The 144,179-nt window shown below is 39.7% G+C and overlaps 1 protein-coding gene and 1 long non-coding RNA gene across 2 annotated transcripts; one reads left to right on the plus strand and one right to left on the minus strand.

Annotated features, from left to right (window-relative positions):
- The first annotated feature begins 4,391 nt into the window (after positions 1-4,391).
- On the plus strand, positions 4,392-6,888 carry LOC309351031. Its single transcript, XR_014160668.1, has 2 exons — positions 4,392-6,529; positions 6,560-6,888. It is a non-coding gene; the product is annotated as an uncharacterized lncRNA (long non-coding RNA).
- A 3,826-nt stretch (positions 6,889-10,714) lies between these two features.
- On the minus strand, positions 10,715-114,249 carry LOC309350999 (uncharacterized protein). Its single transcript, XM_081878341.1, has 10 exons — positions 111,417-114,249; positions 110,563-110,618; positions 76,385-76,520; positions 72,666-72,790; positions 43,433-43,641; positions 42,124-42,234; positions 41,315-41,445; positions 19,991-20,089; positions 11,318-11,472; positions 10,715-10,934 (listed from the first exon to the last, which is right to left on the minus strand). Exons 1-3 carry the CDS (start codon positions 111,636-111,638, stop codon positions 76,391-76,393), a joined length of 408 nt encoding a protein of 135 aa, XP_081734467.1. The 5' UTR covers positions 111,639-114,249; the 3' UTR covers positions 10,715-10,934; positions 11,318-11,472; positions 19,991-20,089; positions 41,315-41,445; positions 42,124-42,234; positions 43,433-43,641; positions 72,666-72,790; positions 76,385-76,390.
- Positions 114,250-144,179: the final 29,930 nt, after the last annotated feature.

The following is a 144,179-nucleotide window of genomic DNA, read 5'->3' on the forward strand; positions in this document are numbered from 1 at the left end:
TTAGACAAACCATCCTTCTATTATCTTCCAAGGGTGGCCACTTAGGCATCACCAGGTGTGCCAACTTTAGGGAGCTGAGATGTCTTTAGCACCTTTGATATTTGTGGAAAGGGGGTCTGGGCCCCTTAATATTGAAGGGGCCTGGCACATGGTGCATGTGACGTGCATGGCATGTCGCAGCTCCAGCACCTGGCTCCTCCAAGGGACATGGTCTCCTCCAGACAACACAACATCACACACTTGACATCTGTGTGATGTCACACACATGCAATGCATGCTGGGCCCCCTCAATCTTCGGGACAACCTGACACCTCTGGGTGCAAACTTAGTAATAATTAAGACCCTAAACCCAATACATCTCACCATGGTGGAAAAGACTTAGACTGGGTTACTGTGTGCCTGTCCAGTCTTCTATCCAGGTGAAATAACTCTTGATGTGAAGTAGCTTGACCACTGTTGTCCAGGTATTCATGACCTGACAGCTGGATTTCTGCAATGCACACTATTTGTGGGGCTGCCATTGTGGGTTTGTTTGGAGGTTGAAGCTAGTGTAGAATGCAGAAGATTCCTTGCCAGGGCAAACTACCACCAGCACATAACCGCCCTGCTTGCAGGATGTGCACTGACTGTGAATCTGCTACCAGTTCAAGTTCAAAGTGTTGGTACTAGCATATAAAGCCCTACACAGCTCAGGGGCAGGTTATTTGAGAGACCATCCTATCCTGTATACAGTCAGTAGATTGCTTTGGTCTGTGTGGGGTGGGGTGGGGGGGTGTCTCCTGCAAGTTCCAAATATCTCAGAAGCCTAAGATCTGCTCTGCAGAATCTCAGAGCAGGGCTTCAGGGTGCCTGCTCTTGTTTTGTGGAACATCATCCCTGTCAAGGTATGACAGGTGCCCACTAAACTGCACTTTCTGGAAACAATTGAAATTTTTTTTGTTCTGACAGGCTTTCCCAGCTGAATAAATGGGTCTATTTGTTGAGGTTTTAGCCTTGTTTTAAATATATTTGTTGTTTTTGTGCTTTTAACTACCTCATATGTAAATTGCCTTGAGATGATTGTTTAGAAAGTGATTAATAAAACAACAATAATCATTTGTGTTGTTTATTGTACAAGCTGAGTATTCATTAAGAGAACTTTTCTTAATATCCGAACCTTTCCCAGGAAAAAGGATGCAGTTGCACATACTCAGAATTTACATAATTAGGCCACTTCCTGGCTTTGATAGCAGTTGGATGTAGCCCATTTCCTCAACCAATTTTCTTCTGTTGTGCAGAATCTCCAGGAAAAGGAGTACCAGTAATGAGAGGCAATACGTTACCTGTGGAGACAATCTCTGTGTAGTTTCTACTGACTTTATCTCTTTACCATCTGCTGAGCTCTGATCCCTTTACACCACTCCTTCAAGCCTTCCTACAGTTACAGAAGCAACCCTGAAACTGAAGTATTCATGGTGGAATAGAGGAAGCAAAGCGTGAGGTTATAAACATCCATCCAGGTCACTTCCCAAACCGAATGGGTGTGATTTATTTATACACTGGAAAGGTTTATGTCCACCACCTTTCAATCAAAAGATCTCCAAAGCGGCTTTTGATTATAGGCACTGTGGTTATGTCAATGCTTTATTGGATGCCAGAGAAAAGTTCTTAAATCCAAGCATAAACTGTGGGCATAGTGTAATTTCTCAGCACATTCCTTTTCCTCCTGGGGCTGTGAGCAGCTCAGACATATTTCCCTTTGCCTCAGTATTAAGCCTGAGATGAAATTACTCACAGGTTTTCACACACTTTCAACAGTGTCTTAAAAAATACCTTCCCTTTTCTGGATCTTTCACACGCAGATTTGTTTATTTTTTTGGTACACAAACTGGATGAAATTTTGATGAGAAATGCCCTCTCAGGGATATTCAGCCCCATGTCCCTGAATGCTCAGCTTTCATTTTGAAAAGTAAGCCTCTAGAAGGGACATTGTAAGCTATTCTGACAGGGGTGCTTACAAAAGTGAGAACTCGCAAGCAGGATCAAGATGAATAGAGCCCTTGATCCCATAGACTAAGGACCATGTACCATTTGCAGACCTCGATTTCCACTGAAACTACTGCCCCCCATCCTGGTGGGCTTTTTAAAGTATTCGCTAGCAACATATTGATGAGTAAAAGCCGGTGTGGATTTGTCAAGAATAAATGCTCCCAGAGAAATTTTCTCTCTCTCTTTTTCTCCCTCTTTCTCTCTCTCTTACTGGATTAAATATTTTAGTGGGAATGCTGTGGACTTGATGGCATGCAAGCCCCCTTCCACTCTACTTCTGTCACTTGGTTATTATAATTGTGTTGCTGCAGAAAGAAAAAAGTGGAACAAGACCTACAATTTAAGGGAAGTCTGAGCAAAGAACACTACAGAGAATAAAGTTGTGGTGGCCATCAGCTTGGATGGCTTCCAAAGAAGGTAAGACAAATGGAAAGAGGAGAAGGTTATGACTGAATCCTAGCCATGATGAAGGTGTTCTACCTCCACTAATTGCTGGGAATTACTGGGAATCTTAAGTGGGGAGAGTGATGTTGCACAGCACTCAGGTCCTGCTCGGCCACAGGATGCTGGACTAGATGGGCATTTAGTGCATCTGAATATTGCATACAGATCTCCATCCGGGGGGGGGGGGTGGCGGGGAATGGGCACTCCGAAGCTCATTTTAAATCAGTGGGATATAGTTAATCATCATTAACTTCAGTCTGAATGATTTCCGTGAGATTTAAGGGCAATTAATTTTCTCTGGATTAAGGCCAGTGTGTTGAAAGGGCAAGGGAAGTGTTTCGGTTTGTGCTTCCTGCGAAATATTTGAATGGAGAATGATGCAAGCTCCTCTTTCATTTGAAACTTCTGTACCTCCCTGCGGGGAAAATGAGTTGCCCTCACTTCAGATAGAGCATAGGATAGAGTAGAAAAGTGCATGCTGCTGTAATGTTACACCAGGAATTCAGACCAGGTGGAGGAATGTGTTATCCCTCAAATGACACAGGTAGGTAGCATCCATACCCTCCAACACTGAACTTTATGAGACTTGCAAGTGTTTTGTTCTAAGTTATGCATTTCATTTGCATGCATTTTTTGCTCTAATTTTCAGCGAAGAGCCATGCAACAGGGGAAAAGCAGGAAAGGCATGGCAAATGTGGACCATAGTCACTGAACAAAAGATTCAAGATTGTGTAGCATTCAAAGTCAGTCACCATTTATATGTGCTGTTAAAAAAGCATAGCTGTACGTGCTAGTGAAATCGGACCACATGTAGAGAAGCATGCAGTATTCCTCACACCACCTGTAGACCATTCCTAATGTAATTGTAGTGTGCAGCATCACTTCTTAGGGTGTTGCCAGACCAAGGTTTCTCCAAGTGTCAAGAGCACTCGTTCATATAGCAGTCTCGGCTAGAGTATGATCAGTGTAATGAGCATAGTTCAAAAGAGTGATCTTTCTAGCAAAGTCCTAGGCTATTGCTCTTCTATTTGTTATAGTACTACCACTGTAGTACTATACATGGAAGAAGCTGTGCTCTACATGCAACCTCATAGAACTTGATAGTAAAATTACAATGGAATGGATCTGTTATTTGCCAAGTTTATGCTTTGGCCATCTGAAATCACAAGTTCTGTCCCTGTCTCATACTAGAATGATAAAAGAGTCATTTGCATACAAAAAGTGTACCTTGTGGGTTTGTTTGTTTTTAAAAAAGTGCATATTTTATATAACAAGGGTGCACAAAATACAATTAAATGTGGACTTTTGTGCACACTAAAAAAAAAATCCATTAAAATAGGATGGAATGAAGCTATGATTGAACAGTACTGAAGCTGAAATGCATGTAATTAGGCTAAGACCATCCATACATAGTCTTCAAGCACAAAAGCCTTGCAGAAGATCCTTAGAGTCAATTTAACAGCTATGTATTTCAGTACCTGGTGCAAAAGTCACAAATCTAAGGGTATGACTTTATAGTCCTGTGACTCCCCTCAACCTCAACCACCACCACCACAGATAAAGAGTTCTGTTTAAGGGGTCATGCCAGATGTTTTTCAAAATCTATTATATGGCTTCAACATACAAAGAATACATTCACCTTGAGGATGTTTTTTACAAATTAATAGGTAGACCTATTTAAGATACAAAAGCTCAACAGTGGATTTCTGTATAATTACTCATTCACTTAAATAATTAAGAACCATCTGATTTTTAGAAGGGTAAGAAATGTTTTGCTAGAAAATTAAGCAATCCTATTTAAAATAGAATCCGACCTTGCTAGGATTCCTGAACTTCACTTTCTGACTGGTGATGAGCAGATCTTTTATGGATGTGACCAGTTTAAACAACAAAAACAAAAACACACAACTCTATTATGTAGTGAACAGGCAAAATTTATTAGACGCGATAAGCAAGGTAATTTTCAGAAGCTTCTGTCATACTGAGAATTTTTTTGTGCTTTGGGGGTATATGTAAAATTGTTTTTTTAGAAATTTACAGCACTTCACAAAGTTTTGTTACATCATCCTGCTTGTCAATAAAAACCCAATGATTTATTATTATACAGGATTCATTTTCCAAAACTTTTATTTTTTTTATGCAGCTATTCCATAACATTTGCAAAAAAGTTACTTTCAGGTATGAGTGAGACCAAGTCCAGTGGCATAAATGTTTGTCATTCTCCAAGATGTCGAGTTGATATTATGTGAAACAAACATTTTTTACATCATGACATGGGAAACAGTGCTACTGATTCAACTAGTATGCATTGCCATGCTATTTCTGGTTTTGGTGTTTTTATACATATGCATATGTTGCGATTGTAGCAGAGTGTTGAAAGTGGAGCGTCTTTCAATAATATTTCATCCAAAAATGTGCTGAGTCCTAAGAACATAATATCAGACCAAAGACCTATCTAGTCCAGCATCTACTTTCCCACAGTGAACTAGATTACGGGAGACCCACAAGAAAGACATGAATACAGCAGCATTTGTGCTCCCCAGGACCTGGTATTCAGCAGCATACTGCCATATACAGGACATAGTCTATAGCCATCATGACTACTAGCCATAGATAGATAAGCTTATTGTCCATGAATTTACCCCCTTTAAGTTTGTGCCCATCACTCCCATGATGTGGAAATGAATTCCACTGTAACATTGTACTACTGTGAAGTTGTGCACTGCATCTCCCACCATTCAGCTTAATCTCCCCAATAAAGTATCAAAGCAGAAAACACTGTTCCACAGCAAATACAGTCAGAATTCAACCTCACCAGCTTGATAGATCCTTTTTAGTGATGAGATGGGATGTGAGGAGGTGTGTGGCGTATTGTGTTGTTATGGTATGTATTTTTGTGGTTTTATGTTGTAAACCATGCTGTGAGCTTTGAATGAAAGGTGGCATAGAATTTTTTAATAATAATAATCAGAAGAATACATTAGTGTATGTGATTTCTCACATTTCCCCATCCTTCCCTGCCCTTCCCCACCTGCATACTGGTCAGTCCACCTAGTGTATTCATGCCCATTATTTAACACACACAAAAATGCCATGTACTAGTTAAGGGACAGGTGTTGTTACATGTAGATTTTCTGCCACAAAGTCCAAGTGCAAATTAGTTGGTGTACTAGTTGCAAAGGAACATTATGTTTTAGTTGTTATGGACATAGGCTACTTCACAGATGAGCAGCAAAGTGTTTGAGTAGATGAGACTCTTGACTGCATCCTTAGGTACTGAGTTTGTGGTAGATCATCCATTCATCTGCAAATAAAACCCAATCCACTGAACAGGAGCAATTCTTCTCAGCTTTTGATTGAGACGGAGTAGCCCTAAATTAAGAAAGAAACAGCTTGAGAATCTCCACATTTGACTTTCACAAAGATAAGTAGAAAGGGATGAAATCTTCTAATCCACTCTTATGGAAATATCTTCATTCCTCCAAAACTTTCCACAGCTCTGGGCCCCTCTGCAGTTGCAGACATGGAAAAGATAGTCATTGTTTAACATTCACCATTGTGGGATGGGAGTGGAAAAACTGATTGCAGGAGCAGCTTCTGTCTCTAAGGAGAAACAGCCAGTGCTTCCTCAGGCATGGGGAATATGACACATGAAGAATCTCAACCATGCCACTGCATTTCATAGGACTCAAATCAACCCTGCAACTCTAAAGGACTCATGATCATACTCCTAAGACAATTTTATGGCTTTTGCAACCATGGCTCCCCCAGAGTACTTTGCTATCATCAAATCTCATCCAATAAATGTGTAAAACAAGGTGTCGTTCATACAGTGATCAACCTCAAACTGTGGTTCAGTTTACTTTTAAACTTGTGAATTGTTTTATTCAAACAAGTGATACTTTAAAATTAATCTAGGGACAAACCTTAGGCAACACATGTGACTGAAGTCATAGGAAGCCCTTGTCTGAGTTGGGACTGTGGTGTTATTTCCTCCCATGTCATTGTCCTGATTCGTAGCTTCCCCACCCCCCAAAAGAAGGGAGCTGTTATTTATGTCCTCGGCAGTTTCTCTCCCATGCCCCAGTTCTGATGCAGATTAGGACCTCTCCATGACATGCAATTGTAATCATGCATTCAGCATGTCATTTAACTTTGTCCTAAATTGTGTGTGCCATGCAGTGGAAAACCCTTATTTCTCTTGTTGGGGCTGCATCATCAGAACAGTCAACTAGGGAAAGAGATGTGGAGATAAAAGAGAAAGTCAGATTTGTTGCTTTTAAGAGGAATAGAAAATGATAAAAGTGAGTTTTATTAAATTTAACTTTGTGGGGAGGAAAGACAGAGAAATAATAGATGCTAAAATAAAATAAATGATAGCACTGTAACACCGTTGCTTAATAGTCCCCCAAATACATTGTGATCAGAATAACCAACAAAAAAAGAAAATGATATACACAAGGCTGATGATGCTGAGTAAATAGAGTGTATCCAGGCAGACTCTTGGCAGTGTAGAAGCCCTGGTGGCATGGCTGAGGTACCATATCACTGCAATCATGTTTGTAAAGGAGTACCATGTATACCAGCACAGGAATGTGGTTGTCATCTGCTTCCCATGGCACTGCTCCCCTGTCCCACAACTACACTAGTCCACAGTGGTGACTCATGCACACTGCTTCTAACAGAGCAGAAGGCAGGGAGGTCAACAGTAGGTGGAATCAGAGCCTATTATGGACAGAGTTCTACAAAGGGAACACAGATTAAGGGGGAGGAAGCTGACAGCCAGTGGCAACCCCTGCAGGCAGGTGAGGGATGGTTATGGGCAGACTGAGGTTGATTGGGCAGTTCCCCATCTGCCTTAATGGATCAGCCTGCAAGTTTCCCAGAATTCATGTCAGGAAAGGAAAAGGAACAGCACACGCTTTGAGAAAAAAACATGCCAGCGCACAATATTGAGACTAAAGCTTGTCTTCTGGTTTAGAGGATCATTTCCTGAGTATGGGAGTAAAGAAACCTGGACCTCCTCATAAAACAATAGAATTTAATTTGTTTTGTTTATTTTATAGCTCACATAATTCAGTGTTTCATGCACAGTGTTGTATTTAATAACAAAAAAAATAAAAAATGTATTAAAAGATAAGACTTGGATGCTGGCTCAAAAGATGAATTATCTTGTGAGAAACTAGCTCCCTTATCCTTCAAACTCTAAGGGTGAGGCAATGAAGAAACAGTGCAAGCGTGGAAGTCAACAACACAACATACTACATCATTTTCCAATAATCGTTAGCAGCTCTGCTACTACAATTCTATTCTGATGGCTCATCTTAGTTGATGATTTTTCACAATGTATTTCATGGCTTCCATCCCTACATGAGACTTTATTACTATCACATAGGAATAAAAAGCCATAAAACACTAAAGTGAATTTATCTTGATCAGAAGCAATACTGATTTTCTTCACATGATTTCACAACCATTTCCAAACTAACTGAGAATTTCATGCTACATTGCTCAACATTTTAAAACTGCATTTCAATGATTAAAAAACACACACTCCACAATGGTTACATCACAAATTAACAGCAATTTAGACTTCAGAGAGGTTGCTAGCTAAACAGATTGGGGGGACAGTCACAACACACAGCCATTGAATCCACTGAATAGACAGGACACCACAGAAAATAGCACTGGAACAGACATCTTTGAACACGTACAAAAGACAAGGGAACTATGAACATTGCCTTGGAAACTTTTAAGAATCCTTTCAGCCTTCCCCACTGTATTTTCCTGATGTTGCCATTTGCTTTCAGGGTTGGGGTGAGAACAGACAACATCACTATAGGGACAGTAAAGCATCTCAGATTAACAGGGAGCTGGTAATATGGTGATGTCAGTACCAGTGCTGCAAAACTCAAGGCCACAAACTGAAAGGCAAACCTTTCTCTGGACCTAAATATATCCCAAACCAGACTTAATCTACCACCTACCCACAGTCACATTTCTATCAGCCAGTGAAGAAATGTTCATGTACTGTTATTTCCAAATCAAGCTAGGAATCCATAGGACCTGGGACTAATGCAGTACAGTATTACATAGATGAAATTACTAGTCTTCATATTCCCACTAATTGGCCAAATTGAAACACAAGCCTCTAGGGTCATTGAATTGTCAATAAGAGAACCTATCACAAATTCAAAGCCTTTTGAAAATAAATTTGCTTCCACATTTGTTCATAAACTAAATAATATCTGATATGCCACACAAGGCTAAAATCAATATGATAAAAGAAAATAGCTAATGTGAACCTTAGCAAAAAAAAACCAAAAAACCTGATGTTAGGATTAATTTTAATTTGCAGCTAATGATTACCACTGAAAGCCTCCTCTATTTTATTTACCTATTACTATTCTCTGGCTGCCTATCAAACCTATTCTTGTCTAGCACCCTATGCTTAGCATAAGTAAAACCCATAAATGAAAGGAGGTGCATAAATAAATTAAATTATCATGCATAAAACATGCAAATGATTTAAAAACTGTATATGAAACTCTAGTTTATATTCATTAATCTCAGGTTGCACTTTTGAGGGACAAAAAGACGCTAATTGGGTCCAGATTAATGCACTCCCAAACCTTCCAGTGTGTTTTAGGTGAGTTTTAAATGACATATATTAAAATGTAAATAGCTACTCATTTCCCTTTTTATCTCTCAGGTTCTGGGGCAATGGCAACAAATACAGTATCATATTGGGATAAAAATATACTACTGTATAATACTAATATCAATACAAAACAAGCATGTTCAATTATGTTATATGCCGCTTCATGTATGTTGACATACACAACTCAAGCAGCCTTAATCATCTCTCCCTTTTGTAGCTGACTCAATCCAACAGGAAATAAGCCTCCTTGTGCTCACTCTATGAGGATTGCAGTGCCCACCTAGCTATACATCTGCACCTTTATTGTGATGTTCATCTGTAACCCAGTCAATTGGATGGATGTGTCTTTTTTATGATGGGGATATGCAACTGCCTTATGCCCAGTGGTTGTTGCACATGGCTAGTTATGTCAGACTACAGATGATAGGAGTCCCTGTGCTTTAAAACAATTTCTTGCTTATCTTCTTTTGACAACCAGTCTTTTGAAAATAAGAGGAAAAATGGGCCAAATCCAGTCCAAGTTAAGTACTTCTAAACCCTTTGATATAAACAGGAGAAACAGAAGCACATAATTAACTTTTTCATCGAAATCAGCAGGACATGGTTAAAGTTTGGCCTAATTATGCCCACTGTTCCTAATTCAGGTTTGAATTTCAGGGCGTTGCAAGTTAAGCTGCGGCCTTGTTTCTTTTGAAACAGCCATTTTGGGGAAGATTAATGCTAGGTTGGCATGGTGATATCACATGGCTCCGATATGTGGGAAACAGAGTCATGAAACTTTTTCTTTTTTCTTTTTTGGCAAGGTAGGAAGGAGAGGAGTAGAGAGGGTTTTTCCTCCCCCCACTATTGTGCTGTTGCTTAGCCAAACAAAATTCACGTAAGAAAATTGGCTTGGGGCCAGATCAATCCTTTCATTCTTGGGAGTCTTCTTAAGAAACACAGCCTTGGGTTGAAAGTTTTCTTTCAGTGCTTTTTGCATTGCATGGCAGCCTTTATTTGTGGAAGAAGGAAATTGTTTGTCTCAGCTGCACTCCCTTGTTGGCTGACAGCCTGAAATGAAAAGGAGGAAGCAAAGAGCTACAGGACGTTCAGCAGGGAGGAAGCCCAGACTCCAATTTTTCCATTTTTTAAAAGGGAAGGCTGCATGTCTGATAAAAGAAAAAAAGAAAATGAATAGCACTGACAAAAAGGTTTGGGGTTAGATATTTCAGAAAACTTCTTTTGATTATGTGTTTGTTTATGGGGCAAAATAAAGCAAAAGTGTCTACGACCCAATGATAGATTGATTCTCAAGCTTAGTTTGCACTGAAAACTGATTATTCATTTGTTGGAGGGGCCCAGAGAGTAATGCTTAACATATCACCATGTATGCCAGTTGTGTCCTCTTAAGCATACATGTATTGGAAATTAAAGTTTAGTTACAGAACCCAAGTTAAATATGTTCATATATTTAACTTGTTTTGGGAAGAATTGAAACCACAATGTGCATCTCTAAGCACCTCCCTTCGACAAATGTAAGCTACGAAGGATGACAAAATTGCCACAAGGAAGCAAGGAGACAAACAAAGACACGGACACACATTCACATAGATGCTTCAGACACACACATTTATTACGTCTCCCACTCTGGGAGCCTTTTGACGGCTATTTGTGCCTATTTACATATATTAAACTAGTTGTCATAAATAACAGCAATAAGGATAGCTGGTCTGTCAACGGACTCAACACAAATGACAAATGTTCAGAGGGCCATTTAACGTGGAGATGCGCTTGTGCTGAAATACGCTTTCGTTCATGGCTCCTAAAAGAGAAAATGATTGCATGGTTACAAAACCGTAAGTAAGAACTAAGGATATTCACCTCATGAAGTCATTTTTCAACTAGTCTCTTGGCCCTTGCTGGAATTATTTGCAGCAGGCCTGCCACTGCTTCATTTTCTGCTGACTCCATTTGGGCAATTTTTTATCTCATTATTAAAAGTGAACCTGGCAATTCTTTCAAAGCTTCCCTTTAGGTGTGGCTGAGTCCGTAGTGCATCTTTTGTCTCAGAAATACATTGCTGAAAGCTCACTGTCACACGGAAAGAAAAAAACCCTGAAAGTGATAAAAGTAAATTGTACAGATGTCTATATAAACATATTTTAGACCAATATATACAGCCGACAGATGAAATGGACTGTTTACCTTGGGAAGAATAGCCTTTTCTTCTCTAAATCATCATTCAGACCTGAATGTCATCCAAAAGCGATTCTGCCTTCTTCAACTTAGCCATCATCTGGGACTGTGAGATAACCCCCATGGCACTGGCCTCCTTTACTGACTCCTTCATTATTAGCCTCCTGGTGGGTGAGATAGAATACAATGAATGTAATAACCATACTTCACACAACAGGCCCTCTCTCGCTTTTAAATTGAAAATCCCCTTATTACAAAACAAGGGGTGTTCTTTTTCTTCTACCTTTAAGTAGGACTGCCACATTCATTGGTTTTTACAAAAACGCAGCTGCTTTTTAAGCTACAGATAAATAGAATCTGCTAGGCGGTAATTCTCCTCAGCCTGAATTGCATTATTTTCTAAGAAGCTGGTGAGGGACACACACACACACACACACACTCACGCTCCCCCCCCAACACACAAAGTATATGAAAAAGAAAAGTTATTTTCCTTTCTAATTATAATTCTTCTGTTTTTCCACCATTAATTTGCAATGCCAAGCAAATCTCCTAAGGTTTTGTTGTTGTCTGTTTGCCAATGCAAACATAATTTTCTTTTTGTTCGATAAAACAGTATTTTCAATAAAAAAATAAAGAAATATTTTCTTTTTTGCTGTAGGAAAATAGATGACTGATTAAGATGATTGGATGGACTAATCTTCGGAAATAGCACCAGACAATACAGATGCAGCTATAAAAACAAATAAATATCCTGAATAGGTGTATGGATGGCTAGATTTGGATTTTCATTAACAGCTCAGACTAGTTGGTTATGATATCATCATAACCTTTTCATCCAAAAATATAGTTCTATTGTTATTATTAATTTTCTAGGATAATATAGATAGATGATAGATAGATAGATAGATGATAGATAGATAGATAGATAGATAGATAGATAGAATTTCTTAGTAGTAAGTTTTTTAGCATTATCTGTTGGTAATAATTGTCTCTGATTTCTCTCTAGATCCATGTATGCAAGTAAATTAGAACAAATGGAATACTATAATACAGCAAAGAAGGAGAAAAAAATACTAGTTATTGGATTTATTATCATAATTATTTATTGAATTTATATACCGCCCTATGCCCACAAGTCTCACTTACTATTTCCTATAATACATTATTAAAGACTGAGGCTAAGTTAATTGGTTAAACAATGAAATTAAAATACTAATTCCTTAAACTGCTGAGCACTTCAATGTAGTTTTAATCCAGGATGCCTTGGTGAAAGGATGTAAACTTTCTATGCTCATGTTCATTTAATGATTCTGCTGCGCAGAATTTTCAGACAAAGCCAACTTGCATCATTTAGTCAAAACAGCTCTTCCATTAAGGGTCTCCAAAACTCTGAGGACTGAGATGCTGTGTTACAGAGGTGCCAACGTGAATAAAATATGGAAGGTAAGCCCTGCTCCACATAACTGATAACAAAATGCAGCTCTCACACACCATTTGAATGGCAATGCACATCAACTTTTGGGGGACAGCCCCCTCAAGTAATTTATTGATTACTGATTTATTGATTTTAACAATTGATTAAAATACAGCTTAGAAATTAGAATCAGGATAAAATTAAATGCCTGTCCATGAAATTACAACCATAGGGGTTGGGAACCTCAAGTATATATCAGGGCCAGCTATCCACGTTGGTCCCACATGAGCCGATAAAAGGCGCAAAGAAGTAACGTACAGAGTCCCATGGGGGGGGGGGTCAAACTGGGTCCGGACTGAAGGCCAGGCAGAACAGCTCCATCTTGCAGGCCCTGCAGAAGGATTTCAAGTCCCGCAGGGCCCTGGTCTCCTGCAATAGAGTGTTCCACCAGGCTGGGGCCAAAGCTGAAAAGGCCTTGGCCCTAGGTGAGGCCAGTTTAACCTCCTTGGGGCCTGGGACCTCCAAAAATTTATTATTTGCGGACCGTAAGGTCCTCCGCAGGGCATACCAGGAGAGGCGGTCCCGTAAGTACATTTTAAAATGTAAAAATCCACCTGGGGGGCACATTGGCCCCCCCAAAAGAGGACATGCCCACGTTTTCCCAGACATATGGCAGTCCTACTTAATGACACATATGTTGTTGTTGTTGTTGTTTAGTCGTTTAGTCGTGTCCGACCCTTCGTGACCCCATGGACCAGAGCACGCCAGGCACTGACTGCAAAACTAAATTCTAGTAATGCAAAAGTGGTTTTGGATACTTCACTTTACTATGCACAAAGGATATCACTGTAACAACAGTGGAATTATACATTTTGTTATAAAATACTAAGACTTTAATGCATCAATGTAGTATCAATGGATCATATATTTAGACTCCCCCACATGCATTGTAGTATGAAAGGCAATGTTCAAACTGAGATGTCAGAAATTGCAGGAATGAATAAAGGTGCTATCCCTTCTATAATTTCAAGTTCAGTTTCAATGCCTTCGGTGCTTTAAAAAAAGTAAGAGTGGAGGGAGAGTTCAAATTATTAAGGCAGTTCTTACCTGAAGCATTATTATTTAAATGTAATTCTGAATATTAAAAATGTGTAGTTAAAAAGCCACACAGCTCTAGTAGTGTGGCACAGTCCAGAAATCTTGTCTGAATTCAAAATTATAACATTACTTTGGATTTATTGCTTGCAGAATTACAAATGAGCCATCTATTATAAGTGATGCTGTCTGCATTTTCTCCCAAAGCACATCCTTGTAAAAAGATACATAAATGCAGCTAACAGTGGTGACATTACAATGACATTCAAACGTGCTGCTGCAAAGAGGCCTCTTTATTCTTAGGTTATGGGTAGAAACAGTGGGTGTCTGTAAGTTGTTTTTATTAGATGGGCAAGCCAATTGCATGGGCCAGAGTCCTAAGATGACTAAATTGTTCCACATAAAGAGCAGTAGAAGATGTATATCTGGCAGCCCAAATATCTGCGCAATGTGTATTTGCTGGCACCACAAGGGTGCTGTTGTGAGGTTTGTAGGGGTAATAGTAGTTTTTGGAAATTCCAAGTAAGTCATTATCTACTGGTGCAGGAAGACTATAGCAGACAGGGGCTGCGGCTGGGGAAACCCAGCCAGATGGGTGGGGTATAAATATTATTATTATTATTATTATTATTATTATTATTATTACGTATGTGACACAGAAATATGATGCCCTTGCAGCAATCTCCCCAGTAGTTCACAAGGCAGATGGTGGTAGATTTCACTTGGTTGAAAACTGTTCATGAAACAAGGCAAGCACTGATTTCCTGAACATATAAGGCTACCTAAGGCTAAGTAAGACCATTGGTTCAAGGGTCCTCAAACCTCCCAAAAAGAGTCTTGCAGCCCCTTAACACAGGAGTGGGGAACCTAAGACCCGGGGGTCAAATACAGCCCCCCACTTTTGCCTCGAGCCCCACCCACCAGTGACATGTGCCCCACGTCAAAGGTTGACCATAGGAAAATGCAATCTTTGGGCTGAAGGCAGTTCTCCATACCTGCCTTATTATGGCACCTGCTCTTTATTCACCACAGCATCTGAAGTAGTTTTAAAATCTGATTTCACTGTGGATTATACTTTTAGCAATTTAAATGTTGTAAGCCACCTTAGAATCAAATTTAATGAAGGGTTGTATAAAACTATTATACAGTAAGCCGGCATCGTACTCACATTTAACTTGTTCCCATTCAGCTTTACACGTGTGTAAATAAATATTTAAAAAATTAAAAGGGGACAGAAAGTGGGTAGAGTTCTGGGGGAAATTACTTTGGCAATCCCGGCTATCAATGAACCCAATGGGTGCTGACTATACACAATTTTGGCTTTAGGTGTGATTCCTGGAACATAACCCCCATGTAAGTTGCGGGCTTACAATAAATAAACTCATGCAGATGTGTTTCCTGAGATTCTTTAAGTGAGCTCTGAATCTGGGAGCATATACATGCAAAGTATACTAAGTATACTAATACTAAGCCCAACTATTGGTGCTGGGTCCTGGGCCAGTTGTCCCAGTACTGCTTCCTATAATCATTTTAAACGGAGGTGATGGGGACTGAACTTGCGGCCACTTGAATGCACCTCTGGGGAAGGGCTATAGCTGAGTGACAGAGCATCTGCTTTGCATGCAGAAGGGCCTGGGTTTCTGAAATATACTTGGAGTCCTGTAGTGATTTCATGCTCTTTATTGCAGCTTGTAAAACAGTGATTGAATTACCCCCCAAGCCTCAGGCCAATCAGTTGTTGCATTCTAGGATCCTACTTGCCTATTGTTCTAGGATCCAAGGTTAGTACATAACAGTTTTCCATCCCCAAATCCCCAGCATCTCCAGGTAGGGATGAGAGAGATCCCTGTCTGAAATCCTGGAGACTTGCTTCCATTTAGTTTACATAACCCTGAGTTGGACTGACCAGTGGTCTGACTCAATATAAGGTAGCTTCCTATATAGACCCTTACATTCCACTACACTTATGGGACACCACATTTCTGGTAGCATGAAAGCATTGGGCAAGGAGTGAAGGAACTTCCCGTGCAGACATCATTTTAGAAATGGGATTTCATTATAGCTAAAGAAGTTTCAAATGTGTTGAATTAAAGCCAGCACACTTTAGCAGAGCAGTGACAGCTGTTAAACAAGGAAGGAGACTGCTTTAGCTGCTGTACTGGCAGGATGTGCCATGCTTATACCATTTAGCTTTCCGTTAGTGCTGCTTTATTTCTAAACAGAGAGTTGCTGGGGCTGAATCTGCCTGGAAGTCACAGCTTCTGCCTTAGAAGCTCAAGTTATGTAGGGAGCTGGTTGTGGCTGGTAAGTGGTGAGCAAAGTTGCTCCCCACACATCCATTTCTTTTATTACTTTTATTAATGCTCTGTTTCTTCTAGGGTTCAACCTAGCATTGGAAATGGGTACTGCATGGCAAGTGGAAGAAACACCTGTTTCTGTAGCTGGAGTGGTCCAAATATGATGTGGGATCATATTGAATATTATAACCTAGGAGTGCTCAATGCTGTCTATGCTGACTGGCATCAGCTCTGTAGGATTTCATACAAAGGTCTCTTCCAACTAAATCAGGACATACAAAGAATTGAACCATGGACCTTCTGTCTGCAAAGCTCTGCCACTGAGCTAAGACCCCTCCTTGCTAAGATACCAGGTATCTTATTTCATTCCACCCAAATACGTGATTACAGCAATCTCAGTGGAGGAAAGACTTATTATTCAGACAAAAGGGGACAAAGACACAGAAATCTGCAGTCACGGTTCGCTAAGGAAGATAATTGGACACTTCATTTCCTCTGTGGCAATGCTCATTTTTTAAAAACAGGGTAACACACTTTGGACTATAAAGAAATTATAATGAAAGAAGACAGCATGAGCAAACATGGACCATTTACCTTTTGAACGCGGTTACTTGATGATATTCTTTGTGTTTTATGAAAGATCAGGCTCATTAAGAAAGACAATGATTTTGGAAATGAGCTTACATCGAAATGAAAGTCTTAAAGCGTGGTCGCTAACAACTGCGCCAGGTAATGTTGTGTTTTGAAATGCTGACAGTGTACCTGGTCTTTAGTGCCAGTGAAACATCATAGACACCCCCAGTCTCAGCACCTGTGTGCTGGTGCAAGAGGTCAAAGGAATAAGTAATAGCATGTGGGTGGTCTAATTTAAAAACGAGCTAAGAAGTACACTGTGGACATGCCTAACTGAACAAGGCAATCAATACCAATTGACATAAAAGGTGATGAATTAAACCATTGAAGACACCTTTAAAAATTATAGTACAAAATAATTTAAAAATGACTTCACTCCAGATTTGGCAAAGTGCAACCTGTTTTGTGCAATGACTGTGGTTCTTTTTGAATAAGGATGCATATCAAAGGTTTAATGGGGTATGCATGCATTTTAAATTGCAGTGTAGGCATGATGAAGATCAGAGAGCTAGGATTTCTGATAATATACCTCAAAAGGGTTATTTTTTGTTTCAGAAGATTGGAGAGCTGCTGCCTGCAACAGTGCACAATACCAAGTTTCAGGGGTGTTAGTAGGTGCTTAAAAGACTTGGGACACAGACCCATAACACACGTTTGCATAAATATATACTATGCTTCTGGGAAAATTAAGAGAGAAGGTGTATGGAATCTCACTGGAACTGGAATCCGCCAAAGTCCCCAACTACTCTGTAAGCAAAGTTATTAAAATGTGTGGATTTTTTTTTAAAGTATGGGTGAAAGGGGCAGAAGATCCAGGGCTTGGCACCAAAGACCCAGAGCTAACAACACTTATTTTAAGCTACCAGGACCAATGGACTGCCTGCCTGTGGTAGCTTCGTTTGCTCACAAATCTGATTTGACACACCGATGTCCCTGGCAGGGTTGGAGTAGCAGACCCAGTCCAACCACAAAGTGGCATCTCCTCTTGCCCCGCCACCTCTTTAGCCGACAGAGAACTGGTGGTAGAGGCAGCGTAGCAGGTGAGGTGGTAGTGGCGGCAGGGAGGGACGGCACTTCCTATTTCACCTCAAGCAGTAAAATGGGATGCGCCAGCCCTGTGGAATAGAATACATCTTCCAGAAATCATGATTTTCCTGCAATTAATTAAGAACACAAAACAGAAGAGCCTTCTAGATCAGGCCAATTGCCCATCGATTCCAACATCCTACTCTCACAGCGGCTAACCAGATGCCTACAGGAATCCTAAAAGCAGGTCCTGAGCACAACAACACTTGTATAATATCACATTGGCTGAAGGCAATGTAGAGTTGCACCAACTAGATTTTGCCTGTCATCATCACCGTCATCATTTGCACTGTAATTGTTACACATAGGAAAGGCAATGCCTCACAAGCACGGAAGTCTCTTTATTACAATAAGCTATAGCTAGTCACATAGGATTCTCCAAGTACTACAGAAGCCACTGGGTCAGGCTTCCTTTTTGATCAGAGCAAGGAAATCCTGCTCTTGCTGGCCACCAATTGATTTTACCTTGTTCTCTCTCCACTTTTGCCTTGCAACCTGCCTCAGTCAGCCACAACCCGAGCTCAACACAATCCAGATCTAACAAACAGCCCTTTTTTCTTAAGCCATTAATAAGTGACAAAGCAGTAGGAGTCACATATCTGGTTCAACAAGTGCTCAACAAGTGAGGTTGTTCACATTTTCAGTGACAGGAATGTATTATGGGGCTTCTAGATATTTTCTGAATCAACATCATTTCTCCACATTCAGAAGAGAGGATGTGAAGGAAACATAACATACACATGTGTACCATTTCCTCTCAAGAACCACAAGTGGATAGCAAGGGCTAACTGTGCAATGGCCTAATCCATGGAAACTTTGTCATGCAGATGCTGCTGTGATGAATGAAAGGGATGTCTGGCTGTGCTAATAGAAACAAACGGAACAAACGGAACACTTCTAAGCCTATTGATTTCAGTTTCACTGACTGAGATCAATCAGATTTTAAAAGGCTTATGTTTGGCTGGATTGTATACATATTTGGGTCCAATATGGTGTTAGCAGTTTGCCTGGTATTAAGTGCAAGTGCTGTTGAACCTTTTAGAAACAGTGACCACAGAACTGTCAAATTCAATATTTGTGGGATGTGAGTGTCCAATCCTGTCACATTTGATTTTCAAATGCTCTGCCAGCTTCTGCCAACCTAGCAGTTTGAAAGCACGTGAATGCAAGTAGGTAAATAGGTACTGTTGCGACGGGAAGGTAAGTGTCATTTCTGTGCACTTTGGCACTTGTCACGGTGTCCCATCGTGCCAGAAGCATTTTAGTCATGCTGACCACGTGACCCAGAAAGCTGTCTGTGGACAAACACTGGCTCCCTTGTCCTGAAGCGAGATGAGCGCCGCACCCCATAGTCGCCTTTGACTGGACTTAACCGTCCAGGGGTCCTTTAGCTTTTTTACCTTTATTCTCTAGTATCAGAGGTGGTGTGTCTCTGAATACCAGTTGCTGGGGAACACAAGTGGGAAGAGTCCCATTGAGCTCATAACCTACTTGCAGGTTTCCTACTGTGCGAACAGGATGCTGCACTGGATGGAGAACGCAGCCATCATGGCCAGTGAGCCTCAAAGTGGGAATGGGTGTCTAATTTAGCATCAGCAATGTAAATACTGTAGACAGATGATTACATGCACAGATCTCTGAACTGAAATGCATGAATATTGGCTAGATAAAACACAAAGTAAGCTTTTATTATCTTAAGAACTTCCAGGGACTTCTGTACCTTTTTTGGTAAATGTGTTCTTAACTTCCAGTTTCTATTCTATTCTATTCTATTCTATTCTATTCTATTCTATTCTGTTCTATTCTAGTCTAGTCTATTCACTGAAGCTTAAAAAAAAGAAAAGGCTAGAGCAGCTGTCTGTTTGTGTGTTTCACTTGGGTGACTCACTTATTTACCGGACCATTGTGTGTATCACGTTTGATAACTAAAGGGAAATCAATTTAACACAAATAACTTTTAAACTCATTCACCAGCACCTCGCCCCAACTTCTTAATAATCCACAGAGTGCAGCAGCACAGCTAAGTTTAGAAAGTTTTATAGAATGAAAGCAACTGAAGCATAAATCACCCAGGATGGCAAAGAACTGAGATGCAGGTTGGAGATGAAATCTAAAAACTAATTAAATTCAACAAGCGCCTCTCAAAAGGCAACATACCAGCTTAGCCTCCCATGCTAATATCACATTTTTGGAGAATGTAATAAATGGAGGGTCTTTCATGGCTGTAGTTTTCACAGTTTGATTGTACAGCAAAACCTGAGTGGGGAAGAAGGGGGTGTGGGAAGAGAAACACAACCAAGATTAGATGCATGGATTACAGTATTGAAAAGATGCCAAGGTCGAGATAAAAAGAATAGATAAATTAAGGCTTGCGAGGAGCTGAATTTGAAGCCAACTAGCAAAAAAGGATTGAACCTTATTACCTCTAGTCACTGAGAAATTCCCCAGATGGTTGGACGTAATTTGAAAAGGTCAGGGGGGGAAATCCTTCACAGTGTTATAGCTTCATGGTTTAAGGGCGTACATTTTGTGAGGTGCCAACTCTAATCATTTTTATTGACTTGCTATCGAAAGACAGACAAAGGAGAGGCACGGCAGACAGTCAACATACCGTATATCCTGTCTTCTCAAGAAAAAATCTGAGAATTTTCTGAATCTTAAAAGTCTGCTTTATGATAAAACAGATCACAGATAAATCCGATTTGCACGTCTCATGTTCATTTGGCATATGATGTGAGAATAAACTCAGTGCTCCTAAGAATTTAAAAATCAGATTAAATTTAGCAAGTAAATTGTATTTATCGAAACTCCAGACCATTTACAAGGATTACGGGAGCAACCCTAACACCCCTGATGTGGATGACTGGGGGAGGTTGGACTGAAGCACAGACACCTCTCTGTTGACTTTCATCAACAGAGGTAAGAATCACTGAGGGGAGGAGCTTCAATGCCGCCAGGCTGATCTCTACCCAAGCAAACAGGAGGCTACAGAGGGTTTCACAGGTGGGCCAGAGCTAAGTAAGACAAGGATCTTCTGTATCTTATGCCATTCTGTTTTCAGGTGAGGGGCCTGTTTCAAGCTTCTCTATTGCACCAGCTTGGAAGAGAACAGAGCCTTCCCACCTTCTGCCATGACTGGCTGGAGTCCCCAGGGCTTTGGATGTGGTGGTTGCTCTGCTTTTCCAATTGTCCCCTGCGTAGGGTTAGGTTCTGACTGAAATCCTAGGCATGCTTTACTTGGGAATAAGCCCCAATGTAGTCATGAATGGATAATAGTATTAAACTTGTTTTGGAAGGAATTGGAATTTACCATACAGGAAGGGGTTCAACAATTTGGATCTGAAAGTGGTAGTTATTTAAAGTGGTAGTTCTTAAAACTATGCCCCCTGATTTAATGTACTCTTTGCTGTTAGAAGGGCTGGATTTTTTTAAAAAAAAATCTATTAAATTTGTTTAATGTTAACCTATCCAAATGACTTGCAATCAACATGGCAGCATCAGAATTATAGCCAGGCTTTCTTCTCCTCATGCAATTTCAATCCAGTAAGATGTACAACACATAAATTCTATCATCCACTAAACCTTGATGAAGATTAATTAACATTAGATTTTCTTTCACTACAGAGTCATTTGTCTTGCAGCCGTACCACGCAAAATCAGTATTCACTGTTCAATTGCTGCAAGACATTTGTAATGGACTTTTCAAAGTATGGTTCTGTGACTTCATCTGCCACATTATGTTTATGGAACCTGCCTCAAATCTCACTAAACAGTTTCCACTTGAATAGGAAAGAGATTTCCATATCTTTCCATATTTCCTCTGCCTATGACCAATACATTCAGAGCAACAGACAACCAAACTGTACTTTTTCAACCCTCCAGCATGATGCCATTTTAGAAGACAGAAAGGGTTAACAGACCACACTTATTAAAAGGAATGTGAAGACTGAGCATTGTTTCAGTAACTGAAGTTGAGGCTTTCAAATAAACTGGGACTGTCTGGTGCTGCGTGTGTGTGTATAGATACGTGTGTGTGTGTGTGTGTGTGTGTGTGTGTGTGTGTACAATTTTTTAAAACAACAACAGTTCCTTCAATTATTTAAAGGGTTGAAACAAGAAAACTATTTGCATATGTTAACCAGGGAAAATTAAACATGCATTTAAACAGTTGAACTGCAATGCTTTGAAACTGAAATTAGTCAGTGTTTAAAGTTGTCCCCCACTGTTGCTGTCGCGGAGCGTAAAGAGACAATAAAGCCATGCCTGAATACTCTGGAAGTAGCAAGTAAAGCCTGGAGCTTAGTTAAACAGCAGACACTTTGATAAGATGCCTGAGAAGGTATCTACTACTATGGCAACCTGCCTTCACTTTAACTTCATCTGCTGATGCCCTTCTCTGAGTGAGCCCTCCTTCAAAGGGTGAGGCAGATGTCAACTAAGTAAGGAACTTTTCCAGCTGCGGTAACCCAGTTCTGGAATTCTTTAGAAATCCTCATTTGCAACCGAGGTGATTGTCTCTTAGGTGCCAGCTAGAAACATCTTAAGCAGGATACATCTGTAAGCTTTTATTTCTTGCTTTTGAGGACTGACAAATCACTCTTATTTCCACTCCATGTCACGGTCAAGTGTTCACCTATCAGTCTGCTCTATCCCATTCCCACATAAATGTGCTATTTAATAAAACAAATCTACACAAAATGTCACATTTAAAGAGGTTTTTAACATGTGTTTTCTTTCAAATAACTATAATTATCACTATTAAAACAATAAATTATAAAAGACAGCTCTCTCACAACAGAGACAGCACAAAACAATCTTCTGGATTTAACACAAAAGCCTTGGTGAACAAAAAGGTCTTCACCTGGCATCAGAAAGAAGCCACCAGATGAACTTCTTCTTGGTGAGGTGATTCCAAAGACAGAGCGCCATATGGAAAAGGCCCTTTGCTTAATAGTCACTTCACGTTATATGTTGGAAGCAGGATCTCCAAAGGGACTGTTAAGGTTCAGGAAGGCATCTGCAAGAGGAGGCAATCTTTCAGGTAACCTGGTCGTAAGCCATTCAAAGCTACATTGATTTAGACCAGCTCTGGGTTTGTAAATGGATATGGAACTAGTGCAGTTGTTAAGTCACTGGCATACTACAATCAAAATATCCAGTCCCATTTAATAATCTTGTGGTTCTGTTTTGTGGTTCTGTGCATGGTGACCTCATGTACAATTGTCTAAGAAGAGTTTCCCGAATGTGAATAACTATGGCAAAACTCATATCTTTATTCCTTCAGCAACTGGAATTTCCCATGACATCACAGCAGCTCAGCCAATTACTGCCAGCAGCTCCCCGCCACCCAGATAAACACAGCTCTTTATAGTACAGATAAAGATGTTTTAAGAACGCAGCTCAGTTTTGAGTGACTCCTCCTGATTTACAGGCCTAACTGTGTTGGCCACTGGATATCTCATTTGGTTCTGTGACTTATGCATTGGGTTGTTAATAGCCTATAGATAGGATAATAAATAGCTGGAACTTTCATTAAAATTACAACCAGACATTATTTGGGAAGAGCTGACATGCATTATATTACTGAGAATATATCCAGGCTTGATCATCTCTAAAAGTGCTCATTAAAATATTCACAAAACTGCTTAGAAGCATAGCTTTTTGTATTTCAACCCTTTAAAAAGAAACTAGACAGTTAAGGGGGCTCTGGAAAATGTATGGTTCACTTGCTAACTGCAATGTTTATGCATTAGAGTCAGCTTACCCACTAAGAAAAAATGAGAGATATTTGGAGGCAGATAATAAAAATAGAAAAGCCTTGTGAATCTATTGTATATACAAGTTTCATTTTACCAAATCTCTCATGTGAACATTGATTTAGCTCCAGGCAATAATATCATGAGAATAAGCTTTCAAAAATGAGGTTTGGGAACAATGCGATTAAATTTTGTATGTGCTGCAGCAGAATCTGATTAATATTTCATCACCTTTAAAAGAGAAAAAAGGTGTAAAGAATTCTTTGTCCTTTACAAATCATAGTAGCTTATTTTAGCATTTCGTTTGAGTGATTAGTGCTTGCAAATCAGAACCAGAATATAAACCTTAGATAAAACAATCAACGTTGTTTTAAAGGGGAGTGCTAATATTTTATCCCATCAAATACTTTTCAAGATTAGACTTCTAAGCACCTCCACAATCCTGGTAGACAAATTTCAAGAATACAACCAAAAGAGCAAATACAGTACTAGAAGACTTACAGCACAATCTTATGCATGTCTACTCAGAAGTCCCATTGGCTTCAATGAAACATATTTCCAGCACAGGAGCATAGGCATGAAGCCTACATTTGCCAGTAAAAAGGAAATGCAAGAAAGATCAGCAAAGCTACACAACCTACACCATACTGAGTATTTTATAGAAAGGCAGGGTATAAATGTCAAAAATAAATAACAATAGAGGGGGATTCTAGCATTCCAATATGAGTCAACCTCTACCTAGTCAGAAGGTATCAGATTTTCAAAGACATTTCAGCTCTGAGGATACAATCTTTGAATTTATGTGCCCCACATCAATATTTCATTTTGAAAATGACAAAATGCAGGTGCTCATTTCCCCAGGGCTCCTATCGCACACAGATACATGCCAAATCAGTGTGCTCAACATGCCATTTTGTCAATTCCCAAGAATATCACTTCTGATCTAAATCTGCTTGCAAGATCAACTGTCATGCGAAACAAGCGCCAGTAAATCCTAATCCCTATGACAATATGGACCTTCTTTTTCTTATTGCTTTTCCAAATTGGCAGTAGCTACTACACTTCTACAGGCATTACTAATGTGTGTTGATTTAACATACCAGGATAGCACACAATGCAGATGAATGCACTGGCTCTGCTGCTCTGTCATTTATCAACTCTGCTCTACCCAAGTGTTTTAGAACCCTGATTTTTTGGGTGGCTTCCATGACTGCAGAGGTTCCTGGCTTTAGAAGGTTCCTCTTTAACTCATAGCTGATAAAAATGTTGAGCAGGCAGAGCTCTCATGCTCATGCTACACCTTCCCTTATGTATTTCTTTAACACATATTACAAATACCCGAGGGGGAGCAATTGTTCTTAAGGACTTCTGGGAGACCGGATGGCTGTTTACACAATTTAGCAATGCAAATCCAAATTGTGTATCTATACAGCATGAAAATATCACAACAGGCGACTATGATAACAATGGTTGATAGAAAAGGTTTAATAATGGTTGGCAGTAATTGTTTAATAATTTACTGGAGAGGGATAGACACATACCATTTCCCATCTTTTGACTAATGTCAGGAGTTTATAGCATCTACCTTGCACACTACATAAATGAATTTCAATAGAGACAAATATAAAGTTCTACATTTAGGCAGGAAGAACCAGCTGCACAAATATAAGATGTGGGCACCTGGCTTGTTAGTAGTACATATGAAAAGAATCTCAGAGTCTTAGTAGACCACAAGCTTAACACAAGTCAACAATGTGATGAAGAAGCAGAAAAGAAAAGAAAAGAAAAAAGAAAAAAGAAAAAAGAAAAGAAAAGAAAAGAAAAGAAGCTAATGCTATTCTAGGCTGCATCAACAGAAGGAACAGTCCCACTTTATTCTGACCACACTTGGAATATTGTGTCCAGTTCTGGACACCACAAGTTAAGAAGGATATTAACAAGTTAGAATGTGTACAGAGGAGGGTGTCTAAGATGACCAAGGATGTGAAAACCAAGCCTTATTAAGAATGGTTGAGGGAGTTGGGTATATTTAGCTTGGTAAATAGGAGACTAAGAGGAGCTATGATAGCCATCTTCAGATATCTAAAGGGAAGACAGAGCAAGCTTGTTTCCTCCTGGTCCAGAGGCTACGATCCTCAGGGTCTCGTCCAGCCCCACAATTCTATGATTCTATTATTTAGTTTTTCTTTTAATTAGGGGCTTAAATCTAAATTCATTTAAGAAGCAGCTTTCAACAAATGTCCTTAGGCATAATTAGTTTAAATACTATTAAATATTGTTATGAGTTTGGAGACAAGGGTAGGCTGTATGCTTGAGGCCCCTTCTAATTCCTGGATACAGGACAGATTCAATTCCTGGAAGAGCCAAGCTAGCTTCCTGGTGGGGTAATGGCTTTCTAAGGATGGGCTATTAAGGAAACAAAGGAAGTTGCTCTGTGCCAAAGAGAAAATGGATGGGCCCCCTGCCCTGAACTCACTGGTAGTTAGGAAGACAAAGGATAGAGTTGGGAGTTGTGTGTGAGAGCGAGAGGCAAGAAGCAGCAAGTTGCAGGATGGGCAGCTGGGAGAGACAGAGCCGTGCCCAATTCCTGTTTGAATCGATCCTGCAACTGTGGGAAAAGCAAAAACTTTTTGGGGTGTCAATGCTGCAAGCCCCTCTATTGTAGGCTCAGGTTGTGTATTTGTGTAAACAGACCATGTATCATAAAGATACCACAATCTCAACTGCCCCTCATTCCAAGGAAACCAAACCCTTCAAAGGAGCCCTGGAACCCCTGGAATCTTGCATCGTCCAGAGATTGGGTGTCATGCAACAATATACTTCTGCTTGAGGTTCTGTGAAGAAGGAAATATTACAATCTGCACCTCCTCCAAATGTGATGATTACCAGCTTCTTTCAACACAAATGACATGTATATGATATGAAACTGATATATTAACATAATTTTCTAGTGAGTTTAACTGATCAAGACATAATGAGGAAATCAGCCTTGTGTCTGCAGAGGAGAAATAAGAATGGTTGTTGATCTTGCTGTGACACTGCGACCCTTGTAGGATCTAGAACTGACATAAGCGATATCTTGAGGATCAGACCTCTAAAATCCCTTATGCGTTGGAAACTTTGCTGACAATACTTTTGCTGAATGGTTTTCACAGAAACACACAGCATTACGGCTTCTTCTGCTGATATCACTAAAACAAGGTCCAATATTTTATCAACCTCTGTTCAGCTTTAGCTGCAGAGTTGCTTCCCTCTAGCTCTGCAGTTTCCTATCTTTATTAGTCTTGAATTATTTAATACTTATATTTCAGTAGCACCAAGAGACTGTGAGGGGGCTCACTGGAGCTGTTGTGCTTTGCATTGCACAAAGACAGGCATCATTCTTGCCCTAAAGGTCTTATAAGCAAGTTAAAAAAATATGCTGCAAGATTGTTACTATTTGACCTTGATATTTTCATGTTATCCCATCATTTTCTCACCTATAAGACATTGATGCTGCATTTTGTTGTTAGACTGATATGTAATCCTTAGGCTCAAATCCTAACAACATTTATGAAGTAATCCTATTAAACTGCATGGGATTTCCTTCTGAGTAAACGTGATTAGGATTCAACTCTTTCTTCAAGTGTCTTAAGAGTGCTGCAACCATGTATTGCACAAATAGGCAATTCCTGGTAATGTTTGTATAATTCTCAATCTGTACAAACACCTTATCATGTACAAACATTCCTAGTAGTTACACTTTAGGCTGTACAGGTGAGGGAATTACAGAACTGTATTTTTTTAAAAGAAAAATTCTCTGCACAAAGAAAACCATAAAGAGTTATGGCTAGACTTATCTCTGCCATACAAGTTTTCTACGTATGAGAGGGCTTTCTTTGAGGAGGATGAGCATTCAAAAGCACAATGCCTCACCAACAGTCTAAAATGGTGCAGCCCACGAATGATTCCACCACATAATAAAGTGGTTTGTGTAGCTTAAGTCTGACAAAGCAGGGTCAGCAAACAAAAAAATGACATAATATCTCTGTCACCACAATGCAGTGGGTTTTTATTGATTACAATTTTAACTTATCCTTTCCAGTGCTGGATTAAACCCTGTGGAGACCCCTAGGTAGTCGAAATCTTGGCCCCTCTCATGTGTGTGCTCTAGTGGGATAACACTGAACTAAGAAAGCTTGATTATAATTTTATTTCAAGATCAAGTCAATATTATTTTGATCTGTTGTTGCAGGACCCCTAAAAGGCATGGGGGCCATAGGCCAGTGCCTACTCTGCCTATTTGGTTATCTCAGAGCAATGTACAGAGTTCACCCATTGTGGCCTTACAACGACCCTGTAGGTTGGACTGAGAGAAGGTTGTGGCAGAGCAAGAATTTCAGCCAGAATCCATCTGGTTAAATCTGTTCTCGCCGCTGCAACTCACTCTTAAGGAACACAAGAACAGCCCTGCTGGACCAAAGGGCTTTTTAGTAAAGCATCCTGTGTACTTCAGTGGCTAGCCAGGTGCCTAAAGGAAGCTCACAAGCAAAAATGAGCACAAATGCCTTCTCCCACTGATGCTCTCCAGTCATATTCAGAGGCACACTACAGCTCATCCTGGAGATAGTCTACAGCCCATCATAGCAGCTTCCATGAATTTGTTTAACCCCATTTAAAGCATTCTATGTTGGGGCTATCACCATATCTTATAGGAGCAAATTCCATAATTTAACAATGTGCAGAAGCACTTCCTCCTTTTTCATCCTGAATCTTCTACTAGTCAGCTTCATTGGAGAACCTCAAATTCCAATATTATGAGGGAGGCGGGGACATCTCTCTAGCCACTTTCTCAGCAACAGAACACATTAATCTTCACACCCTTACAGCCAACTCAGATTTTCAAAAATATATGCAACACGGTCATTCAAAGATGTAAGCTTTTCATATAAAAGGTTGGAGCAGTTGTCCTACGCAGCTGATTTTGCAGGAAGAGCAGCAATTTCATATTTTTTTTAATGAAAGAGGCAAAGCATTTTCTTCCACAGGTGTCAAGCCCTGAGGATAAACTGAGATTTGTTTTAAAAGGAAGAAAATGCTTCCAATCTGCTTCTTGAAGTCACAGCAGAGAGGAGAGAGAACAGGGAAAGTATGAGAGTGACGTTCATGGGACGCGGGTGGTGCTGCGGGTTAAACCACAAAGCCTAGGACTTGCCGATCAGAAGGTCGGCGGTTCGAATCCCCATGACGGGGTGAGCTCCCGTTGCTCGGTCCCTGCTCCTGCCAACCTAGCAGTTCGAAAGCATGTTGAAGTGCAAGTAGATAAATAGATACCGCTCTGGCAGGAAGGTAAACGGCGTTTCCGTGCGCTGCTCTGGTTCACCAGAAGCGGCTTAGTCATGCTGGCCACATGATCCAGAAGCTGTACGCCTGCTCCCTCAGCCAATAAAGTGAGATGAGCGCAGCAACCCCAGAGTCGGCCACGACTGGACCTAGTGTAAAGTACCTTTACTTTACACTAGACTATGGTTTAATATTACAACGACACCAGCAGGTCTTTTATCCTTGGGGAACTGCCAAGGTCTCAGAAGCCTAGTAAGGCCCACTGCTACCTGTCCTGGATCCTCCTAGTCAGTGGCGTAGCGTGGGTTGTCAGCACCCGGGGCAAGGCAAGTGATTTGCGCCCCCTAACCCGTGGATTTGCGCCCCCTAACCCGTGGATTTGCCCTAACCCCAGAAGTTGCGCCCGGTGCGGCCGGCCCCCCCTGCACCCCCCACGCTACGCCACTGCTCCTAGTGCACTAAGAGTAAAGGACAGATGCTCAGAGTGCTGACAATTTAGCCAGGTAAGGCCACAAGGACTAACCAAGAAAGTACACTTTTCCCAAAGCCACTTTAGTCCTGGAGTCAACCTTCTGTCCATCAGCAACCTCTGGTCATGGCTGGGAAACCTAAATAAAATGAGCTCAGAATGAACTCAAGACAGCACTTAAACTATTGTGTCTAAGGCCAGGAAGATATGTAACCAGAGGGCAATGAGATTACTAGTCAGTCTCTGTTTTTCAGATTCATATTCATGGTGCTAAGGATGGGGAATAAATTATGTTTGGTCACATTTTAATTTGAACCTACCTACCTTGCATTTCCCCAAACAGTACATGAAATGAGTGATCCTGTAAAATTCACATCATGAATTTTGTGATCTTCTAAAAAAGAAAAAAAAGTGTGTACAGAATGAGTGTATAAAATGCATATATTTTTGGATTCAAACATACAAAAATGATTATATTAGGAAAAATTGCTTGCAAACATGTGGATACTAGGAAACTGCATAAAAGTCTGTATAACAGTAGAAATGTGTCCTAAAAGGATAGCCTTTTCAGAGGAAAAAAATCACAAACTTGATTCAGAAATGTGGCAAAGTAAACTTAAGACTGGGAGAAAGAGGAGAGAGAAACTGAAATTAACAGTTTTGTCTATCCCTTTCTTACGCTATTCCTTAATCAGATCTTCATGCCCCTGAAAGATATAGGAGCACTTTTCTTGGTCCCATGAACATCTTCCAGGTGACACACTAATGTACTTAGTGCAAAGTACTCCTAGTAATCAGAACTCTTGGAAGATCTGAGCACTGCCATGCTAGCTTCAAAATATAAATTCTGGTTTTGTTGTCATAGTATTCACTATGATTTTTTAAGCAAGGAGTTCCAAAACAATGTCTATGTTGTCAATAAAGCACAATATTGATATTTAACACTAGAAGTAAATCACAAGAAACCCAAACGACTTCCCATCTGCTCTCATGAATTAACTTTAGGAAATCGTATGTAATATAGAGATTTCTGTCTGCATATCATAAAGCCCTGACATATCCAGGCTTTCATTAAAAAGGCCCTGAGATGTGACTTGAATAACAATCTGTCTCAGCTAATTAGTATTTTCAGTTCAGCATATTCACTTTCAGACGTATTGCTGTTTGCACATGGTAATTTAGGTAAACAGATCCCATCCACAGCTGCATCAATTAACACTGCTAATCAAAACTGAATTCAGGTAATTAGGCACATTTATGCAAAAAGTGTGTAATTTAGGGGGGAAGCTGGATCCTGTAGTAATAGTTCAATAAGCAGAAGTCTTTTCTTTCCTTTTTTTGCAAATAAGATGAAGAAACAAGGGTAATTTAGCCAAAATGAACATGAATTGCAGATTCAGTGAAAAATATCTAAATTAAATCTCAGCAATTAATTGACCTGTATTTTCCAAAACTGTATGCATATAAATATAATTAGACCCCTCAATATTTTTTGATGGATTCCCACTAAAGAACATTCAAGGTTAATGTATCTACAAACAGATATCAATGTGATCTTTGCTGATAAAATTTACTATGGCAATTTTGGAGGGGGGGGGAAATACTATTCACAAAGCACTGATTATTTGCATGAATATAAACATGTTTCATTATTTTAAAAGTTTCTCTTTAAGTTTTCCATCCTTAGTCCACTTAAAAGTACATGGGACGAAATGAAGGAAACCATTTGGGAAAAGGTAAAGAAGAACACTGAGTTATATATTGAGTATAACTCTGCAGTGCAGGGTACAGCTGCAGCTCCATAATAAGCATGAAGAACAATTCATATCATTAAGGATTAAAGACTATTAAAGAAAAAAAGGGACATGTCTTAGAGGAGTGTGGAGTTGTCATGACCATGGAATCCAACAGTGGTCACAACATTTATTTGGATTGTCACTAGCTAAGGAGCCAAATGGGTTTCCCATCAGTAATCAAGGAACCATTGTGTGGCTTGCAAGAGCCCACTGAATCTGATGCCATAGCACAAGGTCATGTAGATTGGGGACAGGACTTTATGGTGACTCCCTTGAGCTTGAGAAACCAAGTCCCCCCTCCCCACTCTTTCCCCAGTCCAAACTCACAAGGAGCAGAACAGGAAGGGAGCAATGGAACACAGGAGAAATGCTTTGACAGTTGGTCCTTTACTAGACTATAGTTACCCAAAAGGTGACAGCGTTTAGGAGAGGTGGACTGGAGGCAGCCACTATGATGTAGGAATACATTCTAAAACACAATTCACAGCTCCTAAATATATACGTGGATCAGGACAGAACATCTCCCAATGTTTTGATGTAGTATTGGTTCAAAAACAAATAGAAAAATACTCATTTTGGGGGGAAACGCACACAACATGCATATTTTAGGGAATAATGCATAGAAAAGCAGAAAAATTTAGGAGAAAGAGCTTACTAAACTGGTATATCAGGGAGAGAACTGCATACAATTTAAATGCTATTTTTCATGAGTTGTTTCTTTTAATCTACATAAAACAGGAGAGAATGGAATAATGCTTAACCTCACAGAAAACTGACATGAAACTGAAACAGATCCATCTATCCCTATATTTCACTATACAAATAGCAGATCTGCCTGTGACCCTGCCTCTTCTGAATCTCTTACCCATCACCACAAACAATATGCAATAGCCATGCATGCTGTCATCATTAGGCCACTGTCCAGCCATCAATGCTACATTATTTTTTACGTTTTCCCCCACCCCCTTCGTCCAGGGAGCTCAGAGTGGTGTATGCGGCTACCCACTTCTCAGACAACTCTACAATAAGTTAGGTTTAAAAACTGAAACAAGGTCACTCAGGAAGATTCATGCTGGAGCAGAGATTTGAACCTGGCTTTCTGCAGTCCTAATTTGACATTCCTACACTATACTACACTCTGCAGTTTCTGTCAGAGATAAAAGCAGCGCCTTTATCTTATGAGTGCATCGCATGGTTGATTAAGAGGCGACAAGATCAGGTCATTCATTTGTAAGCCCATCAAATAAATTTATTATTGCTGCAATCTGCCCTATTCCATTTCAGCCAGGGAGACTATAGACCTATTTTATTTTTGAAGAAGCAAACAGTAAAGCAAGATCTATTAAAGAGCCACTTTTTATTAATAGGGTAGTACAGTGGCGCTGTGAGTTAAACCACAGAGCCTAGGACTTGCTGATCAGAAGGTCGGCGGTTTGAAGCCCCGCGACGGGGTGAGCTCCCGTTGCTCAGTCCCTGCTCCTGCCAACCTAGCCGTTTGAAAACACATCAAAGTGCAAGTAGATAAATAGGTGCCGCTCCGGCGTTTCTGTGTGCTGCTCTGATTTGCCAGAAGCGGCTTAGTCATGCTGGCCACATGACCCGGAAGCTGTCGGCCAATAAAGCTAGATGAGCGCCGCAACCCCAGAGTCGGCCATGACTGGACCTAATGGTCAGGGGTCCCTTTACCTTTTTACAGTAGAACAACTTCAAGAGTACAGTGGTACCTGAGGTTAAGTACTTAATTTGTTCCGGAGGTCCGTTCTTAACCTGAAACTGTTCTTAACCTGAAGCACCACTTTAGCTAATGGGGTCTCCTGCTGCTGCCAGAGCACGATTTCTGTTCTCATCCTGAAGCAAAGTTCTTAACCCGAGGTAATATTTTTGGGTTAGTGGAGTCTGTAACCTGAAGCGTATGTAACCTGAAGCATATGTAACCCAAAGTACCACTGTAATGTGTTGAAAACAGGCAGGGGCAGCTACATAACCTGTGACCACCAGGTGTCAGATTCCAACTCCCATTAGTCCTAGCCTGCATGCTCCATGGTCATGGATGATGGGAATTCAAGTCCAATGGCATTCTGAGCATCACCTATTAACCACTCTGGTTTGAGAACTTAGGCAGAGTAGACCCACTGAAATAGATGGGACTTAAGTTAGTCATGACTATCTTAAATTCCACTGATTTCAGTCTGGATTCAATTCTATATTTCTATTGCATATTTTACATTACAAAGTGCTTTACAAATCAATTTTGTTTACCCCCACAACAATCCTGTGCGCTATCTGTCATCCTCCCCACAGTCATACATCGTTATAAAGTCAATAAAACAAAGTTAATATGCAACTCATTATCATGACAGCAAATCATATATCTAATGTGGCTAAGCAGCAAACACTTTGATATCAGTGCATCTCATTAAAATTCTCCTATTTTATTTGTTAATGAAAGTACATAGGCAACCACATGATGCCAAATATAATTTTCCATTAAACCATAGATGCTTATCCACAGACAAAGCTGCAGCATGGTGGGAGGGAGGGAGGAGGGAAGCAAACAAGAAAACAGCTTGGCAGATGCAAAACGCACAATCTGGATCGTGGCCTTTAACCATTCACTTAACTTCTAGCAATGACGTTTTTAATATTACATGTAGATTTTTTAACAAATTGCACTGTGACTAAATTTGTGTCCTCCTTTCCCAAAAAAGGGCCACAGTGGGTGGGGGTGGAATGAAAAAAGCGATGCAATTCTCGTTGACAAATGCCTTTGTCATGTTGCAGCAGGAATTCCATTGGAAAACTTTACAAAGGGTATTATTGATGTGTTTTTTACAGATGTCTAAAATAAATCTATCAGTCTACCTACCCATGGCAAATTCATGTTCTCAAAACAAACCAATATAACCCAACATTGATTTTTTTCTAAAATAATGTGTTATCTTTTCACAAGCAAACAACAAATCATTCATATATATATATATATATATATATATATATATATATATATATATGCATGCATGCTACTATTATTCATTTTCTGGAACAGGCAGTGTGAAACTAAGTGAAACCAGTGAAACAGAATATTTATGGAATACAGTATCCTCCTTTACACATTTGTGTTATTGTGTGTACTCTAAAAGGTTTGACAGATGGTTGATTCAGGGTTGTTATCTGAACAGACAACCTTTCTCTACACACCAAAGAATTCCAAGGTATTGCAGCCTCCTCCACTGTCTCAGGTCCTTTCTGCTATTTTCTTGTCCCTGCATTGAATTTTGAACTTCTTTTATCTCCATATATCCATGCAAATGAAGACACCTCAGCTGTGGAGACAGGTGCTTCCTTGGGGTGAATGTGAATACACTTGTGGATAGAGGAAGTTGTGGCCGTGAATAATCACATGGGCCTTTCCAATCCAATTACGAGGCTTCAGTACTGCACAATAGGGAAAGCAGCTACTACACACGTGTATATAGCTAGCCCATTGAAGTAGCAGGGTGAAGTGAGCTGCTTCAGGCTGTACCATTCATGGGCAGGGAGTGGTAACCAAAAGCAGAAATTGGCATCCAAGTGATGCAGCAAGAATTTTGAAACCTTTGTTCCTAGTGGGTGGACTTCAGCTGGCACTGCATGCATACTTGTGAAGGCGCCTCATCTCTTGCACAAAAAGAGATGAGGAAAAAGTTCTTAAATTGCCAGGATTCACTTTGAACTCACTTGAGTCTCTAATAAACCATTTAAATGTCAGAATATCTGTTTAACTGCAGCAGTAACAACAACAACAGGATAACTGTTGCCCTGTCTACTGATCATTCATATCACAGCACCGTATGAAATGGTCAGCAAACCATTAATTTACTACTATATCATGTTTTCAGGAAAGATTAAGTACTGTATCTAAAGAAATCAAATTAAAGCTAGCTGGGTTTTAAAAAAGGTCTTCTGACTGAGATGCTTAAATATTCCAGCCACAATCATATCTGAAAGTTTATTTTATAAGGAGAGAGAAAGAGAAACCTCTATCTAAACTCTGCATGTTCAAAGTCTTATGTGTTGAACACAGATGTGCTGGGGTTTTTGTGCATAACTGTGATGGGAAGCCTGCCACCTGCTGGGCTCCTCCACATGAACATTATGTGACAATGTACATGTGAGGTTCACACAATTTCTTATCTAAAAGTAGCAGTGCTGTGGAACATGTATTACCCTTATAAAATCAAATCCTACATATGAGCGTTTATTAGCATTTGCCATATTACTAGCATTTGCCATATAAAACCCATAAATTATAAAGTTACGGCACTTGCAATAAAAACCATTTCTAGCCAAGCAGTTTAATTCATAATCTCTTGGCTGACAGATTATAACTTGTGAATTCATTTCTGAAAATTGAGAGGTTTCCTCATGTTCAGTCCTGCAGCACTACCACACAATGTATGGTATTCAACAAAGTTTTACTTAGAGGGGACCCACTGAAATTAATGAACATGATGTTGTTTAGATATTGCTTGGAAACCATTGTAGCAATATATCAGTTGTGTAAACAAATAAAAGTAAGAGTAGGTAGTTTAATTCTGATGGGTCTATCTGAGTAAAACTTAGTTGCATACCAACTCAGATGATTATCCTGCTTATATTTCTTTTCCTGCATAACTATTTAAGGTCACCCTAGAATGCCAGTCAGAACTCCTTAATATGCACATGCACCATCTTTGCTGGTAGTTTGCTGGTAAATTCCCATAAGCAAGGGGCTTCAAACAAAAGACCCTGCTAATTTATTTGGTTCTCTGGGGTCTCTGACAATACATTTTGCACCCCATGATGTGCCATAAAGATCCCTAAGGATCCAGTGATTTTTAGGGCTAAGAGGCCATACAAGGTTTGTGTACAAGCAGATAGGCTACTGAATTCTTCCACAGTCTTGCTGAAGTAGTTAGTGAACTGTGTTTTTAGTTCTGATGTTCTTTTTATTGCCTATATAATTGTTGTAAATTGCTCTGATATCTTTTCAGTTCCTTTATACTTGTCCCTTAAATCAGGACTTGAGGCAATTGCACATCAAACCAGTATTCCTCACATTGAAGAAGAAAGAAGGCAAACTTCAGGATATAGACTTGGGCAATTGATCCTCTTCCAAAACTTTATTTTTCCTATGCCTTTTCCAGGTTTGGTCTACCTCAGGCCACTTTCAGGCCACTATTTAGGTAGCATTTAAAGGGAGTGTAGGCAAGTACATTCATGGAAGATATCAATGGTTACCAGTCATGATAGCTACCTGCTACATCTATGATCAGAGATGGCGTGTCTATGAATAGGGGCCAATTACAGGAGCAAGAGAAGGCTGTTGTCAACATATCATCCTTGTGGACGTCTCACAAAAAACCTGGCTGGCCACTGTGAGAAACAGGAGATTGGATTCGCTAAGCTTTAGGACTGACCCAGCAAGGCTCTTTTTATATTTTTTGTTCAGAAGTACTGAAATAGACCCAGCTTGCCCTTTAAACCAGTTCATGGGCCTGAGGTTCCAAAGCAAGCCAATATTCTTCATATTGATGAGGAAAGAAGCCAGCTATCAGGATGTGGACTTTGACATCTTGCAAAGCCTTTTTATTGCCATGCCCTTCCAGTATTTCCTTGCCTGGAACTCTAGAAGTGAAACACTTGTAGCAGCTTGTGGACCTCACAATTTATAATTACTTAAGAACTGCAGTATAGTTTTTGAAATGAGGTGATAAACTGCTAGGCAGAAAGTTTCATACACATGTGGAAAGCATGAGATATATCTATACAGTGGTACCTCGGGTTACATACGCTTCAGGTTACATATACTTCAGGTTACAGACTCCGCTAACCCAGAAATAGTACCTTGGGTTAAGAACTTTGCTTCAGGATGAGAACAGAAATCGTGCTTTGGCGGCGCGGCAGCAGCAGGAGGCCCCATTAGCTAAAGTGGTGCTTCAGGTTAAGAACAGTTCCAGGTTAAGAACAGATCTCCAGAATGAATTAAGTACTTAACCCGAGGTACCACTGTATATATCTATTCAGTATTTACTGTTTCATCTCTTTCTTCAGTTTGAAATGTGGAAATAATGGCAACGTTCGAGAGAAGATGCATTAATGCTAGATATATACACCATTAGCAAAGCCAAATGGCTCCTTCATAGTAAAACAAATTATAGTTGAATAAACAGCTTGGAATGCTATGTTATACGTGGTTAAATTCTGTGCATGCATTGTCAAGTTTTAAATGCATGTTTTTGCAAGCCTCTAATCTAGATGTGATTGTCTGAGGCATTTGACAGAACAGGTGTATTATTTTAGTTTGTGCAAACATTTCAACATATATTAAGGGAGTTTACACGGTAAATTGAAAAGCAGAGAGGCAAAGCTGGCAGGTAGCAATTAGTAATATATATAAAAATCCAAAAGGAAAATAGAATGGTTATAAATGTTGAGGAGAATATAGTTAAGAGACCATTAAGCATGTGCATTGCTTAGTTCAAACACTGAGGTTAATCTAGGTCTCAAAGTGTGTGTGTTTTGTGTCCTGAAAGGGTTTACTTTTCCTTTCCTTTTTTTCCTTTTCAAGGTCATCCAACTGAACGAACTCCACACCAAGTTTAGTTTTCATCATTTTCACTTTCTTTCATGGGGTCCCATAAAAAGGTCCCCCCCCCCCGAGGGTGTTTTAAGTGTAAATGAAAGGGCTAGGTAGGAAGTTGCTGCTGCCTCAGGCTCCTTAATTTCTCCACTACAATGCCTAGGACTTCACTATCTTCACAGAGTCAGTGGGAACTCATCTTTGATGAAAGAGAGAAATAAATTGAATAGGACAGGAGATTGCATATTTATTACAATTTTAATAACATACATAAAAATTTTAAAAGATAGGAACTCTTAACTATGCAGTGAATGTAACGCCAGAATTTAACTTGGCTCACCAGTGCTGTTTCTAACCTTTGTGAGCCAGCAAGATAGAAAAGGAAGCAGGTTCTTAACTTTGCACTCTCATATATAAAGGACATAAGCTTCTTTCCATCTGCTATTCAACAAAAGGCTCATTAATTGTACAGGTATACTGGAGGATATAGGCCAGTGTTTCTCAACGCTGGTTGAGGCCCCCATCCCATATATGAGATTGCATTCCACCAGTCCCAACTGTATCCTTCCCAAATTCCACCCACACACCCTGGTCATAGCTACAAATCCACTCTGACCTAACCCAAGGGTGTGAGAAGGCCCCTTACAAATAAAAAACAAATTCTGCATCTTCTGCTCTATGGTCACAGGGCCTTTTTATTGCAAAAGCAGCATTTAATTCCCCGCCTTCATTTGGAAGTTGTGGAAACCTCTCACAAACTCGTGCGCTAGCATTGCTACACGTTTTCTCCTGTTAAAAATAATAATAATCTGTAAATAGAGAAAATTAGATTTCAGGTACTGTAGGAGGTTTCTCACCTAGACCTATTCCATACTGAAGCCCTTAACGCTGCTGACACTTTGCTTTTCTGCAATCATTTGTAGAAGTAGAACTAAAATTGTGGCTCCACCTAACTCCTAAAGGTAAAGAGACCCCCTAACTGTTAGGTCCAGTCATAGCCGACTCTGGGGTTGCGGCGCTCATCTCGCTTTATTGGCCGAGGGAGCTGGCATACAGCTTCCAGGTCATGTGGCCAGCATCACTAAGCTGCTTCTGGCAAACCAGAGCAGTGCACGGAAACGCCGTTTACCTTCCCGCTGGAGCGGTACCTATCTACTTGCACTTTGAGGTGCTTTTGAAGTGCTAGGTTGGCAGGAGCTGGGACCAGTGGCGTAGCATGGGTTGTCAGCACCCGGGGCAAGGCAGGTAATTTGCACCCCCTAACCCATGGATTTGCGCACCCTAACCCTAACCCCCAGATGTTGCGCCCGGTGCGGCCGGGCCCCCCCCTGCACCCCCCACGCTACGCCACTGGCTGGGACTGAGCAACGGGAGCTCACCCCATGACGGGGATTCGAACCGCCAACCTTCTGATCGGCAAGTCCTAGGCTCTGTGGTTTAACCCACAGCGCCACCCACGCCCCTTACCTAACTCCTACATTAGTGCTATAGTTTCTGGAAATGGGCATCGCCATGGTCTGTATCCTTTTAATGGTCTGTATCTATTTAATGTTTACTATTTTATTATGTTTTATATACCAGCCAGACGGGTGGAGTATTATTATTATTATTATTATTATTATTATTATTATTATTAGAGTAAGCTCCACTCAACAAACATCACCTGGAATTTTAATTAGAAGCTGCCTTTTGTGACTTTAGTGATGAATTACCTCTTAATTTCCCCATAATTGTACAATTCCCCAAGCTTCCACTTTAAAAAAAAAAAGTAAAATGACACTATTCACAGTCAAAAAGAAATGAAAGAAAATTAAAGAAATGAAAAGAAACCTGCAATTTAAAACTCCCATTGTTGGAGAAGAAGAACTAGTTAACCAGCTATGCCATGCCACAATGAACAGGAAGCAGTTTGTGTCAGACACTCCAATGAGGAAGTTTCTAGTTAAAGGTGCAGTAGTGACCCTGAAAAGCCTCAAAAAATTTTTTGCTAGTCCACACTGGAGAGACTGGCAGTGGGTTTTTGTCTGCTTGTTTTGCATGCAAATTAGTTGGGGAGCTTTGCATCCTGTCTTATGTATACACACTAACACCTGCAGACTAGATTCACCACACTAGCTGCAGGATGCAAAAAGAGTTAATTTGAGAGGAATCTACACACATATAAAAACCGTTCTGAAAATGTTTTGGAAAAGTGTTTTTAAAAAATACAGTAAATTTTCCATAAGACTCACCATCGCCATCTAGTGTCATATTGTATATTGCACTTAAAGCACACTTAAAACTTTTTATTTGCAGCTGTATAGCCAAGTCCCAAGGAGAACTATGAAAAGGTGCCTCCTCTATACTATCCTGCTGGTCAGGTGCAATATGGCAGATCCATATGCAAAATGATGCTAACAAGATTCTTGAGGTGTCAGTATAGAATATAGGAGGATGTGGAGAAACATGCTTCAAGGAAGTGCACACAAAAACCAGTTTGAGAATTACTAGCATACAGCACAATTGTATGCATGTCTAGACAGAAGTAGAGTCACTGTGTGGTAAGTAAATATAGGATTGCAGCCTCAACTCATCTTGTTTTTTCCTATGTCATAGCAGGTGAACTGAGATTATTATTATTATTATTATTATTATTATTATTACCAGAAGGGATTCAGCAGTCAAATTCTGCATTATAATGCTTAAAACATATGTACCCCAAATCTGTGTTTTATTACCATACCATGAGCCTATTTTTCACTCTGCTTTTAGTTTATTTTTTCAAAAAAAATAAAGATTTTATAATGAATTTGAAATTAAGACATTTCATCAACATTTTGGACATTAGTGAAATGAATATTCCATATTTCCTTTCCATGCCATTTTATGATTTTTTTCTTTAATCCGTGGGAAATGCTAAATCAAATCCCAAAATGACTCATGAAAGTTTATAAGAAGAAGCGAAAGCTGATGCCTGCAAATATAATAAACAAGCTAACAAATAAATACATGGAATATAAATATTGCAAAGAAACTTCAATTTCATATGGAATGAAGCTAGGAATTCCAAAATATTGCGCCAGTTCAATTAGAATGAAGTAATGCCATATTGTCAATGCCATTGTATAACCTATGCAGAATCACAGAAAGATAACACAAGTGATTACAAACATTAGTTCAAAGATGCATAAACCTATTGAAACCAATGGATCTATTCTGTTTAATCCAACTGAATATCATCAGTGGTATATGACTGCTAGCAAGGACTATTCCAAAAGTTTATTATAAAACTATCCTAAAATCCTTTCCCTTAAACTGGAAAAGTGTGTAGATGTTATTTTTAGGCCTCTGTGAATTAATGGACTCAACATGTTCCATAATAGTTTGTCAGCTTTAAAAGCAGACTTTTATACTTCGTACAAGTTAAGCTCTTGAAACATTTTCTATGCTAGGCTGCAACATTAACAAATTAATTACCAGTGTTAGCAACTTGCAAGAACACAGTCTAATTAAACTTGATATTAAGAGATATTAAACAGATAATGTTTACTGTCCTACCTGTCTCATCTCAGGCTCACGTTTACTTCTGAAATTCCTTTGAAGAATATTCTTCTCTGGATTCTGGAAAGCGATTTTGCCATTTGAACAGCTTTGTCCAAACTAAATCATGTTCCTTTTTACTAGCCTATCTTCTCAATGACATAGGGGAGGAGGAAAAAAGAAAATTAAAAGGTTTTTAAAAACTTGAATGATAACCTTTTTTTCTCTCTGTTTGCATTTAAATTCGACTGAATACTTTAGCACTAGGTTTTAATTTCTGAAGGGTTAATCACCCGAGCAAAGGTCCATCAAGCTTTAATCTCCAATAAAAATTGCTGTAGCCTGAGTCACCTGGGAGACATTTATTATATTCTTATTTCAGTGCAAAAGAATGCATCTCTAATCTTCTAGCCCTTTATATTAGCACATTTGCTATTAACATATTTCTCAAAATTATTAGTTCCTCTGAAACTATTACAAGCAGTTCATTGCTACATATCCCAGGAATTAATCCTGTTAAAAGCCAGACACATCTGCTGTGACATTGCTTTAGCATTTCCTCCTGTAATCCATATAGACATTTGGTTCTCCAGCTGAGTTCTAACAATGCCCTAAGTCTCAATTACATGAATTATTATGGGAGTGCTGATTAAAACAACAATATACTTGTTCTAATAGCATAATCTTTCCTTCTGTATGAAATTTGCATCACTAATCTGGTTTTTTCACTTCTATATTTACACCATTCTTTGTTTCCAAGAAAACTATTGAGTTTTTAAAAACCAATGGTGAACAATAAAAATGCCAGGCAAGGTTAACATTTTTACCTATAACTGATGATGTGGAAAGCACATTTCAGATCAAGAAATAGTATTTCAGTTCAGAACAATATCCTGAGTAAAGGAAGAATATCAGCCACCACTGCTGTTTTTCTTTTTCTAGGAATTAAAAAAATAAATCATCACTAAATTTGACCAGACAGTATAAATTACCAATATGAAATACTTACTGAATCATCCTTAAAAGTCTTAGTGAATATACAATGGGATCAATAATGTTTTAATATATTTTACAATCTGCAAATGACAGACATACTGTAACGGGGCGGGGGGGGGGAGCCCAGTGTGAAATAGAATATTTTCAGAGATATTTCTGTGATCAGAATGACAACCCACCACAATAGCTACTGCATAATCACTTAAGCTGCAGTAGAAACTATTTTCAAATTTTATTAAAATGTACAATTTCTTCTATAATTCTCAACAAGCCAAGAAATTATCCCCTTTTATGCCATGGGCTTTATTAAATGAAAATAGTGGTAAAGTATGCAGGCTTTATATACAATGTTTTCTTATTTCAAGTTTTCATGTCCTGTTTCATAAATCCAGTAGTGTTTCCTTTGTCTTTATTTTTCAATAATTTCCCATTATTTCTCTTTCTTTCTCTGTTTTTTTGTTGTTTTGTTTTGCAGGGCGCATACACAGAACCATCAATGTCAATATTCAGAGTCATATGTTAGCTTGGCAATAGCAACATGTACTCTGGGGACAACTATGTGAGCAAATACCGCTCACAAAGAGGGAAGAAAATACAACTGCAAAGAAGAAAGAGATCTGCAAAGCAATTTTTTACCCATAAAACACATAAATATTTCAAATAAAGAACTGTGATATGTGATTATTTCTTAAACGGTTTGAGGTATTTGGAGTCAAGATTGTTAACCATGTATTGTTACCTCTATATGCATAAGGAGATACATAAACGTGTATATTTTAACAACATTCCTTAGCATAATACCAGGAGGTCTAGGCTATGCATCATACATTTAAAGATATATGCAGGCAAAAAGAGGAAAAACCTTAGAGAACCTATTAGCAGCTAGAAAAAGAGAGGGGGGGAGACACTAAACCATAGCAGCAATTACCACATTCACAGCTGATTTAAATAATGTTTGGCACAATAATTAACAAAGGCAAGATATTTAAAACTTGTTATGCAGATAATAAACAAAGATAAAGAAACATCAAATATTAATGTAGGTACCCCATGACATCCTGAAATGAAAATTCATGCTTTCTTAGATTGCACAAAAGGAAAACGAAGAGCGGAAATGCAATTGTGAAAAAACAGACATACCATTAGCCATTCAGGTGCAGTGCTTCTCATTCCAGCCACATAGTTCTGCAGCTCCATTAGTCCAAAAGTCGACTCTGCCACGCTTGTGATCTTTGTGGGCGACAATGGCATCATACTGCTGGCAATTTTTTTCGATTAAACTTCTCAGACACGGTAGCAACTTTGTTAATTATGATATTAGGCAGCTGGCGGGCACGATCAATCATCCACTATAAGAAAGCCAGACAACGAGACATCTAATCATTGCAACCAGAGCAGATAAATTTTGTTCCTTTCTTATACGTGTCAGAGATTCTATCCCTCCTGACCCCTCTACACTGCCATCGACTGTCAAATTTAGATTCAGCAAGCTCCCGGCTTTTCTTTATCCCTGCCTTAGATCTGAAAGTCCTGGTTATCAGGAAGACAAGCGTCACCAGCTGTCTCAGAGCAGGAAGGCAATCAGGTGAATAGTACTTATTATCTTTCATTGCTTTCTGAGGAATGACAAGATTGATTTGGGACCAAGAGCACATCCATATCTCAAGAACTGTTACCGGGGCTTCAAGTTCAGGCAGTGGTGCATATGTAAACCTGCACTGAGGGACATCAGTGCTAACCTTATTAATAATACATACTTAAAATTTAGGGGATTAGGTAGAATCCTTGAATATTAAGACAATTCCCTTTTAACCATGACACTAGGTATTCCCTTTGCTCCCCCCACCCGCTCCCAAAATGAGCAATCCAACTCTACCCAGAGGGCTGTGTTTTACGGTTGGGTAGTCTTAATTGGGCCCACAGAAACAGTTGGCTTTCATTAAAGTCTTCTCTGTAGGCACCTTCCATCTTAACTAGTCTGACAGCCTATGGACTCCAACAAGTGGAACAGGAACCTAAATTCTACCGTAATCTTGTTACAGGAAGGCTCCCTTCTAAATAAATGTAAGTTAAGTGATAGTTAACATTTCACTGTCACTCTTGAAAAATACTAAATACATCAATTTAAAACAGCGGACCAAAAAAATTGGATAACTATGGGAAATGGTTGAATCCTTACTGCAAGACGTGTCATGAAAATAAAATAACTATTCAGCAGATTCTGGGTCATTTAAATTCAAGAACACACAAAAAAAATAAGCATGTGCAACATAAAGAAACTTTTGTTATCACCCAATATCACAGTTTGATAGAAAACAGCATGCTGAGAGTCACATTTCAAAAATTGGATATAAGTGCTTTCCCTGACTAGGATGATTTTACAGAGCAAAATTTATCTCACTTTTTCAAGTACTATTAGCACTTGTAGAGGAGTTACAGTAAACACACACTGTGAAACTTGACTCTGACTAGTCATTGCTAGCAGCGATCATTCATATCTCGGAATCAAAATATTTTTTCTGTAAGCCTTTCATACCTGGTACTGCTAGCTATGTTGCTGCACTTTAAGGATTATGAGGCAAGCAATTTACTTGGTTCTTTCTAAAGTTGTCATAAAAAGTATGCAACCCATCTCTATTCTTGAGGCTAAAGTCAAAACACTTGTGGAAATTGGTTATGACCTGCATTTTGCCTTGCATTTAAAATGCCAGGAGAAAACTAGTTCAGCCATGCAAGTATAAAATTCTACTATTTTTAGAACATCCTTTTTATTTATTTAAAATGTTTCTAGACTTATTTTTCTAAAAATCCAAGGAAGCTTACATCTGGAGCATTTAGATATAAACACACACACAATCCCAAGTTGACCTACACCCTTCATTTTCCAAACTAAAGTAATAATGACCCAGCTGCAAAAGTTTTGAAACAGCTGTTGTGCAAAATTACCCCCCCACCCGGTTTTGTCTTACAATTTGCAATATAAACAATATGTGTACATACAATGCAACATGAACTAATATGTTTGGTGACTGTTTCAGAATTAAAGTGGTTAAGGGGCCAAAACGACCTAGAAAACCCTCAAAATGAATGGAAATTTAAGGAAATGCTTCCAAAACCTTAAAAAAGTTGAAATTCAAAACTATAATGTAGGAGATGGAGAAAGACAATAAAGGGAAAGGAACAAGTACAGAGAGAGGGAGAAAGGAAGTCTTTAAAGAGGGAAGTTCCAAAATTACACAGGAGACAAATCATGCTGCTGTAGAACCATACAAGCTGTTTTGCTGGAACGAAAAGTTTCACCCCCTAGATTGCCAAAGAGAATGGGAGCGAGAGCTGTCCAAAGAAATGTAGCAATGATGGAGGGAAAGAATCGACAGGTACCAGATGCCTATTTTTCCCCCATTAGCACGGCATTGCACATGAAAGCATGGTGTATTTTTCCAGGGCTCATTATGAAATCACTGCATAGAGCGAGTGTCATATTTATGGAAACAAATATGTAACTCAAACCGAGTAAATTCTCAGGTATCTGAATGGCTTGGAGAACATCCAATAGATCCAGATAATCTATTGTTGGCATCTGTCTGTCTCGAGAGACAATGGAGTGCCCCTCCGAGAGTGAAGTCAAACCGCTGCATTAGCGGCACCAAAGTGACTACAGGCCAGATAAATAAAAGTGCTACTCACAAAGATTCAACAGTGGACTTATATTAGGATAGCTAACAATGTTAGCTACACAGGAGTAAGTGGGACTTACTTCCTAGTACAAATGTTTAGGACTGCAGCCTCTTATTGTGTGTGTACCTAGGGCAAGAGAGCAGTCCTAACTGGGTCTGGGATGGGGTGTCATGCAGCACATGCAATCAAATCAGTTCCCTTGGGTTGGCTTTGAATCCAGCAGATCCATTGCCAGTCCTGCTGTGCTCTACCCAACCTCTGTAACAACCCTTTTTCCAAGGGCTATTGTAAGCAAGAGCTATTGCTGGTGGAACCACCACTGAGGCGAGTGTGCACTGGCCTGTGCTTTCAGTGGCTGCACTGGGGTTCTCCACTACACTGGAGTCCCCCTCTTGATGGACTCCAGAAGAGGAGCACCACAACTTCCTAACACCTGCCAGCAGTGTATGGGTTAGAATCTTCATAGTCATTTCTTTGTACGTAAAAAGCAGCATGGTTCCTTTTTAAGGTTCTGCACCCTTTCCCACTGCATTTCAGGAAAGACGTTCCCATGTGTTTCTGATTGATGGAGACAGATAAGTATTATTTTGCTACAGTTCAGCGCCAACATCCACCCTGGCTCATAAAGATAGTAACAGCCAAGGAACCAGCGAAGCCTGTGAAGTCTTCAGGATTAAGAAGAACTCACTGGGAATCATCATTGTTGAAATAGTGTGATCCTTTCAAAAACAGATGAAATTCCTATTAATTCCTACCTGCCTCAACCAGCCATCTTATGAAAATAAATGATATGCTCGGGGCAGGGAAGAAGTCCTTGAGTAAGAAATAAGCTATATAGTTATATGTATGGCATTATCTGTCCAGCGCTTTGTATATGTATGTTTCAAGAACCCTCTTATTCCATATCTTCCTCTATGACATAGAGATGAAAGGCTGGCACAGCAGTCTAAGTTTTGCAGTTAAGTGTGTTATAGACGATCTCATTTATTACCCCAAAACAGAAAGGAACTGCAATAGTCTATTGTATATGGGTTAAATATAGCACATTACATCTGGCCTCTGGATTTTTCATATACTTTACGAGCAGCATCAGGGGAAGGGAAGGTGGACCTGCCTGTCCAACACCAGTATCAATGCAAGGTATCTGAATGGGGGTGAAACAGGGTGGTTGTGATGTCAAGGTTGTGCAGTTGCACCAGCAGAAGCATCAGATTGGCTCCACTGGTGCACCTACACAATCCCAACCTGCCACCCCACCCCACCTTGGTAAAGGTAAAGGGACCCCTGACCATTAGGTCAAGTCATGGCTGACTCTGGGGTTGCGGTGCTCATCTCGCTTTATTGGCCGAGGGAGCCGGCGTACAGCTTCCGGGTCATGTGGCCAGCATGACTAAGCCGCTTCTGGCGAACCAGAGCAGCACATGGAAACGCCGTTTACCTTCCCGCTGGAGCGGTACCTATTTATCTACTTGCACTTTGACGTGCTTTCGAACCGCTAGGTTAGCAGGAGCAGGGACTGAGCAATGGGAGCTCACCCCATCACGGGGATTCGAACCGCCAACCTTCTGATCGGCAAGTCCTAGGCTCTGTGGTTTAACCCACAGCGCCACCCGCGTCCCACCAAATCTGCCACTAATGCACTCTCAATACACATTCATTTTTAAACAGTAAGTAAGCTATCAGGATTATTGTACCTGAAGCAAACAAATTCAAGTATTTTAGAATTTAGAATCTAAGTCCTAGACAACTATCTATATGGCCGTAGGAGAAGTTTGCATATAGTCACATGCACAGTTATTAGCTCATCTGTTTCAGTATTGTCTATGCTAATATGCGGCAAGCCTTCAGGGTTTCAGGCAGGGGTCTTCCCTAGTCCTACCTGGAAATTAAACCTGGGACTTTCTCCATGCAAAGTACATGAAGGAAGGTAGAAATATCTTTCCTAGAACTGAAGTTCTAAGGCAAGCTCGAAAAACAAGTCTGGAAAATTTGCTAGAGGGTTTGTAAAAGTCTTCCTGAAATTTATTGGATCATTGTAGACCTACTCTTCTAAAATACACTGAATCCTAATATTGCGCCAAATGTAAAGACCAATATTGGGCAATCAATGAAATTAAAGTACTTTGGAAGCTGATCCAATCTCCATCTTCTTGGAGGCAGATTGCTACCTCAGTCAACATACTACTGTGCCAGAAAAATACAATTGCACTGCATTTCAGTTCCTAAATAAGAGGGCAATTTCCTAGGATATTTACTAAGTATCACAATAATACATAATAGCAAATAAAGTAACATAAACTGCAGTCCTGTGTCCACTTGCCTGAGTGTAATCCCTGTTGAACTCAATGGAGTTTACTTCTGAACAGGCAGGTATAGGATGGCACTGCTAAATGTCTATTTAATTCTATTATATTCCTCCCTCCCTCTCAATAGGCAGAAGTTATCCCATGTTTATGGGAGACTATATAATGATATAGTCATTATCTTGATAATGACCACATGAAATGTCTACAAGAATTTGTCCGGGGTTTTTTTTTAGATGGTTCCTCATCTCATTTAAAGATTTGACTTGTGTTAAATGTTCCTCCCAATTAAGCATACATTTCTTCGGCCATCTTGTGCATCCTTAAATTACATATACAAAACAGTTGTCATATTCAAATGATGCCACATCAAGTTCAATGCGCGTAAGAAGGGAACGCAAAGAAATAGGAGAGCAAAGTAAAAAAAATATACATGATAAATTCATGTGGAAAAAATAAAGCTGGAGTTGGGAAGATCGTGCATTAGGATGAAAGATGAAACAGATGCAACACACAGCAAAGATCAAAGAGCTCCATCAATTCATTCTGAAAGTCAAAATCCAGCTGAGCATTGGAGCCCTGCACACATAATAAGGAAGGTTGACTAAAACATAAGGATTAAACAGATGAGCTGTCTCCCGTGGATGTACAGCACAGAGACCCTGCTGAGCCACTTGTAAAGACACTTTGGAATAGTACACCTGCTATTCTGCAGTCAAACCCACAGGAAGTCAGGCTGCAAGGGAAAATAGCCACTTATCTACTAAAGAGCCATTTTCATGGAAAGCGTTAGTGTCCTGAATAAGTACGTTCTTTTTAAATGAAATGGTAGAATTCAGAAAATTATTGTTTAATGATGTGATTCCCCCCACCCCTGATCTGGTATAAGAAACTGTTCAGCAAAGAAAGGAAATAGCAAAAAACAACAACAAATTGATCGTATTCAAATGCACTTGGCATTCATCTCATTTGCTCATTATTACAAAATATACCACACATGATATTTTCTAGGCAAATGATGATCTGATACAATCCAGCTATGCAGTAGTGCAGCATCAAGCATTCAAGGCATGTCCAATCGACAGAGCTTTTCAAACAATGATTAAAAATAATAATAATCTAGTCCTCAACACAGCAACTAGCTTTTGAAGAGGGCACTAACAGTCAGTATACATATTCCTACATGCACACATATGGACAGCTAGCATGATAACTGCTTCACCTGCCAGTGTCTCCCTAAATCCCTCTTGCCTGTGGGTTGGCAAATAGAAAAAAAAAAGCAGGAAGGTACCAAAGGTAGGAGGCACAGCTGAAAGTCTCCAGATACACAGTTGTGTGTTGACTGAGACCCACATGTTTTACCAAATGCAGAGGCGTCTTCAGGGACGCTCTTAGGCACAACCAACTTGGCTCTTGGTGGTCTCCAACTCTGTTGTGGAAGAGAATCTGGCTCAGTAAACACACTTCTGTACAACCTGCAGGCTTCTTCTCCTTCTTCCATAATGGATCTTAAAGTAACGTACACAGGCTGCCAAGTAGTCCCTAATCCAGATACTGACCAACCCATGGCATGCTTAGCTCTAGTAAAATGGTTGCATTGCTTACTTTCAGACCGTTGATGTACATCATATATTGGTCTTTTCCAATATGTGTCCTCCCACTTTTTTAAGAAAAAAAAGGGAAATGCACATTGCAATTGGATCTCTTACACAAGCAGAATTGTCCATTTCCTTAAGTATAGGACCATTGGTTTGCCCTCAGCACCAGGGACTGGGGAACCCCTGTGGGTTCAGGAGACATTTGACTCAGATCTCAGATCTACAAGCCACATTTCGTATGAAACAACATGTAAAAAGCCTGGTAAATTAGTCCAAAAGCCCATCAAGTTCAGCACCGTTCCCACTGTGGCCAACAAGATGTCCCAGGGGAACCCATGAGCAGCACCTGAGCACACCACTTTCATCACCCATGATTCCTAGCAGCTAGCATTCACAGGTATACTACATCTGACAGTGGAAGTAGAATATAGTCACTGTGGCTTAAAGCCATGGATAGTCTTACGTCCCATGGATTTGTCTAATCCTCTTTTAAAGTCATTCAGGTTGGTGACCATCACTGTATCTTTTGAGAGCAAATTCCAGTTTTAACCATGCACTGTGTGAAGTAGTATTTTATTTTCTCAGTCCCGAATCTTGCAAAATCAGCTTCATCGGATAACTCCAAGGTCTAATATTATGAGAAGACATTTTCCCTTCCACCCACTTTTTCCACACCACGTACATCACACAGCTCTATTGTGTTCCCTCTTACTTGCCTTTTCTTTAAACTAAAAAGCCCCAAATGTAGTAACCTTTACTCCATCACCTTGATCACATCAGATTTGTATACAGTCATATCTCGGGTTACAGACGCTTCAGGTTGCGCTTTTTAGGGTTGCACACTGCGCCAAACCCGGAAGTACTGGAACGGGTTACTTCCAGGTTTCGGTGCATGTGCAGAAGTGCTAAATTGCGCTTTGCGCATGTGCAGAGAAGCTAAATTGCAACCCACGCGTGCACAGACGCGGCACTGCGGGTTGTGAACATTGTGGGTTGCGAACGTGTCTCCCTCATGGATCACATTTGCAACCCGAACATCCACTGTAATGGCATTATGATATTGACACTACATTCATGGCAATGAGACATCCAATGTGTCATTTATTTGTATCTAATATTTGCAGACTAGTTATTATAACCATCTAGTGTGGATTTGATTTGAATTATTTGTTTTGCTGGTGCATTCTGAAACATGGTTTCATCTGAGGCCAAATTGGCAGTATATATGGTTTTCTCAATAGCTTTTATCAACAGGTTTAAATGCTTGCACTCCAATCCAGCAAGGACTGGTGTATGAAACCTTTTATATTGTCTTATGTGTTTCTGTGATAAAGTTCTGTGCTCAGGTCTGCATTCATAGCCCCCCCCCCCTTACTCAATGGAGGCTTAAGGCGTAGATGGATCACCTGTTTAGGGCAGGCCTGCACCCAGGTCTCTCTTCTGTTCTCCAGTCCAATTAGATAATTTGTGCTGTCAAATCTAACCACACTGACCAACTGTTCAGTGGCTGAATATGAGGATCTTTGGAGACAGGCCACTGTCTTTAAACTAATTAAAATCCTTACACATTACTGTGGATGTTTTACTTGCATATTTTTGGTATCCGCAATAAGGCATTCAATTAAAAATAGCTACATATACATTACACTAGCAGAAGGTTGGTAAAAGGCCATAAAACTACACTTTTTCAGAAAGCCGGGATGTAAATGACATTGTTGTTCTATTGCTTAAACTCATTCAAAGCTACCTCCTATGGTATCCATTCAAACTTAATCCTTGCAAATAAATAATTCAGCAGAAACTATTATTTCTGTAGTTGCAACAGAGACCATAGTTATTCCAGCTGGTAGCATAATCAAAACACTGCTCCAGTTTTCATTAGCAGGATTCTAAAATATGGCAGTTTATAAGCAAGCAGTTTTAAAATGAGCATTGTATCAGGAAGGAAAAAAGACAGGCAACCCTGTTATATTCATTAGGTTATTAAGAGAAGCAGGAAAAGGAAAAGGAAATGAAATTTAACAGAAAATGAAACAAAGGCAACAAGTTATGATTTATCGAAGCAATGTAGCAGGTCTGTCACACAGCGTGTACCAGCCTTGTGCAAACATTGGGCTCCCAGTGACATCCTTCAGGAGATGAAAACTGGGGTGGGATCTCAGATGTGCCCAACATTATATAAATAGGTCCAGCCCTTGGTAATATGCTGCCCTGTGTGAGGCCAACATTTGATGCCCTTCTCCCAGCCCTCACAGCATTGGCTTAAGTCAGTCTTTGGGGAAGAGGTGCAGGGCTCTGGCATGGCCCATGGCTTTGGGGAGGAGGGAGGAGGACTCTGGGACCCTGTCAGAGCCCTCACACCTCCTTCCCAAAGCTGGGCAAGTGCTTACTGGGATTTGAGAAGCTGCCCTCCTAGACTCATGCTGCCCTAAATCCACCTCTGGCATCATCTGTGAGCTGGGCAACTGGCAAACATGTTTTCACCCAGCTTGATCCTTCCCTTCCCAATAGGAGTGGAAGTATCCTGCACATGGGCTGAACTGTGCACAAATTCTCTACTCATACGTGATGCTGGGCCTTCATGTAAAGTAAAGTTACTCCTGACCGTTAGGTCCAGTCGCAGACGACTCTGGAGTTGCGCGCTCATCTCGCTCTATCAGCCAAGGGAGCCAGCGTTTGTCCGGGTCATGTGGCCAGCATGACTAAGCCGCTTCTGGTAAATTTCCCAGTCAGTCCCACTTTCTCATTTTTCCAAGCTTAAGTTCGTTTCCCCCACGTTTCCATGTCAATATGTGATTTTCTTTAAATCTTCATGAAAATTCATCAGCATTTTTGTGTGAATGTTTCCTAATACACATGTTGTAAGCCGTTTTGCCTAATGCAAATATTTTTTTCAAAGCAACATTCCCTAATATAATACATTTTGTTTGCTACTTTCACTAACACATGCATTCACTAACACTTTACCATAGCCTATGTGTTTTTGTAGACATTACTTAGCTGAAGAACTGCATGGCAAAATTCAAAGTGTGGATTTTGAGTCACATATTTCAGAAGTGTGGCTTTTGTAAGTTTGCCCTTAAATGTAAACCGTCTATATATACTTAAGACCCAGACCCGAGCCTAGAGTCCACCCTGAGAATGACATTAGCCAATCTCAGTATGTATTTGCTTTGAAATTTTGCTGATTACATTTGTGCATTATTGTTAATTCCTTTATATTGTTACATGCACACCACTTATTTCTTAAGTGGCTGTTCCTTTTGCAAGGACTGACCAACAGATATGTAAACTGAGGCAAGATTTAACCCTGCATTCCCAGTAGTAAGTACCTCTCTTACATTTTCTTTCACACCAAGATAGCCACAACTGCCTCTGTTAGGCTGTGTGAGAGATAGAGCGAGTGTTATGTGCAATCACATCTTTTAGCTGCCAGGACAATCTCTTTATGGATCTGTATACAGCAGATATATTTGATTTCCAGGTTATCTACTGCTTGCAGATACAAGCACTTTGATTGTTTACCATGAGGGAGTAATTGGTACCAGCTAAATAACTCCAGAGAGACTGATTTGAGAGCCCTCCACCTATTACAAGAATCAGGTACTTGATCATTCAGTCACTACGCAGCCAAAATTCCAATGCATCAAACAAAGCATAAATAAATGAAGGAGCAAATGACTACAACAACATTTTAACATGTAATCACAAACATTAATTAGCTGTAATTATATTCACAGAAACTTGATTTATATTTACAAAACAAAAATGAAACTAAATACTCGGCAATTTGCAGAATGAGGAAGCTTTTTCAAATGTAGCTTCCAAACGCTGACACCAAACATATTAAGCAGTTTCACGTGGAAAATGTGGCATGCATAGGTTCAGTAAAAAGTTATTTTAAAAAAGCAACACACACACCAAATTTCACATAAAATGCAAGAAAATGGATCTTAGGGTTGGTGAGAGATGTGAAAAATTGACAGCATGTGTCTCAGAAATCATTTAAACCCTCACTATTTCCCTCAGCTTTTTAAAACGACAACAAAGGAATAAATTTCAACCATTTGCATAGACCTCTAAGGCCACTTCCAAGGCTGACATGCATCTTTCCGCAAATGGGTGTGTGTGAGTGAAGTAGCTTAACATTTAAAGAACTGAGCAGATGAACAGGTGAAGGAGGAATTCCTCTCCAGCCCACAATCCCACCCCTAGCCCTGCCCCCATATCTCATTTTTCTGCTGTCAGGGCCCATGGAGCTCTGCTAGGGTCACTGAAAAAAGAATGATTACCCTCAATTGGTCCATGGGGAAGTCATGTTTCCCCACATAGGGGTGGAATATCTGTTTTAGCTGTTTTAAAATACAGCAGCACCTCAGCTTACATTACCCTTGGGTAACATAAACTTCGGGTTGTGAAAGCAGCAAACCCGGAAGTGTTTCGCCATGTGCGCATGCGCAGAAGTGCTCTACCACACCGCACACATGCACAGAAGTGGTCGCTCCAGTTGCGAAAACCTCAGGATCTGACCAGATCACCGGAACAGATCCCGTCCGCAACCAGAGATACCACTGTACTAATTTAAATATGCATTTTCAAATTGCCTCAATCCACACTGGGACTTTACAATGAAGGCTGGGTAAGAAATCTAATAAGTGGAGAGCTGGGCCATAAGTAACAAAATTAATTTCAATGGGGACAAATGTGAATTTCTACACTTAGGTAGGAAGAACCAGATGCACAAATATAAGATGGGGAAACACCTGGATTGCCATTAGTAGATGTGAAAAGGACCTAGGGGCCTTAGTAGACCATAAGCTTAACATGAGTCAACAGTGTGATGCAACAGCAAAAAAGCTAATGCTATTCTAGACTGCATTGATAAAGTGCCCTGATTAAGTGAAGCAATAGTCCTGTTCTATTCTGCCTTGGTTAGACCACACCTGGGTTCTGGACACCACAATTTAAGGAGGATGTTGACAAGCTGGAATACGTGCAGAGGAGAGCAACCAAGATGACCAAAGGTCTGGAAACCAAACCTTCTAAGTAATGGTTGAAGGAGCTGGGTATGTTTAGCCTGAAAATGAGGAGTCTGAGAGGAGACACAACAGCCATCTTTAATTATCTCAAGGGCTGTCACATGGAAGATGGAGCAAACGTGTTTTCACCCGCTCTGGAAGGCAGGACCCAAACCAATGGATTCAAGTTACAAGAAGGGAGATTCCGACTAAACATCAGGAAGCACTTTCTGATAGTAAGAGCTGTTCAACAGTGAAACAGACTCTCACAAGAGGTGGTGGACTCTCCTTCCGTTGAGGTTTTTTAGCAGAGTGTGGATGGCCATCTGTCATGGATGCTTTAACTGATATTCCTACATTGCAGGGGGTTGTACTAGATACCCCCAGGGTCCCTTCCAACTCTATGATTCTTTGATGATGACGATGATGTGTCATCGGGTTCTGGCACTCCCAGGGGGGACAGCAGCCTATTTTAACACATGCAAAAAGAGCAGTGCACACTACCCACTCCAGATGGCTGCTATCTGTAACAAAAGAAAAGGAGAGAGAGTTAGCAGCCCTGGGCCACCTCATCACAAAATCAGGTAGCCATCTAGATTTGGAAGTGGACCAACCCTCAACCCACACCTTAGCCTGAAAGCTGCAGATCAGGTGAATCTGTTTTGGAAGTCACATTTTCTGAATTCCTACCCATCCCTACATGGATGGGCCACCAACATATCTAGTTGGTCCTGAGTAAACATGCCCAGGCCTGGGCTTCCAACTGAATTGATTAGTTTATTATTGCTGCTATTAGTAAATTGTTATATATTTGGAGTTCCAGCATCTCTAAGAAAAGACACCTTTCTCTGCTACTTATTACAGTAGCAGTTGCTCTTTGTCTCCTCTTGAATATTTTTCCAGACTGTATATATGAGCTCTCAAGGTTTCTGCTCTGAATTTTTAAAATAAAAATATTCTAAACACAAACTAATAAAGCATTTGATTTTTTTTTCTTCCAAGTAAACGTTGCTGTTACAACAAATTGTACCAAGCATAGTTGGACTATAAATTACGTTGCACAAGGCTCCTTAAAGAGAATGTACTTATATATTTAAGTTCTTTCCTTCCAGAATTTGCACATTTTGGTTCCTGCAAAGGGCACTAGTTTTAACTTATTTTCAATGGAACTACCACAGAGTAAGTTCAGCTTAAGCCTAAAGGCTCCTAATTAAATTTTGTTTCCATTGAGTTTTGTTCCTATGGTTATAAAATTGCTGCATGGTTATCCTGTTGTTAAAACAAATCACAATTTATCCCAGTGTTTTAGAACTCAGAGATGAACTGGTTCACTGTACCTAAAATGTCAAACTTACTATCTCTACTTTCTCTACTTTCCCCCATAAATCATGTCCTCCATCATGGGGCAGAAACATTTTGATAGCCACAACACCCCACTGGTTGCCCCTCAGTTGCTGGGGCAGAAATTTGGCCTGTTGGGTCATCTATTGGCTACCAAGGGGCTATTTAAGCTGCTGCATGTTGCTGGGAGCTCTTTCCTGCAACGTGCATCGGATCACCTGCCCTCCCACCCTATATTTAGGGCTGTTCTTTGGCCTTGCTATGCCTGTCTAGGGGTTGTCTGTTTTGGAGCAGGGGCCCGGTAGGAATTTTGCCATTTGGCTATTTGGCTGGTACCACTTGGTTTTTGCCTACTGTGTAGCAAATCGTCACAACTTTGTAAGGTTGGCAGTTAGGCATTGGTTCAATGTTTTGTGTAGGGGAAGTGGTTGGCTGTGCCTGCCCCTCCATCGCTGCTGCTAGGGAATTCCGTTAAAGGAATCATTCCGTTAAAGGAATCCAGGGGCTCGCCTTGCTTTTGTCCAAACCCTGTCAAGGGGCTAGGGCCACGTCAGAGCCCCTGGGAGCATCTGGGGTAAGCTGTGAGGTCGAAGCCAGCTTCTCCCTCCCCCAGGATGCTTTCCCTTACTGGCATATAGTGGTGCCCAGTGTCAGTCCTGTTCCTGCCACCGTGCAGGTTCAGGTAGTCTGGAACCAATGCCTAAGCAACCACTCACATGCTGTAATCAATAAAGTTGTGGCCAAAATTAATGCCAAAAACCTTAAACTAAATTCTGTGTCTATTGTGTCTTTATTTTGGGGGTGGTTTGGGGGGTCATCACACGCAACTGTCAAAGAGTAACATTTCAGTTATTCATTTAGAGATTATTTCAGGGATCAGGAGTGTGTGGCCCTCCAGCTGTCATTGGGCTACAACCACCGTCAACCTCTATCAGGTTTGACATGCTATTGAATGTCTAGCAAGTCAGAGGACTGAGTCCTAGTTCCAAACTGGCTCAGAACAGGCCTCTTGAGATCTTATCCAAAGCATTTGCACCAACTGGTAGGTCCAACTTTTTATTCTTAGCCCATTTCCCTTGAAACAATCCATGACACAGAGCACTTTTCACATAAATTCCGAATTACAAAGCCGAATTTTAAATTTTGTTGGGGGGACCCATATTTCAAGATCCGAAGGGGGATTCTGATCATCTTCTTGCTACTGCGTTAATGTCCAAATCAGTCCAAATCAATCCAAACAGAGTTCATAATTCTATCCAGTCTTATCTTGCTGTTTCCACATCACATCTTGTTCATATATTTTCTCTTTTTTCTTTATGATCTCTTCTGATAAATTTCTTAAGCCGATAAACACCAATAATAATCCTGTGTGAATTTTTCCGTTCTTCGAATCCTCAAATCGAGATGGTTTCCATATATCATCGCCTTCATAGATCACATTTCTCTTTCCATCATTAATCTCGCAAAACTGTCGCTCTTAAGTCCCACTGAGGAGTTTCACCCACAATATAAAAACAGCTCTATTTCTCTATTTCTCCTCTCAGATTTAAGTCCTCCGACAGAACTTCCCAATATGGGGACGGCATTTTTAACTGCGTCATTCCAAAGCTCTTATACATTCCACGCTCTTCTTAAAACATGCTTTGGTTCGAAAGTTTATCTCCACACAGCCTTAAATCCACAGCTTAAGTCCTTAAAACGACATTTCTGTCTCGTGAGGGGAGGGGATTCTTGTTTAATCACATAAGGAAAGAAAGGAAAGTTTTTCCCCCCTCCCCATCAGTCATTTGCCATACCGAGTCTTGGCGTATCTTCTCATGATTTCTCTTGTTCCTCCGACTCTTCTTATTTTATCAGAGATCTCTTCTGTTAGCAGTCTTTACTCCCCCTTCTTCCTTGAGATATGTGCATTCCTTCATCCAAATTGTTTCTTTTGAAGTTCTTGCAGCTAGTGGCACGGATCAGGGACGGCGTCCAGGAGCACTGGAATCCCACAGGAGGGCTTTGTGCCTAGTGCCCCCATCCCCACAAATTCGGGGGTGGTATAGGGCACAGCAGGCAAGGCAGTCCCTCCCCCACCATCCTGGGGGGGGGGTAGGGAGGCTAATTACTCCCATCATAGCCTCCAAATTACCTCGTGTGGGTCGGAGAGATGTTATTGTCAGCCATCTTCCGATGCACCCCCTAGTGGCCCCCGAGCACTTTTCATTGTAGTTGGCAACTGCACTATGGATTAAATAGGGGGCTAGTCAACCAAATATACCACTCCCTGTGCACTGCAACAAGCTCTTCATCCAAGCTTAAGTACAACAAAACAAAAAACAAACCACCTGCCTACAGACAAGGTGTGGTTACCAAGGGTGCATTGCATGATCATTTTTTCACAGTAGTGTAAAAAAGGAGATTCTAATGAAATATCTCCATTAGCATAATATCCTGCATGCTACTACCCTGGTATTTTGGAATTAAGAGTTAGCAACCGCAAAGCTCACAATCTCTTTTAGTATGAACAATTTCTTTTCTTTTCTTACAATAGTGGTTGGGCAGTTGTTAAATTAAAAAAAAAAGATGGGAAAAGAGATGTTCTAGCTATAGCACACGAAAACTTGCAGCTGCTTTCAACAACAAATCATGATAAAAAGATGACTTTAACATTAAATGTTACTTTTGCATCAACCTACTCAACATTTAATTTATTATCAGATGCACGAGGTCATATTACCCGGGAGAGAAAGGGTTCTATTTTTGGTGTCCACATGTCATTGACAAATAGACTCGCACACAAGTTTTGTGCAGAGACTTTGTTGTGTTGATTAAAGAAGGCCTCTACAAAGCTACCGATGGAAACTGAACCAAGAAATGCATCATTTTACTGTACTTTTCAAAAGAAAGATAATAAAGCATGTCAATTGGCTTTTGATAAATAATAACGATAAACCACAGGGTACTGATTTTTCCAGGACTTAAAAACTTGAAAAAGTTGCAGTGCACATTATGCCCTGTTCCATGCCTAGTAAGTGTGGTACGCCTTTGTCCAGTGGCACTGTAGCCCATAGATTGCAGCAAAAAATCTGTGTGATGGGCTAATAGGAAAAAGCTGTCCCATGAGCCCTTGCTGAAGACGGGAGGGGAAAGCATATATAAGCCTGGTTCCTCTGGAGCTCACAGCCATTTTGCTTTGAGAGCTTCCTGTCCACCAACCCTCGGGTTAGAGCCATCACTGAGCAATTTTGAGTCGAATGTTGACAGGATTTTTTTCTCTCTCAACCTGATTGGCACTTGGTTGGGTTTTTTCCACCTTTCCCTCAGTAAAATTAAGGCTTTCCTTTGTTAGGCGGAAGAACATTGTATGGGGGCAGAAATGGCATTGGGCAGGATAAACATAGTATGGGGGAGGCCATAAGGGGCCTGTGGGGAGGACTGACCATGGCAACCCCAAGCGTGGGTTCGGTATCTGCCTGGTTGGAATCTGCACCCTGGTCCCTCAGTGAGATCTTGCTTGCTTGGCTTGTACCACGGCAAGGTTCAACATGGGCCAACTCCTGTCGTACAGGTTTGGAGCAATCCAAACCCAGTGGATCCATTCCATCAACATGGGACTTGTGGAATGATGAACTGGTCCTGGACCCAATGCCATGCCAACCCTTCCACTGCCTGCTGCTGTCAAAAAAGATTTGGCCTAAATTTATCCCTTCACCGTTGTACAGTCTGGTTATTTTGCTGCTCTCATGGGTCACATAATGCGCCTGCCTGGGCGAATAGTGACAAACCTATATATATATATCTACGAAAATCTACGAAAGCATATATATATATATATATATATATATACCTTTAAAATACCATATGTGAAGCAGCCCTTAGGTTAGCCTCACTTTGGGTGAGAATTTCTAAATGATAGTCCTATTGTAAATCAAGTGATTAGACAATATGTGCCTTCACACCTGTCTTGTGTAGGACAAAGAGCTCGTGTTCATGTTTCAAGTTACAAGAAAGGAGATTCTGTCTAAACATCAGAGAGAACTTTCTGACAGTAAGAGCTGTTCCACAGTGGAACAGTCTCCCTCAGGAACTTGTGGCCTCTTTCCTTGGAGGTTTTTAAAACCGAGGTTGGATGGCCATCTGTCATGGGTGCTTTAGTTGAGATTCCTGCATTGCAGAGGGTTGGACTAGATGACCATTGGGGTCCCTAGTCCTATGAGTCTATGATTCCATGTTCTTTGGAGCTGTGCACAAAACTTAAGATGAGCAACTTTGGGTTGCAACCCTCCGTGCTGATTTTAAGACTTGTTTTGGATTCTGGAAAGGTAACATTTTTAAATGTTTTTGATGTGTTTTATTGTTCAGATTTACGTTTTATTGCACAAACACACACACACACACACACACACACAACATAATGGCATATAAATATATTTTTTTATAATAATGTTGTGCCCTGTTAAGCCAAATTGACTGGTTAACATCCAGCAACCTACAGTCTGGTTCTTCCACATCTTGCCTAGTGCATAAATATTGTATGTGCAGAAGTCCATCTGCTACTCTCCAGCAAAGAAAAAGTAAATCTGTCTTTCCTTGAGAGTAGCAGAGGAATTCCAGGGGAACAGCTAGCCATACACAGAACTGGAGGATAGGATTCTCTAACCGCAATTCATGTTGTCCGTGTGTGTATGCATGCACACATGAATATGGGGTATGCAGAGAGATACATAATTTCACTTTATACATCTAAATACACCATTACCTTGAAAAGTCCATTGTGCAAAAAGTACACCCAGCACTTTTAAAACATCAAATTGTTCAAAACTCAAGCTTAAGCCACACTATATTTAAATTTGAACAAAAAACCCGAGTTATTTTCCACAAGTTTTTAATCACTAGTAATTTTAAGCACATTTAAATTTACTTCACAATTCAGTAACAACCATGCATCTACTGTAGCTTTCATTATCTCTAGAATGCTTCAACCTTATCATCAGCCCGTGAATTCATTAATTTCTTTATTAATCCAAATGATTTTCTTCAATTTTTATACGCCCTGAGGCTGTCTCACTAAGATCAACTCCCTCTGTGTTCCATAAAATTGTAATCAATCTCTATTATAGTCATGAAAATGGTATTTGTCACTTTGCTGAGAAAAAAATAATCAATATGTCTTCTAGGGCAGAACAGGCATTTAATACGTCGAATTGATGCCTGTTAGAGAAATTTAGCTTGCCAGCAGCTTGAGACAAGCTAATAGAAACCCAAGAAATTTGTTGATGGTTGGCAGATGAATATACAGACATGCTTGAAAAATTAATATTGGGGATTGAGAATGGACTGTCATTTCATATGCTGAAGAGAAAATGGATTTAGACGAGCAAATCCCAATGGAAATCCTTTCCTTTTAAAAAGATAAATCCAGAAAAAGGCTACACACAAAAAGGCATACGTGCTCATATCATCCTTTTAGGATGGTCCATGTTTTATAAAATGAAAGATTCTTCTCTATATCTATTCTAATGCTTTGTCCTGTATCTCTGGTATTGTTAAGTCTGCTGTAAAAGTTCTTTTTAAAAAATCACCCATATGATGGCAAAATGTAAAATATTACTTCATTTACCAAAGGTTTAATGCTATTTTGGGTTCCCCGAGGATGGTGGGTTTATGTGAACTAATGTTTTGTTCTGGCTGAATATTAATCTGACACATTTCTTCTCTCTGTCAGATAACAGCAATTATTTCTATTGTGTTCTATACTGGAAGTCATCCTTCATTCCATAATCAAGTTTCAAGTGTGTGTGTGTGTATAGGCATATCAAAGCTTCATTTGTTAAGTACATGTGGGCAGGCAATGCCTTTGAGCAGTGAGGACTGGAGGTGCACTTCAGAATCCTATTCCGCTTTCATGTGTAAGGGTTATTAAACACCGAGAAAATATCTTTGGCAGGGGCCTGGGTAGCCTTTTGAGGTGTTCCAACTCTGCGCTGGAAAGTAAGTGGAAATCATTGTGTAGAAGCTCATGGTGATGGTGCCACTGGAAGCTGCGGATAATATCCAATTCTGGATCCACAATAGCACTTACATTACTTCAGAACTGCTGTTGGTGGTGTAATGGAAGGGGAATGTGAAGGAACACACAGGCACAGCTTGCCTAGAAGAACAGAAAGGCAACAATAGCCTCGAAGAAACAGTGTCATTTCTGCTTACCAGGAAGACGGAGGTAAGAGATGGCAGGGAAATCACATCTGTGCAGATCTACTACTGAAACTGATGTGGTGCCCTCACCTGCATATCTGTGCAGTCCCAGCTTGCCCTTTCCTCATAAACCACAGAGCTGCTGCTGCTGCTGGGAGATGTTGCTGTGCCTCTGCCCCGCTGAGCAAGCCACTCCTGGAAGCTCATTTCTGGGGCCTTTTTCAGAGCAGGAGCAGCAACATCATCTGCTGGGCCACCAGGGTAACTTACAGCCAGTCCTTGTTCCAGCAGGCGATGACAACGCTTTGAGGTCCTTTTCTTTCATGGGTTTTTGACGTCATGCTAGCAATTCAAACGGGACCTCTTCTTTGCAATGTTGTTGGCATGTCTAATTAAAATCTAGATGTAATATTTCAGCTGACTGAATACCTTTTTTAAAGGCTTAATGTGCTTTTCTAGTTTAGCCTGTGCTGTTAGAAGTAAGCACCACTGAGTTCAGTGAAGCTTACCACTAGGCAATGATACATAGGACTGTAGTCATGCTACAGAAAAGTTTAGGTGGCAATGCTAACCTCATTTGCCAAGAAGTAAGTCCCTCATAATTTAACAGGACTTACTTCAGAGGAGTCGTGGTTAGGATTGTGCATTTATGCTGCTAAAAGTCTTCTTGAAAGACTAGTCATTCCTCCTTCATATGCTCTCCCAAAACTCATGATTTGCTCCTGCACTTCAAAACTTATCACTACAATGGAATTTTGGTTTTCAAACGTAATCCGTTCCAGAAGACCATCCGACTTCTGAAACATTCAAAAACTGAAAGCGGAAACCTCAGTACAATAGGGAAACAAAACAGAAGCCACATGGCACGTTCGGCTTCTGAAAATCGTTCAAAAACCGAAGCAGTTACTTCCATGTTTTTGGCGTTGAAAAGCCGAAATGTGCATTAATGGAGATATTCGTCAACCGAGGCTCCACTGTACACTACAACTGCACCTTCCTCCCTTCTCCTTACATAGTTTAAATAGATTTTGTTCTTTAGATTCTTTTAAAGCTCAATAGCTTCCAAGAAGAGATGTAAGCTTGAAGAGCTCTCCCAGCCAGTTTCCAGCCACACTTGTAAATGTTCCTTTTAAAATACAGCGGTACCTCGGGTTACAGATGCTTCAGGTTACAGGCGCTTCAGGTCACAGACTCTGCTAACCCAGAAATAGTACCTCAGGTTAAGAACTTTGCTTCAGGATGAAAACAGAAATTGCACGGCAGCGGCACAGCAGCAGCCGGAGGCCCCATTAGCTAAAGTGGTACCTCAGGTTAAGAACAGTTTCAGGTTACGAATGGACCTCCGGAACGAATTAAGTTCTTAACCCGAGGTACTATATATGTAAAATTATATACAGAATGGGATTCAGAACTATAGGCAATGGATAAACAAAAATTGTATTATTCTCTAGGAAGTTGCTTGAACAAAAACTATAAAAATGAATCAAAGAGATGTGGAAGACTATGGTTTTCATTCGTTTCCAGAAGTATAGCAAAGGAAAATATTCCTGGTACATTGTGCCTCTTCAGACTCTAATATTTTTACATTGTAAAAATTGAAAAGTCAAACTAAACAGAAATCTTGCAACAGTAGCATATTCCCTTCCCTTGCCAATGCAAAATGCATAGTTCTATTGTGCAAATGAGTGTTTCGCATTTTATTCTACAACGGCCTGGGCTGTTTGCAAGAATTACAGAATTTAGCAATGCATTACATTGTCAACATTCATTGCTATTCTCTGCATGAGAGGAAACATTTGTAATTCAAACAAGAAGAGCCAAAGTATTATTACAGATAAAGTGTTACTGTAGGTAGCTGGAAATATCAGTTTTCTCATCACTGTTGTCATATGTTATGTGCAGGTATCTGGTTTGGAAAAGGGCACATCTGTGATACACTTCATGAGATTGAAACAGTTGTGTTCACTTATCATCTTTTTTTCTTCATTTTTTTTTTACCCTAAACAGAAATCCTGCCCACAAAATTGACATTTGGAAGATTTGCATATATCACTGCTTCTATTTTAAACCATAAGCCATTCTCCCACTCCTGCCACCCTATTCTGTTGTGTACATAAGAGATGTAATAGAGGCATTAAGTATTAATATTTTTATAATCAGTATGCTCAGTCCTAAGGGAAATATTCCCATCGATTTTTCTTTAGCTTTCATGTGATAATTTGCAAACTTCCCCATAAGCACATTTTACCTGTTTTAAAGCACAAATTCAACAGAGGGGAGGAGAAGAGGTAGACAGAACTACCATGCAAGAGTCTACTGACATAAATTTGATATAAATGTGATCATTCCATGAAGATGAAAACAAGATATGGCTTAGTTGGCTGTCCCATCCTTTCGAAGATGTCATCTCTCTCATAAGCACACTTCAAATATCTGCTTCTTTATTGTTTTTAATGCAGTGAGGTTAGCTTCCCTATCACTTCTTAAAGTTGAAAGAAATATTGGACTGTTAATTGGAATACTGCAATGTGAAATCAAGTCACGGCTGCCATTTCAAGACTTGCTGGAGAATGTGAACTAAAAGTCTACTCTTTCCTTTTGCCAGTCAACTTGCGGCTATGGCATCAGCTCCTGCCTAACTTGCTCCTTCACTAATCTCATCCATTTGTATCACAAGTTGTAGATGGCACAGAGTTCTCGTTCTCTGTCTTCATATGCCCAGAAAGATAGCCTGGGCTTGCAACCTTCACTTCTCCAACTCAAAGTCAAGGACATTTAAACTGCATTTGCCCACATCTGTTCCTTAGTATATAAAGCCTTGAACAAACTCAGGAGCAGGTTATGCGAAAGGCTACTTGCCCCTGTATAAACATGTAGGTTTACTTAGATCATCTGGGGAAATGTTAATTGCGACACCACACCCTACAGAATATCACAGGGCAGTGACACAAAATCAGGCACTTTCAGCCATTGCCCCTGCATTCTGAATTGCCCTACCCTCTGCCATACATGAAACCCCAACCCTCGGTTGCTTCAGTTCTCTTAGAAAGAAATATATATTTGCCTAAGCTTTCCTTGATTCATCAATTCAGACCCTGTTATTACTGAGTTCCTCTTTGTATATGTGTTTCTAACATTGTTTTACTGGTTTGTTATGTTGTGTCTCTATTTTTATGATACTGTTTTCTCATTTCTGTGTTGTATTTTCGCACACTGCTTAGAAGGTTTTAAATGCACTCTCAGGCCCAGCATTACCATAAGAAGCCCAGTCTTGGAGCCGCCGCCATTTTACTTTTCCCTCTAGGACACTGTGAAAAATAAAAATGGCAGGCTTCAGTGGATGTTAGTGGCATGATGGGAAATTTATTAGCAATGGCGCCCAACCCTACTGCTGGGGGAGCTCACAGAAGCACTGCTACCCCCGTGGTCATTCAGTACCCCCAGCCATACCCCACTATCACCAGGATAGCCAATGGAATAGGAGAGGGGCCCCCAGAGGAGACTTCAGGAAGGGCACCCTCCAACCTGAAGCTGACCAGACTATGCTAACAGTGTTGTATACCAAGAATAAAGAGAAGGTAGGTCATGCTCTATTGATACATCCGTGGTTGAAGTGCAGTGGATCAGCCAGCATTTTTGACTCTTAGCTGTCTAGTAATAACCACTTCTTAAAAGCCTTTTTCTTTTCCAAACTCAACTCCTGAAATTAACAAAGCTGGGAGGAGCGAATGAAATGAAGAGTGGATTTTCGTGTGAAAGGGTTGTCTTTGATTTTCAATAACTTTTTAAAATAAGAAAAAGTATCAATAGACGACAGATTCCAGTGCTTATATAAATCAGCTTTGCCTAATTATTTCCTGGGAACACAAGAAGGATCTTCATTTAATCCCCAGTGAGATTAACAGAGCCTGCCCATTGGCGATAGCAAGTTTTGATTGCCAGCAAAGGGCTTGGCTTTAAACATAGCCTATAAATTAATGAAACACTCCAATCCCTATAGCATTCCTTGGGCCATGGAGTTCCTGCTTCATTTTATAATTGGTGAAATATTCCGCTGTCCATACACAGACAAAAGCTTAGCAAGCAGAAATTTAAAAAAGTGACCACTGAAAATAGTATTTTCACTGAAAACATAAAATGAACACTGGAAACAAATTTTCCGTCAAAGTTTCTCCAGTACTGGTAGAAATTATAAATCAGTTCATTACAAAACTTATCTTGCAAACATGTGTGAGCTGCTCACAGCCTGCTTCAGAATGGATCTAATTTTGGAGAGTGGATGGAGGCAACTAAGTTGGAATGGACCCAATGAAACCAACAGACTTAAGTTAAGCCCACGGATTGCAACGGGTGAGCATGGCTTACTTGGATGCCATTCATAGCTCGTGGCCGCATGAGATAAAGCTTTGTCAGTGGCTGAAGCAATGCTGAGAAATGCATTGCCACTTGAAGCATAGGTTGTGGCCCTCTCTCTGGCTGCCTTTTGCCAGCTGGTAAATACATTTTTAATCCACATGTTAAGTATCCTATTGTTTTATTATAACGGTTGTGTTTTTATCTGGTGATCTTTGCCTTTGTTACAGCTTACTGAATTTTAACTGTTTTTATATGACAGTGTGATTTTAAATTGTTGCGAGCTGCCCCAAGTACTGCACCCGTGGGACTGAAATGCGTGCATAAATAAATCTGGGCCTGATTCAAATGAAGCCTAAATTAATTAATTAATTTAAATGTGGACTCTACCCAAACTAGGCCTGTCACCTTTCTTGGACCCTTTTGGAACTAGGCCCAAGCTTTTGAGAAGCCAAGACTTAATCTTAAAGGTTTCTAGGCAGCTTAAATGGCTGGAATTTGATTTTTGACAACACTCTCTCCTATTCTGAGATTGGGTACCATCGGTATTATCTTACAAGAGAAATGCTTAACTGTTGAATTATAGCCAATTTCTTTGGCACTATTTGCCACTTTCCCTATAATGCCCTGAATAAATACCCAAATGCTCTTTGAAGATAGCTTTGCATCATGAAGATACACATAACTGATGTATGTCAGAACTTCAGTAACACATGGTCCATATTCAAGTCTTCATGTGGCAACACAGAGATTTTAATGGATGAGAGTTAAGCACGTGTGTGAGTCTGACTGAACTGAATGGGGCTGCAAATGTTTGCCTCTGGCTGGGTAGTTCCACTTGTCGGTGTTGCTACTTGCAAACCTAGCATAGCTTCAACTTGTGATGTGGTCAGAAATAATAATACAATGTTCCATCTTCTTTCAGGCAAAACAACCGAGATGCTAATTAAGAGAAGCAGGATAGTACTAGTAGACTGGCTACCCTGACAGAACTCTCAGTAAAAAATAACAGAAGTGCCAGCATAGTTCTAAATCAAAACAGATGTGAAAATTAGGATATCAATGCCAATCAGGATGATTTTGGAGAGAATAGGGATTGCCACATAAATCTATTATTTCACATATCCCATGCTTATCTGGATGAAAAATGGAATCTTAATGACTGAATATAAAGAATTGTACAGGAGATGGTACAATATGGAGAGCGGAACAGTCAAATATTTTTAAAGGTGTGAAATATAATAAGGAGCAAATATAGCAGGAAGCCTACAAAATAAATATATCAAACAAATGTTTATTGCTTATTCAAAATCTCATTTACCTTTTCCTGTTCTTTGCAAACATGCTGCCAGCCCTCATTCTCCTAAATCTACCCTTCTATATAATCTCAATGTTTTCTGCTCTCTTGATCTACTTAGTCCCGTCTCCTTTGCTGTCCTCTAGGTCCTGGAATGTCCTCCCAGAATACTTCATTTTGACTTTGACTTGAAATCTTTTCTTGAAACCCACTTTTCCTGTGAAGGCTTTGGCTTAACTCCTTAGCCATCGTTGGGGATGGGTGAATGTGTAGGTTTTGGTTTCTCTCACTTCCTCATTTTAGCATCCTTAAGATTTTCATATCAGCTTGTGATTTATTTATGTTTTAAGTTCTCATGAAAATGCATGAGCATTTTAGTGCATGTCTCCTAAAATACAAATTTCTGCATGCAATTTTGCCCAGTACACACGTTTTTAAAGCAATTTTGCCAATGTAATGCATTTTGGTACGTTATTCTCATACATGGCTAGAGAACTATGCCTCAAAATTCAGAGAAGTGCAAATTTCGAAGAAAGGCTGCGATTTATGTTCACATATTATTTTGGAAAGTAAGAAGTAGGTAGGTTCACTTTTAAATGCAAACTGAATTAAATTTCTCCCCAATTCCTAGCCATCAGCCCCAGATGCAAATAAGCCTATAGCTGCATATGTTCATGTCTATCTTTTGCAGCTTTGGAAATATCAAAATGTGTTGCTTATGCTAGTGTTTAAAAAAAAAAATCACCGTCCTGATGCCTTCAGATGTTTTAGACTACAGCTCCATCTGATGAATGCTGCTATAGAATATATGCTGATGTTATAATCAGCCTACTGAAGACTCTTTAAAATCTCAGCAGGCATTTTAATAGAAGTATGATTTTACAGTTTCAACCAGTTTCTACCTTTCCTGTATTGTATCTATTGTTCACTGCTTAGAGACTATGGTAATCAAGTGGTGCACGATATATTTAAACAAATAAAATATAATAAAAGTCATTTCCCATAATTGCACAGCTTTTGAGAGATTAAAATCAAAGGCCCAAGTCCAGGGAAGGTTGTGCTTAAGTCACACCCAAATTGGAAAGTTGTTAGTTGCAGCTAATGGATATCTCATTGGTTTCAATGGGACTTCAGTTTGTGTGACAATTCAGTGCATGTTTAGTCAGATGGAAGTCTCACTTCATTTGATAGAGCTTATTCCTAGCTCAATGGACATAGGTGCAGAGCCAAATTTTATTTGTGTACGGTCCATTGTTTGTCTTGGATGAAAAGGGTGGGGAAGAGGCCAAGTACAGGAAGAAGAAACTGTTCGCAATGGTGCAAATTTGCCTCTGGAAGGAATTCCACAACCAGAACACCACCACTGAAAAGGCTACCCTGCAACATTTTGAAGGGCTTCTGTCACTAAACAGTAGCAACTTTGCTGCCATTATTACTCTGCTTGGCTAGAGGGAAGACAACACAGAGAGAAGCAGACAGAATATAAATTGTCCTGTGTGCCTGCTGTGCTTCTCTTGAATAAAAAGACAGGATCTCAAGAGGAACAGACTATCTCAAGAAAGCTGGGGGGGGGGCTGTACTGCGCTTTGCATTAAATGCACATCAGCATAGAAAGATCTTGTTTGTAGGGCTGGGAGGTTGGTCTCAATAAAGGTGCTACGGCTTTGCTCTCTCTGCAGAAATATTGACAGCTACAGTGCAATCAATATTCCAATCAGTGTAGCAAAGTGGTTATATCATGGCAGAAGCCAACCCATCAGCTAAGCTTGCAAAGTCCGCAATACGGAAAATAGAACTGGAGTCTAATTGAAATTAGGGTCAAAGTGATGGCAGCAGATCCAAGTGATTAAACACAATTCTGCCCCCAAGCACACAGAAAGAGTAGGGGTGGACCTAGAGAATCCTTTTTTAAAAAAAACAAAAGAGTTGAGGAGTTGAATTTTGCTACTGTTGTTATGTTACGTCAGGTTGAGCAGTAAAACAATAAAACAATAAACTAAAAACAAGGAGAGGACAATTAATTAAATGCAAAATAAGAGGATAAGAATTTGCTGATTAAATTTCTAAATGGAATACAAAATAGGGAGATGTGAGGAAGTCATGAAAGTAAGTTAATGAATGGTATGATATTTGAAACAATGATTTTTAATTTTTCTTTTTAAAATTTTTCTTTTTGCTTTTTGTGTTTGTGTGTTTTTCTGTTTTTGTAAACCCTTTTTGTAAAATTCAATAAATATTATTATAAAAAAAAACAACAACAAGGAGAGGTGATGAGGCAGCCAGTAAAACGTTAAAAATATAAAATTAGAATTAGGAAGTGGCTAAAAACTACTTGAAAGCTTAATGGAAGGTGGGAGCTCTGACTAGGCTGCTGTCTCAGCCGCCATCTTCTTTCCATTCCATGATGTGCTATGGATGTTTGTATGTGATGCCAATAAAAGGTTTGATGATGATTTTGCTACTGGATTTTACACAGCTGCAGGACGCAGCAAGACATCCTTTCTGCACACATACCTTTTCTGTGTTTAAATGCAGAGATAAGGAAAGCAAAAGTAAACAAATAATCATTTATATATATATTCACGTTCTTTTCAAAAAGTGAAAATTAGGGGGGGAAGCAGCCTGTTAATCTTCTGTCTGGTGACAATTGGGATAACTCCAAGAGAAAATTTGTAAGGGTTTCAAAAGGTTTGTTTGAGGAGATGTTAAGAATGTTACATTCTAGAATACTCTCCCTGGAATAATCATGAAAGCCTGGAAACTCACTGGGATCCAGACTGAGTGGAATACATTTATAATTCCCGCTCACCTCCTCCCAACGGGTGGGCGGAGTTTGCGACCCCATGCAGGACTTACCTGGCCTGGTGCCACCCACCTAGTAACAGGGTGTAATTGGCCCGCCCCTGCCTGGAAGGCCAATGGGCTGTGGGCAGGGGTGTGACCAGGGACAGGTACTGGGGCTGATCCTTTGGCCAATGCTCATTCTTCTTCCTTCATTCCAGACTGAGTGGAATACATTTATAGAAGATCTTTTTACACAAAAGTCTGCCCAACCATAAAACAGTACTGTGTTGAGACTCTCATGTGCCCGTTACAAGTTGATTTTCATCCACGTGCCAAAACACATGTCAAACAAGAAATTGTTTCAATATCTTTCATTATTTTTAGTGTTTTCACTGACTCAACTTATGACAGAAGCTTCAGGTGCCTTCTGACAGCAAGCTGAATTTTAGCAGGTTATCAGGAACCATGGGAATGACATATCTGGCACATATAGGTATGTGGCATAGGACGGGAAACTTGTACAATCCTCCACTAATTCAGATTGCAATTGTGTCAAAAAAGAAAAGAAAAAAGGGAGACATGTCATGGCCAACTCAGAGCTGTTGAATGGTAGCAGTAAGAAATACTAACACATCTTTAAAATGGCATTTTCCGGTAATATTGGCACAAAGCAAGGTGTAGGTCTGTAAAATTGGAGTCTCAGCACTGAAATATACATTATAGCTTACTGAGACAACATGAATGTTTGGTTTCCAGAGATGAACTTGCAGTCAATTTGCTCCTCCTCCTGGTCTTTGTTACTCCCATGCCACACTGAGCTAATGCAAAGTTTGGTTTGGTGTGTTGTCCCAACCTAGACTCATGATTAAGCTTTCTCCTTACTCACCACAAACAAACCTTCCAGGTCTAAGTGTGAACCAGGTCAGTAACTGAAATTACATTTAGCAATTTTAATGTCAAATACTGTCAAATCACTCATCATAGATAGCTATCATCCCAAGGGGACACTACAAAAAGAGCAGAGAGGGGTTAAGAAGTAATGATTCATGTTGATTTACAACATGAGATGCTAATAATCTCTGCAGCTACCCTCAAAACAAAGTGTATACCTCAGCTTAGGGGTCCTAGTACTAAGTACCACAAGTGTTTTTTTCTGTGGCAGTACTTACCATCCCCTCTTTCTTTGCTGCCTCTGGCAGCCATTTTGTGATAACACTCACAGCACTTTTATCAAGATATGAGTTTTGGCACTGCTTTTTTCTTCTTCTTTTTGCTACTAAAAACACTCCGTACCACTTGTATGTCCTTGTAATTAACCTTGTTCAGATTAAATGAACACATGGTAAGATGTTCAAGGTCATACCACGAGCCAACCCTGGACTTCCATACCTTCAAAACCCCATTTCCATAGAGACCTATGTGCATAATTATGAATCTGATCTGCATAGACACCCAGCACATAACCTGTACTAATATTTATTTTTTGCAGAGAATTGGTCTTATGTAGCCCCCCCCCCCCATGATCACCTTATACAGAGTGATCATTAAAATCAGCCGAATTATTAGTAACTGCAGCTCAAATGGCACTCCCTAAATCACTGGAAAAAAAACTTAGAAAATGCTGCTGAATAAACCTTTTACTGACATATTTGCATTTAAAAAACCAGCATGTTCGTCTCTTGAGAGCAATTTATCCTTAAGAGTGCACGCCTTTCCAATTCTTCATAATTTTTTCAGGGGGAAACACTTCAAAATTATAGCTTTAAAAAGAACATTATATCTTTTCAGCTTTTTGTAACTTAATCAAAACAAATTCCTTACCTGGCAGTAAAGTTGAGTGACATTGTGCGCACACATGATAGGAGATCTATAAAATTCTTTAAGACGTCTCCTACAATTTACACATGCATGACGGATATTCTTCCATTCACAACATTGCTGGAAAGCTAAAGAAAATAACAAAGCAAGGAAAATTACTAGGGAGGAAAATATAGAATATAGGACAGCCTAGCCAGAAAATATATTTTCCCTAGCAAATTAGAGTGCATTTTGTTATCAATAGGACTGTGTGTGTGTGTGTGTGTGTGTGTGTGTGTGTTAGAGAGAGAGAGAGAGAGAGAGAGAGAGAGAGAGAGAGAGAGAGAGAGATGGAGGGGGGCAGAGAAAGGCTGTAGTACTAAAATCTATTGGAAGACCAACAGACCAAGAGATGTGGAGGTCCTGCATACCTTAAAGCTTAGCATATCTACTGCGGTATAAATTTGGTGTTGTTCAGTCTACTTAATCAGATGCACAACACAGCGTACAAAAACTCACACCCCAAGAAATGTGTTTTTAGGCTTTATGGTGCCACTTTTTCCTGTTTGGAATCCACTATGACTAGGTACCATTTAGGAATTAACATTTCACAGGATAAATCTGCATAGAATTTTGTCAAAACTAAATAAAATTAAAAAATTCCTTCCAGTAGCACCTTAAAGACCAACTGAGTTAGTTCTAGGTATGAGCTTTCGTGTGCATGCACACTTCTTCAGATACACATGGCAGACCAACACGGCTACCTATCTGTAACTAGAATTTTGTCGAGAGTCATGTGGAGTTTCCCACATCCCACACAGTCTCATTCTTTGGCCTGTCCTGGAGCCCTAACCCACCCAACTAAAAAACAAATGGGTGAATGGGGAGAACAGAGGACCACAAGACGGGTGAGGTTTGCACATTGGCAAAAGCAATATAAATATAGGGTGTTCCCTTGTTTTATTTTACCTAGTTGCATTTCCAATTTGTGCCTCATTTTTAAGTGAAGAGTGAGCAAATAGGTCTAAAATAAAAGCAAGACCACCATGTCTGATTTGGACATAATAAGAAGCCACTTGCAGGAGCAATAAGGCAGCATGCACAAGCCTGTGGGTCTTTCCTGATCAATCACAATAAGCTAGAACGTTTGGCTTCTAGTTGCATGGAGAACAATGCAAGAACATGCAGGCAATATCACACTGCCATTCTGAACCCACAGGCTGCTTTTGTTTATTTCAGTTCAGTTCCATGCAGTTATATCACTATATCTCTATGCTCAGCACTTCATACAAAACAGAACCAAGTTTCTAAAGTGCACAGAGAATAAATCAGGGTTGCCATATGTCCATAGTTTTCTGAATATAGCCTGAATACTACATTTGGAAGCAGCGTCTGGGTGGAAATTGCTAAAAATGTCTGGGAAAATTTGGACGTATTGGAACTCAATGATTTTGGCAAAAGAATAAAATTATTTTTTCACTTTTTGAAATATGGCAACCCTGAGTGATCATTAAGTATCCCGATTTAAGTATCACCAAGAAGTTCCTGCTCTTCATTTATGAAAGATGCTCCAGTTCCCAGCTGATCTGGTTGGGAACTTGATCAGATAGATGTGTTCTTGGAGACGCGTAAGGGGCCAGAAAGTATAAGTTTCTCACTGTGGGAATTTTTTAAAATACAGTGGTACCTCCAGTTGTGGACGGGATACGTTCTGGAGGTCTGGAAGGATTCCAATGCTTTTGCAACCGGAAAGACTGCATGCGTGCGCGGCAAAAACCCGGAAATATACTCTTGGGGTTGCCACGTATGTATCCCAAAGTTTACATAACTGGAGGGATACATAAGCGGAGGTGCAACTATATGGGATTATTTATTGAAGGGAAATTTATTTCCTCAAAATTCTAATGCAACTATTCTGGCCCATCTCAACAATACTCCAGGCCATCACTATTTTGCAGGAGAGATTCAAGTGCACACCAGACCGTTAGGTTTGCACAATAAAAGTAGATTAAAGTGCTTTGTCAGCCTAGCGGAAGAGCTGCACTTTAAAAACAAACAAACAGATCTTTGAGAAGTTTTGGGGCAAATACACTAAAAAGTGTGGGAAGAATGAATGGTTAAGGGGAATATGTATATATTCCTCACAAGCAAATCAGGATGAAAGCTCATTGTCATATAACAAATCAGACGAAATGCTCAATAAAGACTGGGCATAGTCTGAACATCACACAGACTTTGTGCAAGCAAATCAGGGTGAAAGCTGTATAAATAGGTCAGTTGGAGGAGCCCTGATCGTCTTTCAAAAATGCAGTTGCAAACACACAATACAAGCTACAAATATAATAATGCTTGCAGTCTGCTAGACATGCTGCACAAATTAAACATTTTAGATAATTGATAGTTCAGTGCAAAGTTAATGGAATTTCATTCCTGGTCCTGCAAAATACCAAGTACTGGTTTGGGTTTCAGTGCTTATATGTACTAATGGTTTTCATCTTTCATATCACTGACAAAGAGTAAATTTTCCAGTAAAAGCATCAGAATGACTGGGTCAGAATCAAATAATGCTAATAAAACCAAATGGAAGAGACAGCTTTTTGGCAAATAAAAAACAAACGGCAAACAGCTGAAACAAGGCTTATGATGTTCGGTGTTTATCAAACATCTCTTCAAAATGTTACAAATTCCAACATTCCTTAAATTAGGTATAGGTATTTTATATCTCATAATGCAGTAGAGGAGACAGAGCCAAAGTGTTAATAAGCCCATTTCTATGTGGGTCTATGTGTATGGCACATTTCACTAAAATGTTTTGGAAATCTAAACATGGGAACTTACTGAATACTAGCAGACTTTATAGAACCTAGTCCAGCAAGCTGAGGAAACCCAACTCACCATTGCCAACCACCGTGCATGCCAGTTTTCCTTCTACCAACTTTCACACATTTTTCCATGCAGAAACATTTCCCTGCTCAGTGACCTGAGATCTTTTAGGTGAAGATGCAAAATACCAAGCCCTGTTGCTTCTAAGCAAAAAAAAGGCTATAGAATCTATCCAACTAATTACAGCTGGAGAATTGGAACAACCACCCAGTTATTAAAGAAATGTTTAGAAAACAATAAACTGGAGGGCCACAGATTTCTGGCAGAAGTCTTACACATGTTCTCTTCAATGGGACTTAAAGGTAAAGGTAAAGGGACCCCTGACCATTAGGTCCAGTCGTGACCGACTCTGGGGTTGCGGCGCTCATCTCGCTTTATTGGCCGAGGGAGCTGGCGTACAGCTTCCAGGTCATGTGGCCAGCATGACTAAGCCGCTTCTGGCGAACCAGAGCAGAACACGGAAACGCCATTTACCTTCCCGCTGGAGCGGTACCTATTTATCTACTTGCACTTTGACGTGCTTTCAAACTGCTAGGTTGGCAGGAGCAGGGACCAAGCAACGGGAGCTCACCCCGTCGTGGGGATTCGAACTGCCGACCTTCTGATCGGCAAGTCCTAGGCTCTGTAGTTTAACCCACAGTGCCACCCACGTCCCTATTCAATGGGACTTACACCTTAGTAAACATGTGAAGAGCTGGGCTTGTGGGTTGGTATACTAAAGAGATTTTCACAGTGACATTTATTTCATATAATCTTTTGTATCAAGGGTAACGGTCATTGTATTTCTGCCTCCAACTTCACTTGTCAAACATTAATGAAAAATCAATAATGAGTTATGTTTCCAATGTTTTCTGACACACCTGTGTTCAATCCTGAAGAAAGCAGCCCCGTTCTGTGGGGCTGACTGGAATATACGAGCAGATTTCCTGCAGCCATTTTGCTCTAAGTGGATTCAACTCAGAAGGATCGATGAGCCGTTCAATAAACCTGTAGTTTCTGCAGAGCGAAAAGACAAGGTGTGTGTGAGAGAGATTATTTTGGATAACTTTCTTTCTTTGCAAATGTGGGGGGGGGGGAATGAAAGGACAAAGACTATTTTCCACTACAAATATGACATTGTAGTTTGAAAAGGAACTAGTGACATGTGAGGCCACCCCTGACAAAGCTTACTCCAGAAACTATTTTGATTTTTCAACATTCCTGTTGAATACTTGGGGGAAAGGGGGGCTTTCTGAGTAGTCAGTAGGAATGTTTGGAAAGCTCAAATGGAGGAAGTGCAGTTCCCTGCAAGTCCCCCAGCCATGCACCATTCCTAAGCCAACAACAAAACAGAACCTCTTTGCAGAAATAAACAGAAGAAGGCAACAGGTGGCAGACAGGAGAATGGGCTCGACACAGTTTCTCATTAGCTGAAAAAAAACTATGAGTCCAAAGATCCCAAAGAAATGAGTCACATCATTTTCAACTAAGTTTTACAAGTAAAGATGAGAGAGAAATTCTGTTCACATTTTAAGGCAAACAAAATTCACACTTTCCGAAACAATACATCAGCTGACACACAACCCATACATTTGGAAATTGCCCTTCTCCAGATTTTGCAATGCATTCTCCAGTCAAGCAACGTGTACAAAGACACACATGATTGTGCATAAAAATGTATTATATTACAGGAAAGTGCTTTGCAAAAAATGTGTATATTGGGGAAAATGCATTCAAAATTGTACTGCATACAAAAAATAAAAATTGCAGACTAATGTGGAAATGTGTATAAGTGAATTTAAGATTGGAAAAATGAGAGCCCAAGAGAAACTAAAATTAACAGATTTCCCCATCCCTACTTGCAAGTCCTCTCTGATGTGTGTGAGGGGTCTCCCCTGCCACCAGGTTACCTCCTCCTCAGGCTCTAGTTTCCTCCTTCTTTTGCATGAGGAAGTCTAGAGGGCTGATAGAGATCCTGGATAGTAGTGGGAGCAGAGTGTGAACCCCATGTCACGTCAGGCCCAGTTCAATGAAAGCAGGACCCAATTCAAAATAAGGCCAGACTGTCTGAGCAGGTGTAGTACTCATTTGACAGAGAACACATTAAATGCACTTTGTTTGAACAGAACAGTTAATCTGTGGCAAAGCATGAGTTAAGGTATGAAAGCTAAATCCAGAAGAACACCCATTCTGCCAAACATAATTATGTTCATATTAAAGTGTTGACTTGATATTCCCTTGATTAATTTTCATCACACTGTGTATTTGTTTTCTTTCAAGCTTATTCTAAATTAAGCCATTCTCCATGTCATTGTCAGTTCAGGTCTTGAATGCTTCTGCTAATAAAAGCTGCAAAAAGCCTTTTGACTTAATCAAACATGTCACATTATAGAATGATAGAGAAGAATTTGCATCTGTATCTGTGGCTAACAGTATGACCCTGTACACAGTTACCCAGATGCAACTCTCATTTCATTCAATAGTGCTTGCTACCAAGTATTTGCTTATAGGATTGGAATTCTAGTTGCCAATATATCACAATTAAATGTCATAGACACACTACAGAAAGTGGGAGAAAGCCTTTTTAAAGTGACTTTCTAATCAATGTAAGTATCATTGATTTAGAAACCAGGCCACTGCAGCAAAATAAGAATTACCCCCAGTCAACCAGGGTGTTGGGTAGGACTTGGGTATGTATTTAACAATATTTATATACTACTTGATTATAGTAAAAACTGTAAGCAGTTTACAATAAACATTAAAATTGTCAATAAAAACAGTGAAAACATTTAACCATAATTAAAACCAACATGAAGAAGAAGAAGAAGAAGAGTTTGGATTTGATACCCCGCCTTTCACTCCCTTTAAGGAGTCTCAAAGCGGCTAACATTCTCCTTTCCCTTCCTCCCCCACAACAAATACTCTGTGAGGTGAGTGGGGCTGAGAGACTTCAGAGAAGTGTGACTGGCCCAAGGTCACCCAGCAGCTGCATGTGGAGGAGCGGAGACGCGAACCCGGTTCCCCAGATTACAAGACTACCGCTCTTAACCACTACACCACACTGGCTCTTGAATGCACACATGTCTTGAATGCCTAAACAAACATATTTTAAGTAGGTGCCAAAAAGAGTGCAGTGAAGGTGTCTGACTGATGGCAATAGGCAGGGAGTTTCAGCATGTAGGTTTAATTTCTTACAACTGTGGAATAAATACTACAAAGCAACTGCAACAGCATCAGTTCCACAAATCGAAGCAGTTGAGTGGACACATAAAGGGTCAAGTGACCACCTTGCAAAGGCTATCAATCACTAACATAAGGTGGATTACTAAATTTTGTGGAATGGTTTTCAAGAGGATTTAATTCCGCTCATTGTGATTTGGAACTTGGTAATTACTGCTGTAATTTGCCCTGAAGAAGTAGGCACCTGGGAAGAAGTTTTGACTCTTTTTGCCATGCTACACAGGTCGAAAACATGGGTGGCAAGGACAGCGAGCATTGCCTGTAATGAAAACCTTTGCTTTTGTTACCCGCTATCTGGGTCTGAAAGCTTCCCAGTCAAGTTAAGGGGTTGCACATTTCCCTCCCCCAACACCACACAATGCATTGGAGTGTCACTAGGCTTGTCAACCAATCCATAAAGCCTTTTAATAAACCTCTAAGATGGTGGTGGTGGGAATTTCCTTAGGTTTATGCAAGCCCTAACTGGGATCCAGGACTTGGGCTAAGAGTATATTTAAAGTTTTAAAAAGTACCCTTTGCGCGCATACAAAAGTGAGACTTTCATTCTGAGCTGTAGAAGAACTTTTGAGGGAAATAACACATCTGATTTCTACAGCATCCGATTATGAGCTTCAGTGATGCCACTGGTTTTAACAGTACATCCAGATGATCATTTTAAGGAGCCATTAGATGTATCTCATCTGTCCCTTGCACTCACTGACACATCCATCCAGAGCTTGTCCCCCAGTCTGGTCCTGCTTGTCAACATAGTGTGAGAAAGGGACGGCACAAGTCATGCAGTTCATAGAGACAAAGTAGAACCTGAATGGTGCAAAACATAGTGGGGGTTTGGGAGGGCACCCATGAAGCTCTCCTGTTGGGCTCAAGGACAGAACATGAAAGATAGCATGAGGGCAAGATTAGACACACAAAGAGAATTTCCTTGCATCTTCCAGGCCTCGCTCCAGGGGGAGTCATGTGACCCATAGAAGATCATGCAATGGCACGAGATCACAGCACCCAAAATGGCTACCGCACTCTTGTATGGAAAAAATGGGTTGTCCCAGTTTTCCTGGGACAGTTGAGGGGTATGTGACAGAGTATTCCATCATTAGTTGAGACTGATAGTTGAGATTCCTGAATTGCAGGAGGTTGGTCTAGATAACCCATGGAATCACTTCCAACTCAATGATTTGGAATGGTCTCCTTCGGGTGGTTGTGGACTCTCCTTCATTGAAAGTTTTTAATTTCTATTTTGTATTAGCAAATATATAAACCACCCAGGGGATGGGTGGTATAGAAAAGTAACAAAAAATTAAGCATTCAGGATCTGGATTCTGCTTAGGACTCCTTCTGAAATGTATAAACAGAGCCTGTCTGAAGCTGTTGTTTGTTAACTATACCACAAGGGAAGTGTAAATGGTTCTGTAAGCAGAGCTGAAAAATCACAGCAATATTTTTAGATATCACATAAGTGCTTTATAAACACATTGATGTGGAGCCAATCTTCTTAGCAAACATACTGACCAGACAGAAAGAACTAGACAATGATTAGGTGCTAGGTGGGTGGACATTTGCTTGTTGAATCAGGAGCATTTATGTGATTTTTGAAAACATTACAGTACACAAATTACCCAAATAAACCAGCGTAGGTTGAGCAGTAATTTTTTGGATTCTCTACACTGCAAACTCAGAAGTGGTATAAATCATAGTGTTTCCCAGTTGGAATCTAAAATGCTTAGCTCTTTAAGGACACTAAGAGGCATATATAGGAATAAGGCCCACTGAGCACAGTGGAGCTTCAAGAGCAAGAATGATCTGTAGAACATTCCCAGCACCTTCACACAACACTAGTTCCTATACTTTTCTTTAATAACCTGGAGGACTACATTTATAAGCCTGAAAACAGGCTTATATCCACAATGGAGATGTGGCTTTATTTTATAATAACAGCTGATTTTAAAAGCCAGTAAGCATTCTGGTTCTTCCAATATTAGTCATCTTAGACTAGGCTCCTCTTTTAGTCAGGCTTACATTCAATGTGACAGATGTTAATTGTTATACTGTACTGGTGTTTCCATGTGTGTCTTTAAGTTATTATGATGTTCACCACCTTGGTGACTTCTGTTTTAAAAGTGATATACAAATAATTTGGATAAATAAGTGATAAGTTGTTATCCTGAAGGATCTCAAAAACTTGCAAATCCCCATCTCTTTAAGAGCTGCAAAGCTGGGGAGGAAACAGACATATTAAAGCTACCGTTATGCATTTCAACTTTCCACTACAGTTACAATCCCCCAAGCCAAAGAAATCCCCTTTTGTCTTGACTAGCTATATGCCATGCAGAAAGAGGATTTACATAGTTCCTTCTATCACAACAGTCAGTGCTGGATTAAACCCTGTGGAAGTCCCGGGGCAGTTGAAATACTGAGGCTCGTATGCATGCTTGAGTGGGATAACATTGAACTAAGAAAGCTTGATTATAATTTTCTTTCAAGATCATCAATATTATTTTGATCTGTTGTTGCGGTGCCCCTAAAAAGCATGGGGCCCATAGACCGGTGCCTACTCTGCCTATTTGGTAATTCAGCACTGAAAACAGTCTTGAAAATGGCAAACAAATTTGCATGTTCATATTCCCCGTCTCCCAGCAGCAATAAAAGGTGCAAAAGCCTCTTTCAAGGCCAGGCTTTGGCAGTGTTGCTTCTGATTGGGAACTCAATTTCAAAAGTCCAAAACAGCATACAAAGACAATCATTAGGCATGTACAGCATTTAATGAAATGCCTGGCTGCAGATGGGGAAGGCAAACTCTAGCCTACTGTGTTTGGCTGGGAGATGAGCACAATGCCACCTGCAGCCACTCTTACAACTATTATGCACTTGACACTCTTTGATTCCAAGAAGAGGCATAGGCCACCTAGCTTCAATGAGTAGCTAAGCTACCTCCCATTGGTTAGCAAGCTTGGAGGGTCTAATGATAGGAGGGCCTCCTGATCCTGTCTGCAGCCAGACAGGTGTTCCATCAATTGTTTGGCCAAAGCCTATGTTAATCATGGCAAAAGGATGTGATCACTCCCAGCATTCTATTGACACTGATTGAGGATCATCTGTTTGGTGGGAAGCTGATTATTCTAGGCTTCGCTTCTGTGGATAAATGAAGCTACAGGTTACTGTGGAACAGGGAGCTATGACAAGGGGGTAACCTTGTAAGAAATTTTTGAGTTGTTTTACACTTTGGTAATGTGATGGTAATGAAAATGGTAATGAAAATCTTCCAAACATTTTATTTACCTTCCATACAATGAAATTTATTTGGGGATCATTGTATAAATCTTGGAAGCAGAAAGGGATAGGATGTTCCTTTTTAGACTGTTTTCAAAATGAATATTATTATTATTATTATTTGTACCCTGCCCATCTGGCTGGGTTTCCCCAACCACTCTGGGCGGCTATTACTATTTCATTTTGCTTAGTTGTCAACTATTTTATTTTTAACATGTGGAATTTATATTTTGTAGTTAATTTTCATTTGTAATACTTAATCTGATCTTTACGGAAGATTTTATTTAGTTCTATATGTTCTAAAACGTGGAATTTTCATTCTATTCTAGTTGTTTTACTGTTGGGATTCACTGTTTAGTTGTTAGTTGTGATGTTTTTTTTAGTTTTTCTCTATTTGATTTTTATTTGTAATGTTTTAAGGTAAGTTGTAAATTTGAATAATATTTTTTATTAAAGATTTTAATGAAATACATTTAATATATTTTTTCTCTTAAATATAAGTAGCATATAAATTGTTGGATAAATTAATAAGCAATACAGTGGTAGCTCGGGTTAAGAACTTGATTCGTTCTGGAAGTCCGTTCTTAACCTGAGGTACCTCCCGCTGCCACCACGCCGCTGCTGTGCAATTTCTGTTCTCATCCTGAAGCAAAGTTCTTAACCCGAGGTACTATTTCTGGGTTAGCGGAGTCTGTAAGCTGAAGCGTCTGTAAGCTGAAGCGTCTGTAACCTGAAGTGTCTGTAACCCGAGGTACCACTGTACTATAAAACTGATACGACAAAGCTATTTCATTCAACCAGCTACTGAGAAGTAAACAATAATGTAGAAATCAAAACCCCATTTTCAACACAAATTAATTCACAGAATACCTTGGACAATATACTTTAAACAGAGCAGATGGGTAGAATATTAGATTCACTTAAAATGAATATACAATATACAGTGTTACATTTTTACAGATAATTAATCCACCAAAGGTTGTTATAATAAGGTAATGTTATATTATTCACTGCATTTTAGAAAGAGCTTACATGTTTCTCAAGGTCATAAAGCCCCAAGATTTATACTGGGAGGCTCTTACTCTTTACCGCACGAGCAGTATGTTTCAAACACTAAGTGGCATTGTTACTTACTCAGAGGACTATCAGACACAGCAGGGAAGACTGGGAAGAGGTTAGGGAGTCATATAAGATGGGGGGATTGGCTAGGGAAGGATCAGATGACTGACTAGGCAGGGCAAAAGTGATTTGGGAATTTCAAAACAAGCAACTCTTGAAAAAGGACTTAATCCAGGAAAAAGATAGCATTTAGACAAAGCATGTTTTCCTTCATGGAGAGCACGTGTTGCGGTGGGGGCTAGTGAGACACCCCACTGTTGCTGGGCGGGAAAAATTGAGTTGGCCACTGCTGTGATTGGGCTCTCCTTGTCGTGGGGGAGATTTTGATGTTTCCATTTCGTGATTGACAGCTTGAAATGTTAAAACACCTGTGCGCAGCATTGAGCTTCCGCTTTTCGCTGCGCTCATCGGATTGCCCGCCCACCCTCCCTTCATTTAGGGTTGTTTGTGTTGACCTTGCTATGCCTGTCATGGGGTCATCTGCTCTTGGGGCAGGGGCCCGGTAGGAATTTTGTCCATTTGGCTGATTGGCTGGTACCATTTGGTTTTTGCCTACTGCGTAGCAAATCATCACAACTTGTAAGGTTGCGGTTAGGCATTGTTTTTATGAATTGGTTGGTGGAGGGGCATGGATTGGCTGTGCCTGCCCCTCTAATGCTGCTGCTGCAAGGGTATTCCGTTAAAGGAATCCAGGGGCTCGCCATGCTTTTGTCTGAACCCCTGACAAAGGGCTAGGGCCACGCAAGAGCCCCTGGGAGCATTTGGGCAGAGGTGAGGGAAGGTCCCCTTCTCCATCGCTCTCCCCAAAATGTTTTCCCTTCCTGACTTTCGCGGTCGTGTGAATGTCAGTCTGTCCCCAGCGGGGTCAGATAGTCGCAACCAGTGCCTAAGCAAACACTCACATTTTTGTATTTTAATAAAGTTGTGGCCAAAATTATGCCAAAAACCTTAAACAAAAATTAAGTGTGAATTGTGTTTTTATTTGGGGTGGCTTGGGGACCTCAACATGCAAATACGAAAGCAATCTCATTACTTTTTAACCATATCTCTATCTTGACTCTTCGTTCTAGGTGTGGGACAGAATTACCAAGTGGAGGAATCAGGCACACAGAGATATTTAAAGCAGATTCTGTGGGCTGTTAGTTTTGTGTTTATTGGCCCTAAAATAGTTGTGCTGACTGTATCATGTGTGTGTGTGTGTGTGTGTGTGTGTGTGTCAGCCACAGTGATTATGTTGTTTGAACAGAATAAAAGGCAGCATGTGGCATGGTACTATCTTGCCAAACAGAAAGCATATGAATAGAAGTTTCCTATTGTGGTGGTTTCAGTTGTGTACTGTCATATCCAAATTTTCTGGATGATTTTTGGTAGCACATTGTAAATTACTGGAAATGTGTACGCTAGGTGTGTTTGGCTGGGTGACAAATAGATTTGAGAAGCCTCTATTAAGTCCTGTGCCAAGCAAATGTTAGACACTGAATGGATCCCAAAGTATATGGCAAATACATCATAATTCCCTCAACATTTTTGATATAATTGTGATACTATATATTCATCATATGCAATGCAGTGTATAAGAGATGAACTTACACCAAGGTGACTCAAGTTCAAATCCTTGCTCGACCATTAAGTTCATTGGCTTGCTTTGCGCTATTCTCAGTTTTTCATCTACTTGTGATGTTGGTGCTAAGATAAAATTAGGAAACCTTCATCTCCTTTGGTTCATTATTGAAGGAAGGGTGGGAAATGGAAACTGAATGAATTACTTTGTCATGCATGGTTCAAATTCCAATAGTGTTTCTGGGAAAACAAAACACACAGATGAGTTTCCACATATTTGTTTCTTGATTTAACCACAATGCTATTTGTTCAATCACACTTTTTTTTAAAGAACACTTTTCTGTGCAGAAAACACTGCATGTCTAAAAGTGCTTCTGGTTTATAAGTTCAGAGATTCCCCAGGTCCTCAAGGGACTATCACGGAGCCAAAGATTTTGCATTTTGATCTTAGATTCTGCTAGCAGATGTTTAAAAATGCATGTAACTAGACAGCTCCCTTTTGGCTGCACATCTGAGAAATCTTGAAAACCTAATTTATTCTTTCAAAGGTCAGCTGTAACAGACACCCAAAATTGGTTTCAAATCCTCCTGGGAAAACTGTAGAATAAAAAGTCCTTCTGTGTTTGAGTAATTTTACCCATTTTGAGCATGCATTCATTTCTTCCTCAGACAGATAATATATCTTGACAAGCTTATGTCCTATATGTGCTTCTGGACTCATATATATTAAAAACATATCAAACAAATGTACACAGTGTAGATAGTGTGACAGAATAGAGTTTTGGTTTACCAGCAGCCATGCTAAACATTTTAAGGTCATGGATCCCAAGCAGTCATCTTAAACTGGGTAAAGCTGTTCACAATATTAGTTGTGCAACAGAAACATTTTTACTAGTCAATAATACTCAATAATACAAAAAATCAAGGCATGCTGTTTCCAACTTGCATGCCTACTTGGTATTATCTGGGAGAAAGAATTACTTGCCTAATACTTAACTGAAAATTTAACATAAATTCATTACTCTGTACATTTTTAAAATGCAAAATACAGGTTCTGAGATTTCCACATGTAAATTCAAAACACTGAATTTCCCTGCATCTGCTGGGACACCAAAATTGTAGGCCTTGGAGGGAAATAAAAGATAACCCTGGGCAAAACTGCATTCTATTTAAAAAAAGAAAAAGAAATCTTGGTCTAAGTTTTGGATTGTGGCAAGCTGTGCATTTTTTAGGACTCACCTTATTTTCTGATTTTAAGTTATTTAAAACTGTTTTTAATGTAATTTAAATTGTTATACCTTGCTCTGGGACCTTAGAGCGAAAGGCAAGTAATAAATTAAGTTAATCATAATTATTAATCACAATTATATAACACCCTCCCTGGAGAGGTACCTTCTTTGGCACCTTTTCATTTCCCCAGCTTTTTAGATCCACACACTTTTAAGCCACTAGATTTTAGATCTCCTGTTATATTGTACAAATACTATGCGAAAATTTTGTACATATTACTTAGCTGAAGACATGCACTGAAAAATTAAGAGAAGGGAGGCTTTTGAAGGATGGCTGCATTTTGATGTGCGTATTATTTCAGGAAGAACAAATTAGGTAGATTTGCCTTTAAATGCAGATTGAATCAAATTCCTCATCTATCTCTACTTGATGCGCTGCTCATATGATGTGTGTAGATGCAACCTATCAAAGCAACTTAAAATGTCCCAGACCAAATTGAAACTTAAGTCCCTAACATAATGAGCTTAAAATAAAATTTAAAAAGCTTGAGCACAAGCCCACTCTGCCCTCTTGCTGTTTCCAGCAACTGGTCCTCAGAAATGTTACTGCCTCCAAGTGTGAATGAGAGAAAAACCATCATGGTTAGTAGCTGTATCCTCCATGACTAAGGTTCAGCGGCAATGAGTTCTGTTACAATAACAAGTGCAATAATAATAATAATAATTATAATTATAATTATTATTATTATTTATTTGTACCCCGCCCATCTGGCTGGGTTTCCCCAGCCACTCTGGGCGGCTTCCATAAAAACCAAAAATACACTAAAATATCACAGATTAAAAACTTCCCTGAACAGGGCTGCCTTAAGATGTCTTCTGAATGTCAGGTAGTTATTTATCGCTTTGACATCTGATGGGAGGGCATTCCACAGGGCAGGCGCCACTACCGAGAAGGCCCTCTGTCTGGTTCCCTGTAGCTTTGCTTCTCGCAATGAGGGAACCGCCAGAAGGCCCTCGGCGCTGGACCTCAGCGTCCAGGCAGAACGATGGGGGTGGAGATGGTTATAGGTAAAGGTAAAGGGACCCCGACCATCAGGTCCAGTCGTGACCGACTCTGGGGTTACGGCGCTCATCTCGCTTTATTGGCCAAGGGAGCTGGCGTACAGCTTCCGGGTCATGTGGCCAGCATGACTAAGCCGCTTCTGGAGAATGAGAATACTGCACGGAAACACCATTTACCTTCCCGCTGAAGCGGTACCTATTTATCTACTTGCACTTTGACGTGCTTTTGAACTGCTAGATTGGCAGGAGCAGGGACCGAGCAACGGGAGTTCACTCCGTCATGGGGATTTGAACCGCCGACCTTCTGATCGGCAAGTCCTAGGCTCTGTGGTTTAACCCACAGCGCCACCCGCGTCCCTTGCAATGGTTATATGTGTCCTTTAATTAATTAACCTTTAGTAACTAGACGTTAGTAACTAGGGACGCGGGTGGTGCTGTGGGTAAAACCTCAGCGCCTAGGACTTGCCGATCGCGTGGTCGGCGGTTCGAATCCCCGCGGCGGGGTGAGCTCCCGTCGTTCGGTCCCAGCTCCTGCCCACCTAGCAGAATTCAAAGTGATGGTTATGACCTCTAAAGCCATATACAGCTTGGGTCCAAGCTATCTGAGGGGTTGTATTTTCCAATATGAGCCACTCCACCTTTTGATATATTTCAAGCAGGCTTTTCTCTTGGTCCTGCCATGTGCATTGGGCCACAATAGAGGGCCTTCTTGGAAGATGTGCCCAGATTGTGGAACATGTTTCCATGGGAGGCTAGACTGGTCCCCTCTCTGTTTTCCCTCCAGCAGCAGGCAAAAACTCTTTTGTTTAGATAGGCCTTTGGCCACTAACTAGCTGTAGTGGTGGGGACTTTTAACGGTAGATTTTGTATATTTTCTTCTCCACTTAAATGGTATTAAGTTGTTTCGATTCAGTGATGCTTTTAATATGGTAACTGTTTAAATATTTATAACTGGTGGTTTTTTAGTTGTATCTTTTTAATTCATGAGCCACCTTGGGTCCTTGCTCTGGGAGAAAGGTGAGATATTAATGAACTGATATAGGTAAGGGGCACAATAGGTGAAAGGCAGGTGAGCCCCCCATAAATTTAAAATTTAAAATAGGAGAAGGGAAGCGCCCAACTGATGATCACTTGAGCACATTAGATGTGTGCTTTATGTGAAGATCCCATAGGAAAAGCAATACTGTTTCAGTATATGGTAAGGAAGTTGCAAGACAGAAGCACACACATATATACACATAGGCTTTGTGGTGGGGGGTTTGGGGAAATTTTGTTTGTTTTTGCATCACACCATTGTTTGCTCATTTAGATGAAATGGCAAACTATGGTGTGCAACAAATGAAGACCAGTGGGAGATAATCAGCATTATCAAGTGAGGAGAAAAGGGGAGAGGGGAAGAGGGAGAGCTCAGCCATCAATAGCTTCATCAGCTGGTTGTTCACAATTAAATGTTATGTAATTAATACCAATTTAACTTTCATGTCCCGTGAACAATATTTTTCAGGATGCCTCCCTTTCCCAGACCTTTCGCTTAATCTGTCAGAGGGAAATTGCATGATGGCGATTTAAAATGAGAAGTCAGTGGCTTTTGGAGGAATGCAAGTAAATCATTTTTGTTGGTCTAATGTACCAAATTAAAAAACAACAACCAGAAGATAAACTCATATGAACACTTATTTTAGAATAAGTCTCATGAATACAGTCAGACTTACTTTTGAGTAAACGTGCAGAGTTGGGGTTTACGCTATACAGTATAAACTTTTTAAAAAATGTGACCCTAACTATGTCTACTCTGAAGTTAATCCTTTGAGTTAATAAGACTTGCTCCCAGGTAACTTAAATTAAGAGGTCTGAAGGTGCAGCCCATATTCTGAAATATAAAAGCCCAGTTGGTTCCTTAGCTTGAAAAATAATGGACGCTAACTATAAAACTTCCTGAGTAACCTCCTCAGTTTATTGTTCTAATGAAATTATAAATCTTATGGGTTTATTCAAAGTATTGATATCCTGATTGAATAAAAATGCATTCATAGAATAAAGAAAATTAAAGAAAGTATATGCCACTATTAATCTCCACTGGTTAATGAAAATGTGGGCACATTACCCAAAAACCAGAAAACCCAAACTAATTGTCTGTGATGTTTGGCTATTTGTGTACCACCTTAATTTCCAAGGACAAAACTTTTGAAAGAGCTGTTCACCTGCGAAAACACTGAATGAGGCCTCTTCTTAGATGAAGAAACAAACCTGTACTGCAGATTAAAATCAAATAATTATACCACATTCTAAATCATTTGAAATTGTCATTAAAGTCCCATTTTCATATAGTAATGAAATACATTTTTAAACAATGATTGACTGAGCACTGCTTATTGTTAATTTGGTTATAACAACAAGCTCACCGCTTCAAAGCAAACAATTATAATTACTGTTTTCTGCAGTTATGTTAGTTATTTAGAGTGAAATTCAATTGTGTCCAGCCATCAGTAAAATGAACTTCTGCTTGCACAACTTCACTTCCTCTTCTCCCAACCAGAAGTCCCCACCATACCCAAAATCTGCTCAAGACGGTTGGGGGGGCAGGGTCCAGAGCATATTGGCAGAGGGTTGCTAGGGCTGTGGAGAGGAGGAGAGGAAGATGGAGTCCACTCACACAATGTTGGATCTCACCCACAAACTTTTTCTTAGGTCACTCTTCAGGGTAGATTACACAGGAGGCATATCTTATTTTATTTTGTAGACTGCCCTTCATCTGAAGAACAATGCATTGGAAGAGAAAACAGTTTTGAAAGCAATTCCAAAACCACTGGTACTTAAAATAGGTACATAAGCCACAATCACTCCATAAGACCAGTGAACAATTTAATCCATCACAATCATTTTCTAAACAGCAGTGCCAAAAAATATTATGAAGAGCAAAACAAACAACCACATTTGTAAGGCTCGTTAGCAGGCCGGCTCTGTAGGGACCAAATGCAAATCTGTTGCAAGGGAGATCCACTAAACAAGGGGCCACCAGACAGGCAAAGAAGCAGGACTTCTGGTGATGACCTTAAATCGTGGGCAGGGTCATATGGGTCCAGGTGGTCCCAAATAGTTTAGAGTTAGCACTAGCAGTTTGAATTGGGCCAGGAAACAAACCAGTGACAACGGGTGGAATTTTGAGATCATATCTACTGACTTCCTGTTCCCAATCAACATCTGGGCAACTTCACTTTGTATCAGTTAAGGTTTCCAAACCACCTTCAAAGGCAGCCCCCAAAAGAGTACAATACGGCAACCCAGTCTGGAGGTCACCAGTGAAAGCATAAACAAGACAAAGTCCATCCAAAACAAATGCTAGTAAGCTGCAGAGGGAAAGAAAGCAAGTTTTTAAGAGGTGTTAGAATTTCTTAGGCAGATCGAGTCTACCTTGTGCAGGCTACACTATATCTCAAGAACCAAGGGTATCTATAGACCATTATAAGCCCCATAAGCTCAAAGGCCTCTGTTGCATCAGAGGTGTGGAAGGCATGAAGATGCCACAGTCCACATTAGACCTACAAATGTATGGGATTGTTGGAGCTCCAACCTCCACCCACCCACCCTGACAAGCACAGACATGAACCTTCACAGCTCGGAACCAAAATTGTATGGCCTTCTCCATTGGTGCCAGGCTGACAGGCCTCTAAAATCCAGCACACCTTCACCATCCCCGCCAGCTTGGAGCCAGAAGCTGATTAGTTGGCTTTACCTCTTTGCTTGTACCCATCAAGCAGAGAAGTAAACTAAATAGCAAGTTTCCCCCCCTGTTTGAGGAGGGAGCATGGATCACCATCTCCCACTCTGCAGCTCCAACATTGGGAAGAAGTCCTGCTCACCACAGCCTGGCTGACCTTTCACCATACTGAGATGGTAAGTCAGATGGCAAGCAAGATTGTTGGACTTTTTTCAGGATTAGAGGAAATATATTTCCAGGCACCCTTGAGCATCAGTACCTGTGACTGAGAAATTAAATACAGATCCAAACCCTTAGTTTTATAAGAGGGATCCTTACAACGTTTAGGGAGAGGATATTGTATATTATTTTCAGGGATAAGGTTTACCTGTTGCTTACAGGCATGCTTAACTCCTTTTCTTTTGAAATGTATCAGGAGCATATGAATGTGGCAGAGCTCATGAGTAAGATGTGCATCTTCTATTATCACTTATTTGGAACATGTACTTCAGTCCTGAGGTTATGTTCCTTATCATCTTCTAATAAACACATGCTTATCCCTCCTAAGAAGCAGAAATGCTCATGCAAGGTGGAATTAAGGATTCATTTGCAAAATAAAACTTTAAAGTGCCAAAGCGGTTTAGTGGTAGCTAGAGGGCAGTATGGAGAGGATTTAATGACGTGAAAGTAAATGAACAATATTTTGAGAATGTAATTCTCCAGTACAATTTTTCACCCACAGTTAATTTAGCTATTAATTTAGTTCATTTAGCTATGAATTGGATGGATGGAGAAATAAAGTGAATTTCTTGATGAAAAAGGAAGGTTGAGGGTGATCCTGAAAGATAGTGGAGACTCAAGTGTGCCAATTGGCCACATGGGAATAGATGTGATTGAAGAGAAGAGGAAGAAGATGGGAGTGGGGAAATAGGCATTTGAAGTGCTGACAGCCGGAGAAGAAAAGTGACAGATGTCTCACCTCTTGTCCCCACTTCATTACCTCAAGCTGTAACACTCACCCTAGAATCACAAAGCCAGAAGGATCAGTTTCTGCAATCCAGGCATCCAATGCCCTAAAAATGATTGACACTGTATAAATGCAATCTTATGCACACTTGCTTGATGGTAAGTCACACTGAATACAGTGAGATTTATTTCACAGTAAACCTATGTAGGACTGCAGTATATTAGTATTCTACGGTTCCATGGGACTTTTTGATACTGTTTCCACTCACGCATGCAGTTTACTCCAGAGTAACAAGGATTTGGGAGTACACTTGTTTCAGCTTCACATGCCATGAAACCACCTATAGATGAAGTCAGAGTAAGGGTCAGTCCATTGAACCCAAGTTCATATAAGAGTAGCAGACACTTTGGATGTTCCAAGGAAGTGGTGAAATGGAAATATGGATCATTTTTACTTCCTCTTCCCACAGTCCTGATCTTATCAGGGGCAGAAGGGGATGAAAATCTGTCCCACAGACTTTTTTATTAACTTAAAAAACATTGTCCCCTTTCAAACAAGACTCATAAGCATGAGAAGCATAGGATCATCACGAATGTTCCTTGGAACAGGCAACACTACTGTTGTATAATGAGAATGACTGATTTACTGGTCACTGGAGGACACTTTAGCCCTGAAGGTACATGACGTCTCACATCTATTCAGATTTATAGTCTGCGAGGCTTCAAGACCTGGCTTCATGTTAGTGTGACCAGTTTTCTGTAGCCTTATGGTCATAATTTAGAATGTTACTACATACTCTCCAACATTTCTCCGATGAAAATTGGGACATCCTATTCAATAATAGCAGCTATTATTATTATGACTACTATCACTACTACTACTCTGGCCATCTGACTGGGTTGCCCCAGCCAACTTGGGCAGCTTCCAGCATGTTCAAAAACACAATAAAACATTAAACATTTAAAAACTTCCTTATATAGAGCTGCCTTCAAATGTCTTCTAAAGGTTGTATAATTACTAATCTCCTTGGCTTGGGAGAGGGGATCACATAACTCCATACTCTCCAGCCGTCTGTAAATCTAGGACGGTGCCTGGAAAAATAGGGATACTTAGAGAGTCTGTTGGTATTGATCTGTATATCCCAAATGTCCTCAGGCCATGCATACCCAAGAGACTTCCTATAATATGTCATAAAATTTACAGAGCACCTATTTTTGTTTCCACCCATTCAGGCATTTAAAGCAAAAGCATGGAGAAAATAATTTTCCTTTACAGCCGAGGAAATCTTATCTAATGAGGGTTTGATCTTATCTAATGAGGGTTTGCTAAAGTAGAAACATTTTCTAGAACCAGTAGAACTCATCCTTGACAAATACATATAAAACTTCATTTAGAATGCTTAGTTATTATGCTTTTGTTTTCAGGGGGTTTGACATATTTGCAGGTTTAATTGTTTCAAACTGTTGTTAAATTATCTTGAGGTTATAAAGTAAAGTAAATGAAATGCGGCGGCAGTGCCAAGCTCAGTTCTGCACATCAAAGTTGCACCAGGACTCAAATACACACAATTCAACGTATGACAGCATCTGGTCAGCCTGATTCTGATCTCATGAAACCTCTTTAGCACATAGAATTTGTATTACAGGTGCTTAAGTGCACTTGAAGGTGAGACAGGTCCTCTAGCGTTGTTCCTCTTACTCTTAAAAACCACACACCTTATAAGCCTGTTCCAAGTTTTGAAAACTGAAACACTTATGGGCCTTTGCCTGATAGCTAGATTATCAAAGTGTCAAGCGATTGTTTTCACATATTGCTGCTGAGAAGCGCAACCCAATGCTTTTTTATTATTATTCCTTTCCATGGAAAGGGGATTGAATGGGGATAAATAAAGCAAGACTTTCTTGTTTTGTTTTTGTTTTTTAAAAAGGCAATATTTTCAAATTAGTATCCAGCAGTTGAGTAGGAGCTTTTGTTAGCTACTCCTCCTGACTGTCATCCTTGGTTTCTGTTGCCATAGAAACCACAGCATCTAGTATTCAGGACAGTACTCAAGCCTTGTAAATTCATTCCCATTCCCAAGTCTGCTCCAGCCAGGTACTCTGGGAAAATTATGCTGGCTAGGATGATCAGGATCTCTACAGCAGGCTTTCCAAAGATAAAACTGTGGAGAGGTAGCAATTTATTACTTCTTTTATTAAGCTTTTGCCCTTTGATTGTGGTGTTATTTCTAGTCTCAGTGCAGCAGCTGCTCCCTCTCAGTTAGCCCTCCAAATTGAGCTTGCGTACACAGACTGATCAGAATGACCGTCAGAAATAGAATAGGCTAGCCACTGTTATCCTAATGCGACCAGGAAGGGAGCTCAGTTGTGGTCAATGATGTCATGATCTGTTCTGCAAAGTGACAAGCTAAATAGCAACCACTGAAGCCAACTGCAAGCCTTGGCAATACAAAACTGATATTTACAGCTGCCATTCTCAACTAAAGTTGTTCTGGTGACTTGAATGCAGCGTCAGATATTATCACTTTCTTTGGGCAGCAAAACAATGGTTAATTCAAAGCAGAGTGCTTTTCAGCCCAGTAGTCTGGGTTTCCATATTTCTATTGGATGGGGGAGCCTAGACGTCTGAAGGGGATGGAGAGCTGAGGTTTCAGAATCTCTGTACTAAACCTCATTTTTCCACATAAGATGGCACGAATGAAAACAGATCTGTATCATTTTGAGTGATGGATGAACCACCACCATCTTGATTTGTAAGGAGTTTTTTGGGGGGGGGGGTGAAATAGAAGGCTGCTGCTGTTTCTGAGCCCATTCCAATGTTCAGCTCCCATGTCTAAATGACGTCATTGGGAATGAAGCAGGACTCAACCACCACCCCAACTCCCCTGTACTGTCTAACCTTGCCCCACTGACCTTCTCTTTTCCTCTAACACTCACCTCTTGATGACAGTGAGCAGTGTCAATTACATCCTGCCATCTAGATCACTGAACGGATCATAGAAAGCTAGCACATTGGGGGAGAAGGGCTCCAGGTTACTAGCTTTCTATGTAAAGAGAATTGTTTTGTATGAATGAACATTGCCTCACGAGAGCCCACACATAGAATCTGAAGGTACAGCCCAAACTCAGGACTACTTCCCAAATGAGAATCAGGCCCTGGGGATTCATGTTTTTTTCCACATGGGCCATCAGAGTACTTAGTATGGAATTCAGATACCCCAAAAAATTATATCCTGAGGCTCCTTCTGCCTCGGACACTATCGCTCCAGCAGTCCATGTGCCAGGAAGTAATGGAGGGTTCAGAGAAAGCCCTCATGTGTGGCCTCCACATAATTGCAGACGCAGCCAGGTAGGAAAGGTATCTATAATGGCAGAAGCTGGTGGCTACGGCAGAAGATCTATATGAACTGAGGCAAATGTTTCCCTTCTCCATGCCATTTGGTGATACATTTTGTAGTACAGGCAATATCTCATTAGTAAGCAAAAGTAAACTAGAAATAATTAGCTGTCTCTTGCCCATAAGATTTTTGGATGACTGAGAGGGGGTATAACTTAAGAAATGTTGTTGGCATAGCTGTCTAAGAAATTATTTGTATGACCATATGCTCTGAAGGAGGAGTAAGTTCTAAGCCCTCTTCAGTGTTTCTTCCCCACCCCATGGTTATAATTGTTCTAAATCGCAAGAAGAGCCTACATGTGTGAAGACTTCCTGCTTTAGATCTTAACCCCCAAAGTGTGGGTAGCAGGAAGGGGATACAACAGCCGTGGCAGGGCTAGCAAGCAGAGTGGTGAGCGCTCTCTCTCTCTACCCCCAAATTTGATCCATGAAGAGAAGTGACTAAGGGGGAGGGGGTCCTGGGCCAGTTTCACAGAAGTATCTCAGCCCTTCCTGTGGCCATCCTGTCAAGAATAATTTACCGAAGGAACAGACGCAGGGTCTCTCCATAACCAAGAGTAATCTGCTGTAAAAAAAAATAACCTCAAGGATTAATAAACACATGATCAACTTTAAAACTAGAAAATATATGGCCCAGAGTAACCACAAGCGAAACTGCATAGACATATTGAACTGAATAATTGAGAAGGCAGTGAATGAATAATATAGAGTAGTTTTCAATCACCAGGTGGTTTTTCTACAGACATGTACTGAATGGGACTGGGAAAATAGGAAAGGCAGCGGAATTTACCATATGCTATCACTTACTCCCAGTAGTGGTAGTGGTAGTAATATTAATTTGTGTATATTCCACCAATTTGACTGGGTTGCCCAACTTCCAACAGATTATAAAACAACAATAAAACACAAAACATTAAAAACTTCTCTATACATCCCTTCAGATGTCTTCTGAAAGTCAGATAGTTGTTTATTTCCTTGACATCTGACAGGAGCACATTCCACAGGGCAGCCACAACTACCAAGAAGGTCCTCAGAAGTCACGCCCACCCTGTGGAATGCCCTCCTGTCAGATGTCAATGAAATAAACAACTGCCATGGAGATTGTAACATCCATAGCCCCAAATAATGGATATTTTTATAGCTCAATAGTAGTTCACTTCAGCCCTATCACACATTACTCACCTGTATGGCATATGTGTATAGATTAAGGAGCAACACCTGAGGAGGCTCTACATGATTAAGGCTCTACATGATTAAGGCTCCCAAATAATCAGATGTATTAACTGCCCAGGAGTTTGGATGTTGGGCTTTTTGCTTGCATAGCTGTACACAATATATGGTCACTAAAGGGGGGAAACGTGATATTGGATTGCAGCTTTACCCCATACTCTACACACTTATGCCCTAGACATGAGCAAGATAGAGTGTAACAGAGTGACACATAACACACAAATTCAAGGTGCCAATATATGGGAATCCCATTGGTGGGGGGAGGGAAGGGGGGAGTATCCCACTAAGAAGTGGAGTTAAATGGACCTACCCTACAGAAATCAGAAACGGACTGGAATTTGATCCATTTTCAGCACAATTCTGGGCTTCCTCCCAGGTGACTGGAGATAGGATAGCATTCTTTATGTTCTAAAATAAATGAACATTGGCAAAGCTCAACAGAAGCCCAGTCACAACAAAATGATGCTCTTGCCAAGCTGTGTAGATGTAAAAGCCCTTCATGTTTCTGACTAAGATGCGAGGCAAGAAATAATTGCAGCAAATATTCCTTCCCGTACTTTAGTCTCTCTGCCAAGGCCTCTTGTTAACTTAACATTTTTATTTTATTTTGCACTGTATTGGAAGTTGTGCTGCTAGGCTTCTCCCACTGCAACAGAGCCCACAGATGGTGAAAGGAAAGGGGGCAAGACTGAACTAGCCATACGTTAAAATGAGGAGAGATTTTCAAAGTGTAGGGCTGTTTCACACATCACACAGCTACAATGGTGCTGCTCCCAGCTGTGGCTCTCTTCTGTGTCATTTAAGTGTTTTGAAATACCTGTCTGTGACATTCACACCTCATATTTTAAAAAATCATAGGAAGCTGCCTTATGCTGAGTCGGACCATCTCATTCAGTGTTGTCAACATGGCTTGCCAGTGGTTTCAAAGAGGGGCAGAGGTGTACCTAGGCTCCCTCGCATCCTGTATCTGGCTCTCCCTCCCATGTCTTGCGCCCTTAGCAAGGAGGTGAATTGGTGCCTCCCCATGTCTAGAAAAAAATTGCATAATTTAATAATCACAAATGACTCTTAAACTCTTAAACAGCACAAACCTATAAATGTCTATTCAAAAGGAAAAATCCCACTAAGTTCAATGGGGCTTATTCCCAGGAAAGTGGGTACACAGGACTACGGACTAAATCCAGAATATACACGTTTGTATACAATTTCCCCAAATATAACACATTTTTGCAAAGCAATTGCCACTAGTATAATGCATCTGTAGTTGTATTTTCACTAATATATGCATTTCTGTGCACACTTTACCCAAATATATGTATTTTTGTACACTTTACTTGCCGGGAGAACTGCATTGCAAAATTCGGAGAAATGCATATTTCAAGGGATGGCTCTTTTTTAATTAACATATTGTTTGCAAAACTGCAAATTGGGTAGGTCACCTTTAAATGTTAACTGAACCAAAAATTTCCACTACCCCTGTAAGTTATGATACTGGAAGATAAATGCTTATTTACCTAGAATGCAAGGAAAATACAAATTCACAAGGACTAAAGCTATCTACAAACTTAGGTTCAATTCACTCTTATAAGGCAGGAAGCACCATCTAAAGCCCTACAATAATATTCTGTGTTCCAGCCTAATGTGTTTCAAAGGCTTTGTGCAAATCTTTAGCACTTTCATCCTTCTAGTAGCTTCTAGTAGTTTGATGGCGATTTTCTCAAGGCTATCCCTTCCAGATCCTCTCTTGATGAAACATATTGGGTATCTCTCATAGAGAGTATCTCTTTTCTTAGCATGGCAAATGGAGATATAGGAAATGAAAGCAAATCTAATGGGGGCAATCACTACCTTCCCCTCAAAAAGACCAGTGAGCATGATCAGTGGCTCCAGAATGCCGTGGTACTTGGAACAGAAAAGCAGATCACAAGAAGGCTGCTTGAATCAGTTCAGCATTCCATTCTCACAGGGGTTAACCACATGCCCATGGGAAGTCCAAAAGCACATGAGTGCAATAGCACTCTCCTGCTTGTGGTCCTTAACAAGTGGTATTCAGAGGCATACAATAAGTGTGGTGAGGGGGCGGGGTTGGGGGACTCTTTTTTCCCCCTTTTATTTCCCGACCCAGCCACCTTCGCCCCAAAGCCCACCCCCCAAGCTCTCCTTCAGGGTTGGGGGACTCAAATGCCCTACTTGAAATGAATGGCTGGAATTCTGAACAGAAACACTCTTCTAAGGGTGGAGATTACAATGAAACATATTATTGCATCTCTTCTGTAGGTTTCAAGTATCGCTTTCTTCTGCCTTGATCAGACCACACCAGGATTACTGTGCTCAGTTCTGGGAACCACAATGTAAGAAGGATATTGACAAGCTAGAATGTGTACAGAGAAGGGTGACCAAGATGATCAAGGGTGTGGAAACCAAGCCTTATGAGGAACAGTGGAAGAAGCTGGGTATGTTTAGCCTGGAAAAGAGGAGACTGAGAGGAGAAATGATAGCCATCTTCAAATATCTAAAGGGCTGCCACATGGAAGATGGAACAAGCTTGTTTTCTCCTGCTCCGGAGGGTAGGATCCAAACCAATGGATTCAAGTTACAAGAAATTAGATTATGACTAAACATCAGGAAGAACTTTTGGGTGGTAACAGCTGTTTGACAGTGGAATGGACTCCCTTGGGAGGTTATGGACTCTCCTTCATTGGAGGTTTTTAAGCAGAGGTTGGGTGTGCCTTACTTGAGATTCCTGTGTGGCAGGGGGTTGGACTTGATGACCCTCAGGGTCCCTTCCAACTCTACAGTTCGTGATTCTATGATATCTCACATGTGAATATTTGTGTGCATGTATAATTTTGAACATCATTCAGCCACAAAAATGTTTTCATATAAATCTGAATGGCGGTATTAGATGCATGTATTTTTTATATAAAAAAAAAAATTCTAAAAAATGTAGGTTCAAGCAATGTTGCATTAAGCAAGCTAAGAAAATTAAGAAACATTGATTAACATAGCATTACTTCTATGTGAACAACACATTTCTGTCCCTTTGGCTCTCTGTATGTTTTATAAACACATGCCACAACAAGATTATATTTCAGAAGCAGAAAACAGTATGGCACCACAGATTTTAAAAGCAAACAACAAGCAAATAAGACTTGGTTCATAAGCATAAGGGAACATAAGGAAGCCAAAGTGTAGGAATAAAGTATTTCTCTTTTGTCATAGATTAGTGGAGAATGAGTCAGTGGTGAAAATGATGCACTCAGTCTCCAATAGAAGGGTGACAGCTGAAACACTTAAACAGCATCTCCTGCTGGTTAATCAATACCTCTGTATTTGGCAGCAGTTAACTAAGACAATGTAATTCTATCACTTTATCTTTTTAAGTAGACACATGGAACATTGGCCATTATGCTCAAGTCACTGAAATTTGCATACACCACAAAGAGAAGTGACAATGAAAACATGAAGGCACTGTTGGTTTGAATTTTGCCATCGCTCATCCCATATAATTATGGAGGATTGCCATTTGGGTACTCTCACTTCTAGACATTAACTGGTACATTGTACATTTGTGATAAGTAAATTTTAGTGGGTTGCTGTTACACACGCAGACACAACTGTGTGTGTGAGAGAGAGAGAGAGAGTGCACTCCAGTAATCTGGATCTCCACATGTTGACTGTTATTAAACCAGAAACTAAGAGTGCAATCCTATTATTCATTTATAGGTGTAATCCCCACTGAACTCAATGGGACTCACTTCAGAGTAGACATGTATAGAATTACACTGTATGTGATCAAAGTGCCAATACAGTGGTACCTCTGGTTGTGAATTTAATTCGTTCCAGAGGTCCATTCTTAGCCTGAAACCGTTCTTAACGTGAGGTACCACTTTAGCTAATGGGGCCTCCCGCTGCCACCGCTGCACGATTTCTGTTCTCATCCTGAGGTAATGTTCTTAACCTGAGGTACTACTTCTGGGTTAGTGGAGTCTGTAACCCAAAGTGTTCGCAACCCGAGATACTGAAGGACCCTTCCGTACCACTGTACATTCTAAGCTGCCATTATTTTAAGGTAAATATGTTTACATAGTAAATATTGAAAGGTTTTGTAATTCAGATCCCATTAAAGTCAGTAGCAAAACTTTTCCTGATTTTCAAGAAGTTATGCTGTACTTATTATCATTTTGACCATTATTAAAATCCAGTAGAGAAGCCATTGGTACTATCCTGTCAAATACTGCTATCGATCCAGCACCCCCCCCCAAAAAAAAAGTTCTCAAAAGAGCCACCTTCTACAGTCCATTTAACAAACCAGCTAATTAAGTTTCCCACCTTCTCTACACCAGCAACTTTCACTGAACTTCTTGAAAATTAAACTGTATGAAAATACTTCCAATTTATAGAATCGTAGAATTGTATAGTTGGAAGGTAACCCGAGTAATCTAGTCCAACCCTCTGCAATGGAGGGATCCAGCTCACAGCCATCCCTGGGTGGGCTCGAACCACTAACCTTCTTAAATGATAAAAATGTGGAACAGATTTAAGTGGCATATCAAGGTTAGCAAGTGCTTTAAATAAACCCTTATATAACATTAGGCCTACTATACCGGTAATTATGACATTCATAGCTGAACTTATTTTGGTCTCCAAAGTAGTGCCTAGGTATGAACCAGTGATCAATTCTAACAGCAGCCAATTACCGGTAGCTGTTAACTTTCACTTCTGCCGCCTTTATGTGTTATGGGTTCTTTTAAAGAGAATAAAAGATTTCCTCTAAAGGGCTGCTTTTGTACAATTACCAACAAATTCAAGCTTTTCTTTGTTTATAATGCCAACCATCCCATCAGGCACAACACAGCAACTGGCTGTCCTTGCAGTAGTGGCAATCTTAACTAGCCAACTCATTATTAAGCAAAAGACTGTGAAGTATTGCTGTGCTTTTTAGCTATGCTAAAAACACCAGATCATTTTCTCTCTTAGCTTGAGATCACTGTTACATTATCCTGGCATACAGAACCCAAACAAGAAGTCAAACCAGTAATTTCCATCCAGCAGAAAAGAAATATTACTGTTCCTTTCCCTAAAAAAACCCAACACTTTGTACAAAAAAAAATCCTTTTAATCACAGTAGTTCCTTGTGAAAGAGATTCTCTAATACATGAAAATGCAAGGGCCATTAAGTATCATACAGGCAGAACATTTCTAATAGTAACAAAATCTGATAGTATTTGAGTTCAGGGAACTTGCATAAGACTAAAACAGTGAGCTTCTTTCAGAAGAGCAAAAGTACTTCTAACTGCAAATCTTTGTACAGCCACTGATAATGGAGTAGCACACAAACAGTATCAGATAAAGCAGCAGGGACCCTTTTTTTGGCCTCGTGGAACAAATACACTCAGAACTAATCTATTATATATTCAGGTAGGGAGATGGAATGGTAGTCATTCATTGTCAATCTACATGCTGTCTCATCACCAGATAGCAGAAATGAAATACTAATGCAAGGCAAAGTGAATGCCAATTTCCTTCTTTTTGATCCAAGTTTCAATGGTTCTCTAAAATAATAGATAGCTGTTTGCCGAGACTGGCTTGTTCCATACCATTAACTCAGAACAAAACATATTTCGAGTGGGACAGCAGTGTTTACTTCTACAAAATGATTAATTGCATGCCACCATTTATCATATGGATACAAAGACATTTAGTCACAATTTTGGACATAAATCAAGGTACATGCTCTTAAATGTAAAAAAGAGAGAAAGTGCCTTGGTTCTTAAAGCGGCATAGATTGAGGTCAGATTAGCCATAGCAACCAAGATCAGTCCTTGGGCACCCATGAAGACTTAGCAATCACTAAATGAGCTGAGATCTCTCTTTATCTTCTGTGGTGTGAAAGCCAAAATTAAAAAGATTATATCACCCTATTCGCATCACAATAGGTTTCACAATGAAAAAGTCACTTATTTCCTTTGAGTCACATCAAACAAATAACATTCATCCCAAGCTAAAATGAACAACTTTCAAAGTAAATTGAATCTCCTTAGCACCGCTATCCCCTGCTGAACCATATTTACATAACAATATATCACAGGAAGCTCAGAATGAATTTTGCAAATGGGCAACTGAATAAAATGCATCCCTCACATTGATTACTGTACACTCAAGCTTCAAATTGCCTTCCTTTTTCTTTCATTAAAAATCTCCAGTAGTTTACAATAAATAGAAAGTACTATAAAGCTCACAGTGTCAAAGTTAGTCTTTGTTCCTGTATGGGAGTCACACGGTAAATTTATATTTATAAAGGGATGGCATGTTGTAGCAAATCCTAGGCTTTTGAGATAAGGAAATGATGGCATCTGGTTTACAGTCAATTAAAAAAAAAAGCACCAATGCAGATTCACCTCCCCTCGTGTTCTTTTAGCAGTCTAACTTTATGTCTCAAATTGTTTCTCCAGCATTTTCACACTAGCATTCCCAAAAAGAAACTCTGTTTACTATACTTTCCCTGTAACAATTATGGGTTATCCGGGAATACACATTCAGTAAGTTGTTTGTAGCATTCCCACAGCGCATCAAGAGAAAATACCATAAATGCATTTATTTACACAGATATATATACATAAGCTTTGCTTCATTTTGTTAATGATCAACTTGATTATTATTTTCTTTAAGCCACTGACTCTTTTAAAGTACAGACTGCACATGCCTCTGTTTTCCTTGAAATTGTTGAGAAAGCAATGCATTAAAGTTTAAAGGTTACACCTGCATTAAAAATATATTCCCAGAATAATGTCTTCTTCCTGCTGCAGTGGTTCATGTAGATTATACTATTTGAACTCCGCAGGGAAGCTCGTTAATTTTTAAAACTCTCTGAACTCGGTACAGTTAAGAGTGTGAAAATAATTAAAAATCGGGTTTGATGGGACACAGTTAATATTGTATATGTATGGCAGGTGCAAAGTGGCATTTTACCCCATTGAACCGTAATGAATAAATACTGCTCTACGTGACACAATCCCCCTGTAAAAGAAAGCATCACAATGCATTTTTAAAAAGTGAGTGCTAGAAACATTTCTAATTAGATTAGTCACCATCTCGAGAGTGGGGGTGGGATGGAGTTGTGTTTTTATACTAGCAATGCAGAAACTGAATGGGGGAAAACCTATAGTCTGGCATCTTCATCCTTAAACAGTTTCATTTAAGCAGTTTCATTTCAAGCTAACGGATTCTAATGTGTCTGAAACCTTGAGAAAACAAATAATTCTTTCTTACCTAAACTTGCAAGTGGACTGAGGCTTCTCCATTGTTGTCACCTGCCGTGCCCCCTCTTCCCACCACGGAGAATGGTGCTGCTGTGTTCAGTGCACTGTGCCTTGGTTATAGCTGTGACACTAAGCTGCCTGCTTAGACCAGCAAAGGAGGGTGCGTGTGTGTATGTGCGTAAGGGAGAGAGAGGGAGAGAGAGAGAGAGCATATGTTTGCGTGCGTGTGTGTGTGTGCCTCTGTGAAGAAAGTGAAAAGACAGCCTGCTGACTTCTAGACTGGGAACCTCAATCTCAGGCCAAGACAGTGCTGAATAGAAATGATCAAAGCTCTGCCCCTCATCTCAAGGCAGTTGAGATTGCATCCCTCTGCTTCCCCGCCAAAAAAAGTGGGACTGTCTTTAGGGCTTCTCATGAAGAAACATCTTAACCAAAGCAGACCTTTTCCATATTGCTGCTGACTGCCCAGCAGAATACAGGTACCTATTGTTCCTGAGACAGATATGCAGCCAGCCACTCAGACTCTGACAGATCTCAACAAACCAGTGAGCCTGCCTTTATTTTAACTCTTTATTTACTCACGCATCCCTTTCATAAATTAACCACCCACAGCTCTCTTTATAACCCACAGAAGAGTAGGGGGAATAAAATCAATGGTCAATTGCTAGGCTTCCGTGACAAAACCAGAGAATGAAAAACACACCTACTTGATTTATAAAACACACACACTCAATAAAATGGGGGGGGGGAGAGAGAGAGATTTAATGTAGGCAAAATGAATGACTGATATTACTCTTTGGGCATATTTAGAATTCAACATGAACTAGATCTGCTTTACTCTTCCATGAATAATCTTTTTGTTGTTACAAGAGTTTAACACATATACTGTTCGTTTAGGAAAAAAACTAAATTATTTGTTCTATATATGGCCTGATATATATCTTAGCATACAAAACGTTTTCTAATTCCAATTTACTACCTGGTTCTATCCCAAATGATATTATCATTGAATGGGATACGTGGTTCGTAACAAATACCTAGATTTCCACTTTCAGTGAGCTGTATCTGTCTGAACAATAAATTTACATCTTTGTCTAGAAAATATTTATATTTTGTGAGATGTGGGCAGTGGAGTTTTTTTCTGTACTTGATTCCAAAGGCAGATATGTGCCCTTGCACGTTCCCTTCCAAAATAAGCCTCCCTCCAAATAAATTTTAAGAATTCATTTACACGGACAAAATAAGAAAAGCTCAAAATTAAGCATTGGATTTAAAACCACCCAAAGAGACAACATTACACATTTTTATTCTACAGAGATAATTTCAGGTCAGATCTGATGAGCTTTTTAGTGTTTACACTGAGTTTCCTTTTAAAGCAAGTTAGAATGCTATTTGAAAACAGATTCTAATGAATGAGGCCATCTTCAGATTTTGTATTTATCTTGGCCTAACCCAGAATGATGCAAGGGTTCTTCTTTTTGCTGGAGGATTACTTTCCTTTGGATCATGAATTTTGTTTTCAGAACTATACAAAAAAAGCAACTTTGGATACTATGTGAATTCTTGACACCTGTCTGTCTGTCTGTCTGTCTGTCTCTGTAAATGTGCATACATGTGAACATACTGAAATCTACATTCTCTGTGCTTGACAGGAGAAACCAGATTTCCGATTATCTATTTTTTTCACTGAAACAACGGTAAGAAGAAAATAGTTTTATTATTAGATGAAATGTATCGCAGTGGAAATATTTTTCATTATACAAAAGAGAGTGGTGAGTAAATATAATTGTTTCCTGGGTCAGCGACCTTATGCATTGAGATATGCTATGAAATGTCTTCACGGTTAAAATTTTAGACGAAATGTTTCAGCAAAAGTGTGATTTTATTTTGTAATATAATATGATGAAACAAGAAAACTTTTGAAAAAAGAATTGTCCTCTTAAGAAGTATGGCATTTTAAAGAACTACCTTTATTATAGAGACCTAATAAAGAAAATGAGCCAAATTAAATTTGTAAGGGAAATACTACTAAATTTTACTCAGAGTAGACCCATTGAAATTACAAAGCCAAACTTTGTCATGCTATTTAATTTCAGTAGGTCTACTCTGAGTAAAAAGTAGTTGATACCACCCCAGATTATAACTTTCTCATAAACATGATGCAATTCTACCGTCTCACTTTTCAATGTAGTAAAGGCTAAACCATTTATGGTGGATTGATCTGCTGTAAACATTCAAAACCATACATAGTGGCAAATGTTAATTACATTTGTGTCCTGCTCTTCCTCCAAGGAGATGTGAGCAGCAAGCTTTGGCATCTCAACAAGCTTGTGGGGCTGAGACAATGATTTCTCAGATCCAAGCCGAGCTCTAACATCACTGGATTTCAGTAGTGATGTCTGCTTTGAAAATAATTTCTAGGAGCTTCAGACTATCTCCTTATGTAGAGGTGGCACTGTTCAATTAAACAATTATCAAAGACAAGTAGCACTGAGATAGAATCTCAAATGGAAACACAACTTTAGAGCTGCCTGATGGCTCAAGTTTTATCTAGTCCAACCACTATGCAATGACAAAATTTCTTAGGGCGCCCTGAGAGTTGCCCGTCCCAGCTACTATTATAATATACAGAGAATGATAATTCTCAGCTTTCTTGGCTAGATGGGCTTTGACTTTTACTTGCTATCCAGACACTTCATGTTCCATAGCTAGAAAGCTAGAACCCATTAATCTTCTACTGTTTAATGTCCAGTAGTTCTTTACATCTAAAAGTAAACCCCTAAGGAGCACATTCAAAACACATTCTTTGCTATATCTATGTAACCATATATAGTCTATATATATTCTATCAAAAGAACAGGAGATTCACGAGAAAAGCAATTGCTAACATCAGACAAGTCTGCTAACCCTGTTTTCAATCATCCTGTACCTATCTAGACAAGGCTCTACTAATATTTATGCTATGAAACCATCATGCCCCAAATATCTCCTTAACATGAGATTTCTACAGATATTCTACCAGAATGATTTATATTTCCTATGAATAGATCAGACTATGCACATCCTAACATTATTTGTGCATGCACACAGAGAGAGGAATTTTCGTTCCCAAGCTATTCTAGAGTATGTTCGCTTAGAAATACATGGACAGGGCTAATTGCGTGGGTCTTCCTCGACTAATCAGCAGGCTTGTTCTGAACAAAACAGAAAAAGACCCCGGGGAAGTGTGTATGTGAAGATTACCTTCATTTTTAACAGATCTGCAAAGAGAATGGCCTGAAGGCACATAATACCATGATACTGTTGAAGACTACCTAGAAAATGTACTAGAGTGGCACCTCGGCTTAAGTACTTAATTTGTTCTGGAGGTCCGTACTTAACCTGAAACTGTTCTTAACCTGAAGCACCTGAAGCTAATGGGGCCTCCTGCTGCTGCTGCGCCGCCGGAGCATTTCTATTCTCATCCTGAAGCAAAGTTCTTAACCTGAAGCACTATTTCTGGGTTAGCGGAGTATGTAACCTGAAGTGTATGTAACTTGAAGCATATGCAACCTGAGGTACCACTGTACTTTGAGGTCTTTGCAGGTGACAGGGTGTAAAGTGTAGCACAGGGCCACCCCTACCATTTGGCAAAATAAGGCAGCTGCCTTAGATGACAGTTACGGAGAGGCATAGGCAACAGCACCCTGAGTGCCCTTCTTAAGCTGCCTGGCTATTCCCTTCTGTTGAAGAACAGACCTGTGCTGTCCTAGTGCCTCAATAAGATATTATCCCATCACCAGTCTTGAGGTATGATTCAGCTGCCACTCCAGTCAACTTCTAGAGCAGGGTATCTTGTCTGCCTCAGGCAGCAAAATGCATTGTGGTGGCCCTAACATGGCATGCAAACAAACTTGATTTGCTTTCCAAACAATCTAGTCACTTTCCCACAATGCAAGTCCCCAATGAACACTTATAACCAATATCCTTTCCCCAGGAAAGGTAGAGTAGGAAGGTTGACAACAGTGCTTAGTGTATTATTAGTATATTCAGGAAATATTATTATTATATATTAAATTTATATATCAGCCCTCATCCAAAGGCCACAGGGTGGTTTACAAAAGAAAAACGCAAAATACATTTTTGCATAAAAGTTTGGCAAGAAATAGTTTTAACTATTTTAGAGGTTGCTATGTTGGTTGTTATTGATAATTTCACCATTTTATGGTCTTTTGTTATATTTATGGCATGTCGTTTTTATTTATTAAAAACCACCTTGTAGGAAAACAACGCTAAAAGGTAGCCTAGAAATATTTTAAATAATCAAATAAAAACAGAACAAAATCAAAAGCTTAAAAAGGGTCAATAGGGAATTTAGTACAATTCCATGTACAAGTCAGAATACTCCGTTGCAAAGATGGTCCAGGTTTTCTTATCTTTCAATAAAAACGAATCTACTGCTCCTTCTGGCACCTGGTGGCAGCCCAGTCTTAAGAGATGGTACACCAGACAAATATGTGTGTATGCTGATCTATGCGCACCACTGCACCATTACCACAACACACAACATTACTCAGGAACAGCAGGGACATTTGTCCATTGCAGTGAAGGTGCCAGAACTGAGTTCTAGTGAGTTCTGGCTGGAAAAAAGCCATTATTTTAAGTTACACATTTTAAAAGTGGTGGCGCAGGGCAGGTAAGAGAAATTGAGTCTAATCCAAACTTCACTTTCCACAGACAGAAAGACCTCTTCTGCCAAAGGAAGACTTTTGATCCAGAAGGCAGATCCCATTGGTAGGAGGAGAGAGGTGCCTTTTGGCATTCTCCTTTCACCTGCACACTGCAGTGCCATCTCCCACACTATTCCAAAGTGTCCCCCCAAAATCCAGCGGGAGGTGGTACTGGGAACTAAAGAGGGAATAAGCAGATGTCACCCTCCCTACACCAGCAAGTAAATCCCCTGAGTAGAACTCTGCTTAGGGGATGCTGCCACAGATGAGAGTGAATTCTGGATCCAACCTACTGAATTGCTGAACTTTCATTGTGAATTTGGAATGATATGCTGCAGAGTAAGGCTGCAATCTTATACAGTTATAAAAGAGTTTGCCCTATTAAATTCAACAACGACCAGCTGCATGGATCTTCATTCCAACAAATACTTATCATAATTAACAATGAAGTTCACATGATGCGATGACAACTCAACCAAAGTAGAGGTCCAATGCTTCTTGTCAACCAAGGAACAAGCACAAGTAGTATTTCTCTTAGATATTCTTCAGGGTTTATTTTGATTGTTTTCTGCAAATTTCAGCCAGGAGCATAACCTGCTTGAAAAGGTTTGGATATTTCCCAGAAGAAATATAAAAATAGGGAAAAAATACCTACTTTTATTGCATAATATACTCGTACACAAAAATGTTACCTGAGGATACAGTTACAGTATTCCCTTAGCTAACTCATAATGCTATGTGCTTTCCTACAAAGGCGCTTACTTATATCTAGGGTCCATTTGCCCTCAAGGAAAGTTTTAATGAATTAGCAGCAGCCTACATCTAGAAAAATATTACATATCAAACACAGAGAGAAAATGCATAGAATTACATCAGATTCATTCAAGTTTTTGCTAAAGGAAGTCTCAGAACATGTTTTCCAATATTAACCTTAATTAACCTTTTATCTAACTGTGTAAATCTGTATTATTTAAAATGGCGAATTCCCCTCTATAGGTTTAAGATCACTAATGTAGCATCTCCTAGTGCATATAACTTACAGAATGAATGCTATGTATTAACAAAATAATAAGATTAATAACAAAATTAAAAGTGCAAGGAGAGAACAAGTGTATGGTGTTTGGATAGGCATAAACTCTTAAAGATTAAAACTTTTAAAGGCTAAAATAAATATTTTAGTCTTTGATTGCAATCCTGGAAACATTTAATGCAACTTTAATCCCATTGGATTGTAGACCCATTAAAATCAATGTACCTTAATTAGTCATGACCAACCAAAGTCCATTGATTTCTGTAGGTCTACTCCGAGTATGACTTAGCTGGATACTGCCCATTGACTCCAGCGGAGTTCAAACAGCATGGCTTTACATTCAATTGCAGTCTTTATTGTCTAGGTATTAGCAAAATTAGTGGCAGATTCCACATGAAGAATTTTTTTAAAAAAAATCATTAATCAGGGTTAAATTTTAATAACAACAATAGCATGTAAACACTGGACTGAAAAAAATAAAAAATAAAAGTTGAAACCCAACCACTTTCTCTGTTGAAGTCTATTGATGGCAATGATTCAAACCCAGCATAAGTTAATTCCCCCAAACTCCCTTCTGATGATCTATTACAAAATAGATGTGTCCCCCCAAACAAGTGTGACAACTGGCCTTTTAAATATCATTGCTATAGAAATATGGTTTAGGATCCTGCGTTATTTCCTAGGTACTACTAAAAAGGTTGGAAAGAATAGAACAGCAAGATGATAGGCAGCTGCTATATTCTAATTCAGAGAACCACTATCAAAAGTGCTTGTCATATTGACACTCCTAGAGCATTATCTTTTTGGTAGATAGTATCTTCAGACAGTCTCATTACAGTAGGAATCATCACTATGTTGATGGTAACATTTCCCTTGCTCTTAAAAATCACAACTTCTTCCAGTATTCTCAGTTGTGATGTATTTTACACTTGTTTCTCAGCTCTTTTCAGGCATTTGCTTTGTTCTAAACACAAATGTACAATTCAGAAGCTGTTAGGTATCTATACTGAATATTGTGACCCAAGGGGGTGTGTTGGCATGGGATATGTGCAACAGCTTCCTGGTTTTCAGTTCTGTTATGCTACCAACACTAGCTAGGACCGAAAGCATATTCAGAATAAAAACAGTACAATAAATGAGCATTTGCGTAAATCAATCAACCTCTCATTTCATACTGCATACAATATAGTTGGGCAGAAGAGATTATTCATTAACATTGTGTTGCATGCAATTTATATTCTCCCCCTCCCCCCCCCCCAGCTATCAAGTTGTATGAGTATTTATTCTGACCTACCTTATAAGCTTTGTTCTGATGAAGTTACTGGTCTGGAAAGGCCATGTGTAGAATACCTTGAAAAAAATAAATACAAACATTCAAAAACTGCCCCTTTAGTGTCACCCAGCCCTATATAGTTAGTCTTATCATCAACATCTGATAAATGTCTGAATACATTATCTGTCAATGTAGCAAGGTAGTTCAAACTGTTTTTCCAAGGTAGTGCTATATAGAAAATTTTAAAAAAACAATTTCATTTCACTCCACAAATTTATCCACAGATCATTGATTTTCATGATATGCCCAAAAAGGAACACTGAAACTGGTGTCAAATCATTTCATTTATTTATCACTGAAATATTTATTTCTGCATTTTCAAAAGTTTGCACTGCCAGGATTTTGGCTGGAGTTTTTGTTCCAGTTAAACCTCATAAGTCTACTACAATATCTAAATGCTTTCACAAGAAATACTACCTTCTGAACTTTGCATGTCACTGCAATTATAATTTAAAACCCTTATCGTCCCAGATATCCAAACTTAGCATTAAAATTTATTTATCTGAGTCACATGCTAAAAGTTAAGCTACAGGAACATGGTGCTTTGAAAATGGAAGTAGTTTAACTTGGGGTTGACACAACCCATTTACAGTTGCACCACAACAATCTCTGAATGGCCCCTGTATGTCTAGTGCCACAAATGAATAAACTGGACCAAATCAACAAATTATACCTCAGAAAACCAATCAAAATTCACACCTGTCTTTTAAAAGACCAGGATATCTAGGGAGAAGCAATCATTCCTATTAGATGCAAGACACAAAATAAAAATCATGTTTAAATGCAGTAAACAGTATTCATAATTGTTGGCTTACCATCGTTTTCTTTCTCTTCAAGCTTTGAGACGAATTCTGCAGAACTGGGACTTCAGGAGAGCTACGACTGTCTTGTTGCTTCTGTGAGAGCTTCGGCAGCAAGTACAGAGAAAGCCTAAAAGCTTTCCTTGTCCTTTGCAGGACCAGAGATGCTGCCTGCAACCCTTGTTTAGCTCGTCCAGTGAATCCAGTGGCAGTTGCCTGTTGTCCAAGCAGGTCCATGGGAGCTATTACAACTATAGTCTCCTTCCTTCCTTCCTTCCTTCCTTCCTTCCTTCCTTCCTTCCTTCCTTCTTAATTTTTTTTTTTTGTCCTTGCCAGCCTGTGTTCTGAAGGTTTCTTTCCTTTTGCATTTATTTGCTTTTGGATTGGAGGGAGAGGGTCACAGATTTTCAATCTGAGATCAAAGGCAGACACGTAACGGGGTGAAACATTGCTTTCGCAGTTGTATTCAGCTCCCCGAGTGACTGCATTTCTGGAAACCTCATGGTGTTCCTCACTGCATAAGCTCTAAGCTTTCTCTGTGATTACAAGGGGGAAAAAAGGTATGATGAAAAATTTAAGCAAATGAGATTTCCCCTACAGCACTGCCATCTCTCTCTCTCTCTCTCTCTCTCTCTCTCCTCTGCTGTCGAATAGTAGCTATCTTAGCAAACGAAAGCGCTTAATAAAGCCATGGTCAGACTGCTTACACTTGGCATTTGCTGCGATAACAAATCAGAAATGATAGCATCATACAGATTTATGATTTTTTTTTTTGCCCCCGCAGTCACAAATATCAGACGTTTACTTTATAAAGAAACCTTTTAGATTCTCCCTGCCGTTTCCATAGTGATCTCATTCCCCCCCCCTTTATCACAGATTGGCTGAAGTACTGCTACCCTTTGTACATTAAAAGGCTTGTGCTCCCAACTGTTGATGGGATAGGACTGTAGCTACTTCCAGAGATGGAACAATATACTTTATTTAAGCCACACACAAAAAGCTTTCCATAATATTTGCATCCCCTCCACAGAATGGTAAGGCGGAATGCGATTTTGTCAAAATGTACACAGTTAAGTTACAACCGTTACATTCAAACATTATATATGATACAGTTATTTAAGTGGTTGAAATACATAAAACCATCACTTTTTCAAAAGCTTTAACGTTGCATGCATTGGCCAAAATGTCACTTTTATTATTTTAACCTCATCCACAGACAATGTTTATATTGGTGTTATTATCATTTATTTATTTTCTTTGCTGTTTGTTTTTTAAAATGATAATCTGTTTAAAAAAGAGAGTTGTGGCATTATTCGGGGACATGTCTGCTTTGTCCTGGAATGCAACACTTTGTAAAAAAACTCCTTGAACAAGGAGTTATTATAAAACTCCTAATATGTAGCATATATTATACACGCATTCCCCCTAAGTTTCCATCCCCAAATAAGATACAATAATCTTATTTGGCTCTACCCAGTGTATTGGAATGTATTTAACCTTCTTTCACAAATTTTCTTCCATAGTGTGAATTCCAAGAGCAGTTTACAGCTGTCCTGGGGGACTTCCTGTTGTAGACTAAGTTAGCTTATTAGAAAGTGATAATACTCCTAGTACTGATCTTCTGACATGCTATAAAAAGAATAAAATTCCCAATTTATTGTGAGAATGTGCAAAGTGCATAGACAATTTATGGGGGGCAGAATCTATGGGGGGAAATCTACAATTGTTTTGCAAACTACTGTATTGCATTCTGTATAATTTTCAGTAAAAGACAGGAAGGCAAGGTGTATTTGAAATGAACAGGTAGGCAGTTCAAGGCAATTAAATTAAATGCCAGTTTAGACATAAAGGCCCAGCCACACAAAAATCAGTCAAACAACTGAAACCAATGGGACAAGTTGTTACTAACCAAGGCCCATTTATATTCGTTGAAGTGGTGAAATTAACTTTTGCTGCATCAGGACCTTTATGTTCAAAGCTCCCCCATATTTATTCTACTTGCCAAAGTATTCCACTAGCTTCTGTCAGATAAGATTGCTGAAAAACAGACAGTTGGATCCAGAGGAACTCCCTTCATCTGAAGAAGATGCTCTGTATCCAATCCGCTTTTGATACTAGTAGACGCCTCTCATCTGAAACCTATTTATCTCCCCCTTACCTTAGAAAAACTACTAAAACCATAATAATAATAAAAATCCAATTAGAAAAGGATACTAAACCATGGAAGAAGAAAGCCCACTATCAGCCAGAACCAGCATCAGCTCCAAGGCTTTTATTTAAAATGGTGGATGAAGCACTACCTTCAGAAGCTAAACATTCCTTGGTGAATTCATTTTGAGGTATACCGTATATATATAAGACAGACAGACAGCTAGATATACACACCCACACCCACAGGAACAGCTGATCAGTTGTGTGAACTTTTGGACTGTGGGCACACTATGCAAGTTTGTCCATGCATTCACAAGCTGACTTACTCTTTCAGCCCCACTCTTCTTCATTTTCAGGTTGGCCCTGAAATATGTAAGACTGTGGTGCAAAAGATCAGGCAGGAGCCTTAACTTACCCCTTCCATGCTTTGAGGAGTGTACAAATAAATTTGTAAGAACCTTAACTCTCCTATTAAATGAAAGAAATTTGTAGCCTGGAATTATTCCTCTAGCTGACACCAGTCACAAATGGTCACTATGAATTATAGGACTATCCCTATATAATCAGTTGGGCTATATCTCCCATGACAACAATAAGCTTGGCTTATAAAAAGTTGATGCAGGTCTGTTCAAAATGTCTAGCTCATCTCCACAAACATATCATGTGTAAACAAACAACTCCTGTTTAAAAGAGCCCTAAAAAAATAGAGCATTTATAATGAATATCCTGAAACTAAGGGCTTCAATAATATCAAAGTCGACATTAACTCTTATTTTAAGGCTTTCAAAATTCCAATTAGTTTGCTATGATTTAATTACAATTTAATCCATTTTCACACACTTACCTTACATTCCTGATTCTAGCTGGAAACCAATTGAAGTCCTGAAATACAACATTTTCTAATACCTCATAATAATTTCTAACCCCCGATTTGCCTAAAACATATTTTGGTTCATTTAAAAAGTTTTTTGAAAAGTATCCAACTTGAGTTCAATGGGCATTATGACTACAAAAAATGCAGTACAATCCTATGCATGAACATCTCAGAAGACTCATTTATTTCAGTGGGGCTTTCTTCCAGGTAAGTGGGTCTAGGATCGCTCCCTAAAAATTTGATGAATTAGGAGACAAAAAGAGGTAAATACTCGGTTCCAGTGTATTCCACTATATTATCTACATAATTTACTAACTGCGTTTAATGCCTACCTGGAACATTAAAAAACCCCTTTCATATCAACTGACACACAGAACAATTAATACATGTACAATGACGCCTTATCCCAAATCAGGTTACTCCGTCTATGGTCTGGTCTGACTAGCAGTACAACTCCTGGTCTCAAGTAGTGTTTTTCCTCAGCTCAGCAGTTATTTGGAGCTTCCAGGGATTTAAATTTGAAGCTTCTCCATGTGAGACATGTTGTCTATCCCTGACATTAATTAAAACCTAGCATTTGTGTAATTTTTTTTTCTGCCAGAATACGAAGCTATGGAATAGGTAAAGTTCACACACCTCTCATCCACCCTGATTTAACCAAATGTCCTTGTTTCCCATAGATACACAACCTGCATGCTAAGCCCACATTATTTTACTGCTGCTTCTGGAATCCGTCTTCATAATAAAGTGTTCTGAAAATAGTTAGGCTCCTCAATAGTTAACTAGCTCCCTGAATTTAAGGAGGACTTCCATTTCATTCAACCTTTGTTTGTAAGATGACTTACCTGCCCTTCACCAAAAGGTCCCAGAGCTAGTTAAAACAATAACACGTACAATTATAAAAACAGATACAATCATAAAACAAGAAAAACAGTTCCAAATGGAATGGCACAGAATAGTATACATTCAACAAAGGAGATGGATCCGGCAAAAAAGCTAGTTATGGGGCCCTGGGGAATGGTGCTACCGGAAAGGCCCCTTGCTCACCCTTTTAGGTGTCAAGGGGATAGGCAGTACCACCTTTTCCATTGTCAGGGGTTGTCGTGCTATTGCCTGCAGGCTGCTCATTTCCCCACTTATACCTCTGCAGGTGGTTTGTGTTTAAATAAAGTGGCCCATAGATCAACCAACACTGTGAGTCTGACTCTTTCTTCCCAACTTCAGGTTGCAAGTTGGTCCATGAACTAAGAATGAAAAAGGCTGCAAATGTTTTAGCCAGTCATAGGCAGTCTTCTGTTTAGCTCTCTCAAGTTTAATGCCTTTAGGCAACCCACATTCGGCAGGCCTACCCAATATAAGTAGGGAGGCCACCAGGCATCCCCATTACCTAACAAATTTCTTTCTAGAAGGTACATTCACCTTTTCAGCAATGAAGGCTAAATGAAGTTGACTGCAGGTCTCAAATTTCCCAGAAGTTGAGCATGGATACTTTGGAACTAGTGATAATACATTTATAGCGTTTATATCAACACACACACGCAAACACATATCCATATATAATTTATATCAAATTTACATAAGGGTTTGCTTCCAAATTTAACTCACGTAAGCCTAGAAAAAATATGTATGCACACACTACCAGATTATCACTAAAACAGATCATTCTCCTTCCAAACAGATTGTCATTCTATGCTCCCAAAATACCAAACTGTAACAAAATACAATGTTTTATTTGTCAGACATGTTCATTAATAACTGATACCAAGTGCTGAACTAGAGTTCAGTGTTTCCAGTGCCATCTGTATGTTTGGCTTCTAAACAGTATACATAATTATTTGGGAAAATTAGGGAACTGTAGAAGCTAAAGCCAGAATATCATTGCAGAAGTATGCCAAGTCTGTATTTGTGGAATATATTCCAATTCCTGACGCTTCAGAAATCACACAAATGAAATGACAAGCACTGCTAATGCTCAAATTAAGTGTCAAAGGTCAATGAAAAGGCCAAAACATGAACTCCTTCCTTCAATAGGAAAGTACCCAAGTAACTTTGTAAGCACAAACTCATAAAATGAACTGAGGAATCTACTAATTTAAAGCTGTATACCTAACAAGCATGACAAACATGAAACTATGGATTGTTGCCAACTAAATATACTCAGAGCAGACTTATTAATGGGTCCATTAATTGAACCTTTTTCAATTTCAGTGGGTTTACTGTGAGTAAGAATAGCAGGGGATGTAACCTTATGAAAAAAGATACCTGTATTTAATTAACCTAGGCTGTTTGCAATTAATTTTCGGTGGTGGAAACTTGTTCCTCCAAACAAAGGTCACAGTCCAGGCACAATACACAGTACCGCAAGACTCATTCTGAATGACCAGAAGGTTGCTTTTTTAAAAAAATAAAAAATAAAAACAACAACTCTTTTTCTTTTCAACAGCAGCTCTTCATCCACATTCCAAATGGCTTTTGAAATCCCCCTGAGTTTCAAATGTAGCTTGCCGTGCCGCATGGATGACTGCTGTTTGACAAAAGAAGTTAGGCTCAAAAGCTCTGCTGGGCATGCTGAGTTAGCTATGTGGGGGCCATGAACTGTGGACCATGGTTTTATTTACCTGTTTATGAATGCTAGCTTCCAATCTACACCCCCCCATACATTTAAAGCATGTTATCCCACCCAAAGGATCATGGGAAGTGTAGTTTACCCCTCATAAAGGTACAATTCCTAGCACCCTTAACAAACAACAATTGCCAGAATTCGGGGGGGGGGGGCAGGGGAGAGAGAAATGTATGATGTGAATGTAGCCATTATTTATGTGACTTGGAGACCTCTGCACTACTTTTCACTTCATGACATAGTGCAAAATTATGGTTTCTGAGGGACAGACAACATGCACATCCATTTATTTGGACATAAAGTGAAGGTGGGAATTCATTTACTAGACCAAGCGGGGAGCAGGGGAAAATCTACCCTTCACCCATTCTGGACTCCACTGCTTCACAGCTTTTTTCCTCAGTCAAGTCACTTCTGATATTGGAGCGAGCCATGTTGAGATATAGCCAAATATGCACATGTCCTGTTCTTGATTCTGAGCTGGCCATCGCATGCAGGTCATGTGTAAAATGTTAATTCTGCTTTAGACCAGCATCAGAACTGCCTTTTGCCCTGCATCTTCCAGTTTAAGAACCATAGTCCATAGAAATATTTATGGAATATTACATTTCACTCTGGGTTAAGCTTCAGTGACTTCTCAGACAGAACTTTGTTGTTGTTTAGTCGTTTAGTTGTGTCCGACTCTTCGTGACCCCATGGACCAGAGCATGCCAGGCACTCCTATCTTCCACTGCCTCCCGCAGTTTGGTCAAACTCATGTTTGTGGCTTCGAGAACACTGTCCAACCATCTCGTCCTCTGTCGTCCCCTTCTCCTTGTGCCCTCAATCTTTCCCAACATCAGGGTCTTTTCCATGGAGTCTTCTCTTCTCATGAGGTGGCCAAAGTATTGGAGCCTCAGCTTCATGATCTGTCCTTCCAGTGACCACTCAGGGCTGATTTCCTTAAGAATGGATGCGTTTGATCTTCTTGCAGTCCATGGGACTCTCAAGAGTCTCCTCCAGCACCATAATTCAAAAGCATCAATTCTTCGGCGATCAGCCTTCTTGATGGTCCAGAACTAGGTGCAGAACAGACAGAACTAGGTGGTTGTTTATTGTTGCTGCTGGAGAGAATTGAGTATATTTTCATTAGGAGAAGTTAATGAAGTGAACCTCAGATTTACTTGCTTCTCTATACCTCACATGGCTATAAGATTCGTGATCATGTGACATTAATAAAACAAATTCAGAAGATAGACAACATTAGTACAGCATTAGTGCCACCAGAACCTTTACCAAATAGGTGATGTCATTGAATGCTTTAGAATTACCCACAGAGTGGAACCACTGCATTTCCGGTCATGTTTACCACATCCAAACTTAAGTCCGTAACTATTTTAAGTGTGTACATGTGAATGGGCTAACAGCTCACTGAGTGATGCCATGTCTCATTCTGACAGAACTGAAAATGCTACAAACATCAAATACCTCTTCAGCTTTTTCTCAAGGATGACTATAACTGGGTGAGGACAATGTTTTTATTATATTTTATTGTTCAAACCAAAACAGGATTCTGGGCACTACCACAATGTGAAAGATAAACATCAATAACAACTGTCAGTCTTTCGGGGAATAAGAGAATAGTGCCAGGAGAATTTGGGAACTTGCTCATTTCTGCTATGGACGCCATTTGTTGCCTATTTGATGAAAAGCTATGGAAGCAGTGTATAGCTGACATTGCCTGAAGATTTCAGATCTTTTCCATTAAAGTTTCTGTCAGTAGAAGACAGAATTAACCACTCTATTTCTCACAAAAATCAAGTCATCCTTGGACAACAAAGGCTGTATTATTTTTACAAAAGAATAAAGGCTGAAAAGTAATAACAGCATATTTGATACAGAAAGAAACTTTCCCCTTTCAGCACAACAATATAATATTTAAAATCCTTTTATCATGATTTTCTTGTGATGGGACCTGAATTCTGTTCATATCTTCAGGCTGAAAAGGTTATTATTTCATTTTAAATATTACAAGGTTCATATAGCAAAGAATGTCGTCCTGAAACTACAAAAACTATAAGGTTTTTTAAAGTTTTTCTCTCACTTCTCCATTTGGTCAGCTGGTTTTTGAGACACGAAACCATATTTTCTCATAGAAAATGAATATATGCGAGCCAAATAATCCTCTAGAAATTATATTTAGTCTACAAATAATTTTTATATATTAAAAAAAATAATCATACGGAAATGCCTTACCATGATGAGCCATCATAATAAAACTTGGTCCAGTTAAGAACTGGGGTTTGAGCAGTCTTAGAGTGTAAGCTTCTTCCTGGAACTCACCACTGTGTTTTTAGATTTCAAATCTTAATTCCTTGCTTGAATAAACAATGAATGTCTTCTATATGACCAAGCAATCGAAACAAATGACAATGAAGCTAAGAGCAAAGGCACTAAATTCTTCAGTTGTGTAACCCCAATAAAAAAAACTTCCAGAGGAACATAACTCTATTGCAGCATAAATGACAAAAATCCCTTGAAGACTAGTAAATGTTTTAAGAATGATTTTATTTATTTAAGCATTTCTGTCCTGTCCTTCTAGTTTCTATGCACCACTTAGGGTGGCTTGCAACAGTTTTAAATCCCTACACAATAAGAATATATTAAAATGCAAAACACAATTAAAAAATATACAACAGTAAAATACACACCAGTACAGTACTTATTGTGACATAGGCTTTCAAGGATTAGAGCCTACTTCTTTGGCTGCATGGTGAATTAAAGTATATGTGCAAGAATATCTCTGTGGCTGCAATAACTGATCACACAACCATCTTAGTATTTAGTACAGTATTATTATTTTTCCTATTTATTTCTATAACCAACTGTGAACGTTGAACTTCACAAAAATCTGGTATAGCAGGCCCTACTCTAAGGCTTTCCTGTCTAAAATACAACAGAGGAATGCAGTCCATAGAGGTTGAGTAACAGTGCAGAGAATATGTGCTGAACCTTAGCTGCAATAAGGTACAAGGCAGATGTTGTGCACTCCAGATGTTGTTGACTACAATTTTCATCATCCCTGACAATTAGCCATGCTGTCAGGGGCTGATGGGAGTTGTAGTGTGCAGCATTTGGAGGCTACCACTATGGCTACCTCTGGTACAGTGGGATGAATAGATGAGTTTGGAAGAGAGATTTAAAAGGTAATAAAGCGGGTGGTCACAACAGAGGCAGTTGGGGAGCCAATTGCAGGGGGGAAAGTGACAGCAAGAAAAAATGAGAAGAGTCTCACTTTCAGTGAGATAACAATATTTATTCAAAACCAAACCAAGAGACTTAAACTGTATTCTCACTTACTTTGGGATCCCAAACCCACCTTTTGAATTCAATGGGATGTATTTCTGCGTAGCGCTTCTTTATTGTAGATCTTATTATGATTTATGTGGAAATTGTTCAATTTGGTTCTGCAGTTTTTGACGTTTTATTTATGATTTATGACTGCTTTTATTATGTTGTAATTATGTATTTTTTCATGTTGCAAGCCACCTTGAGCATGATTCAAACTATGGAAAGGTGGCATACAAACAAAATTATGTACGTGTGTATGAAACCTCTAGGCAGAGTTGTGTGGGCTGCCTCCCCTTTTTCTGCCTCTGCAATTACCTGTCATGAGAGACCAGGTTTGACCAAAGGGGATTGGTTGCCCTTTTGACACCGCACTTTTTTGGGATGTATTGGGTGAAAAGGTGAATGAACCTTGATGTTGTTCATTCACTTTTGTTCATTCACCTGATGTTCTTAGGTCCTGTGACAATGTTGCCAGGTTGAATATGGATACTAAATTGTCACCTGGATTTGTTGCAAAGCCCAGAAGCAGCTCACCAGCTGGTGAGTTGCTGTTGCTTATTGGGAAGGACAGAATAAAGTGGGAAGGTCAGCATGGTGCAAACACACAGGCAGAACTAATCTGGCACTGCTTCCAGTAGGTTTGCACTGCACTAACCTTGCTGCTGCTTTACCCTTGTCCCTTCTGGTAAGCTAGACCGACCACCTGCTGGAAAGCACACACATTTGCACAGCAAACCACTTCTGGCAGAGCCTGGCATCTGTGTTTGTTTCCCTGTAATTGTAGGTGGTTAGTAACTGTTTTGTGTGAGGGGGCTGTCTGTATTGGAGAGGTAATAACTGTGGGTGAAAGTGCTGTTCTGTCACCGTTGGTCCTGTGTCTTTTGTATAGTAGATTCTTTCCAACAGGGTGTACATTGACAAAAGGATTTTGTTCAGACCCTGATTCAGCACTTCAGAAAACAGCCCACCTCAGTCAAAGACATTTTATGGACAATCGGATTCATCTGAACTGAATGAAATTTGCAGGAGTATTAGACCCTCCAATCTAGATAAGGCCTGCCAAATTACAGGCAAATAAATCTGTGCTTGATACCTTTAAACCACAAAGCACTTCAGGAGACCTCTTTGATTTCTGCTTCCTTGTAGAGGTCTTGATGAAGTAGACTTTCATTCAGAAAAGCCTATGCCACATTATATCAGACTTCAAAAAATACGACCCAAAACCATTTGAAGCTCTTACAGTTGACCACAACCACAGAATGTCATTGAGGGTATGTCTCACATTGCACACTGAATTTAAGCCATTTTGTGCAGGGGGGGAAACCAAATTTTGCCAATGTTTATAAAATTATGTGTATTCTGAGGTGTAATGTGATATCTCTTGCCTTCATATGGCTCACAAACAATAGCAGGAATGATCAAATATACTTATTTCCATTTCCTAGATGTTATCTATCAGCCAGAATTTCCTTCTATTCTACCTGTCGTCTACAGCAAAGAACCCTGGCAAAGTCATTCAGTGCCCATTTCTCTAGTTATATTATGAAGTGCCAAAGACATGATGCATTGATAAATGTGAGACTTGCTCTTGGCACAGGAAGTCAGACAGTGCCACCTTAATGATTGATATAACACACTGCAATTCTGTTGTCTATCAATAGCTGTCCTGGTTTCTGTTATATGCAATTGAAGGAAAGCTTTCAGTGCTAACTTAATAGCTTTCAGTTCTCTAATCTCTACTACTGTCCACAAACTTTAAAAAATGAGAAGTTCAAGATGAGTACACTGCCTTGAAGTTATCCAGAACTTGGAGAAAAACCCTAACAATAGAACATGCATTCAGCTCAATTCATTACTTCAAATCTACTTCTGTCGTTCTAAGTTAACAATGTATAAATGTGCTTATTGCAGTTCTGTTTTTATTATAAATCAGATTACCACTTTAGCAGTAAATTATATTTGCATTCTGCATGCTTCTTCCATTCAAATAATAGACTAAACAGTTAGCATATAATTTGGGTGCAAATCAGTAAAATGTTTATCATATTGCAAACACTGCCTTCCCCACATTAACACTGTTGTAAGACTTTGAAAATATTAACTACACAAGGAAAATATACTCATTAGCCTTAATATGATCACAAACAAACAAATGCCCTAGCTTTAAATTGCTTTTCAAAGCTGATTTTCTATATTTATAATCAATTTTCTAAGTAAAGTGCATCCATCATTATGAAAAGGCATAATGAAAGTCATGCGCATATTTCTGTCTTCAAATGACAGTGATTGAGAAAGGAGCAACTGCTTTCAGCAGACAGTAAGCAGCTGGTATCCTTAGATAAGGAAATCATTGCACATGGACAAGCTTCCAGTATTATGTAAAAATAAAGCAGGCAGAGAAGATGTCTCAGCAGTTGGTCCTTTTGTTCAGGCAGCATAATTTATAGTCAATATCCATAACATAACTTAATTATCAAATTACGCTTACAATCATTGGCATTAGTACATTCCATGCTGTCAACATATATCTCTACCAGAAAGGACCACTTTTAACTTTCTGAAGGAGGTTGAGATATAACAGTTTAACTGTAAACACTTGAAAAAGCTTGATTTACATTTACATCTTTAAAACATTTCATTTTGATTTTCCTTAAAACCATAAAGCTATGTACAGTGGTACCTCGGGTTAAGAACTTAATTCGTTCTGGAGCTCCGTTCTTAACCTGAAAGTGTTCTTAACCTGAGGTACCACTTTAGCTAATGGGGCCTCCCACTGCTGCTGCCGCACGATTTCTGTTCTCATCCTGAGGTAAAGTTCTTAATCTGAGGTACTACTTCCGGGTTAGCAGAGTCTGTAACCTGAAGCGTCTGTAACCTGAAGCATCTGTAACCCGGGGTACCACTGTACAATCTAAAAACAAAATTACAGAAAAACCAACCATAACACACACACAAAAGAAACCACAAAAGAAACAAAGAAACTTGTTTTAACTGTCATCAAAGTCAGTTTGCCATTCAGAGATGTTTAATAAAATGGCAAGGTTATCCTGAAATGAAAACCATGAATGTCGTATGATCCTTTGTGTCATCCCAGTCACAAGGTGGGATGAAAATTCCACTTCAAGCTACAAACTTAGAACATAATTTATTGGCAGCCTATTTTAAGCCCTAACCTCACAGGCTCTAGCCTCATGTGGTCAGAAAGACCTCCAAGATGGAGCTAGGCAAAAACAACTTCCCAAAGCAGTACCATCTTGGATTCACTTTGTTCCCCTGCCCACACTGTAGAGAAAGATGATAAAACAATGGGAGGAGGAGAATGGTATCAGCCAGAGTGATGATGAAATCTGACCAATCAGCTGACTAGCACAAAGACAGAGAAAGGAGAAGGCTACCCAGTCTATGAAGAGCAGCCTACAGCTCTGCATGTATGGGATTCCTAAGAGGAGTCTGCTGAATCAGGCCAATAGCCCATCTAGTCCATCAGCCTGGTCTCATAGTGGCCAACCAGATGCCACTAACAGCCTTATCCTCAATGAATTTGAATAATCCTCTTTTAAAGCCATCCAAGTTGGTGGCCATCACCACCTCCTGTGGGAGCCAGTTCCATAGTTTAACTACGTACAACTGAAGAACTACTATTTTTTTTTATTGGTCCAGCATCTAAGCTTATTCCCTGGTGTCTCAGGCTGAAGAATCTCAGAGTATTGCAAAGATCCATGACTGAGACTTTTGAGAGCTCTTGTCAGCCAAAGAAGACAAATACTGGGATAGATGTATCAGTGACATGAATCAGCATAAGCAACTTCATATATGTACTCTGAGCATTGAAAACTTTGAGGCTGGGAGGGCGCCTTGTTTTTGAAAGAGCAGTTGGCATATACTTTTCTCTACCAAACAGGGTAACGGAGAGTTGATGCACAAGGTCAACATGTTAACAAATGGTAAAGTGTGGTGATAAATCCATTTCTACACACACATGCACACACACACACACACACACACACACACACACACTTTTTATCAGCCTATGGCATGATATCTCCAGCTTTTGGCTGTTGAACCATCCCAGATAATATGATCATCATCTGAGGCCCTTCTTTGGGTACCTCCCCCACAAGAGATCCAGAGGGGGGAAACACTGGAACTGGCCTTTTCTGTGGTGGCTCCCCATTTATGGAATGATCTCCACAAGGAGGCTCGCTTGGCCCCTTCAATACATATATTTAGGGGCCTGTGAAAATGTTTCTCTTCAACCAGGCATTCAACTGCTTAACATTCTGTGGTCTTTCAAATGTGTCTGTGGAGGGGGGGTTATTGGTTTGTTTTGCTTTTGCTTTATTATGCATTTTGTGTTTTCAATTTATGTTTTTTATGGTGTGAACTGCTCTGTGATCTTCAGATAAAGGGCAGTATACAAATTTAATAAAATAAATAGATAGATATTGACCTTTTTGTCTTAAGGAGACGCTGCCATTTTCACATGTCACTGAAAATCCATGTGTTTAAGAGCTGTGTCAACCCAATGGACCATTTTAAAATCTTACAGTCAAGAATTTGCAGTCTGTTCTAAGCCTTCTGAGCAGATGAGAGGGAACACACTGGTGGAAAGACTTCTTAATCCCCATTGTCATTCATCTGGTATCTACTGAACTTGGCTGGAGCAATACCTGATGACACCAGGTTCTGCTGCTGGTTCTGTTACTTGGGGGGTGTTTTGATGTGCAAATACTTATTAGAATCTAACCTAGCTCTGACCATACAGTGTCCTGTGGCGCTTGGATTAACTTCAGTTCAATTACAGGTTTTCTCCAATTGCCTATGCTCTAGTTAAGAATTACTCCAGTGGTGTCTTGGACAAACCATGGATGTGTAGCAATGTCCTGACCTTAGCTGGTTAAGCCTTTCAGTCACTTAAATTCAAGGTTCTGACCTTTGTGCAATGTTAGGATTTTTCTTCCTTCCTCACTGCACAGCCACATGTTCAAAGAGTGATCTATATGCTTAGTTTTAGAAACATTTTCACCATTTCTAAATAAGGCATCATTTTTTCTTAAAGCAGAAAAATACAGAACGATAATCTGTCTCTGTGTTTATGTATTGTACTGTAATTAAGGATTGTGTTAACACTGCTCAGGGAGATGCTGAAGGTACATGGGCTGTGGGTGGTGACAGGCAGTGGCTGAGAATGAGATGTGAAAGCAAAACTGATTAGTGGCGCAGAGATATAGTGTTGTGACTTAACTGCTTATTTTCTTGCTTTCCATGGTGTGCGTTGGAGGAACAGGCAACCTAGCTCATTGAACTCATTTACATTTATATTTCAAAATCTCACACTAATTTAACTCCACTACTGTGTGCTGAACATTCACATATCAGGTAATGATTTTCACACTGATATGTGTTGTCTATCATGCAATCTAATACCTTATTAATTGCCCTTATTTCTCTTTAGATGTCCTTTCTCAAAAACACAACATATGTTTCAGACAAAAGAAGAGATCCATCTTTGGTATCATACCCCAAAGATTTGTACTGAAATGCTGCATGGGTCCCCATGTTTATTATCTAATCAGAAACTACAACAAAAATGGTCTCGTCATTCAAATAATTGTACATAAAATGTATGTTGAGAATAGAGGCCAGAACTCTATGTGAATAAGGCTCCATTAAGAGGGAAGGGAATTGTATTCATGTCCCTATTCCAACATAACCACCACACCCCTGATGTCCACTTATTGTGCACAGACATCTGAACAGGAGAAGGCTAAGTATGTAGGCTTCCCTGCTCAGACATCAGCACTCAATGCATGGGTGTCAGGATCCATGCCTGGGGCAGAACCAGAAACATAGCTTCCATGCCTCTTCTGTGTGTGAGGCTATCTTCACACATGTAACACATGAAGGGGGGCTCAGATCACTATCCATTCACACAACCTGGTATATAAGTGACCGAACATCCCTTTTCTCTAAGAAATAGAGGAGAGAGAAATTGCCGGAACTGTAGAGAGGAAGAAACAAATATAAAAATCTATGAGGCAGGGAGGAAATTACAGAAATATTTGCCATGAACATGTAAGGCTTAACAGAGAAATTTCTTACTAACTTGAACACAGGATGTGGAAAAAAGGCACCCACAAATTCCCATGTTAAACTAGAACTGAAAAATCAGAATAGCACCAGGCACAAGGGGCATCAAAATCAACCACAAGGGCAGAAGCATGTACTTATCCCCAGTCTATCAAAGAATGCAAAATCCAATAAGCAGTCTTACAGAGGTCAGAAAAATGCCAAAAGGGAAAACATTCTATCCTATCAAGCTGTGCTATAGCCCAGATTTCTCTCCCCATACCTGCATGTACACAAATAAGTGCACTTACACAGGACACACATTTATTTGCAACTGGAACAACCCAACACAACTATGATGGCTGCAAAGAAGGTAGTGTTGGGTTTCAGGTTGAGGAGGCGGCTTTGCACACTATGTCTTGGGAATGGGCTCTGTGATGCTATCACCGCTGCCCATCTGTTTCCCTTCTTCTTCAGAATGGCCACCCAGAAAGTGGAGACTTCCACGCCTTCGCCCCACCCCCACCCCTGCCATTGCTTGCTTGTCAGAGAGAGCAAGTGAACAGGCAGCCACAGCAAGCAGAAGGAGCCTCAGGAGGACTAAGAGCCTTTGGTGCTCGTAGTGAGCCCCTTCCTCAGGCACAGGTTCAGCAGGTGCCCAGTGAGGACAACCCCTGATCACAGCCCTGAAAATATAGTCTTCTTGAAAATAACCTATTTGGACCTGGTTAGAAATCAAAATACAATTCCAGTATTGAGCAAGATTTAAATAGGATATGGAATGACAGATAGTAAAATAGAGAAATGGCATGTACAAAAAAGCATAAAATGATTTCTAGAGCGGTGACAGTGGGTTTTTTTATTACTTGGTTATATTTTACCTCCAAGAATACCTAAATCATTTGTTTACCCATGTAATCTATAGGCTTTCTCAGTCTGTCTCTCCCTCTCTCCCTCTCTCCCTCTCTCTGTCCGTCTGTCTTTGTGTGTCCTATAAGAAAAATAAACTTTATGTGAGATCCCCCATCGTTCTGCCCGGACACTGAGGTCCAGCTCCGAGGGCCTTCTGGCGGTTCCCTCACTGCGAGAGGCCAAGTTGCAGGGAACCAGGCAGAGGGCCTTCTCGGTGGTGGCGCCCGCCCTGTGGAATGCCCTCCCATTGGATGTCAAGGCGATGGACAACTACCTGACATTCAGAAGACATCTGAAGGCAGCCCTGTTCAGGGAAGTTTTTAATATGTGACATTTTAGTGTATTTTTTATCTCTGTTGGAAGCCGCCCAGAGTGGCTGGGGAAACCCAGCCAGATAGGCGGGGTACAAATAATAAATTATTATTAAATTATTATTATTATCCAAATGTAAAATGCAAATTTTCTTAGTGATTATATCCTCCAATTTCTGAGCAGGAGAGAGCTGAGATATGCAAGAAACTGCTAAAGAACATTCTCACAACAGTACCTAGTTTGAAATGCATGCAGCTCAGAAATCTTTAGCATTCCTTCTCTACAAATGAAGTAGAGACTGAGAGCAGCAAGAGAGAATAAGCCTGTATATTTTAATAGAAGAAAGTCTTAAGTCATCTCCTTACAGAGGCAGCACAATTTGTGTGCCAAGGTAGCAGGATCAAACATCAAGGGAGCTTCCAGCCTGCACCTTCTAAAAATTTCAGAATGGATGGTGTTTTTATATACTTTACAATACTTGAGCTTTGCTCAGCCTTCTCTGAAAATCTTCTACTTTCAGTTAGAAGAAATAACACAATTCAAACTCCTAAAGCAAAATTTCACTCATCAGATAAACCAGGAAAAAACTGTTCTCTTCTATCGCCAACAATACGGACCTTTTAAGATGGTTCTTCTTTTCTATTCTGCTGACTTTTTTCAGAAAGCAAAAAATACAAATTTCAGTCAAGCAACTTTCATGTGCATTTATGCAAGAAGCACAAAAAGCTAGACTTTTTGAAGATAACAGAATGTACCTACACATACTGGACATTTTTCTTTATTGTACCATTATAGCTGTGCAATGCCCTGCACAGGTCCTTTTGAGCGCTATCTGTTAAAAAATGGAGAATACAAAATGCTGCAAGTGAGATCAACATGCATTCAGCTAAATTCACATAAGAGTTGCATTGGCTGCACTTCCACCGTACATGGTGTGCAACCCATGTGCATCAAAATAGAACCATAACTCAGGACCATGCTAAATATGATAATAATTACATCATGACAATTAATGTGCATATTTTTGTTACATAAATAGAAGCTGCAGGGGAGTCTAGCAGAATCAGGTCAGGTCACCAGAGTGGGAGAGTTTCATGTCCCCTCCCAGTTATGGTCCTGAGTAAAATCTCCCCTCTCCTGTCCAGAGTCAGGGCTGGGGAGGAGGGATTTTCATTGGGACTAAACCAGAGAGGGAAAAGTTCTACTCTTCTTTCCTTCTCCTTGTGACCCCAGTGATGCTCAACACACACACACACACACACACAGAGAGAGAGAGAGAGAGAGAGAGAGAGAGAGAGAGAGAGAGATGGAGGGAGAGGGAGAGGGAATGGTATTTACTTTAAAAGAAACATACAATTTAATTATGTTTACACAGTTAACATCAGGTGTAGCTTGGTCCTCAATGGTAGAGCAGAAGCCTGCATGGAAAAGGTACCACTTGAATCTCTGGTGCAATCCAGTTAGGCCAGGAAAAGACTCCTGCCTGAAGCCCTAGAAGGGCACTACCAATCAACGGAGATAACACTGAGATACATGGACCAACAGTCTGCCTTGATATGAGGCAGATTTCTATATTCATGCTATTCAACACAGTTGCAATTTGGATAGCGTTCAGTCTGCTACATCTATTTTCTTATATCCAACCTGTACAATAGGTAGAGCTTGTAGGTGTTCTGCCAGCTGCAATATATTTCTGTTAAGTATAAAATTCTATATTCCTTGAGTTACCACCACAGCTGCATAATTTGCTTATATCTGTTTGCAGTGGGCGCTAGGAGACATGTTTTTTATTGCCATGCAGATGGACAAATAGGTAGATAATTGTATTAATCATAACAAGGTCTTAGTACCTTCCAAATATGCCTTGTTGTGAATTGATTTTCAGTTCTCATGGTGAGCAATAGGAGGGCATTGGATTTCTATTTATGATGTGGGCTTAATAGTAATAGAATTTGCATGGAATTTGAAGCAAAGAAACAGAATCTGGAACATAAGCAGCATAAAATTAATATTGTGCTTTCTTTTCAAAAGTAATTGTGCATCAAGCTGTGTCTCTTTATATGACACAACTTAAAAGAAGAAGCAGGCATTATTTCAGCATCCACACATGGCAAGTTGTTAGCAAATGCCAATTTGTTTTTAAATAGACACTTGATTAGTAAGGAACAAAAAATGTTTAGCAGAATTTTAATTTACTTTGGAGTGAAAAACTTTCAGAGGCAAAAGAGAAAAATGAAAGAGTTGGATCAGTATAAACAAGGCCTCCATATCTTGCAACCCACCTAGTCAATCACAGATGCCCAGTCATGTATGGTGGCCCTCAAAGTACCATCTGGAGGGTATTATGTGGAGCAGCTGTCCCTAATGCCAAGAAGATTCTTGAAGACTGAGGGTCCCTGTGTGCCAGTGCCTGTATGTAGCTGAGGAATTATTCTAGAGATAAAACTAGGATGTGATTGGAGTTGTAAAGAGAATGCCCTGGTATCATGTGATAAGGATGAGACTGTTCTCAAAGAGGACCATTGTCATCTCTGAAGAAAAATCTGCCTGACTGAGCTGCTGGAGCAGAGCGTAAAATTACATTATTGTCCTATATTAAGATTATAACCAGGGCTCTTTTTCAGCCAGAAATCTCTGGAACTCATTTCCGGCACCTCTCAAGTAGGTGCCATTGCCACAAGTGTTCATGGTGAGTTCTGGCACCTCTTTTGCTAGAAAAATAGCACTGGTTATAACTATTTCAAGTCTAAGAATCAAAAGGGGTTTTTTGTTTTGTTTTGCATATCAAGCTTTGAGCTACTAAAGCGGAATAGAAAAATATAAAATTAATTTCCCACATTTTCAGGAATGTTCCCCCTCCAGAATTGACCTTGTTCAGTCTTTGTAGACAACTCTCATGAGAAAGGTATATTTAACCAAAGGTATGACACTCCAAAAGGAGTGATCCTATGCTGCCTTTGGAAGCAGCTGGGGACAGTGGGATGTTGTGAATCTCTCTCTCTCTCTCTCTCTCTCTCTCTCTCTCTCTCTCTCTGCAGTTGGAGGTCTACATTTGGAGGCATTTGTGATGTGATCATGGAAAGCTCCACCGCCATTGCTGAACAACCTTCAGTGTTCCGAGGGAAGTGGGTCCTGAACTGGGCATTTTTGGGGGCACATCAGTAGCAGATTGAACATGCTCCCAGAACACGAGAGAGGGAATCCACCAGCCATCAATCTGCCATAATTATTTTTCCATCCATTGAAGAAAAAAAAAATCCACTGAAAAGGAAATTTGTTAAAAGAAAAATGAGCAAGAACAGAAAAAAGGTAAGAACTACACAACTCCCACCTTCCATCCAGGTCAGTACAATTCCAGTAGTGCTTCAGGAATGATGCTTCCTCTGTGATGAACTCTCAACTCACTTAACTCCCTAAGATTGCTATTTTAAAATGGTAAAACCCTGTTGAGAGTCTTACTAATCCAGCATGAAAATCGACATATAATTTCAGTTCTTCCTCTAGGAGAATTCAAAGTTTCAAGGGTGTGGGATTATTCTATGGCGCTGGCCCTGCACCTTTAGATATAAATATCCTTACGACTAAAATATTTTTACATTCATTCACAGGGCAGGGTTTTCTGAGCTTGATCTTTAAAAGTATTTGTATGAAATTTCAAAAAATGTTTGAAGAATAAATCAAGCTTCAAATATTGCATAGTGCTATCACTAAATTATTCAACCAGGCCTTTGGCTGATTGATATCCAATGCCTTTTTAAATGTTGTGAAACACCCTGAGATCTATGGATGTAGGGTAGTATACAAAATTAATAAATAAATTGACTATCTAACTAAATGCAAAGTTGGGTATCTTGGGGTCACCAGTGCAGCAACTGCAGATACCACTGCACCTCTCAGTACCTCTGATGCCAAGTCAAGGTCCCCAATAATATACTGCTCAAAAATCTGTCTAGGCATCTCATAGGTTACCCCATTCAATTTTAAATGGATGCCAGCTTTGGATCCATGCGCCCCACCCCAGTCCATTCTGTTATTGACATGACACAGAGGAGAGGGGACAATAGTTTTACATGGGTGAGTGGTAATGGTGATGGCTGATTAAATGTAGATCAGATTTCTGAATGAGGGGGCATTCCCTGGTCCCCCTGGTAGTGGAAGCAGGCACCAGAGCCTTGGGGGGGGTGGAGGATGCTGGAACCACTAGGTCACTGTCTGCACACTTCTGATGGCAGAGTGGGTGGTGGGACCAGGAGAGGGTTTTTAACATGGGGAGGGTTGATGAAATCCATGGTGGCATTCCATACTAGCCCACCAAACTCATGCTGGTGGTAACAGCAGCTACAGGGCCAAGAGGACTGCTTTCTAGAAGGGGTTTCACTGAGATGGGCAGTGTATGCTCAGCTATCTGCCTTGTTTTGGTTGGGGGGGCATTTCGACTTTTATTTGTTTTTCTTCCTTGTTAAATTTGATATTAAAACACAAATAATGTTTTTTTAAAAAGATTCTCAGGGGAAGGGATCATAGATTCAGAGGATATCTCAGACTGAGAGGAGAGGTTTCCTCAGAAGCGCCTTCCCAAAAGGTTCAGAGGACCCCATGAAGTCAGCGTCTCTCCAGATGGATTCCACAGTACATTCTTCAATTTTCAATGACTCCAGTTTGCAGGGCCACAGTAAGCACTTTGCTTGATTTTCAGCTTAGGATCCACTTGGAGCTATCCAAGATGCTAACCACATTACTTCCTTTGCCTTTGGATCTTAAACACCACTTCCTTAACCTTGCTTATGAGGACTTACCCTCTTTTTTGTCTGACCTTATTTTTCTGGAATCTGACCTTAGCTTGACCTGACTTTCCTGGGCTGCTAGTGGAACATGACCTCCTGTTCCTGGCCTCTGTGCCCAGCATAAGTCTCTTTCATGGCCTTGATGGATCTATACTTGGATCTAGACTGTCCCCTTTTGGTTCTGTTGGATTTGTTTATGGCCTCTGATAACATGAGATCCTTCTGAGCCACTGGCTGGGATGGGATAGAGAAACACCATTTTCATTGTGGTTCTCATTATTATCTGTAGGGCAGTTTCAGAAGGTGATGCTGGGGGATTCCTGTTTGACACTTTGGCTGTTGGCCTAATGTTCCAATAGATCTTTCCAGAAGAACTGCCTATAACAAATGTTTCTGGTTCTGCCAGTGACAATTCATATGAAATTGAACTGGAAATCTGGGGGCTATAACATCTTTACAACATTCAAAAGTGATATTTCTTTTTTGCACTGATAATCTTACACTCAACCAATTGCTATGTAATCCAGAATAATTAAATGTATAAGATATTGAAATTACCTTTGAATCACCTCCTTCTATTGAAATTGAGTGCTCTATTCATTAAACGATTCAGGCTTTCTTACACTGAAAAGTGTGGTATGACTGTTTTGACGAACATAACCTAAGGATTTTAATTAGACTCTTCCCTAAAAGGTACATAAGCTCATTAATGAATAGATACAATGTACATCTTTACAACTAGGACAACTATCAAAGCTAATGACATATTTTAATTCCTGTCAGTTGTTGAAGATGTTATTCATATTCACAGTATGGGAGCTTCCATCCATGCTTGTCTAAATGCAAATGAACTGAAAGGGCAATCAAATGGAAACAGAGAAAAATATAATTTTAAATACTAAACTCAATGATGGATGAAATTCTGACTCCATCAAAGGCAAGACCCTAAGGCCATCTTCACAAAAAGTAGCCTCACTTCAGTGGGACCTCTCTGAAGTAATATGCAGGGGCTGCAAGAAAAGCTTTTTATTAATAAAATTAAGTACTCTAACTTGGAAAGTCAATCTTATACCTCATAAGGACAAAAGGTTTGTTTAGACTATAACTGGTAATTTTTCTTTTCTGAACTGAGACAGATTTCAAAGCTCAGAGTAGAGTTTTGTAGGGTGCATCTAAGCTGATCCTGAAAAAAATGAAGTGTATTACTAGCATTTCACATTTGAAGTATAGAAATTTTAAATTAAAAGAAAATGGTTTTAAATGCAAAACTATATGACAAGAACCTGTGAGCTGACAGAATACTGATGACAACTGAGCCTATGGAGGATAGAAAGTGTTCCAAATTTTAGAAACCAGAATAGCCCATGTAAAGTTGTCAAGTCAGTCTAGGCCTGAGAGCAGTTAAGGCACAGAATATTAAGATGCTTATTGAAAATTGACTTCTGCAATTCTGTATTCTGCAGCATTAGCTAACCCTCCCAGTTTGGTGTCAAATTTACAGATGACACCAAACTGGGAGGAGGAGCTAATGCTACAGAAGACGGAATCAGAATTCAAGATGACCTTAACAGATTGGAGAACTAGGCCCAAACAAACAAAATGAAATTAAATAGAAACAAATGTAAGGTTCTACATGTAGACAGGAATAACCAACTGCACAAATATAAGATGGGAACACCTGGCTTACCAGTAGGACAACAGACCTAGGGGTCTTAGTAGACCACTGTAACTTTGAAACTGCCAACTCATTTTAATCACTCACTATATAGTTTTGGAAGCCTACTCGGATATATAATTTAGTTAATTCTTTTTGTTTTCAGATGTCATACTGTTTTATCCACATTTTAATGATAATTCTTTTATGTTATTTTACCATTTTCCTGATATTATCTGCATTTTATTGTTGTTGTTTTTTTAATGATATTTATTAAGTTTAAAGATTACAGAAAGAAGAAATAAAAAAAATAAAAAATTAAGCAAAACAAATCAATACATTACAATACACAAAAACAAAAAACAAAAAAACAATACATCCAAAACAAAAATAAAAGCAAAAACAGTTAAAAACACATCCAATTTTTCCATTTCTTTGTCTTTCATTTACAGTACTTGTTTCATCGACCTCCTCACACCTCCCTTTTTTGTATTCTAGTTATTATTTCAGCAAATCCATTCTTATCTTAATTTATTTTAACCTTATCTTACCATTAATACCATAAAACTTATTTGTACTTAACTCCTTATATCATTTCTACTAAAGCCATGTAATTTCATTCCAACATTTTTCTAACACTCATTAATTTTACAATATTTCTATAAATAACTTTTAAACTTCTTTTCCAATCTTCTTCCACCGTCTCTTCTCCCTGGTCTCAGATTCTGCCAGTCCTTTCTGTCAATTCCATATGGTCCATCAACCTGGTGATCTTCTGTCCGAGGCTCTTAACTCTTTTCCATGTCCCTTCTGCGGATCTTCTTCATATTTATACATACGCTTTACTTTATCTTCTGCTGATCTTGTTCTTAATTTCCTTCCTTTGGCGCTGAGGAGTAGATCTCGGGGAAGCTCCATCCTAACAATGTCTTTATTCCTTCTCGACAGGTCAGCCCATTCTCCATAGTCAAAATTAAAGTCCAAAAGATATTTCAGGACATGTTTCAAAATCCCTCCAAAGCTGGAAGCCCCCACAACTCCGATCTCCTCCTGACCCAAATCCAAATCCCCAAAGCCAGAACATCCCTGTATAAGGGGATCTGTCCATCTTTCCTTCTCCAGTCCAAGCGAGGCTCCGATCCTCAAAATCTGACTTTCTCTAAATTCAGTCATAGAAGGCAACAACTTATATTCATCAAATTGCCTCTGTAAGGCTGGGGCTCTCTCCACTTGCATTACTTGAGGTTCAACAACCACTTCCTCCCTCGCCTTCTCCACAACTTGCCATGTCGTAGTTTCTGTATAGATTTTCCCTTTTTGTCCCAAGTCAGTCACATTTTGTCCCAGATTATCAATTTTAATAATCATAACATCTGTCTTCTTATGAAGCTGATCCAATAAAGCACTTATCTTACAAAATGCAGTCACTAAAGCTTCTTCTGTCAACATTCTTACCCGTTCAAGGTCAATCCCTGATTCTCACGGTCTTTTATCTCTGCAGCTGGGAAATTCCCTAGATCCACTCCTGTAACAGTTTCAAAGACTTCCTCTAGAGGAAACAATTTCTATTTGTATCAATCCTTTTAAACGCAGATCCAGCAACAAAATTAATTTCAATTTTCAGTTACTTTTGCTCCTTTTTGAGCGCAGAAGGAAACAATATATTTCTTTTGTTTAGCTATCTGTCCACATAGGTTTTATTCACAGTCAATGAACTTTCCCCAAACGTCACTTTTATTGGCAGCCCTTTTCCAGGTTCAAAACGGTGATAATTTATCTTTCTTCGCTCTCTCTCCTGCAGGCTTAGACGATCTAAAATTTCCCCCCTCTTCTCCTGCTTCCAAGAGGGGTTTAACAATTTTAGCCGATGGAAATTTAATTCTTTACAAAAGACTTTCCAAGACTTTAGCTTGCAACCTCTTTGCTTTAGTCTATTTACAAAAAGGGGAGGCGGACTTCTGTTTAAAACCTCCCCCCGTTCGATGCCAAATTAAGACGTTTAAAGATCCAATTTTCCGTTCTACTCACGGGTAGTTGTTTCAAGATCAAATTGTCCACAGGAAAAAGTCAGCGCTCTCCGGCAACAGCAATGCAGCTTCACTCCATGAAAAAAGCAGTCGATTCAAAGCACCGCGCCACTCACCCCACGTCGCTCCGGATCCCCGAAACCGCATTTCCCCGCGAGTAGGGGAGGCGCAAAAGGTGCCAGCCGAATCCCACGTCGAATCCTCAAGCCGAATCCCACAGGCTTCTCCCGCCTGTGGTTTTTAGTGGGTCTCCGCCTTCGCCGTGGCGGTCAGACCCTAAAATCCACGGAGCAAGTTCCTCCCGATCAGAGGAATTCAGCCATTGCCGGAGGCGCTACCCCGGAAGTCTCATTTTATTGATAATTTTAGTCTTCTGATTAAATGGTCCATTAATCTTTCTAAATAAGTAAAACAAAGCATTAACAAATTATGCAGCTATGAATTTAAATCATCATCACCATTAGAAGAAGAAGCTTATGTAATTGGCATAACAAACTGTTTCAAATAATCAAAAATCATTAATGCAATTCTTTTTTTTTAATTCAATAATATTTATTAAAAATTTTCAAATATAACAGAAAAGAAAAACATCCAAATTTAAGGCCTTATTTTCAATGTCATCTTTCCAGGACTTCCCCTCCCCTCCCCCTCTTGTATTCCAGTTCTTTCAAATAGATTCAGCAAATTCTTACCCCAAGTTTTAAAGTTATTATCATTAACCCAATTTAAAAAATATTTTCCCATCCCCTAAAATCGACCTCTTCCCTTCCACGAGTTCCCCTCTTTAGTATACAATACAAATTAACATAAAAAAAAATAGAAAAAAGAATAAAATGTAATTTAACACCCTTTGGATTCCAAATTTCCCTCCCCCCTTTCCCGGTTGCGTTCCCAATGTCCGTCAATGTCTACTGTCGTCCTGGAGCTCCCACATCTAAGCCATAGTCCTTCACCAGTCCGCTTTGCCGTCTTTTTAATAGTCTTTGCCGTCTTTTGGTCATCTTTGATTTCGAATGTCCAATCTTGGAAGGGGTCTATCTTCCAACTTTGTCCAGTTCTTGTTATTCTTGTTGTTCTTGTTGTTCTCTCTTCTCCTCTTTTTTTTTTTTTTCCTGCTCTCCTGCACAAATGTTCTAATTCCAAAAAGCTTGTAATTCCTCTACAGAGGCTTTGTTATTCAGGAACAAAACATTACGTCAAGTCCCTTCCATTCTTCAATAGATAAATCTATTGTCTCCTTTAGTGTGTAGACCTCTGTAGACAAAATAGTGTTCCATTTCTGCAGTTTCCCAGGAGATAAAAAGTCCGATTCAAATTCCATGCCAGCAATACTTGTAATGACCCACAGCTCCTCTAGAGGGATTATAATAACTCAGTTTCCTTCCCGATCACACCCACCAGTCAAAGTAACTTATTATTCCTTGTTTTAAACAGTTTATATCCAATTTATAACAAATGTAACCAGCAAAGTCCTCGTAACAAAGTTCTCTTTTTGTTCTTCAGTTTTGGCAGCTCCTTTAACAGCTGTCAAAACCTCTATTTCTCCTCTCCCGGCGCTCTCACGGATCGCTCCCGGGGTTTTTCGGGGGGGGGGGGTTGTATTTTAATTCACATTCCACTTTTCTCCCCCAGCCCAGCTTATAATTTTCCATCGCGAAATTAATAACTTTATCAAAAAAAAAAAAAAAAGGTTGCACTCGATCTTAGTTGTCAGGTCCTTTGCTTTAGCTCCTCTACAACAGGGGGGAGGCTGATTTCCTTTTTGCACCTCCCCCGCTCGCTCCGAATTTAAGAATTAATGCAATTCTTAAGGGTGTGCATTTTACTACACAGAAGGACCAGGAAAGGGTCTGAAAGGCTTTGTGTAGTTCCATCTCTGAAACCAAGTGAGTCTCAGCCTTGCTGGAAGGCTCCCAGGGAACCAATGTATACGCTATGCAACAGTGAAAGAAATAAAGAAACCATTTCTTGTAGTTTCTCAAATGCTACTATTATAGAAAATGCTGTACTGTAGTCCTGGACTGTATATTGGTTATGCCCTATTGCAATAGGAAGTGATGGATGTTTTTGACTTACACAATATGAATAAGCAACATGAAGGCTATTACCCTTTGCCCATGAATCCTATTTCTTTCTTCTCATTCCCTGGTAATCTTCGCACCATGACAAGGATACCTTAAGCATTGTTCCACCTTGATCTCTTTGTCTCTTTTGATCACATTGTTTTTGACAAAAAAAAAAGTAAGTGCAATGGACCTAAAAAAAATAAAAATACAGATCTCGAATTAACCAGCAGCAATCTATTAAAGAAACCTACTTGCCCATTTATCATAACAAATTTGGCTCTACTGTTCCAATATGGATGAAAATTTCAAACCTTTGTGGTCAATGAAGCACGAAATAGGTTGTCAAAAATATAGTCTGAAATATGAATCATACAGAGTGGGGGAAAATAACCACACCATGCTTGAAAATGCTGAAGATAATTTTATTTATAAGACCAAAAATTGACTGGATCACACCTCCTATAAAATCCCTGTCCTCTTTTTAGAAGCTTCTGCAATAATGAGAAAGGCCTTCCCCTTTCTTGGCTGTCTTCAAGGACAAAAACTGCATATATATTGGTTCTCAGACTGAACAGATACATATAAAAAACAACACAATGCTTGTAGCAAAGATGAGAGATGCAACCAGTGGTGGCTCTGATTCAATGGGCAGAAGGGCTCTTGACAAATAGAGAGAGAGAGAGAATAACTAAAGAGAATGGAGAGCTCATTCACAGAGTTACTGGAAATTTTTGTGCCCTCGGCAAATGCCCAATGGCTGAAAAGTCCTATTGATGTCTGAGCCTCACTCTACCTGTGATTGTTCTGGTGTTGTGATGATGCTGTGTACAAGTGTGCTCCACTAGCCTGTTTGGACTTGAAATGAAATCTGGACAATTGCTCCTTAAGATCAAGTAGGTCAAGACTGATCTTTGCAACAGGCTTGGGCAAAACAACCACTCAGTTTTGTATGATCCTTAAAATATAAAATCCACCTATAAAAATGGAAACAAACTGACCTGCCTCCAGTACCTGTTGCCTGAAGGTAGACCTTCTAAACTCAGCAAAGCACTCAGCAGTGAACAACAGTGATGTCTGCAGCGCTGTCAGATGACTCTGCAACTGCAGTGCAGTGGTGACAGCAAGGTTGAGTCAATATGATGATCTCAAGGGCAGGTCAATTCACAAGGCTGTCTAGGTGAGGTGTGGATATAATTGCAGATGTGATCCAGAGTTTAAATTACATGGGGACAGAGGGAGCTGGGACTACCTGCCTTTTATGAAATAATCTCCCATTTACTCTTTTTTTTAAAAAAAAACGCTACAAGGTGCATTATTTAGCTAAAATTGGGTGTAGTGAGAGGTGGGGCTTTTTATTATTATTACTGCCCCCACAATTCAAGCACCTCTTTTCACACCAGGTACAAAACCCACCAAAGTTAGCTAATAAGTTGCCCACTAATAAGGTTGGCAGAACGAATGGAGTTTATGTTCCCATTCATTTCACTGGAACATGCACAAGAGGTCCTTATTGGATTGTACTCATGTTCCTTAATACTGAGGAACATCAGACTACAAGCTGGAAGAGTGTTACAGCACCAAAAACTCATTAGCGGGATAAAAGCCTGACAGTATATTCTTCACACATCCCAAAGAAAATAACCTGCCCATGACAGCTACAATAGCAGCAATTTTCAACTTGCTCTATACATACAGCACACAGTCATTGCTCTTGCATAAATCTGTGTGACTTTTTTGTTATAATTTTGCAATCCAATACATCATTTTGTATTCCCCGTGTCTGCAAATGAGCCAGATAATACAGAATGTGCAAAGTGATTTGAGCTATCAGTGACATCAGGAGTTTTGCTGCTGTAGTTATTAACAGATATTTTCTCACCCAGCCGCATAGACTAAAATCAATCATTCTGATAACTAGGCATGGCATGAGCTGTCCGCACTGTCATTCCAATCTGATTAATCACACATACACAGACCTTTACCTTAAGGAGCAATTGTTCACATTTAATCACAAAGAAACATTCAAGCATACCACTGTACATTACTGAATTTAAGTGCAATTTATGTCTTCTGTTTTAGCAAATACATTTATGATAATGTGACTCCAGCTCAGAGATATATTGTTTCACTCATTTTAAAAACATTAAAACCTAACTTAAGTAAACTAATGCACAGTATTTGGCATCATTTATCATATTAGATTTGAGCTTTTGAAGTTTCCATTATCCACATGTTTTTGCTAACGATTTATCCTAATAATCATGGTACAGATGAGTTGTTCAGTATGATGTCTTCTTCAGTGGAATATCAAACATGCCAGATAGTAGATACTTGCTTGATCAAATAAGTTTTTAAGCTGTATTTTGCTACAGCTTCTTCTAAAGTATTCAGCTAATTGGTCCGGCTCTTTGAGAAGAGAAGAGCAACTGATTGATGTCTCTATTTGTTTCTAGGTACCAGCATTCAAAATTGTGGATGAGTGCAAAGCTTAAATAAATAGCAACTGAAAATCGCTATTTGATTTGCCTTTAGTGTGATGCCTACCTGTCCTTTCTGCAACTGAGAATTTCTCTTGATGCAAACCTTTTGTGTGTGTCCCTCCCATCCAACCCCTGAGTGGCTACAGTGAAGCAGATTGGCTTGTTACTAAGACTGTAGTTCCACCTGATTCCAAGATCAAGCATCTAAATTTTGTTGTGAATGAAGGCCACAGTATACAGGTACTATGGGGATGAATTCTTCAGTGCAAATCTTAGGAGTACCCACTGAGGTCCTAGGATGGAATATTAGATCATTGGAAAGCCTGATTTTATTAGCATTTTGTAACATTTCACCTTTCGTTGATATTGTTTAATTTAGAATATTACTTGGTGCTTGTTTGTCAGTAAAGAAGATTCAGATTACTTTTATGGCTGGAACGTGTGACAGAAATGGGCATAAAGTATTTGTTGATGGCTGGAAAGCCTTATGGTTTATTAAATAGGTTTTATTGACTTAGTTAACTGATTAATTAGAGCTTATTTATTTTGATGCATGTTTATTACTTGCCTTGATCAGGCAAATGACTGAATAGTAACTTCCTCAAAATGAAACAAAATAAAAAATGTACACATAAGCTCATACCAATAACAAACTTAGTTGGTCTCTAAGGTGCTACTGGAAGGAATTTTTAAATTTTGTTTCAACTATGGTAGACCAACACGGCTACCTACCAGTTCCTCAAAATGGATAAGGATGAAAAGATGGATACTGGAATTTGTTTCGTTCACACAAGGGCTGTTTAGCAAGATTCACAGATCTGGTTGAAAGACTAGAGATACTAATAATAATAATAATAATTTATTATTTATTATTTATACCCAGCCCATCTACCTGCACTTAAACAAGATGGGTTAACATGTTTATATGAAACTGACAGATCAGAGCATCAAACTGATAATGAGTTTAAGGTATCAGATAAAAAGTGCTGAATGAACTGGCAAACGGATGTTTTGGAAAATAAAATGATTCAAAATTATATAATAAATCAGAATTGTGCAATAATTACTGATGCCTATCAGTATGATAGGCATTTATCAGTTCCCAGAGTATGATCTTAAGCGGGGATGGGCAACTCTGGCAGTTTCAGTTTCTCCAAGTTTCTCATTATTCCAGGCTTAAGTTCAGCTCTTCAAATTTCAGTTAGTTAAAAAAAAAATGTCCTCATAAAAAATCATCAGGAGTTTACTACAAATTTATTTTAATATACATGTTTGTATTCATTTTTGCCTAATATTCACACTTTTGAAATATAATACATCTCTGTATATGCATTTATCTGCATTTTTATGAACACTTTATCCTAGTATGCACATTTTTTGTACCCATTACTTGGTTGGAGAACTGCATTGCAAAATTCAGCGAAATTTACATGTCAAAGGATGACTGTGTTTCAGTTTGTATATTGTTTCAGAAAGTGCAAATTAGGTGGGTTTGCCTTTAAATGTGAGCTGAATTGAATTTCCCCCACCCCACCCCTCTTCTGAAGGCACATGAGGGTACACAACCTTGCTGAAGCTAAGCAGATCTGTCTCTGGTCAGGTGACACTGCATATATACCACCTTAGGTTCCATGACGGGAGAAAGGTGGGATATAAATGTAAGAAAAGAAATAAAAGTTAATTTAATTGTGCAAGATGAAGAATGTGGGCACAATCCTATTCTTGGAGGATGGAGAAAATGTCTGAATGGTCTGGATGTGCAAGCTAACCAGGATCCAAGCGCGTGGGACCATAACTGAGTTTTCAGAAGCAGCACATGCATGGAACTATAGCATGCTGTAAGTGTATGGGTATTGTGAATCAGCTTCTATCTAACAGGTCCTCCATTAGTGATATTATACACTAATCTTCACCCCCTATTGGCACTTACAGATCTAGAATTCACTGGACACAGCTCTCAGGAGGGATGCCTATAACAACTTTGGGAACAAAGTCAAGCGCTCTATTACAATTTCCAAGGGAAAAACCATTTGGGAAGAAATTTGCATCTCAAAGCCACAGAACTGGGAAACAGGAGTTAGCAGCTCTTTGCCAATTTAACATGAAATGACTGAATCATGGAGACATTACTATGATTTATTGTGCTGTTTGGAGCCGCTCGTTATTTACTGCTTCCAAAAAAAGTAAGACACCTGTTCAACAAAATGCATTAATAATCCCACAATGATCAATAGTAAATTATTCAGCTGTCATATTTTGTATTTAACAGAAACAAGGTCTTGGTCGTTATCATCACTCCTACATATAGTTTAAGAGACATAAATAGCTGCCTTATACCAGAGTTTGGAGTAATTTGTCTTCATCTGTCTTTGCACTATGTCTTCATCAGTGAAAACGGAAGAAAAATCACATTCTTTAATATCACCAGATATTATATCAGATATAATATGAAGTGAGGGGTTTTAGCTATGGGATGTACGAATGCCCATAATTTTATACCACTGCAACTTTAGACCTGAAAATAAAAAGTCACAGCAAATTCATCCTTCCAAATTTCTGTAGGATGTAAATCATTGTACTTTCGTTTAGAGCTATCTACAAATGAGACCTGAAAACTCTCCACCTATTTGTGGGCAGAGAAACTGGGGTAACCATTTCAACCAATTTCTCAAGAGGGGGCAGCTTCTTTCATTTTTCCTAAGAGTTTGGGTTGGGTTGGGTTTGCCGTCACTTCAAGTGTCAGTGGAAGTAGCAAGTGTGCTGGCAGCCTGGCCACCAGTTTGAACAATTCACAAAGCCCAGACCTAGTACAGTTCTAGGGCATGAAGGAAGGCACTGTCACAAAAGTAATGTTTCCAGTGAAAAATCTGCAAAGTGACTGGACTTGTGAAAATGAAATCTCCGAAAAATGTCTTCTGATAAATTCAGGCTCGGCTCCCCTTTCATTTGTACCATTGCACCTCTGGGGTGGTCTTCTGCCATGTTTTTGACTTCCAAATCATTAAACCAAAGGAGTTTCCAAGAATTATTTCTCTTGTTAAACAAGCTTTAATTCTCACTGGGCTCAGAGAATGATTTACACCCTGCTTTTAATCTGTGTGGTGTTTTAAAGCTTACAGGATGGTCTTTTTCCCTGCTAGTAGCGATCTGAGGGCAAAACTATACGTTATGTCAAGAGATACATGATTGATTTCCCATCTTTTTATTTATCTATTACTAAATGCAGCTTGGGCGGGAAAACCTATTGTTATAACAATTAAATGGGCCCCTGCACTCAATACAAATGCCAAAGGCGCCACTCCCTTTGTTTTATAGTATTTATTTTGTTCTAAAACAGTGCCTGGTTGTACATTCCTATATTTATTCTGCTGTAGAAGAAAAGAAAATAACCCACAACAAATGCTCTTAACACTGCTGTTTTTCAATATATCCAGCTGGGAGCCTTTGAACCTTGCTATAAATCTCTCCCTCACCTATTGAAATCTCTCCTCCCCATCCTTTC

The sequence above is a fragment of the Podarcis erhardii genome, assembly GCF_964252035.2.
Source record: "Podarcis erhardii genome assembly, chromosome: 10".
Taxonomy (NCBI): Eukaryota; Metazoa; Chordata; class Lepidosauria; order Squamata; family Lacertidae; genus Podarcis; species Podarcis erhardii.

Coding starts and splice junctions, on each gene's coding strand:
- LOC309350999 (XM_081878341.1), bottom strand. CDS start 111,638: ATGGACCTGCTTGGACAACAGGCAACTGCCACTGGATTCACTGGACGA. Junction 110,619..111,416: donor TGAAGAGAAAGAAAACGATG/GTAAGCCAACAA, acceptor ATTTTTTTCAAG/GTATTCTACACATGGCCTTT. Junction 76,521..110,562: donor ATCAGAACAAAGCTTATAAG/GTAGGTCAGAAT, acceptor TTCGCTCTGCAG/AAACTACAGGTTTATTGAAC.